Here is a 128509-nt window from a genome sequence, read left to right on the forward strand (position 1 = left end):
TTGAAATTGGCAGATCACGACTTTGTTTGTAGTCCAGATGGGTTGTTCGTATATTTGTAATTTGGTTAGATTGTGGTGAATGTTATCCTTCCTTTTTGGCAATGCGTTTGTCGAGTATATTCTTCCTTTGCCGTAATGTACAAGTTAAGTGTGATTGTGAATTAATTTTTCAAATATTAAATTGAGGTCAATTATCTCATTCCTCTTCGGTTAAGTAATGTACTTGTTTACTGTACTCTTCCTTCACGTAATATACTTGTGAGGTGTCATGTGACGTAGCATATGATCTTAAAGCCACCCACTTCTCTTTTTATTCAAAGTGAAAAGATTAAAAATAAAATAAAAATTGAATTTAAATAGAGAGTATCTACGCTAACAATAATAAATCTAATTTATCATCTTGTAAGTCTTGTCTCTTGAATGCTTGTAACTCTTGTCTCAATAGTGACTACCAATATCAAGAGTAACTAATATCGTATTCCGGCTTCAATTTCTTGACCTTCTTGTTCCGCTGAAAGCTCTCCGGGGTTTGAAGCGAGCATCACCATATATCATTGAACTCTTTTGCCTTCCCAAATCCTTGGCAATGGCAGGTGACGGGTTTGATCTCTTAGATGCGGTGGAATGAATCTCTTGTTGCATGGAAGACCCTCCCTCAGCTAGCTCTTGGTCTCAAAGCTTCAAGTTCTGTTTCCTAACAGCCAAATTTGCAGCTTCCTGCAAATACAACATTTAAATCGTGGCGTAATGGCGATACAAAATAACAATGGAACTTTAAAAGATTTCGTGATTATTCTGAATACTCAGTTACAGGTTTTCTTGTTCCTTAATCTACGTTTACCCCTAAATTAATCATACTTCTTTTGACTATCTTAACCTTTATGAAAAGCATCGCATGAGAATGAGAAGCTATTGGAGTGGATATACAATTTTAAAGAAATTGTATGGGATCGTGATCCTCTCTAAACAACCATTAATGAGACCAATAAAGAAAATCACACTTTATTGGTATTAGTATTACCATATTGGACAAAGAGCCTCTTTCGTCAAAAGGACTCACTACCACTAAAGTCAGGTACGCACATTTTATTTTTCTCTCTCGATTCAGTTTTCTCCAAAAATATTCTAATGACATAGGCATTAGAGGCTCTCTGTCGGTCCCCAGTAGTCTTCCCTTGTTTTGTAGGTGGCATGCAGTGCCGGCTCAATGCCTAGGCAAATTAGGCATTTGCCTAAGACCCCAATTAAATAAGTTTCTAAATAAAGATAGTATAATTAAGTTTCATTCTATAAAAAAATGAAATTAAATTAGAGCCCCATTTATGACCAAAAAAAGTTAGTCAATGCTCTTTAATTAAGGCCATAATTATGATAAAAAAGTAATATTATGACAAAAAAGTTAGTTATTGCTTTTTAATTAATGCCTAATTACAATAAAAAAGGAAAAGTACACATAACTCTCTCAAACTATCATCTCATTGTCAATTTACCCCACAAACTACCAATTGTGTCAATCTCCCCCCTAAACTACTAAAAAATGTCTGTCCATAATGACAAAATACCCTTTATAAAATTATTAAAATAAAATAAAAAACTAAAAAAATTATTAAAAAAAAAAAAACTAAAATTTATTCCAAAAAAATATTAAAAAAATTAAAAACTTTTTTTTTTCCCGTTTGTTTATTTTATTTTAAAAAAATAATTTCCAGTTATTTTTTCGTTTGATTTTTTTTTTCAATTTAATAAAAAATCTGGTTTTTTTTTTAACTTTTTTTTTTTTAAAAAAAACATCGTTCTTTTTTCGTTTTTTATTTAATTTAGTTAATTTTTTTTTCACTAATTTTTATATATTTTTTTTAGTTTTAGTTTTAGTTTTTTTTTTTTAATTTATTAGGATATTTTTGTCTTATTCAAAAAAAAATTAGGATCATTTTTGTCTTTTTGTTGGTCTTAGGAGGGACATTAACATTTTTGGGTAGTTTGATGGGGAATATTGACAAAATTGGTAGTTTGTGGGGTATATTGACAATTGAATGATAGTTTGAGGAGGATATGTGTACTTTCCCCCAATAAAAAATAAATACAAAGAATTGAATTCCAAGACATTAAAGAGGAAAGAAAAAAAAATGGAAAGTTACATTAATTGCACCCTTAAAACAGTTACTATCTATTTTTTTTTTTTTTTAAAACAAAAAACAATTACTAACTCATAATTTCACGTGAGCTTAAAACCAACATATTGATTAAGTTTGTTTATTAAAATAATTTTTGGAATAAAGTAAATTTCATTTTGTGCAAATTAAATAAAAATATGACTTCTTTTGAAATTACATATTTCTTGAACAGATATGAATTTTGCGAGTCTTTTGAAAAGGGGGGGTGTTAAATAACAAAAATAATGATTTAAAATTAAAATATTTAATTAAATATTTAAATATAAAAAAAATGCATATCTAAGTTTGTCGTCTTAAGCCTCAAAATTTATTAAGCTGCCTTGGTGACATGTTGCCGGTCTAGCCATCCAAAAATTTATTTTATCAACAAAGTGAAAATAATAATAATTAAATATTGGATTAAACAAAGAGAGTATGACCTGATATTGATGGATAAGGTTGAACAAACGAAGAATTGCCCCCACAGCAGAACCCAATTGCATATCACATCAGAATCAACTAATCAAAGACAATACTCTAACAATTGATTTCTTATTCAGATATGTAAAATTTTGGGATTAATATTAAAAAAAAAAATATGTAGAGGAAAATAGTAGAAGCAATAGAGAAAAGAGAAAAGATATTTTAGGTGGTTCATTGTTAAATACTTACGTCAATCATTGAAAATTACTCTAAAGATTACGTTGTACTCTTATTTACTTGATTGATTTGACCCATATTTATAGAAGAAATCGGGTTAGTGAAGAGAATATAAATAAGGTATGATTTGATTACAATCGTACATAATTTATCATTTTAATAAATGAATAATGATATATACAACACTAATATCTCATAAGTATCTTATTATGCTGAATGAGTATCGATCTACCATTGAATTGGTTGCTCCTCTCTTTTTTTTTCTTTTTTTTTTTTTTTAATTCTTAACAAGAGTTGGTTGATACTGTGAGTCTTGCTCCCCCTCCAACTGAATTTTTTTTTTTATTATTAAAGATACGTGCATACAGTTATATATAAACAGGGCTGCTCATGAATAAGCTTAGATTTGACTCAGATCACTTAATAGATAAGTTAATTGTAGACACAAAATTAGACTTAATTATTACACAAGCTATACTTGTATAAATTTGTTGTATAAACTCATTTTCGTTATTTTTTATAGTATTATAGAATGTATAATATATAGAGGAGAAATGTTTCTTGTACACACTTTGCACACAAAGTCCTATGTAATACTTTGTTTTAATTTTTTTTAAAAATAAAGTGTGTAAAAAAAAATCTTGTCGTGTAGAACTTTGTGTACAAAGTGTGTGCAAGAAATATTTCTCATAATAGATATTGCTTGAATTATTATTATTGTGAGTCTTAAATCTTTATATATATACATGTCTGTGTATAGATATATGTGTGTTTGCATAATAAATTTATATACATACTATAGAACATAAAAATAAACTCAAGAATGGAATATTTAAGATTCAAGTTAATATATCAAATTAGCTCAAATGATAAAATCTTGACAAATAATTAATCAACTAATGATTAGATTAAATTTATGAAAAAAAATAAACAATCATGATATTTACTTTGTTTAAAGAATAAATAAGTTAGTTAAATAGTTCATGAACAAGTTTGAGTTCGTTTGAAAAATAAAAGAGCCAAACTTGAACAAATATTTATCTAGTTCAATGATACGCTTAGGCTCGACTTGTGTTTTTTAAAATAAAATTAAATGAACTAAGCTTGAACATTCAATCATTACCTCGATTCGATTCAATTAAAGCTTTATATGTAACTTTTTTAACAAATGAACCCAACATAATTACATTTCTAACCAAATTATGACAATTTTTACAAAATTACATGAATCACAACATACATGTCGTATTCCGGGAATTAGCTTTTTAATTTATCATCTAAGAAAAGTTAATGTCTAATTATTCAAATTACTTTCGAAATCATTATCATACACCAATGCCTTAGAGCATTTGTAACGAAGTCGTCAAAGAGATGAAATCATCAAAATTAGACGATTTTGCTCAAAATCATGTCTCCAACGAGCTCTCTACTGCTACAGTGAAATTGCTGATTGTAAGAAACCCTCGTCTGATGAGACTAGGGCAAAGTCGTTCGTCTCTTCTTGTTTTGCAATATTTTATTCGATTTCGCGGGTGAAGGTCGTTGGTTAGAGGTGGAAAGCCAGTCAAGGGCAAAATCGATTGAGAAGATGTCGGCTATGTGGAAAAACCAGCCGTCGAAGAAGCTGGTCGTCGTGGAAAGCCAGTTTCGGTGGATCTAGAAGCAGAGAAGGTTGAGCCTCCACTAGTCGTCGAGCCACCACCGGTCGTCAAAGCAGAGAAGGTCGAGCCTCCACCGGTCGTCAAAGAAGCCAGTTGTCGAAGTAGAGAAGGTTGAGCCTTCACTGGTTATCGAAGAAGCCGGTTCGCAATGAACAACCGGCCGTTGAGCCTCCACCGGTCGTGAAGTCGTTGGTCATCGAAGGTTGGGTCCGGTGGAAGTCTGGATTGAGTCTTTTAGTTGGTTGGTTGGTTGAAAGGTTAACAAAAAATAGTATTTATTTTAAAGTTGAGAATATTTAGGGAGTTTGATATTTAAAACTTTTAAAAACTAGGTAGATAAAATAATAAAAGTGACATTTTTCGTCAAAATTTCAGCAAATCTTGACGACTTGACTACAAATGCTCTTAATCCTCTCAACATACTAGCCTAAAAAAAAAAAAAATTCCTCTCAACATACTAGTGGTGACTACCAATATCATACTTCTTTTGACTATCTTAACCTTTACGAAAAGCATTGCAACCATTGAAGATGAAAATGTTCTTTGCTCAGAGAGGGACAAAGACCTACTCCACGCGTTGTACACCCCCCAACAACTAGGCAACCCAATATCTTGCCCTCACCCAATGAAAACGAAGGCAGACTCGGTTGCAAATAAAGACCAGATTCCTAATACCCAACCAGCTGGACTAGTCGGTCATGAGAATGGGAAGCTATTGAAGAGGACTCACCACCACTAAAGCTAGGTAGGCACATTTCTTTTTCTTTCTCCCAAAAAACACACTAATGACTTGGGCATTAGAGGCTCCGTTTCGATCCCCAGTAGTCTTTTCTTGTTTTATAGGTGGCATGTCACCGGTCTAACCATTCAAAATTTTGTTGTATCATCAAAGTGAATAATAATAATAATAATAATAAAGAGAGTATGACCTGATATTGATGGATAAAGTTGAACAAACGAAAAATTGCACCCACAACAGAACCCAATTGCATATCACATCAGAAACAGCTACTCAAAGACAATACTCATCCACAGTTGATTTCTTATTCAGATATATAAAATTTTGGGATTATATGTATATTGAAGGAAAACAGTAGAAGCAATAGAGAAAAGGGAAAAGAGATTTTAGGGTAGTTCATCATTAAATGCCTACGTCTATTACTTAAAATTATTTTAAAAACTACGTTATACTCTTATTTACTTGATTGATTTTACTCATTTATATTTTATAGAAGAAATAGGGTAATTGATTGATTTGACCCATATTTATAGAAGAAATGGGGTTGGTGTATATAAGGTATGATTTGATTAAAATCGCACATAATTTATCATTATAATAAATGACTAATGATGTATACAACATTAATATCCCACAAGTGTTTCATTATGTTGAGTGAGAATGTCAATCAACCATTGAATTGGCTCTTTTCTTTTCTTTTTTTCATAAAAATTAATCGAATGTCAATCACCCACCGAATTGGTTCTTTTCTTTTTCTTTTTTTCATAAAAATTAATCGATATTGTCACGCCAACAGATTAAAATATGAATGTGTTATATAACATTACTCATAATAAATTATTACAAAATTACATGAATCACATCAAACCATGCATAAAATAGAGAAAAATGCCTCATGCCACATCCCATCCCACTCGTATCTCATCTCAATAATGCTCATTGGCCCTCGAGATATATATACTTTAACAAAAGTTTATCTAAAAGTTTAGCACAATATTTAACATTACTTCAAAATAAAGTAGTTGGGAATAGTAATAATTCTCACAACATACATGTATTCCGGGAATTAGCTTTAATTTATCAATTAAGAAAAGTTGTCTAATTATTCAAAATCATTATCAAACATACCAATATATAATTTTAAATTCAAAAGAGCAAAAGTTTAAAACGAATAGGAACAAGAAAACGCAAAGCATTAAAGGGCAAAAAGAAAAAAAGAAAAAAAAAGAATTATTCAAATATTTTGGTGATTCTAGCGACTTTTCCTTTCGAATTTAATAAAAAGAATTTCCAAATAGTTAATACACCCGAGCAGGGTGTAATGGAGTTGATACACCCATGTCTTAATCCTCCCAACATTAAGACTCAAGAGCAACTATTTTCGTATTCCTACTTAAATTTCTTGACCTTCTTGTTCCGCTGGAAGCTGTCCGGAGTTTGGCTATCTAGCTTGCGTTTTATCCCTGGTCGTCCTGAAGCACCACCATCCTTGAGCTCTTTTGCCTTCCTGGCAGCAACCGCTGGTCTTTTCCCCTGCCGTTCTTTCGGCTTCTCCCCTTTCTGAGACTTTGAATTCAAACCGCCTTGCCTGACGAACTTTCTTTTCACCTGATGAACTTTCTTTTGGACACCAGATTTGCTTGCACGCAAGCCCTGGTAGGACACGGGAGTCTTCATATTTGGAGTCCTAGGATCCACTGCCAGCCTCTTGGCAGGAGAATTGGCGGCCTGAGCAGATGATGGATGTGATCTCTTAGATGGGGTGGAATCTCTTGATGCATGGAAGACCCTCAGCTCTCGGTCTCGAAGCTTCAAGTTCCGTTTCTTAACAACCAAATTTGCAGCTTCCTGCAAGTACAACATGTAATTGTGGCGTAATTAATTAAGGGGTGGCTATACAAAATTTTAAAAATAACAATGGAACTTTAGAAGTTTTCATGATCATTCTAAATATTAAGTTTACAGGTTTATCAGGTTTTCCTGTTTCTCAATCTACAATTGCCCCTAAATTAATCATAGTTCTCTTACCTATCATTACCCTTTAGGAAAAGCATTGCAACCATCGTTCACAGTTAGATGAAGGCAAGCTTTCCTAGAACCCTTCTAGCTAAATCTGTAGGCCTATGCAGTTTGGGGGAAGACTCTACGAAACTAATTACACTAAAATCGTGCCCAGCTAAGAGAGAATCAAGCAAGATATTGTCAAAAATAAACATGCAATATATCCCAAACGATTCCCTTCACGGATAATACCCTAGCTTCATCTCCAAATACGCCTCCAATTGACAACACAAAACAAAGACCAAACGATTCCCTTCACTGATAATACCCTAGCTTCATCTCCAAATACGCCTCCAATTGACAACACAAAACAAAGACTATAAAGCATTTCAGATGGAGGCCTCAACCTCCAAAGATGTCCACAAACATTTAATGACACAACACAGTTGAAAGCCTCCAGAAATTACTTTTACAACTTAGGGCGCATTTGGTACGCGGAATAGACTCCTGGGATGGAATGACTATTCCTATGAAATAATTATTATGTCATTTGGTTGCACACCATTTCTAGGATTGACTATTACCAGGGAAATGTCTATTCCCATACGAAGATAAATATCTATTCCTTGAGGAATGGAGTGGATTTTCCAAGAAAACTTATTATTATTATCATACAAACCTAAATTATAAAAAGAAAAAAAAAAAAAAAAAACACAATCACAAATCATTCTATGCGTGGCTGACCACTCCAAGGAGAGACCGACCACCCTGACAAAACCACGGGGGTGGTTGCACCATGCCCAGAGCCCCTCCCTGTATATATTTTAAAGAGAACGCACTGCAAAGTGCAAATACCTACTTGTTCATCCAGTTTAACATGGTCGACCCAGTTCTCAAAATTTCAGAAATCATATAGTTTAGCCTGTTTGGGAATCTTTGGTTGGGTAGTAGCAGCAATAGAAGTAGATTTTCAAGCTCAGATTTCAAGAATGACAAGTCTGAGATCTTCATCGACATTAAAAATTGAAGGTCAAAGAAGGTGACAAGAATTATGAGCCGTTGATTCTGAGGTTACCGAAAGAGATCCCCGAGCTGTCTTCTATACCTTCCATATCCATACCAAGCTTTGGTACGCTTGGTGTCATTCTCATGGAAAAGAGGCCATTACAGACCCTAGCTTTCTTAGGTCCAAAAGAGCTCTGTCGCTCTCTTTGCCTTAAATTTTTGTTCTTGCATTTCACAAATAGTCAGCAACCACAGAATTTTTTCCAATATATATATATATATATATATATATATATATATATATATATATATATTTTAAAAAAATTTTCTTATTTTTTTGATAAGTTAAATATATATATTGGGCATTATAATAATTTTGGTACACTTCCAATGAGAGCATATGTATTGTCACCAAACTAAAGAATAGGATTCCTAGCTATTCTATTCCACATTCTTTCATTCCCAATAATAGCTATTCATTTTCCTAGTAGAATAGCCATTTCACATACAAAACATGCCCTTAGTTGTTAAGAAGAATTCTGCCAAAAAAAGGTCCCTACGGGCTACGATTATCCCTTGCTGTGAATTATAGATCTCAACTCTAACTCTCATGGTATCCATGTTAAAGTGACATCCCGTGGTGAGTGGTAACATTAAATTATGTGTTAGACTGGATACACAATAGTAAACTCTGTATTATAGCATACAAAAACCAAAACAGAAGCAAATGGTAAAAGCACTGAAATTAGCGAACATAGCAAGTAGTTTTGAACTTTCTTCAACTCTCATAAACATTACTTCAGGTGTAACTCAATTTCAACTAAATAAGAAGGTACAAATTCCATAATTATTCTCGCTACCATGGTTTTAAGCATTTTAGAAACTCATCAAGCATTCACAAATAGATAAAAGAACTTCAAGGAAACTAACTGATAAATACGAGATTAAAAGATCATACCCTTGTTTTAAGCAAAATATAGGCAATACCCTTTCCAAGATGCATATGAGGATGTCTAATGACCCGAATTGCTTCAATGGAGGATCCCACATTGTCGATACTAGAAAACAACCGATAAAGTTCTTCATCCTGTAAAATAATGAAAAACAAACATATGTCCAGATTTCAATAACAACACATGCATAATTAGGAGCACATACATATAAAAATCAATATAAGTAAATTACCTTAACATCATATGGGAGGTTACCCACAAAAACAGTTCTCTTGTTATCATAAAGTGAATCATTTTCCCCTTTCAACTTCTTACGAGGTGGGCATGCCCTGTCAACACGGATGTGATTTCCTCCAACCTAGAATCAGTTAAAGAAAACATCAACAAATAGTAACTTAAACTAAAAATTAAGATGGCACAAAGATTAAACTTCACATGCTGGTTGCCAACACTTGAGATAAGAACATACCACAGCCATGTTATGGGACAGAGAAGCCTTAGTGGATTCCTCAGTTTTAAAAACAATGTAAGCATGAACACTGCAATAGGAAGCTTTGTCAAAAGCAAAACAACACTGATTGAAGAAACGACAAAAAAAAAAAAAAAAAAAACCCTATAATAGCATCAACAACAAATCAAAGCAGTCATGTATCAATTATCAATTAAATGATGAAAATGAAAGACTTCCTTCTTCAGCTTAAACATAAATTCTATCTAGAAGCCATCAATAAGGAAAAAGCATATTGCCTCATTCACGTAACGATAGTAAATTTATTGGCGACTGCAAAAGATGAAATTGCCAAGACAAATAAAAAGAAAAATTATTTAGACCACAAAAAGAAAAAATGAAAAATTTAATACAGTAGAGCGAAGTCAGAAAATATATATATACGACCAACCAACCCAAAATCAATGGACAACATAAAATGAGTACCACAAAGATTAGAAGCTTATAAAGCAAAACATTCAAACAAGTTAAATCAGTCAAACTAGTACAAAAATCCAAACAACAATGTGATTCAAAATCCTCACCTGTCAGCAGTTTCATTGATTTGCTTTGTAATGATCGCTTCCTTTCTCGGCCTTTTTGTCTGCAAAACAATAATCATAGGCATAAATCACATCTCTGTTTAATGTAGCAAAACAAACATATCCATTTCTCGAATTGTTTGAACACAAAATCATCATGGAACACTCACATCCAAGATGGGAACGGAGCGGATCCTCACAGACTCCACCTCCCCAAATTGTTTGAACTCCTTAACAAGAGCCTTCTTCTTCAACTTCAGCGGCAAGTTCCCAACAAACACAGTCCTCAAAAGCTTGCTCTCGTCGTCGTAACCTTCCGGCGAAACCACCAAATCCTGCACATTATCCACTGTTTTCCTCTTCTCCCCGACAAGTTTCTTCTTCTCTCTCTCCTCTTCCTCTTCCGCCGCCACGCCGTACTTCTTCTCCTCGTATTCTCTCTCAAGCTCATCTCTCTTCCTCTTCTTCGCACCCAAAATAGGGTTCTCTCCGTTCGATTTGGGACCCAATTTACAGCCTTTCCCTTCGTCTTTCTTCAATGCCCCATTGGACCCAGAACCTAAATTAGGGTTTCTACCCTTGTCGTCCTTAAACGCACCGTTAGATTCGGCTCCAACATTAGGTTTTTTGGGTTTCTCTTTCTTTGCTTTCTTCTCCCCCAATGGTGCCTCCGAAGCTTCAGCGATCGTATCCGAATCAAGATTAGGTTTAGGATTTTTCTGCTTGCCCCTATCCCTTTTCTTCTTCGGCTCACCGTCAAGATTAGGGTTTTCAGAGACGACGTCGTTGGGGATTCTGAGAGACTCAGCCGGAGCAAACCCGAATGATTCTTGAGGCTTTCTCCTATAGGGGTTGCTTTCAGAGAAAATGGAAAAGGCAGCGTTTTGGTCATCCGTGGCTTCGCCGAATAGGTTCTTGAAAATACCCGACGAGGACGGAACGGCGTCGCTTTGGGGAGACTGCTCTGGTTCTTTGGCTTTGGTTTTGGGTTTCGGCTTTCCCATTCTTCTTTAGGTTTTGGTTCAAAAGAGCTGCGAAAAGAGACGTTTGAATTGGTAGCGAATGAGCAAGTTTGAAGATTGATGGCGTGTAGCCTCGACGCTTTTTCTTTTTCCTCTTTATAATTGACAATTTTCATCAAAATTGCAACAATAAGAAAAATATATTTATTTTTAAGTACATTATGGATTAAATATTTTAGTTATTTTATTTTATTTTAAAACTCAACTTAGACCAAAGAAGTTAATTTAATTTTGATAATCAACGATTTTTGTAATCTGTAATAGTATTTCATGTTTTTGTACAATTTTTTTCTTCGTGATTACTATCTTGGTCGAAATACTGTGGGATTTTTTTTTTTTTTTTTTAGTTTATATGAATAAAAAAACTCTATTTTTTTTTAGCATATTAGATTAATAATAAAAATTACTAGGTCTGATCTTTATTTCTGTTTAAAATGACATACGAGGTATTTCTACCGGCACACCCGACAAACCTCTATACTCACCTTTTAGAAAACAAAAACCTAACTTGGGAGGTGGTTTTTTTGGCCGTAAAATCACCGCTTATCTCAAACATTTAAATCAATACTAAGTGATTAGTTTAATCATTTAATTAATATTTTTTTTTAATAATTTGCAAAACCCAAAAAATGGTCCAAGAAGAAAAGCTCTCTTTCAAACAAGATCGATCACATAGAAAAACACATACAAGTTTACAAAATGAATCTATCTTCCAAACAAGATCATCTCCAGTAACAACATTAGCCAATAATATTGCATGATCTTTGTAGGAAATTACGGCAAAGTGGGCAACTAAGATTTGGGCGCTCCAGCCAAGCATCAATGCACGGCACATGGAACTCGTGGTTGCATGCACTGAGAAAACACACGGCAGTGCATCATTCCCCATCCTCGAATTCTTCCAAGCAAATCACACGTACAGTCGCTGCCGCCGGCGCCATATTTAGACGTACGCCATAACAGGCCGGCTGCATAAGTTGTTCTATTTCATGGCTCTCGATTCTTGGCAAAGCAGGAACGTACGTACGTAGAATGCAATCAATAATATTAGGAATATGCACCTGTCGAGTCAAGAAGCCACCAAAGTAAGTAATTGCTATATCAAGCCGAAAACCATCCTCGTAGCTAGGAGGATCCATCGATGGTGATTATATTATACTGGCTAAACTTTTTTGGAAGAGGAATATATATATATATATATATATATAGAGAGAGAGAGAGAGAGAGAGAGGATCCATCCGATAAATACAGAGAGAGAATGAAAATAGAAGTACATTGGGATCGTGCTGCTATCCCTCCTTTTGGTGTCCTAATCCTGTTGAAAAGTTTGTTTAGGACGAAGATCGATCTTTCAAATTAGTGTGTCTGAAATTTTCATAAAAAATGAAGAGGTTGGGGGATCTACTTGTCTGGAGTAGATGGACGGCATCCTAGTCTGTTTCGGGCACTAGCTAGGCCCCACAACCAGTAGGTTTAGACTGTCCAAATTTATTTTTAAATTTGGATAGTTTAACTTGAGAAAATTTCAATCATATTGTTTAGAGGGATGTTAAAAATTATATTTTTATCTTCAAATTATTCTACATTTTTATCCCAAAACTTCATACATGAGTTTAAAGATTTCCAATTTTGAAAAGCTTTGCTTGTTTGAAGTTTTTTTTTTTTTTTTTTTAATTTATTTTATAGATTCGTTCGTTTTTGTTTTTTTGTTTTCAAAAATTTAAAAATAGAAATAAAAAAATATTGAAAATTGTATTTGAATTGTTTAAAAAACAGAAAACAAAATTCAGAAAACACGTTTGGAAAGTTGTCTAAAAGTAAATTTCACTCCAAAAACTTTTAAATTTATTTTTAAATTCATGTTTGGATGAAAATTTTGATGGTGGACTAAGAGTCCGTTTGAATTTTCGATTTCAGAAAGTACGATTTTAATATGTGTGATTAGAAAAAGTAATTTTTAAAAATGCAATTAAACGTTTAGAAAATTATAGTTTAGTTTTTAAAATTAAATATTAGCCTTTAAAATTCTGCGTTTTCAAACAAACATCAATTTTTCTGCGTTTTCAAATCACAAATTTTTAAAAACGCAATTTCCGAACAAAATTAACTTTCTATGGTTTGATTTAAAATCGCATTTTTTATTTACGGAATCGCAATTTCAAACGTACCCTTCGACTAAATAGTCATTCTTGATTATTGCTCAAAAGATAATCGTTTTTTTTTTTTTTTCTCTCTCTCTTTATTATTATTATTTTATTTTTTTTGGGCCACGATGTCGACTAGCAATATCCCGACATTTTTATTTGTCTCAACTTTTTTTAAACCATAAAACAGAATTGGGTCAGAAATTATGGGCTAGCTTCCAAACACATTATACATTTAAAAATTTTTAATTAACCAAATTTTTATAAAGCAATGAAGCATGCATCTTCATCATATTCTCTAAATTAAATGCATTTTGCATTTTATCTACTATGCTTATCCAAAGGAATAGGATCCTCTCCTCCTTATCCAAATATAAGTAGGTTGATGGTAGATGCAAGATGGTAGATGAATGTATAATTTTTTTTTTTTTTTTTTTGGTGTCTTTGCTTGAGTTCTTTTGTGTGTTGTATGGATTTGGATCCTCTATAATTATTTGTTCAAATTTGAGAGAATTTAGGCAAATGATTATGAAAGACCACTTATAGGATCCATCTGACCAAATAAAAATTGGGCTGGCCAACTACTTATATGACACACCTGGTCGAATACAAATAATTAGTCTTCACAATTACCTGTCCGAATTCTTTTAAATTCGGACAAATAATTGTAAAGAATTCTAATCAATCTTGTATTAGTTGGTAATCTCTCACAATTACCTGTCTGAATTATCTTAAATTCAGACAAATTATCTCAAATGATCTAATCCATCTTATATTAGTGGGTTTAGTTAGCTTTAACAAGTTTGATGAGTTCTTTCAGCCAAGTTGCGTTTCTTTGCGTGTCTTGTTTATCAAATCACTTTCATACTATTTCACCCACTATATGTACTTTTTTTTTTGGGAACAATATTTCATCTTCTGATCATCAGCTTCCAATAATTACTCTGTTTTGATGGAAATGGGTCGACCTCTTTGTTGCTTAACAGCCTTCTATTTTCTTCTAACGTTGTTCAGCTTTGACACAGAAGCTGGAATTGTCGGAGTAAATTATGGGATGGTGGGGAACAACCTCCCGCCGCCGAGCCAGGTTGTCGCACTCCTAAAATCAAGAAGTATAACGCGGCTTCACCTTTTCTTCCCCAATCATGATGCCCTTCAAGCTTTACAGAATTCAGGAATTGAAGTCATCCTCGGAACACTAAACCAGGATCTCCAAAGTCTCGGGAGCGACCCATCATTCGCCAAAAGCTGGGTTAACACCAATCTAGTTCCATATTCCAAAACTATCCGTTTCCGGTGCATATCGGCCGGCAACGAAGTCATCCCCGGCGACTTAGCAGCCTATGTTTTTCCAGCCATGGAGAATCTAAAAGCAGCATTGAATGCTGCTGAACAACAACTAGCCTATAATATCCCAGTAAGTACTTCAATGTCAACGTCGATTCTTGGACTTTCATACCCACCTTCTCGAGGGGAATTTTCCGGAGATGTGATTTCGGTGATGAGATCAATAGCAGGTTTCTTAGCAGCAAACGGAAGCCCGCTGCTTGTGAATGTGTATCCTTACTTTGCATATGTGAGTAATCAAAAGCAGATTCCGTTGTCCTATGCACTATTTAACGGCACCAATGTGGTGGTGAAAGACGGAGAGCTCGAGTATAGAAACCTCTTCGATGCTATGACTGATGCTGTTTACTCGGCGCTGGAGAAGGTGGGTGGCGCCTCTGTTCGGATTGTTGTGTCTGAAAGCGGATGGCCATCCAAAGACGAAAATGGTGGCGCTGCATCAATCGCTAATGCCCGAATGTATAATAACAACCTGATTGCGCATGTATCGGGGGCATCCGGTACACCAAGGAGGCCGGGGAATAGCACAGAGTCTTATGTTTTCGCCATTTTTAACGAGAATCTCAAACCTCCGGGAACAGAGCAGAACTTTGGCTTGTTCTACCCAAATATGACCGAGGTGTACCCTATTGATTTTGCTTATTAATTACACGGGATGTGTTATTTCTACGTCATATTATCTTACATCAATTCTATACCTTACTTTACATCAATTCTACACCAAGATACATTAAGTGTGAATCCTATGTATATAGGATTCACATATATGAAACTCACATGCATGAATCACACACATTATATATCTTGGTGTAGGGTAATGTGATATAGAAAATTATTTCCCTAATTAGACAGATGAAAAAGAAGTTGTAAAGTGATTATCGGCCTTGATTTAGGGTGTATTTGGAATTACGATTTCGTAGACAATAAATGCGATTTTAAACCAAATTGCAGAACATAAATCGTTTAGAAACTGCGTTTTTAAAAATTGCAATTTGAAAACGCAGAAAATCAGTTTTTTCAAATCGCATGTAAGTTGATGCTTTTTTAAAAACGTGAAATTTTAAAGGCTAATTTGAGATTTTAAAGGCTAAATTGCGATTTTGTCAAACGTTTAACTGCGTTTTTAAAAATCATTTTTTTCAAATCACACACTTTAAAATCATTATTTTAAATCACACTTTTTAAAATCGCAAACCCAAACGGATCCTTAGCCAATTATTTTTCGAGAAAAATGCTTAAGTAAAAGAAGTATATTCTTTTTATCAAGTCAGGTTTTAATTTGTAAATTTACTTCCTATGGTTTTAATCTTTATAAAAAAAGAAAAAAGATCATTTCATTAGAGTTTCTTTAAATTTTTAACACCTTGACACTCTGGCTTGCCATGTAATGCCACGTTAGCATAACACGTCATTATCATGGTTTTAAAAAAAGTTAACAGCAAAGAATTAGAAACGGTGCGTTTTTTGTTTGAAAACAAAAGGTCTTTCTTCTTCTTCTTTTTCTTCTACTTACTCCCCTTCCTCTCTTAGCCCTCTTTTACATTGCCAATGCACTCAAAAAGGTGATGCGATCAGTATTGAATTTGAGATAAATCACTATTAAATTTTAATTAAATAAAATTTTTTAAAATTACATTATATTTAGGAGATATAAATCCTACTTACAGCATTATTTATATGAAAATAAATTCGATTATGTTGCACAATTGAGAGAAGTAAATAGAATTAATAGAATCCGTTGTGCTAATGGGCTTATCAGTAATTGCCATACCAACCCACTCATCCAAGCTCACCCAATTATTGGTACACATATTCTCTTTCACACCACTTTCATGCAACTTAAGCAATTTTCTTAACCACCTCATGAGCCCTGAATTTCAAGCTTAAGGCACGATAGGAAGTGGAAGAACATGGGATAAGAACTAACGATAAGCAGTTTAGAACAAACCATTATTATAAAAAGCAATCCAAAACTAAAAAAAAGATACTTTTGTACGTTTCCTCTCAAACTCTTGCCGATTTCAAGCCATTTATTCGATACATATTCATTTAAGCATCAGAGGCATCTCCTATCAACCCACACCGGCAAACTCTTTTGTATACTTCTATCCTCTTTTACTAGTGCTTTTGATTGATATTTTGACACTTGAGAAAAGCTATTCTAACAAAATCCGGTATATATTAGATTCTTCCTTGGACAATATTATAGGGGGAGGGAGCTAATTTCTACACCGAAGACAATTCAGTCTACTCTAATCGACTCTAGTTAATTGAGCACAAAATGCAAAAAATATAAAATAAAAAACAAAAAAATAAAACAAAAGTTGGTTCGAATCAAAATCTTGTCAATGATTACAATTAGTATCAATTCGTGTAGCTAAAACGGTACCTCTCCACTCTTAATTCGAGGGGTTGGAGAATAATTAAAGGGCTACTCTTACTGCATAGTTTACTTTTACTTTTGGATTAAAAACAAAAATCTCTCTCTCTCTCTCTCTCTCTCTCTCTCTCTCTCTCTCTCTCTCTCTCTCTCAATTATCTAATAGAGGGAATATTTGCAGGCAGTGACCATCACTCCCATATGAACAGCAAGTATTGGACAAGCAATTGCCGGCCTAAAACTCTAAATTGAATGTGAATTTGCCAAGCTGCCACTTGCACCCATTTTGAAACACCAAGTAATTTTCTTCGATATTCAATGACAACTACATTATTTTCAATGCTTATTGTTAGTTGACTAGGATCCCCAGAAGTAGTATTTAGTGCCGAGTTTAGTACAAAGTTTTTATTACTACAGGAGTCAAGATCGAAGGAGAGGGAAAGAGTTCCCAAAGGTTTGTTTTATTCTTCATCCCTTTCTAGTCTTATTTTTCAGTATTAGATCTTCTCTTCTTCTCTCTTTGTTTGTTTTTTTCTTTTCTTTTTAATTGAATGGGAAAGAAGGGTTACAAATTAAAAGAGTTTCTTTCCCACTTATTATCCGGATAGAAAAGAGAATGGAAGATCATATGAAAATGATTTCAAAAACAAGATGTACGTAAAGCGGTCCATTTAACTAAAATATGTGTTCGAAAATTAGCACATCGAAACTCTAACATTGTATGTAGTGACTAGGTCATCTCAATCGAGCATATCATGGGTTTCTAACATTGTATGTAGTGACTCTAACATATTTCAGTTACAATTTAACTTCTAAAATTATGTGCTTTCAAAAAACCATCATGTTGCTTGCGATTTGAAAAATGCAAAACAATTTACGTTTCAAATCGAATTTTTTTAAAAGCACAATTCCAAGCGATCTATTTTTTGCGATTTGATTTCAAAATTGCACTTTTTATCTACGAAATGGCAATGTCAAATGCACTCTAAAAAAGTATGTAAAAAGTACATGCTATTAAAAAAAACATGTACTTCTCACATACTAATGAATACACGTCATTTTTTTAGAGACCGAGTTGTAAGCTAAATAAGAAAGAGAAATTTCTATCCCTTTCTTATTTAATGCACTTGAGTTTAATTAATACATATCAAATTCAAATTCAAACTCAAATAATGCATTTTATTTCTTAACTTCCATAGACCAAATATATTTTCCTTATTTATATGGTCCATGAGCATTCCTAAACGCATCTATGGCACACATTTCCTGCATTTTTATATTTAATTACGACAAATGCTTGAAAATGCCATTGTTTATGGGTGTGTTTGATCTATCTATAAGCCTTACTTTCCTCTTACTTAGAGACTTCCCGGTATGGAGGAGAAGAAAGATAGTCCTAAACAAAGTCATCAACAAGAGCAGACTGAAGAAGAAAAGCCTGATGAACAAGTGGAGGCCGCTGCTGATCATGAAGAAAAAGTCATTTCTATGCTTGAAAAGAACCAGTTACCCGAGGATACAGATCAGAAAGAAAGACATGAAAATAAGGCAGAAATAAGTGTTGGGTCGTCCAAATTATCTGGAAAAGATGGAGAGGGGAGGCAAACAGATTCATCAAAGAAATCAAAAGAAGGTTCAAAACGAAATGCCAAGGAAAAGCACACGGTCCCTCAACCATTTTCTTTTGCAACTGATAAAAGGATGTCTAAGGAAAGACGAAGTAGTTCAATGGATTTTTCTGCAGCAAATGAGGAAAGAAGGTCAAAAGAAAAACGAGGTTCAATTGATTTCAAGGCCCCACAACCCAAACTATCGAAATCTTTCAGTATAAATCACAAGTAAGTCCACAACCCAAACTATAGATTTTTTATTTTTTTTATAAGTTCAATCACGCAATCCTTTCATTAAATTAAGAACACTGCAGAACTTGAAGTCATTTATAATGATATATACAAGTTTTTTTTTTTTTTTTTAAGAGTTAATTTTTACTGTCACATCATTAAATTATAAGACAGTTATATAATATGCTACTAAATAGTAGGAGTGCACATGCGGCCATGCGGGTACGGTTATTTGTAATATTCATAGCCATATCCGCAAAATACAGATATCACTTCTAGATATCCGCGTTTGCATCTGCATCATATATTTTTTACTAACCGCATCCGTATGATTATTACGCACGGTTATTATTCGCTATTAGCATGTTAGTTATATATTAGGCCTATTTTAGCTTTTTGGACCTTCTTTGGGTCTCTATTCGAACATATTTTAAGTGACTTTAAAAATATTTTTAGTATTTTATACGTACATGTTTTAATTTTTATTAAGTTCTATTGTTTTGAAAATATATTAATTTCACATTATTTTTACCTTTTTGTCCAAATATTACACATAAAAGCAAGACAACCAACTAAACCTCATATACAAATATATATTTTCTTTTAATAACAGCATATACAAATAGTAAATAGAATACAAACAATATTTAATAATATCCATCAGCATTAGCATTACTCTTTTATTTAACTCAACGTTCCAATGGTACGTACGTACAGGGTTGAACCCTCAGCTAGTGCCGGAGAAACCTCTAAACTGACGCGTGCGAATTCTACTCGTGCTAATATAACAAGTACCAAACCTAAAGCTCCAACTCCTAAGCCTGCTGATAAAAGAATAGAGGTGAGTGAGTTGTATTGACTTTTTTGTGAAATCGTTTTTTCGAGACTTGAAAATCACTTTTCTTATATGTATGGTTGTGCTTGAAGAGATATATGTTACACCCAAAACATGATTAACTTAGTTATGTATGATACTATGATGATTATATAATTATACTACTCAAACGTAGTTTTGTTTTTGCCCAAAGCTACAAGAGCATTGAGACAGTACCAAAGATGATTCCACTGCTTAAAAGTTATTTTTGTTAGCGATAGCAGTATATATATTAAGATCATCACCTTGGTAATTTGTATGCATGTATATGCAGAAGCAGAAAGGAGAGGACTTGGAGATCAATAAACTTGCAAAGACTTCCACATGTAAAACAGCACCATTGCAAAGCTTCTACAATCAGACAGATCCTCCATCAAAGCCTGCATTAAGGATCAAGGTAAGATTTATATATATCAACAAGTTTAGGAACGAATAGGATCGAAAGTCAAATTAAACGGATTGAAATTAGTATTTTAAAAAAAAAGAAAAAAAAGTTACTGTTCTTAGTGACAGTTTTTGGGTGTTTTAGTAAGCCATTTCGAAGGGGTATCTTTCGCCTTTGAAAATCTGAAAAAATAAATAAATAAATAAATTAGACAAAGGAACTTGTTGGAATGGGCCGGCGGAAAATAGCTCCTATGCCTAGCTAAGTCATAAATATATGAAAAAAGGCTTAAAAGAATCGTAAAAATTGTTAAGTGTTGGAAAAAGATCCATTACCATTCTTTCCTTCCTGTCTATATAGTAGTTTGAATGTAAGGAGTACCATACTGGCCATGTCATGCGCACTATCCCCATACTCGAGTTAGATGATTCAACTGTTAAATTCGGCATGCTTACTTGTTTTGATTGAGAGAGCTTATGGTAGTCTAATCATACCCAGGTACAGTAAGCTATTATACATATCGTGTCCGTATCTTGAGATCCCGAAGAAGTATGGTCCAAAGATCTTATTTATGGTACTAGTTTTGTCAAATCAGTGTCAGAGCTCCTTATCTAACAAGTAGCAGTTAAGTCCTTACTCCGACAGGCTTTGTTGACCAGGCATGTATGCCTCCGATTAGCGATCAGGATTTACCATTCGTAATCGAGAGCTGTTGATGGGCTCCAATGGTGAATGGGGATTGGCCCTTCAATGATTGACTAAGGAACTGGACTTGCTTGCTGGGGCCCAATTCCCAACAATTGCCATTTTTATTTGGAGCTTATCCTATTAATATAGTGTTTGAACGCCAAGCTAAAACATATGTATAACAAAAACGAAGAGAATTAAGATATTTTATACAACAAATGGATCTCAATATCATTGAATGATTGTGATTATTGGTAACCGGGCAGTCATAATCTGCAGATCCCCGTCACACGTCCGAAATCTCCTTTGCTTGACCAACGAAGCAAGTCTATCTCAAATTCCCAGAGCAACAAAATACAAGACAAGGGAAAGTACTCGGCTTCCAAGACGATAAGTACTAGCAGTGCAAAGGAGACCATAACCAAAATACTGATTGGTTCTCGGAAGATTTTGAATCCCGCAAAACAGAAGCTTAAAGCTGATGTTTCGGGTGCATGATATGATCAACAGGATTATATATATATATATATATATGTTGAACAAGTTTATAAATTGCATGGAAAGGAAACGTCGACGCTTCACTTGTGCTTAATTGGCTTGCAAATCAATAAAATGTGGCTACCATTCTCAAAATCTGCAAGCTTCTCCGGCATTAAGTACTGTTAGATTGATAACAGTGGATATATGTTATATATGTTTGGTTTGTAATCGCCCTTCTTGAGCTTTGTACTGCATTATATATAAGAGTTTGTACAAGTTTCTCCGGCATTAGGATGTTTGACTTGCTCCACGCCCTTATCTGGTTGTTTAGCTTGAGATTCAATATTAAGTAGGGCTACTAATTGTTTACACGATCCAATCATGAATTCCAAAAAAAGTAGTGGGTTAAGGTTTGACCCGTTTAATTAAATGAGTCGAGTTAATTAAAGTCGATCTATATAATCTTATATCAATGTTTCAACCTGGCACGCGACATAAAGACCGACAATTTTTGACACAATCTGTGAGCACAACACTAACCAAACACAAAATTAGTACATTATGGTTGAGAAGTTTAGCCCGTTTAATTAAATAAATCAAATAAGGGATAACCTATATAGTTTTATGCTCATGCATGAAAGTTTTCTTATCCAAAAAGCGCTACCGTATAAGCATTGTGTTACGATGACATCAACTCTGTTGACTTCTGAAAATTTGAAAGTATCTGCATTCCGTTTAGGTGCTGTAAAAAATACTACAATTTATATTGAATTTTGCTTTATTTCTTATTTTCATGAAATGCTTAAAATTAAATCTGAAACTTTAAAAAAACTATGGCATAGGGGCTATAGGTTTTTTTTTGAGCAATCCTAAGCCCAATAAAAAATAAGATGTTTAAAAATAAGAATGCGAGTTACCAAGCTGGCCAGACCAAGGCCCAAGCTGAGGTGAGTTTTATACTACATTAATGTTCCATGCATGATATATACATCGATCTTAGACGATGTAAAAAAAAAAAAAAAAAGACATTTAGTGTCGTTTAATACGTACGGCGTTAAATTTAGCGCCGTTTACTATTAAGTGTTGCTTGAATAGTAAACAACACTTTTGAAATCTCATCTTTATGTTTAGCACCGTTTTCAAAGCGACACTATTCAAATGGCACTAAATGAATAGTGCCACTTTTTCGCCCATAAACGGTACATTCAAACGACACTAAATACCAAATTTTTCTTGTAGTGATGGATCATGGATGGATCCCTTTCATGTTTGGAGCCCTTTTACCATGCATGCATGTTTTGAAGGGAAATGATAGTTGGGGCCAACTTGCTGGCCCCAACAGGCTTTTTTAAATAAAAAAAAATAGTTTTTAATGAAAAAGCAACTTCTGATGTCATTAGAAGTTGTTTTTTCATTAAAAAAAAGCCCCTTTTAAGGAGCAGGGGCGGGCAAGTTGGCCTTTGCCTATCATTGCTCTGTTTTGAATTCCAAGAAAAAGCAAGCGGTATGATGGAGAAGGCCGGCAAGCAATGCTACCCAAGGTTCCAAGGAATCATGCCAGAGGTTCAACATTAATGTTGTAAAGCATGTTTTAACTAATATTTAAGTTATGACAATTATATATATTAACATAAACTCACTTTGTTGCTAATTAATTGCTTACATATGGTGTTGTATTCATTATAGATCGAGTACTGGACAGCAGATGAAGTTTAAGGCGCAAGAAACTGCTAATGTTGTTAAGAGTACACTTGATATAAACAAATGAAACTAATGAAGTTCCTCGAACTGAACCAAAAATTTCCTTTCTTTATCACCAATCGAATCACTGTTCGAGACCCAATAATATTCTCCCCAAATAAATTTTGTGCTTTTGACTCTTAATTTTATGAATTTTTGTATTTCTTTTTCTTTGCACTTTCTTTAATAATTATTCTTGCTCTTAATGATTATCTGATGGTCAATTTGTCATTTGAAGGGAGCTCTTTCACAACATTTCCAGCACGGCAACGTTTTATACTACAACATCTATGCGGTACTTTTTTAGTACTGCATGGAAGCCGGATCCTGTCACGCAGCTTCTAAAGTACAATTAATTGCAATGCTTCCAAAATATTCTATTATTTTGGATCAGAATCATAATGCTTCCATTAAATAGGAAACTCAAATTTGGGTGCTAACGATATTTCTAAAAATAGATTTGAAACTTGATTGTATGAAAATGATAAAGGGATAGATGTCTAACATGTCCCTATTTACAATATTCACAGTCGCATCCACAAAATATGAATATCACTTTTAAATATTCATATCATGTTTTTACTAACCATATCTACGTATGCACGTGCAAACAACGGATAATTTTGAATACCAATTGCAGCCACAAATACCCCCCCTAGCTGGTATAGGTTATTACAAGCCTTTTCATATTAAAGTAGCTAGACTAGTTTTCAACCTAATCCATATAACCAAGGATCTGAAAATAGGCCAAGGGCCAGTTTAATAAGATCTTGGTCCATTGGCCAAAAAATGGGCCACCAAAAATGTGAAGTAATGAAGCCCGGAGTTTAATAAAAGCTATTTATACAAAAAGTTTGTAGAATTAGTTATTTTTATTCAATTTTTCGGCGTTTGTTGAAAACTTTTTTTTTTTTTTTTTTTTTTTTTTTTTTTTTTTTGGCATTTGACGTCTACAGAAAATCACTTTTTTTTTTTTTTTTTTTTAATTCAATCATATTAACTTATAAAAATGAAATCAATTTTTATTCGTAACGTAAAAATATTAATATAAAATAACCTAAAATTTGAGTTTTGGCGGTGGTACGTCGGAGGTCCAGTTGTGGTTCAATGGAGTTCCAATGATAGTCTGCCGGAGTTTCGACGATTTGAGAAGTAGAAGCTCAAACTTGAAAAAATAATTTATGGTTTTAAAAGAAGGAAAATCATTTTATGACAATTATAGAAGGTTTTCTGGTCAACCAAAAATGTTTTCGATTTGACCACGATTTTCCATCGTACCAAACACCAAAAAATAGGGAAAATAATGTCCATAAAATATTTTATGTTGAAACAAATGGAGTCTAAAAGTCAATCGCTGCAATATGGTAAGCCAATTAAAGAATAATTTTAGAAGTCACTCTTGTGTCCCTCTAAAAATGGGGTGGCTTTAAAAATCATCATTTAATCAAAATTTAATAGTGATCAATTACAAGCTCAATGGTGATTTTAAAAGTCATCTCATTTTTTAATGGACACAAAAGTGACACATAAAAAACTTCTAACATTACTCACAATTAAGAGCATTTACATCCAACTTCAACAACTTTTCTCTCCGTATATATATAATTTTATTTTAACTACACACTTTTTCAAAGCACTTACGTCTTACTATCTATTTTATCTATTCATTTTTATTATACCATTTAAATATTCTCTCTCTTTCAAATCATCTACATAAAGTTATATTTGTACTCAAATTTCTATCCCAAGTAGCCGGTGGGAATGTTGTAGTTGGTTGTGAAATTGAAGTGGGCGAGATAAGATATATAATGCATACACATTTATATACATTCCCAGAAGATAATATAAAGTATCAAGTTAGATCTCATCTAAAACGATTACACCCTACAATACCAAACAAAAACAACCCTCTCTTATCTTCTGGAAGCTAGAGCCCTTCCCCGTAGTAGCAGCCAGCTGGGAACATACCTCATATTCCACACAATTTATTCAAGCTCCTTAATTTTTTTTATTTTTTTTTTAACGTTATTCAGGTTAGTAGTTGTAGCATATTATTACACAAAATGAACATCTTCAAAAGTGCTTTCTCCAAAGAAAAATGCTAGACATTCTAATATTTTTTTTCCAAAATTTGGTTATAACCTCACGTCATATTAGAACCAAATTCTTAAAAAAAACATTTAAATCTCTAGCATTCCTCTTCGCCAAAGTACTTTCCTCCTAAAAAGCCGCAACTAAAGCCGGTGACTTTCCGGCCATACCTTTGATCTCTTCATTGTCGTCGTCGTCGTCGTCGTCTTCTTCCACTTCCCACATAAAGTTTGCATAGGCCCCCAACACCTTGCTGCATATTTAAATAAAAAATCAAATTTCAATATTATATATATATATATATATATATATATATATATATAAAACAAAAACAAAAAAAAAAAAATAGTGATAATGTAAAATGCAATTCCTATATTATAGTAATAATACGACAGTAAAAATTAATCATTTTTTACAAATAATGATTCAATAACTTATTCTCATTATCACGTCATCAAGTGTATAGCATTCATGTGTAATGATTCAATACTACCTAAAGATACAACTTTTCACCACCTTACTTATGTGGCAAGGTGGTCCCCCACTACTTTTTGAATTTTTTAATTTTTTAAAAATAAATTAAGGTGAGGAACTACCTTACCACATAGGCAAAGTGGTAAAAATTTGTATCTTTAGGTGATGTTGAATCATTACTCAGTATTCATATTGTAATCTACCAAATAGATTTTGAATTTGAGAAATTAGATTTTTATATCTCTTGTACATATTTTTTTAATCAACCATTGAATCTGTAGGACATACATGTAATGAATTCTTCTACAATTAGATGACGTGACCGAAAAAATTAGTCATTGAATCAACGATTAGTTCTTTTTTTTACTTTTTATTTTTTCTCTTTCCAGTGCTGACGTTGTTCAATTATATAACAATTGTACATTAATCTAGTAAATAGAATTCTAGTAAATAGAATTGTTCTTGCATCGGTTACTCCCTCCTTTTTCTTTTTCTTTTTTTGTAAAATTATTAACAAAAAATAATTAATTAATGATTGCTTGAACATTTTTTATTACTAGTAAATAATTAAATTTATTTTTTTTGATCGACTTTTTTTAAAAAAAAAAAACCTGAGTCTATATCTCACGATCATAACCCCTCTTATTTGAGTTAAATATTTTGCATATGGAGAGAAAATTGAAAACCGACTTGATCGAGGAGCAGGAAAATTTAATTATTTAACCATTATTTGCTAATAATCTCTTAAAACGGATCAAAATAATGGATTACAAGGATCGAAGAACAAATAACAATGGTGTTGGTGTATTTTAGGAGGGGGAGAAAAAATGGTACCTGTCATCAGGGGAGGCGTAAACGGCCTGATCGAAGTAAGACTTGGCTCTCTCTCCGTCTCTATGCGAATCCCATATTAGCTTTCCGTACAAAGACAACAATTCTCCGTCTCCCGGACTCGCTAATATCGCTCTTCCATAATACTCTTCCGCTCTCACTGTATCCTTCTCCACCTATCAATTCCACATTTGCACTCAATAAAGTCAGCATGATCAGATTTATGTTAGTTTCATTGTTTGTGTCAAATTGTAGCACAAGATTTTTCCAAGTAGTACCTCGTGCAAGAATTTGCCGTAGTTTCCAAGCAAGAGCGAATCGCCAGGGTTTGATTTGAGCATTTCTTGATAGTACGCGCCAATCTTGCTCCGATCCTCACCGTTTCCGGTTCCGTGATCGCCGTCATCACCTGGTTTTCTTCCTCCGTCGGAGAATCCCAGGTCCTCCACTGGAATCCCGCTCTCCGGCCATATTCCTGGACCTTTTGATAACGATATAAATCCGTCGTCTTCTCTTTCCGAGACGCACTCCTCTTCCGGTATTCTCGCCGGAAAGGACTGGGATCCAGCTCCGCTCAGTTTGGAGCCCCCGATCAAGTCGCTTTCCGATAACACTCTCCGGATCGGATTCCCTGAAGAAGAGGCTCTCCAGCGATTGGTGTCTAAATGCAGGGAGATCCTTGGGGAACCGAGGGAGCTCCTCTCGCCGGAGTAGACGCCGGAGACGGAGTCATGCCGGGAGAGAGAGACTCGAGGCGAACCAGGAACTGCCGGGTGGGACTGAACTGGGACCGAACCGGTTCTCAGAAGCACAGCACTCATGACTGATCTGTGTGAGCTTTTCGTTTCGCTTTTGATTTAGTGCTCGGTGAAAGCTTTTTGGGGTGGGCAAGATGGGTTTTGATATATATATATAGGTAATTGTGCACCGTCGGATATGCTGACGGGTTGACTTGTAGGCCAAACAAGATGATGACACGGGTGAGAGTGCACGTGATGGTGGCTGAGGAGTAGGCACGCCCGGTGGGGTCGGCGCTGGACCGCTGGTTACCTTTTTTGGGGGAGAGATAGGCGTAGACTGAGAGAAGCGAAAAAAATCAAAGAGTCACGAGGAGGGCGTGATGAGATGATCAGATCATGACACCTGGATTTCACTGGTTAGGTCGGTCTTCGAACTCGTTTACTTCTATTTTCGAATGCTATTTTTCATATAATTCTGTATAATCTTTTAAATGAATTAAGTTATTCAAATTTTATAACATTTCCACTTCTAAATTATGATAAAATATTTTAAATATTAAGATGATATATCTTAATTGAAAAAAAAAAAAAAAGCAGTAATTATGTGATCAATTTTTTAGCTATTTTATTTTAAAAAATATATGATGAAGCCAACTGGTTTTTAAAATTTGAGAAGACAAAAAAGTGTGCTCAAATAATTTGCCATTTAAATTAAAAAAAAAAAAAAATAGGAACAAATACATTTTAACAAGTGATTTATTTATTTATTGGTCTTATATGATTCATTTTGTATCATAGATGATGGTATTTATTTATGGCTAAAGATGGAGATAGTACTTCCATCTAATTTTTGTCTAAAAATTAATTGAAGTTCACAATATATGCCTTAAAAAAGCAATTTATGTCCTTATACATAATTTTCTTTTAAAAAAAAAAAAAAAAAGTGTGGCTTCAGCAACCGATAATCGGTGTGAGTGAAGGTGTCCGAAGCACCGTGCCCTGCACAATCATGCGTACACCCGGCCATGATAGAGGCAATGAAATATCGAGGAATAAATAAAACCCGCGTTCCCAAAACCGGGGCCGCAGTCAAAATGGAGGGCTGGTGCACGTGGGTTTCGTCGTTTCGGTGTTCCACCGATGATTTTAGCCAACTTGAAGTACTGAATAGTACTTCCTCTGTCTTGTTTTGTTGGAGTTTTGCAAATAGATGTAATTGTTTTTGTCAATATTGCTACTATTCTGGGTGAGACAGCTCGCATGAGATTTATTTATTTATTTATTTGTAAGTTCTATTTATTTGGATAGTTAATCGGACCGCTCAAAATTTTTCTGAATAGGTAATTTCATTACAATTATTTAAATTACTAATAATTTAGACAAAAAAAAAAATTATTAAAGATCCCAATATATAAAAAGTAACAAAATAGGTCTGTCTCTCCATCACTTTGCAAATCAACTGTACACAGAACAATTTTTTTTTTAAAAAAAAAAAAAAAACTGTACACAGAACAAAAAACATTTTATCTATCATTTTTATTGTTTATTTTTTTATTTTTATATATAGAGATAAGTTGAAGTGCATCCCCTCATCCAGTTATCCCCATGTACACATAAACAAAAAATGTGGACCCATGGCTCATAACAAGTTCCATCTCCCACTTGGTCCTTTGCTTATAACTTTTTAATTTAAAATAGTTTGTTAAAAAGTTACTTTTTTCTTCTTCTTTTTTTTAGTTAGTCACTTTTAAAAAATATCATAAATGGTTAATAAATTGACGGAAGTCTACACATGCCTTAAAAAATCGACATGTATTCATATACATAATTATAATAATAATAAAATAAAAAAATGGCTCGAGTCACCCCATGACAGGTCTACGAGTGGCCAAATCACCGCCAAGAGCCTTGGAGGTGGGTTCGGCCACCCCAAACCAGTCGTTCTTGGGGGTGGCCAAACCACCCAATAGCCATTAGGGGTGATTCGGTTACCAACACAAGCCCAAAAAGGATAAAAAAAAAAAAAAAAAAATCGAGTTAGGGTTTTTCCTTTTCCCAAGCCAAACGGGAGTGGCCAAAACCATCCTCAAGGGCCAGCCACCCCCATTTTTCCCAAGCGGGTGGCTGAGCCACTTCTTTTTTTTCGAAAGTTTTTTTTTATCTTTTTATTATTTTTTAAAGTTTTTTGTTTTTTTTTTTTTTAAGTTTATTTTTATTACTATTTTTAATTTTAATTATACATAGGGATACATGTCGGTTTTTTTAAAACATGTGATGTAAACTTCCGTTAATTTTTGGACGAAGATTCTATCTCCGTCTTTAGCATAAACAAGATACCATTTACGATATAAAATGAACTACAGAAAACAAAAAATAAAATCGTTAAACTACATAGGAGTCAGACGTATTTAACCCAAAGTTTTATATTTTATATATATATATATATATATATATATACTGACCCTAATACGGTAACATAAAACTTATTGTTTTCTCAATACTTTTTTTTTTATGAATTAAAAAAAAAAATACTAAGATTGGTAAGTCAAAGTGATTGAATTGATTAGTTATAAATTAGTTTGTAAGACCTACAAAGTTTTTATTCTAAAAATGTTCATGGGATGCTTTTCTCTGTTAGGGGGTTCCAAACAGGAACAAAATAATTAAAGCAACGCTAGAAACCATTTTTTTTATTTTATAATTTTAGTAGTATGACTAAACAATTTCTTCTCTTATTTATTTAATCTTTTGAAAAGTTAAACTGGCTTATAACACTCTCATTTATTTCTTTACTCGAATGATACTAAAAATAACTAAATCAAAAATCAATATTACAATAATAAACTTTAACTTAAATAGCATCTCTTTCTCTTATACACACACCCAACAAAAAAAAAAAAAAAAAATTCCATTTTAGGGTTATTTTAGTCTTTTAGGTCTTATTTAGGTATCTATTAGTGCTTATTTAGGTCTTTTTTAGTGTTTTGGGTATAAGGATGGTTAGCCACTCCCATTTTGGCCAAGAGGAAGGCTCAACCACCCCCTTGGTCGGCCTGGGTGGCTGAACCACTCTCATGGGGGTGGTTTGGTCATCCCTATGGCTATTAGAGAAAAAATTAAAAATAAAATAAAATTATAGGAGGGTTTTGACCATTGGAGGTGGTTTGGCCACCCTTAGCCGGCCAATGGGTCTTTTTTTTGAAATTTTCTTTTAAGTTTTATTAACTTTAATTTTTTAATTATTTTTTAAAGATTTTTATTATTATTATTTTTTAATTGTGGCAGACCGTTAGGATTGTAGAGTTTTGTCTCCCCGGTGTAGATCCAGTTGTGAGTGTGTTTTTCTCTAGTCCTTTTAGGCTATGAATGTTTATTTTTCTTGTTTCTTTGGTTTCTTACAGGAAAGCTTGATCGTGAGGTGCTGAAGGGAAGAGGCCGTCCCGAGCGTGTCGACGGTGGACATTTTGGCCATGTTTTCAAAAGTCAGTTTTCTTGGCGGCCAGATCTATGGTTTTTCTGGCATCTTCTGTTGGACACGCGCCCTCTAATTTTGTTCGTCGTTGTCTTCTGGTGTTGCAGCCGCTTGCTACGGCGGTGCAGAAACTCGGTGATCGGCGCATGATTATCACGCATCTAGGTGGTTTTTTCTGTTTGGGTCACGCTTGATTGCCTCAATTCGTTTTATATATATATATATATATATGAATTTAATAAAATATAATATATAAAAAATATGTGAATGCGGTTAATAACTGTCGCATACTATTTATATCATTAAATTATGATTAATTTTAATAATTACATTTATATGCGCAGATAATGAATAATTACGGATAGTAAACACAGCGGCTAATGCGTTCACGGTTCACCCATGATTAGAGGCCATGAAATATGGAGGAATAAATAAAAAACCGCATTCCCAAAACCGGGGGCTGCGATCAAAACGACGGGCTGGTGCACGTGGGTTTCGTCGTTTCAGGGCTCCACCGTCGATTTTAGCCAACTTGAAGTACTGACTAGCACTTCCTCTGTCTTGTTTTGTTGGAGTTTTGCAAATGATAAATGATTATTTTAGATATTTTGTATATATATATATATTTTAAAAAAAATTAATTATTAAATTAGTAAGAATCACAAAAAATATGGGTCTTACATAATTTAATTCAATAATTGATTTAGAAAAAAGATATATATAAAAAATGTATATATAACGTGTCTCTTTGAAAATAAATGTATTTTTTTTTTTGTTTGTCAATATTGCTAGTTATCTAGGTGAGATAGCTCGCATGAGATTTATTTATTCGAATATTTAATTGAACCGCTCAAAATTTATCTAAATAGGTAATTAATGTATTATTTAAATCGCTAATAATTTTAAAAAAAAAATTATTAAAGATTTCAATATATAAAAAGAGAGGGATAACATCACAAAAAGATATCAAACTATACGCCATTTTGAGAAAAGAGTATTGAACTATCAAACGTTTCAAACTAGTGTATCCAAGTTTTCAAACGTCTCACTTAAGGGTATTCCGTTAGAATTTGCTGTTAAATTCTGCCAAAAAAATTCTCAAAATACCATTCTTATTTTTTTTACAAAAAAAAAAAGGAAAAAAAAAATGCTTAGATATTGGTCAGAATTTAATAGAATTTGCAAAAATATCCATATCTAAATTTTAAAAAAATTTATAATTTTTTTTTAGAAAAATAAACACAGTAATATTTTAAAAAATTTAGTAGAATTTAACATTAAATCCTAACGAAGTACCCTTAAATAAGACGTTTAGAAACTTGAATACATTAATTTAAAACGTTTGATAATTCAGTACAATTTTCTCAAAACGACGTATAGTCCAATATTCTTTTATAAAGTTATATAAAAAAAAAAAAAATCAAAAAAAAAAGTCTTAGGGCCCATCGCTCATGATAAGGTCTGTCTCTCCATCCCTTTGCAAATCAACTGTACACAGAACAAAAACTTTTGTCTCCATCCCCCCTCTGTGTCTCTCTCTTTTATTTTTATATGTACAGATAAGTTGAAGTCCATCCCCTCATCCCCATGTATGTACATAAACAAAAAATGTGGACCCATGGCTCATAATAAGGTCCATCTCCCACTTGGTCCTTTGCTTATCTAACTTTTTAATTTAAATTTAGGTAAAATATTACTTTTTATTTATTTATTTATTTATTTTACTTAGTCATTTTTAAAAAATCATACATTGGTCTATTTAAATTCCTTTTTTTTTATTTAAGGAATCGAATTGAAATATTAGAAAGAAAGAAAAAAAGAAAAGAAAAAAGAATTGATTAATCATTTGATATAGAAATTGAAAAGCAATTAACAATAATAAGCGATTGCGGGTGGTTTAAGGCAAAGTGTCCTTCTCCCTCTGCCCCTTTTAGCTTCCTTGTTCCCAACTGGCCAGCTGTACAGTGAAATATTACTTTGGACGAGGGCCGCCTGCCCCACGTGAAGCAGACTTGAGGACTATTCAATGGAGTCCACGTTGAATCCTGGGCCATGTGATTTCATGTGTGAATTTCTTACTTCATGCCATGTGGCATATCTTCTTGGAATGACACGTGAGAGCTGATGACACACCATGCATATTCTTTTGCCTATTTTTATTTTAATAATCAGTGACGGAGCTAAAGGGGACGGAATTCGAAGGAGGCCGGCGGAGCCATAGCCCCCTCTTGCACCCCTTTAGCAATTTGTTTTTTTTGTCAAAAATGTATTTTTGTTTAGCTTTTTTCCCATTAAATTACAAAGAATATATATATATATATATATATATATATATATATATATATATACACCACCATGGACGATCAATCTTTACGGTCATGGAGGATAAACCTTCACCACCGTGGCATCCACGGTTATTGACTCAATTAGTCTCGGTATTCAAACCCATTGCCATGGTTATTCTTTATTGGTGGAGCTCCATTTGCTGAAAAATCCATAACCATGAGATTTCATAGACAGAGATCCACAATTTGCACGGCTATGAGTCTCTACCATGGCTGAGGACCGAGGAGATCCACGGTTGCGGGTCCTTTTATTTATTTATTTTTTTTTAATTTTTTTATTTGGGGAGCATAATTATATTTTTCGCATTATTTTTGTTATCTATTTGACAAAAAGTTTAATGGAGGTTTCAATTTAGAAATACATAAAGCACATGTCTAAAATTTATTCAAATTGAAAATTAGAGTCTCAAAGTAAAAATGACATAATTTTTAAAGTGTCATTTGAACAAAATTTAATAATGATCAATCACACGTCTAATAGGCGATTATAAAAGTCATCTCCTTATTGGATCGACACAAAAGGTATATTTAGCGTTCCTCAATTTAAAGAAGTTTTTTCACGCCGGAAAAAAAAATAAAAATAAAAATTCCACGATATATTTCTTTACGCCGGAAAAAAAAATTAAAATAAAAATTCCACGATATATTTCTTTATGTCCAAATCATGATTAAATTTTGTCTCCACGTCTCTAAGATGTAATTATTATTGATGAGATAGAAGCAAACAACGAAAACATGCCAAACAGTCAAGGCAAATTACAGGCCAAACAAAGCTAAAACTAAAACTAGAACTAGGAAATAGACAACCAGGCCAGGCAAAATGACAAAGGAGGGACCTTTTCCAGTGTCCGGAAGGAAATTCAAGTGTGGGATCGGAGAGAGCGGATGTTGTTAATGCTGCAAGTAGAACTGGTTGTAGCGACCCATTGAGCTATGTTGTGAGTTGGCGCTCGTATTTATTTTGGTGGTTGTCAAGCTAGAAAAGGAGTTAAGGAGACAAAAAAAGTAATAAAAATAATGAAAGGGATTCACTAATATGAAGTGATAGAGGCATAGAGCTATGCTGCAGGCTGAGGATTACGGTTAAGGGAGTCCCCTTTCAAGGGTTAACTTTTGGCAATTATTGCTCTACAAAGCTCTCTATATGATGAATCTGAATGGCAAAGCCCTCTTTTATTTAAATGGAAACATATTCTTAATATAAAAAATTAAAAGATCTTGTTGTGGTAATCTCTAAAAGAAAGAAGAAAATATATCTTTAATGTCACTATGATCCAAGATATTTCATTTAAAAATCTAATCTCGTAGTAATCTCTAAAAGGAAGACAAAGAAAATTTGATTGACTTTGGAGCTTCAAGGTCACTTTGATCATTGATCCAAGATATTTCACATAAAAATGTCATCTTCTTTCATCAAACCTCTATCTTATCTTCAGAAAAATGTGGAAAGAGCTATTAGTAGTGACAAAAAATCTCTGCAAAAATCAACTCTCATATGATACAATTTGTCGTTATTAAGACAAAAGCCATCTTCAAATGTCCATGTCAAAGCATGCCTATTTTAATAATTGGGAGGTGCCCAACTACAATTATTGCGTGTTTTTGATAAATTAGTATTTTTTATTTTTTATTTTTTTTAAAGTAGTAATAAGAAGAAATTGATGTGATATAAAGTAGTAAAAAGTTTTGAATTTTCTGTAAGAAGTTGTTAAAAAGTAATTGATGTAATATGAAAATTAATTCTTTTTTTTTTCTTGGTTAGTTTTAACGTAGTATAAAAAGTTAGAATATTTTAAAGTTTATTTTTTATAGAGAAAAGTAGGGAAGGGAAGAGTGATTTTCCAAACAAGCCCATATTGTACTTTGGTACATCTAAATCCTTGTCACTTCACATAGTCACCATCATCATGACTTTAATATAAGGACAGCTAGATACTAGCTACTTCTCTTTAGACATTATAACTAGAGGTGACAATTAATGTTTGTGTGTCAAGTTTGAGTCATACCGAAGCATGAGTATAAAATTATATAGGTCAACCCTAATCCGACCCATTGATTAAACGAATGAAACCTCTCAACTTTAACCCTCTAATTATAACATATATTAGGATAAATTTTGCTGCACAGAGATTAAAGGTTAAACTAAATGGAAAAAACAAATGGCTTATTGCTTTGACTCGCCTAATAAAAAATTAAGTTAGGTTTGGCCCCTTTTAAAATTAGACTTGATGCTTTGATCCTTCTCAATAAAAAGTTTTGGTTCCGTCCTCGCAAATTTTTATTTTTTTACCAATATAATAAAAAATAAAATTTTAACACATGACGTGCAACATAGCAAAACTTTTTCCGTGGTGTTAACAAGATTGACATCACCTAATCAGTATTGGACAGAACAAGTGAAGTGAAAACTGCACTTAACCCTTCAAAATTTTCATTGTTTTTGCAATTTCATTCCCCCAAGCTCAGTAACTCTCAATTTAGCATATCCAACTTCTAATTTTTTGCAATAATGTTTGGGGTTAAATTAGACAGTCAAAGAGAAAAATAACCATATACCCTGTAACTTTATGAAATTACAAAATTACTCTTAAATTACAATTAATATTTTTTAAAATAAATAAATATAGGGTTATTTTAGTAATTTACATCCTTAGTTAGGATTTCTGATTGCAAAAAATTGAAAGTTGGATGCATATTTTCATTTTTCTTTATCAAAGCCAGAGTTCATCAAATGCAAAGATTCACTGGAATAGACTGAACTTAGCACTACAGAAGGCTTGAAGTAAGCAAATTCACCTACCAAAGAGAGACAAAATACAAAGGCATAGGGGGCATATACCAGAAATCAAAATAATAGAGAAACAGCTTTTCTTATGCCTATATACATTCAATTACAAGCTCAAGGAAGGAGGAATGAAAAGAAGACAACACACCAGAAATAGACTCAGGGAGATGGCAAGATCTATGCGTCCATATATTGTTGTTGATTTCTCTGCACAGCTTAAATACCCTTGCAAATAAAGAGAGCTACATGCCATGGGAAATTGTAAGTGAACTGTTCAACAATATTATCAAAAGATCTTTATAAATGAGATGGAACACACTAACACAATAGAAGAAGTGCCCAATCTCTTAAGACCAATTCTATTGATTCTTCTTTAGTTTGGAAGCAGAAGATGATGATCTATGATCTTGATTGGAAGTTCTAATTATAAAAAGAAGTGTTTCTACAAGCATGCCACCAACCAATCCAAGAATGCCTCCAGCAGCATTCTGCCAAAAAAGATTTAGGGCAGACATGATTTCAGTACTGTGCTAGGAAAAAAAGAAGATAATGCTTGAATTTATAACTTACTATAAAAGATTGAAGGACTAATAACTAACAGAGCCTGAGATAGAGTAAAAGAGGGTCATTCAGAAGGTACCATAGCAGGACTGTGGTTAAATAACGCTCTGAATGCAGCATATCCAACCAAATAGGTGGTAAACATCATAACCACAACATGTAAACCTGTACAAATTTATAACAGACCATCCAAATGAATATGTGATTTTTAGAATAGAAAAGATCTTAAAATTCATATATATAGAAAAAACAAAAACCAAAACTAAACCAGGAATAATGATCTTAATAGGTTAGGTTTTTATTGGTTTTGTTAGATTTTTTGTGTACTACTGAAATTAGGAATTATGATCTTAATAGGTTGAGTAAGAGTCAATGAGCCTATATGAATATGTCTCATTATACTCGAAGAGCTTAGACTTCAGTCTACAAAATATTGAGTGATTTGAGTTTGGTGACAAGAGTGCCTAAATGTTTTTTTCTTTCTCTCTTTCTTCTTTTTTGCCACCGTTACTTTTCATGTCACTGTTCACACAATCATTGAACAGCAACAAGGCTCTCTCTTTTCCTTCTCTTCGACCCCAAACAAAGCCCTTTAATGTATCAAAACCCTAAAACCCCACACCAAATTACCTATTAAACCAGCTTATATTCCCAAATATAGCTGCTGTCCAGAATTTTTCAGCACTATGTTTGCTTCAAGAAACAATGCTCTTAACCTATTCCCAATTGTTTCAAAACCCTAAAAAATCTTTTGAAACCGAACACTTTTTTATTTTTCTTTTTCTTTTTTCTAAAAGGGAAAATAAAAAATTGGTCCGTGTTATGGGCACTATGGCTGGCTATGGGTGCTCATCACAGTGGAAGAATGCAAGAAGCTTCTAGAAGGATTCTAGTGCTTTGTCATTTCTGTTTTTCGTATGCACTGTTAAATTCTAATAGGTCAGCACTGGGCGTTTGTTATCTTATAAAGCATCTGCCCAAATGCTACGTGGAAGGAATCTACCACCTATGGCATTTCTGTTAGAATATTTCATAACCGTTTTGAGTATTTAAGAAAGGCAATGTAATCGTAGAAAGGAAGAAGAATTCAAGTATCAAATAGTAATTGCTGGAGAGTAGAGCCTCTCGAAGTGCTCATTGCATTGTTTCAATTCCATTTCTTCATTGTTATTTCCTTCATTTCTGTCACTTAAACACTCCATTTCCACTAAGTACCTTACAATTGGTATTCAGAGCCACTATTCTTCCCCGTTCACCTTCTCCTGCCCACAATTTTTTTTTTTTCTCTGCTCTTATTCACGTTTCCATGGCGGAAGGTACTCGTCTTTCTCAACTTACTGAATCTGTCAAGGAATGTCAGGACGCGTGGGCTCAGCAACAAATATTTAACACCAACTTTACCCAGAAAATTGACAACCTCACTACCCTCGTCCAAACAGTTCTCAACAATCAAGGCTGTCCTCCAGAACCTCCACCGGATGACCGCAATCGACTCCGCCCACCTCAAGAACACCCTCCCGGAGACCACCCAGGGGTTTTTCTCGATCAAGACGACCACTTGTTTCCAGGGCCCCTCTGCCAACAGCAGGAAGACCATCGTCAGGACTGTGGTGAGCGTTGGTTCCTTGATGACGATTTTCCAGAATTTCCTCGTGGGGAGCGTCCTATCCATGCTCGTGCCATGCGTTTGGATTTTCCACGCTTTGATGGCGATAACCCAGTAGCTTGGACTTACAAAGCCAACCAGTTTTTTGACTATTACCAGATTCCTCTGTATCATCGTACCAGGATGGCCTCTTTTCATATGGACGGCGAAGCCCTCGTTTGGTTCCAGGATGTCGATGAAGCTGGCCAATTCCCCACCTGGGATTCTTTCACTCAGGCTCTTCTAATCCATTTTGGGCCTGCTTATGACGACCCCATGGAGTCTCTGGTGCATTTACGCCATTCTACTTCATTCGCTGAGTATACGGCCCAGTTTGAGTCCCTTTCCAATCAACTTCGGGGTCTCTCTGACAAATACAAGCTCAGTTACTTTCTTAGCGGGTTGAAGGATGAAATCTACTTGCCTTTGTGGATGTTAGCTCCTCGTACCTTAGTGTCCGCCTTTGGGTTAGCCAAGTTGCAGGAGGAATACCTTCAGACCTCCTGAAAATCTTCCAGGACATTTTCTGGTTCTTCTGCATATTCTTGGGCCTCCTTTTCCAGTTCCTCTAGTGGTCCTTCTTCCGGACAGCAATCACCACTTCCTGTTCAGCGCATTTCTCCAACTCAGATGCGTGAATGCCGGGAAAAGGGTCTCTGCTACAACTGCGATGACAAATGGCATCCGGCTCACAAATGTAATCCCCCCAAGCTCTTTCTTATGTCGAGCACTGAGCCCTTGCCTGATGATACCTTAGAGGACCTTGGCTTGGACCATTTAGATAAGGCTGCCCCAGTTTTGGAACCTATTATTCAGGAATTAGTTGATCCTGAAATCACCTTACATGCAATTTCTGGTTCTCTAGCCCTAAAACCATGCATTTCTTTGGGTTTATCCGTTCTAAAAAATTGGTTATTCTGCTCGACTCGGGCAGTACACACAATTTCATCAACCTAGCTGCGGTTCCGGTGGCTTTTTTGGGTCCTCTTACTCCCCTGCAGTCACGGGTATGAGTTGCAAATGGGGAGACTCTTCTCTGCACTGGCAAGTGCAATTCGGTCTCTATCCGAGTCCAGGGCACCACAATCACTGCTGATTTTTATTTGCTGCCTTTGGGTGGTTGCAATATTGTCCTTGGAGTGGATTGGCTTCGTTCTCTTGGACCGGTATTATGGGATTTTTCCCGTTTAACAATGCAGTTTTAGGTTAATTCCAGCCCCTTTGTTCTACATGGATTATGTCCCTCGGGCTTAACTCTAGAAGAGGCTCATCATTGTCTTAAAGACCCTTCTTCGGAACACAAGGGGTTGTTGTTACATATTTTATCCTCTACTGAAGCTTCCACGCTTCCTTCTCAGCATGCAGCTATCCGTGACCTCCTGCAGCAATTTCTTCCCCTTTTTTCTGAACCACAGGGGTTACCACCCCCTCGTACTCAAGATCATCAAATTCAGCTCAAGACTTCTCAACCGGTTTTGGTCCGCCCTTACCGTTACCTGTATTTTCAAAAGGCTGAAATAGAGAAAATCATTAAGGACCTGCTGCTGTCTGGAGTGATTCGCTCTAGTTAAAGTCCTTTTTCATCCCCAGTCCTTGTTCGTAAACCGGATGGTAGCTAGCGCATGTGCGTTGACTATCGTGCTCTTAATCAAGATACCATCAAGGATAAATATCCTATTCCGGTTATAGACGAGCTGCTGGATGAGCTCCATGGTGCCACCATTTTCTCAAAGCTTGATCTCCGTTCAGGGTACCACCAGATTCGGATGAAGCCCAAAGATGTGTCCAAGACCGCCTTCCGTACTCACAAGGGCCATTACGAGTTTCTCGCCATGCCATTTGGTTTGACCAATGCCCCATCCACATTTCAGAACCTTATGAATGATGTGTTTAAACCATTTTTGCAGAAGTTTGTCTTGGTGTTCTTCAACGATATCCTTATTTACAGTCGCTCTTTGACTGACCATCTCACTCATTTACGTGCTGTTTTGAGAGTTTTACAGGATCATAAACTGTATGCCAAGTCTTCTAAATGCAGTTTTGGTGTCGAAGAAATTGAGTATTTAGGGCACCTCATCTCCAATGATGAGGTACGGGCTGATCCTTCAAAATTGGCTGCCATGATGAATTGGCCAGTCCCTCAGTCTATTAAATCTTTGCGGGGTTTTCTTGGCTTAACGGGCTATTACCACAAGTTCATCAGCGGGTACAGGGTCATTGCTGCCCCATTGATAGCATTACTCAAAAAGAATGCTTTCCTTTGGACCCCTGCAGCAACTGATGCTTTTGAGCATCTCAAAACTGCCGTGACTACCCCTCCAGTTCTCCGTCTTCCAGACTTTTCTCTTCCATTCACCATTGAGTGCGATGCCTGCGGCAAGGGTCTTGGCGCGGTTCTCATGCAGCAGGGCCGCCCTATAGCCTTTATTAGCCAAGCCTTGAAAGGGCAAGCCCTCCTTCTCTCCACCTACGAGAAGGAACTCCTTTCCTTAGTTACTGCTGTTCAAAAGTGGTGCCCATACTTGCTTGGCCACCCCTTTATTGTCAAGACGGACCAGCAGTCACTTAAATTCTTGCTGGAACAGCGCATTGGCACACCCTCACAGCAGCGTTGGATGTCTAAATTGCTCGGTTATGATTTCATCAACGAGTACAAACGTGGTAAGGAGAACCGTGTGGCGGATACATTATCCCGCCAGTTTGAAGACTCTTCTCAGGAGGGGGCAGTGGTTCTCTCCTTGATTTCCTTTCCCACACCTTCTTGGCTATCGGAGTTGAAGGCTTCTACTCCTCCGATCCAGCTACTGTAGCTCTTTTACAGTCTCTTCAACCGGGTCAGACTTCCCCAAAGGGTTACACCTTGCAGCAAGATCTAATCCTTAGGAAGAATCGCCTATGGATTGTCAAAGGCTCCCCTTTTCAACAACAATTGCTGGCCTTTATCCATTTCGATCCCTCTGCTGGCCACTCGGGCCATCACAAAACAGTGAAGCATGCACAAGCTAATTTCTATTGGGCGGGCATGCGCCACAACATCAAAAAGTTTGTTCGTGAATGTGCAGTATTTCAGGTTAATAAACATGAAACCACTTCACCAGCCGGCTTGCTTCAGCCTCTACCAGTTCCTTCACGCACTTGGTCAGACGTCTCTATGGATTTCATAGAGGGTTTGCCTCCCTCTCAAGGGACTATGGTCATTTTGGTAGTGGTCGATCGTTTTTCAAAATATGGCCATTTCCTTCCACTATCTCATCCTTAAACGGCATCCACTGTGGCTACCCTTTTCTTCACCAATATTTTCAAGCTTCATGGTATGCCTCAAACAATAGTGTCTGACCATGATCCAATCTTTACCAATACATTCTGGAGTGAGCTTTTCCAGCTCCAAGGTATATCCTTAGCCTTTAGCTCCGCCTACCACCCGCATTTTGACGGTCAAACCGAGGCCCTCAATAAATGTTTGGAGACATATCTCCGTTGCTACACTGGTTCCAAGCCACAAGCATGGAAGTCTTGGTTACCCTTGGCTAAGTGGTGGTATAATACCAACTATCACTCTTCCAAAGGTTTAACTCCATTTGAAGCCGTTTATGGCTATGCCCCACCTACCCTACTGTCTTACATACTCGGCACTTCAGCAAATGTGGCTGTAGACTCCCAGTTGCGGGACCGTAATTCCATTATCAATTTGTTGAAGGAAAGACTGCATCAAGCTCAACATTGGATGAAAAAACAGGCTGATCGGCACCGGACTGAACGTGAATTTCAAGTCGGTGATTGGGTGTATTTACGGCTTCAGCCCTATCGCCAAAATTCTGTGGCTATGCGCAAGAATTTGAAGCTATCTCCTCGCTTCTTTGGGCCCTTCCAGATTTTACAACGCATAGGCCTTGTGGCATACAAGTTGGATTTACCATCCACTACTCGTATTCACCCAGTTTTTCATGTTTCCTGTTTGAAGCTGAAACTGGGATCCCAAATCACTCCTCTCTCCACTTTGCCCCCTGTTGACAGAAAGGGAGAGCTTAAACCAAAACCGGAGTCCATCATTTCTTGCCGCATGGTTAAACGCCATAATTGTGCTGTCACTGAAGTTCTTGTCCTCTAAACTTCAACAGCAGTTTCCCCACCTTGTGGGCAAGGTGCTTTGAAGGGGGGGAACCTGTTATGGGCATTATGGCTGGCTATGGGTGCTCATCACAGTGGAAGAATGCAGGAAGCTTCTAGAAGAATTTTGGTGCTTTGTCATTTCTGTTTTTCGTATGCGCTGTTAAATTCTAATAGGTCAGCATTGGGTGTTTGGTATCTTGTAAAGCATCCGCCCAAATGCTACGTGAAAGGAATCTGCCACCTATGGCATTTCTGTTAGAATATTTCATAACCGTTTTGAGTATTTAAGAAAGGCAATGTAATCGTAGAAAGGAAGAAGAATTCAAGTATCAAATAGTAATTGCTGGAGAGTAGAGCCTCTCGAAGTGCTCATTGCCTTGTTTCAATTCCATTTCTTCATTGTTATTTGCTTCATTTCTGTCACTCAAACACTCCATTTCCACTGAGTACCTTACACCCTGGGTTTTGATGTGTTTGAAAATTGATGCTCAGTGTTATCAAAGTCAAAAGGGAACCTCAAGGTGCCAAGTCTTTATATCAACCAAGAAGTGAGGCGCTAGAAAGGCTTGCCTGAGTGAAATAAAGCGCCAATTTTTAAATATGGTACTTATACAAACCTAAACTGATAAAGTCCAATCTAATTCAATTGTTTTCTCAAAAACCGATATTTATAATCTGTAATGGTAGTTTAACTGCAAGCACATACATCATACATTAGTGTACTAGTGGTATTAGCAGTTTAAATTATGGTGGCGGTGGCAATGGCAATAGGGTGCTAGTGGCAATAACAACAATGATACAGGAAATGATGGTATTAACAATTATTAGTGGGATGGCAATGATAATGGAATAGCGGTGGCAATAATGCTGACAGCAGGTGATGTACTAGGGGTATTTCAGAAGTTTCTAGTAATATTAGGATTTTTTTGCTAGTAAATTCAATACTATCTTTTATCATTTTCTTTGAAACTCTGAGAATTGTTTCATTTCCTTTTGTTTAAGAACTTCTAGTAACCTTAGGATTAGGATTTTGTAGACTATATAAAACTTATATTAAACCTTAATTCATTAGAGATCATTGAGTTTAATATCAAGTGACTTTTAATAAAAGGAAATAATTTTTTTCTTTGTTCTTATTCCTTATGCATTCACATATTCAAGAGAAAGACGAATTATTCTCTTGTCTATCTTCCACTATGTAAGTTGGTATCAAAGTCTTAATATTTCTTGACTTCATGGCTAACCCACGCCAATGATGGCAACCTCCCTGGTGACTACACTCGAGAGAGGGGCTCCTACAAGGGCCTGCATTGATTTCCAACATGATACTCGGCAAGCGTTGCATGATATACAAGCAACTCTTGCTAGATCTACAGAGAATCCATATGAGAACCGCGAAAACAACAATATTTATAATGATGATAGGACTTGCGCTCAACTTGTTTGTAATCTTATTCATATGCCTCCAAATACGTAGGCATCCTATGAAGAGAATTCTAGTGAAGATGAAGATTTTGTCAAAGGCATCTTCCAAAGATTTGGCAGAAACAATTATCGAGGTCATGATGATTGCAAACCTAGAAATTATTGTATGAAGATTGATTTATCAAACTTTAATTGTCATCTTCATGTTGAAGATTTCTCAGATTTGCTGAACGAGGATTGAGAGATTTTTTGAATTTATGAAGATTCCTGAGGATAAAAAGGTGAACGTGTACAGTGGTTGCACACAAATTGAAAGGAAGAGCTTCTACTTGGTGGGAGCACACATAGATTTCAAGGATATGACAAAGGAATGCACCTATAAGATCATAGACAAAGTTGAAGCATCAAATGAAGACATAATTTCTACACTGATTATGAGCAATATTATATTAAGAAGAACCAATATTATATGCTGAAGATCTTAAAGCTCAGTTGCAATAGTTCTCCTTCACCACCATGAATATTGTACTCTGGAACAAAAAAAAATATTGAAGAAAGAGTTTTGCCATAATAAAAATTTGGATGCACTTGCCCTTCGAGCCAATAGATATATTATTGAAGATGAAGGTTTCGTGGAGGTAAATTTTCTGCCATGTAATCAGGAAGTGTTAGGACACGTATCAAGTATTTGATAAAAGTCCTCCTTTCAACAATAGTGTGCAACCTGGTATTGCCGATGAGGACACCCCACCAATGCTTAATAAAAGTACGCAGATGATAGATTCAGTTTGTACTAAGTTTTCGTGTCTTCATCTTAATAATTTTGTAGGTAAAGATGTTCTGTGAACTAGTTTGTGATCATTTGATATATTTTATCTTCAATACAATGAAGCAAGATAGGAATAGGTTTGACAAGAATTCATTCCAAAGGAATTGATTTAGAAAAGAAAAAAAAATGTATGATTACAAAGAGGTGTTCGGGTCAAATAATGGAAATCAGATATATTTTTTGATAAGTAATTAACTCCAAGGGGAGGGGGAAGGGGAGACTCGAACTAGTGACCTCCGCTTCTTGATGAGCCGTAGTCCTCAGCTGATTGAGCTACCCCTTTAAGTCAGATATATGACATATAAGAATGGCAATATTGAATTTGCTTTCAAAACAGATTGCTCACATAGTTAATTGAGGAATAATAATATGCAGAATTATTGGCCATATCCAAGATTTTATGATGGATTTGAGCAAATGATTAATTTGTTCTTATGTGCCGGACATCATAGAACGAAAAGCTGAAAAGGCTTAATTGAGATTGTAACAGAGCATGCAGGATTAAGCTCTCTTTTTTTTTCTTTTCTTTTCTTCTTCTTCTTCTTTTTTTTTTTTTTTTTTTTTTTTTTTTTCCGGTAAGTTAACCTATCAATAGTTCTGCTCCCATTCCCTTCAAATGCATAGCATTTGGATATATCATACTGACTAAGATAGCAGACTGCAAAATCACATTTTTACAAAAAAGATTACCATAAAATTTCTAACTTAATTTATCTATTACTATTAGGTAAAGGAGACCGAGTTAAAAGGTTTTTGACCCAAATTTGCCAATATAACATCAGGACTTCAACAGAATTTAGTATTCACAGTTTATAATTCAACCCAAGACCTTTGCTATATGCGTGCTTTATTTTTATACTTCAAAGCTGTCTCCGGATTGAAAATTAATCTTGCAAAATCAAAATTGGTTCATGTGGATAACATTGAGATTGTGGATGGGTTGCTTGGCATTTTGGGCCATGAGGTTTCTTCTTTGCCTATGAAGTATCTTGCTCTTCTGTTGAAGGCCTTCTATAAGGCCATATTTAGGACGGTGTTATTGAAAAGATAGAGAGGCGGCTGGCTAGTTGGAAAATGATGTACCTGTCTAAGGGTGACAAGATTAACCCTTATCAAGAGCACTTTTTCTAATTTGCCTACATATTTCATGTCCCTCTTCCCTCTCTTTATGGGTGTTGCAAACCATATTGAGAAGCTTCAACAAGATTTCTTATGAGGGCAACTAGGCAAAGAGTTCAAATCTCACCTGGCAAATTGGTCCAAGGCTTGCTCTCTGATCCCTGAGGGAGGTTTGGGGATTCAAAATTTGCGGATGTTCAATCGTGCGCTCCTAGGAAAATGTTTATGGTGCTATGTGTATGAGAGAGAGGTTTGGTAGAGAGTTGTGGTGGACTTTAAATTTGGTAGTTTGTTGGGTAGGTGGTGTTCTAATGAGCCTAATGGGGCATATGGGGTGGGGTTATAGAAGAATATTTTTTTTGATAAGTAAGAAGACTTTATTAATGAAAGCGTAAGGCGCCCCTACGTACACAGGAACAATTAAAGTTAACCCGCAAAAACCCAACAGAAGCAACAAAACACAAACCCCCGAAACCGAAGAAAAACCCCAAAACAAACCACAATAGAACCCAAGAAGAAACTAAACAACCTACCACCCACCAAAGCACACAAACCTATATCATGTGTGCCTTGCCTTTCCTACTCCTAGAAGGATCTTTCGCAACACCATAATTGACAGAACTATGCAAATTAAGTAGCTCCCTTTTTCCTTTAAACTTTTGGCGCGCAATCATCTTTTTCCGCTGAAAATCTTCTTCCATGGCATCCCTAATTGCCAAGGCCTCCTCCCAAAAAGCCCCTTCCAATGCCCAATCCAAGGGCAATCCCTCTCAATAATCATCCTCCTCATCCCAAACTACGATCTCCCCGTTATGATCAAAACCGACAGGCCAATTCCGAGATTGGAGATTAGAAGAATATTAAGATGGGTTGGCGGAAGTTTTCAAGTCATACCAAATTTGAGGAGGGAAATGGCTCTAAAGTTAGATTCTAACATGACTTGTGGTATGGGGACAAGGCCCTAAAGGAAGCATTTTCAGATTTATACGGTATTGCTTGCGCAAAGGAAGCCTTCGTAATGGCCTACTTGGAGCTTTCTGGTGGCTCCAATCAGTGGAATGTTAGCTTTGCTAGAGTGGCTTATGAATGGAAAGTGAATATCTTTGTCTCATTCTTTAGCTTGTTGTATTCAGTTAGCGAGAGACGGGAATGTGAAGACAAGCTTTGGTGGACCCATCCAAAAAAGGGTTGTCCAATGTTAGATCTTTCAACAATGTCTTGGTTTGTAATGATGCCTCTCCTTTCTTTTGGAAGAGTATTTGGAGGACTAGGGCTCTTTTGAAGTTGACTTTTTTTGTTTGGTCGGCGGCCCTAAGAAAGATCCATAGACAATCTTAAGAAACGGCATGTCATTGTGATTGTCAGGTGTTGTATGTGTTTGGGGAATGGGGAGTCTATGGACCATTTTCTTCTCCAATGTAAGGTTGCTTGCGCCTTATGAAATGTTTTGTGGTGCTTCCTTGCCTCTTGCGGTGCTTTTCGAGGGAAATAAATTATAGAAATTTCGAGTACTGCTAGAGGACATCGGAGGAGCTTGAGTCCTTTTTCTTCTATACTCTTTATCTTTGGCCAGCTGCATTTATTTTTCCTTTGGTGCACAGTTATCATAATTTCCTTATTCTTTTTTCTCCTTCTAAATAGCTAGGTGTTTTCTCTTACATACTTATTAATTATATTTCGATTACTTATAAAAAATAATGATTCAATCCAATTTAAAACTCAATGTTTTTCACAATTCAAATTTCCTGTTGAGTAATATAAACTCTTCACCAACGCAAAGTTAATCCACAAGAAAAGACACAGAAAACTAACCGAAGCCTAGTTGATCCTTGTAAGAAGAGAAAGGCTCAGTCGCATCCTTCTTCGGTGTAATATCCTTAACGAGCTCTTGATACGCATTCCTCTCCGCTAATTCCGCAAGCTTTCTCAGCCTTGCCTTCAATTCTTCGCTCTGAAATTTAAAACAAAACCAGAATCAGATTAAAAAAAGAATTTTGATTCACAAAATCACATTATACTTTTTTCTTTTTCAAAAATGCGCGTAAAGAAGCGAGACCAAAGGTATTTTGAATCTCAAATTTTTCGTGTAAAAGCTTTCTAGAGTGAACTAAATAATAATACCCGACCATATTGGACTAAGATTTTCAAATTCGACAGAGTAAAATATTACTCGCACTATTTAATTTGTTTTCTTTTCTCATTTTTGTAAGCAACTAAACCTAACTCATACTTCGAACAAATACGGAAACAAGCAGAACTCATTCAACAATTCTTGTTCTTTCTCAGTTTTCTCAGCAAACAAACAGAAACTCATGCTTAGAAAATGTAGAAACTGTAACAAAAATAAAAATTCGAAATCCTAAAACTTTTTTCTTATGTAATACCATTTAAAACCAGATTGCACAAGAGAATTTAGAGCAACCAAACAAGCTTAATCGAATATGAGCTAGACAGTTTTACCTTCTCTCTAGGTTTGGGGCTGGTGAAGATGAATTCGGACCCGGAAAAGAGTTGGATCAAGACGGGTCGAGTGGAGGGCCGGGACGCGAACCAGAGAGCTCGGAGCGACTTGTACGGCACATTTCCTTGCGAGGAGAGATCCGACGCGATCTGTCGGAGTTCCGGCGTGAGGTGCGGATCTTCGGAGGCCGTGAACAGGAATGATCTGATGCCTTCGGTGGCGGATATCAGAAGCCCGGGCGGGCTTGCCGGCTCGGTCTTCATTTCGGGTTAGAGAGTGGCCCCGTTATTTTTCCACACCTATATCGGGTAATTTTTTAATTTATTATTATTATTTTTTTTAATAAAAGACCACCCCCATCTTCCTTACATTTTTTCCTAAACCATTATTATGTACAGTGTTACCCAATGAATTATTATATTTTTAATAGGACCAAAATTTCCTTTAAACGAGTTGGGATGAAATTTCATCCGACCCACTCCAATAAATGTGCACATGTTTTCTTTAACCCCAATAACACCAGTAAAAGATAAAAATTAACTACAAACTCGTTTGTAGATAAAGGCTATAAATCGGTTTAATAAGTTGACAAGTGTCCTAAAATATGTGAGTTTTACTTTTCAATTTTATTTTATTTTTTTAAAAAAAAAAACACATTTCTTCTTCTCACCTAATCTCTCAAATAAAGCCATTGTCATCTCAAACTATTTAGAGAGAGAAGCTCCCATTTTTTAGAGAGAGAGAGAGCCTTATTTTAGATTGTGCTTCACCGAGGGAGGGCCTCCCGGTGGTAGTTTCCTCCTAGCCCTTTGGGCTATGGAGTAGTTTTTGTCTCTCCACGGTGTGAACCAATGGAGATTAGGTCTCTCTCAACCATTAGGGTTGTGGAGTTTTTGTTCTCTCTATAGATCTGGTGATGGCTGATCTTCCCCTAGCCCTCTTTGGGCTATGGTGGCTTGTGTTTTGTTTTTCTATGGTTTTCTTTCTTTTTGTTTCAGGTGAGAAGACTCAACTCAAGACGTCAAGTTGGGGGAGAGGACGATTCCATGTCGTCGGCGAGGGGTGTTTTGGCAGGACTTTCATCTTTCTTTCTTTCTTTTTGAAGCCAGATCTATGCATCTCCGTTGACTTCTGATAGACACGTGCCCTTCAGCCACATTCTCTATCGGTCTCCGCTCCAGTTGCCAGAAGCGTTGGTCATGTCGGTCACCAGAGCTTGGCGAGTGATCATCACATTCCAGGGAGCCTTTGCTCCTTGGGGTGCGCGTGATGGCCACACCCCACTATTTCAAGCCATGTTTGGTGGCGACCGGGGACTACGATGACCAATCGGCTTTCTGGGTGTCGTTGGTGGAGGTGCATGTCCCACACAAGCCGTCCATTCCGGCAAAGACAGCCTCTCCATCTCTCTACCACCGGCTCGGGTTGGGTGTTTTCTCTATTTGCTGTGTTTGTGTATTCTTTTTGTTTCTCCGGTATAATCTGCATTTGTTTTGTCCAAATTTTTACTGGAATATTTGTTGGCTTGTTGCTAAATCGGCCATCTTTTATTTTAGGATGAACGTTATTGTAAAACGAGGCTCAAATGTTGTTATTGTAAGATTTGTGTTCTGCTTAGGCAGCTATTTTTTAAGTTAAATCATTATAGCTTAAAATGTAAGAGGTCTTGTACCTTTATTGTCAAGTTGTATGCCTTCGAGCCTTTCAACAATATATGGTAGCTCATGCTACTTTGTTCTAAAAAAATATATATATCTCTCAAATAAACTTGACCTTTAATTCTTCTAGCCTCCTTCTTCTTCTTCTTCTTTTTTTCATAATTTTTCTTCACAATAGGTTCGTAATGGTTCTTAACAGCAAGTTTACTTGATAGTTCTTTTATGCTCATGAATATTCCTTTTTTTAAGCTAATTATTTACTCTCTCTCTTTTTTCTTTTTCTTTTTCATGTGTGTTGGCTTTCTCATGGTGAGCAGGTTTATTTGTGAGGGATTTTTTTTTTCCAAGTTTTATTTTTTCCCAGTTAGGACAGGCCAGCAAGTTCTAATTATTTTTTTGTCCTAAACGGATCAATTTTTTTCCTATTTTTTTCTTCCAGTTTTTTGTCCTATTTTTTTTTTTTTTTTTTTTTTTTTTCACTTGCTCATCATGTGAAAGCCAATTAATTGGAAATAGAACATGTAAAAGAAACGAAAAAAAAGGGTTAGAAGCTAAAAAAAAAAAAGAACAAAAAAAGAAGAAGAAGGAGGAGATAGATCAGATTTGTGCGTTGCCACCCACAAATCTAAGGTCCAACGTTTATAATTATTATTATTTTTTTTTTAAGATCTGAGTTATTTTGAAAATAAGAAATTATGTAGGTTTTTTAGTAATTTTGGGTCAATTCTAATTGTGGAATACATGTAATCACCAAACTAAGGAATTGGAATAGTTATTCCATTCCACTCTTTCTCATTCCCAGTAATAATTATTCATTTTCCTAAAAGAATATTCATTTCGCGAACCAAACGGGGCCTAAAGGTGAGGTTTATTTTAGAGATACATTAGATTAGAAGAAGAAAGGATTAAGAAAAAGAAAAAGAAAAAAAACACACAAACGGGAAGTTAACACTGTTAAAGTTTATTAAAAGTCACATATGATTCTCACATGTTTTAGGACACTTGTCAACTTACTAAACCAATTTGTAGCTAATTTTTGTCCTCACCCAAACATTATGAATTTTTTAGAAACACAAAATTGAAGCCCAAGAGTCACGTGCCGGTGCAGACTTCTCTTCTGCCTTCTCCCTTTCTCACAACAACTGGTGTTAAGGATTTTTTGCTAAGAGCTGATCTTTCTCTCAAAGCCATGACCCTCTGCTGAACTTTGATTTTGAGGTAACCAGAGTAAGAACTCCCAACTGATCTGGAGTTGTTGTAAGTGACTAAAGTCACAGATAGACCAGTAAAAAATTGTATGATCTTTAAGGTAAGAAGGTCAATGAGAGAATGACCTTCTTACCTTAAAATTGTACAATCTCATGGTTTTAATTACCCAAAACATATTATAAGGTTTCGTGGTTTTATTTACCCAAAACAAAGTATTTCATTGAATGTTTATAGAACTGTACGATTGGATGATTGTAGTTATGCATTAAAATTCAAAATGATACAAGATAAGCAATTCTAAAAGATGTGAAATTTTCTATTGGTGATGATCAATCAGTACATAAAAGATGTAGCAGCATTCTAATGGTGCGTTTGAGATTGCGATTTCATAGACAATAAGTGCGATTTTAAACCAAATCGCAGAACATAAATCGTTTGGGAACTGCGTTTTTAAAAATTGCGATTTGAAAACGCAAAAAATATGCTTTTTCAAATCGCAGGTAAGATGGTGTTTTTTTGAAAACGCAGAATTTTAAAGACTAATTTGCGATTTTAAATGCTGAACTGCGATTTTGCCAAACGCTTAACTGCGTTTTTAAAAATCACTTTTTTCAAATCGCACATTTTAAAATCATGATTTTAAATCGCACTTTTTAAAATCGCAAACCCAAACGGACCCTAAATCCTATATCCAACAAGAAAGTTTTTTTTTTTTTTTTGAAAGAACGTGTAAAACTATATATTGACAAAAAGAATCAATTGTATAACAAAAGGCTTACAACCCATACAACAAAAAATAGAACAACCAGAGAAAACACTTTGAATATCCACACTGCACTCAAGGACCTAAACCAAAACACCAAAAAAAAAAAAAAAAAAAAACAACTATGTCCACAATGGAACAACTAACTCAAAATACAAGCATTAATGTTCCATTTGTGACAAAGAATAACATTCTCTATAGTTTTTGGGAATTTGCCCTTTCTAGAAACTCTACACCGAACTGTCCAAAAAATTTGCTTCAAAACCTGCTCTTCGATGAGAGGTTGTCCACCCACTTTTAACTCATTTCGAGCTCGCCATAACTGATACACAGCAGAGCTCAAGACAAGTTTACAAATTGTCCCCATCAAACTCTTACTCTTCCAGGTTCTGCATCCTTCATCAATCAGTTCACTCCAACTTGTATAACAATTCACATTGCTGCAAGCAAGTTTTCCAAACTCTGGGAGCTAAAACCACAAGAAAAGAAAAGGTGATTTTGGCTATCAATTCCAGCCCTGCAGAAACCACAATTGACATCCCCTTTAAAACCTCAAGCAAGCAACCGGTCCCCAATAGTTAGCCTACTATATATGTATAAAAAAATTTGGACTATTTCTCGATTTATACGTGTCATCCTTGCAAGAAAGATTTACTCAGCCATGTTCTCCATTTCAGCACTTTTCCCATTATTTGGGTCTTCATCATTGCATGACATCGCATAAGTCTGAATAATTACGGTGGTTTAGAGAATGCAACTAGAGGCCACAACTCCTTATTCTCTTAGCCATGAGTTTCTTTTGTCTTTACCTCCTCTTCTTGTCCTTCATGCCAGTTACGAGTTCTCTCTCTGGTTCCTCAAAACCAGAGTTCAGCAAAGGGCCATGGCTTCAAGAGAAAGAGATTTCAGCAGAAAATCATTAACGCCCGTACGTTGTCGTGAGAAAGAGAAAAGGGAGAAGAGAAGTCTGCACCGGCACGTGACACTTGGGCTTCTTCAATTTTGTGTTCCTCAAAAATTCATAACGTTTGGTGACTAACGTTAGAGACGTTATTGGATGTTTTATTTAACGGGTATTTTTGGGGCTAAAGAGAACATGGGCCTTTCACATGCAAGAAGACACTTAGCATTTCTTGGAGTGGGTTTGATGAAATTTCTTCCATACCAGTTTGGAAGACGTTTCTCTTATTTCATATTTTGATTGATATTGAAATATCCTTTATTTACGGGTTAATTGTAATCAAATGAAGCGAAAATTTGATAATCATACTTGTATTCACTCACTACCCTATAAATAGAGACATTTGTATTGTAGAAAGAAAAAAAATAAAATAAAAAAAACAGTTAAGAACAATGTAATCCTAAGGGTTATTCAGAATTATGGGCGTAGGCAGTGACAAACCCCCAAAATTTTCTCCCAAACCTTTTTTTTTTTTTTTAAAAAAGAAAATTAAATTTTACCCCTAATTATTATTACTTTTTTTTTTTAGTTTTACTCCCCTCCAATTTTTTATTTTTTTTATTTTTTTTTCAATTTGACCCCCCATATTCACAAGGCTGAGTCCACCATTGGGCGTAAGTATTTAATATCAAACCACTCGTAATTCTTTATTTTTCTTTTCTCTACCTATGCTTCCGCTATAATTCTCATATTAAGAGAAATCTATTCATGACAATTCTATCTTGGTCCTATAGATCATTCATACAATGAATCATAAGCAGGCAGAGGGGGTCTTATGGTCATAAATTAGTTTTTTTTTTTTTATTTCCATCCTCTTAATTGTTGAGCTCGTAAAACAATTCATGTGGATGCCACCTTTCCATCTGCTTAGGCCTAAAGTACATAGCCCGAAATTGCCCTTCGTCATCCACACGGACCACTATTTTCCATTCTCTGCAGCTTCTAGAACCCACAGAGAAAAGCATCGGAACCGGTTCAAGTCTCCGGCCCATAGCTCGACCTAAACCTCGAACCACTCATGGAGGTTTTAGGCCGGAGACTTGGACCGGTTCCGATGCTTTTCTCTGTGGGTTCTAGAAGCTGCAGAGAAAGGAAAATAGTGGTCCGTGTGGATGACGAAGGGCAATTTCGGGCTATGTACTTTAGGCCTAAGCAGACGGAAAGGTGGCATCCACATGAATTGTTTTCAAAAATGAAAGACAGCTGGAGTCCATTTCATTTCAAAGTTGAAGGAGGCTTTTCTTTTTTCTCTCTCACGCAGTCATGCGTGAAGATGGCTTATCCTTTTGCTTTTAGAAAATTGTAGATTTTACAATGGGTTGGATCTTGTGCATGGGACCACTTGCATGGGAACCAGTACTGCTTATCCATGAGAAAGGGTTGCTTTTTGTGAGTTATTGAGCCTACAACAATTGGAGCAATATTTTTGTTCACAAAGAAAGGGGCAGCAATCAACTTTTGAAGCTTTTATATTTTTTATTCAAAAATAACTGTCCCTTGTGGACAAGGTGCTTAAAGGGGTTGGTATTATAATAGATATATTAGTAATGGGCTACCTTAGTAGTTAATAGGCCTTGGGCCTTATTAGTTAATGATCTATTAGTTAGTGGCCTATTAGTTTAGTGGCCCTTAGATGAGTCTATATAAACAAGTCTAGTTAAATGTTTTAGGCATGAAAATTGGTATCCAGTCTTTGGCTGAAAATGGAGGGGGAGTACCTCGAACCACTCATGGAGGTTTTAGGCATCCTCGAATTTGCCTAATTTCAATATAATATCATTTTCTTCCTTGTTCTTTCATAATTCCTCAATTTCTTCTATTTTCCATTTCTATTTCCAATTTCTTCTTACAATTCTCAATAAAAAAACCCTAGAATTCCTAAACAGTAAATAAACCTGTTACATTCTTATTATGGTTCCCTCAAAATTAGAGTTCAGCCGAGGGCCATGGCTTCAGGAGAAAGAGCTCCTATCAAAAAATTCTTAATGCCCGTTGTCGTGAGAAAGAGAGGGGGAGAAGAGCAGTCCGCACCGCCGACACGTGACTCTTGGGCTCCTTCAATTTTGTGATCCTAAAAAATTGGAAAAAAATATAATTTAACTCTTCAAATTATTACTCTTTCTCTGGATGGCCCTTCAAACTACCAAGGCTTGCACTCTGGTCCTCAAAACTATCAAAACCTTTGAAAATGGCCAATTTTGGTGAAATATCCTCATAATACCCCTGTATTTTTCAATTAAAAAAAATTAAAAATTAAAAACTAAAAAAAACTAAAATTTTATTTTATTTTATTTTAAAAAAAATATTGTGATCGACCAGAGGACGTACTGCTTCTTTCTAACATCGTCGTTGGGCACCATGCATGCTTGCAGCTCGGCAAATTTGTCCCCGCCTCCCCACGCAGACATGGCTAATTTCCTATCCTTTGATGTTTATGATATTGATCTTTTGAAGGTTATGACTAATTCAAAACTGAATTTTGTTTTGTTACAAACGACGAGCAAGTCTATCATCATTGTTAAAGACCTAGATCGGTTTCTGACAGAGAAATCAATGGCCATGAGCTTGTTCGTTGATGTTTATATCCATTTTTTTTCTCTGTGATTTTTTAGCATTCAAAATGTTGGCCAATAGTTACATGGGACTCAAGGATCAGAAGCTTTTCTCTAAGGTGGAAGATATTTTTCATAATGGGACGAGCTTGAGCTCAGCCGAGATCAGCGAGCTGATGATTGCGAATTGGAACTCATCGAACTGGGCTATAAAATCGGTCATCACGGTGTTGCAAGCAGACGGTGACCAGAGGGATGTCGGGAAGATTAGGTCGCGGTTGGGAAATAACGCCACCCCTAACACCCATCTTTTTTTAAAAAAAATAAAAAAATAAGAAATAAAATTTTAGTTTATTTATTTTTTATATTTTTTAATTGAAAAATGACACGTGACATGTATATTATGGTAATATTTCAGCAAAATGGGCATTTTTCAAAGGTTTTAGTAGTTTGGGGGGCCAGAGTGCAAGCCTTGGTAGTTTGAGGGACTATCCGGAGAAAGGGTGGTAATTTGTAGGGCTAAATTGTATTTTTCCCTAAAAAACTTATAACGTTGGGTGACTAACGTCTCTAACATTAGTGGATGTTTTATTTAATAGGTGTTATTAGGGTTAAATAAAACATATACTTCTCACATGTAAGGGGACACTAAATATTTATTAGAGTAGGTTGGATGAAATTTCTTCCAGACCAGTTTAAAGGAAATTTCTGCCAAATATAAAATATATAAAAAATATTATATATTTCCATATATTCTAACAAATATATAAAAGCAGATTGGGCGGAACTAATGATATATTTTTTTTTTGAGCAAAGGCTTCAACGAATTTGCCAACATCTTAGAAATAATTTTATAACTGAAATTGCATAGGCTAATTAATTTATATTGAGAAATAAGAGTTTTTTTTTTTTTTTTTTTTTTTTTTTTTTTTTTTTTTTTTTTTTTTTTAACTGTATTCCAGTAAGTCTGATAAAACAAACCTGTCATACATCTGAACCAGGGACTTTAGTGGGATTAAGCTCTTTAATGGTGAATCATGGACAATTTGATTCCAAATAAACAGACTAGATTCGTAGCATTTGCAGGAAATAAATGGAACAAATGAATTGAATCCGATTCAAGCCAGAGAGTGGCTTTTGTAGAGAGATACTTCTAATCCATTCAACAGGTGGAATCAATGGCAAATACTATGCACGAAAAGTCGATTATTAAAATTTGACAACCGTGTCCGCCCTGTCTTAGGCGGTTGGCAGTTATAACTGCCGGTTAATGATTAATTATTAATCTATAAACTACATTTCAAAGTGTAAACTCAAATAAGCACACAAAAATAATATTAGTTAAGATTCCCGAAAGATGAATTCAAAATATTATTCAACTCCAATTTTACCAAAAATTTAACACTGAGAAATAATTAAAAGAAAAAAAAGGCCCCTAAACAAATCATCTCCCAAAAGATATTTCATTCAATCCCACGATGACATTTGGGTTGCGCAAGGTTAAATCATTGTAATTAAGCTTATTTATTAAATGAATTATACGGGTTGGAATCATTTGCCTATTTAAATATGGCGTACCAAAATTAGGAGAAATTATCCATTTAATTAAATAAATAGAGTTGAAGTAAATTTATACAATCTCATACTCGTATTTTAAGAGAATATAAAACCAGAACGGAAACATAGAGATACTTAGGGTGCGTTTGAGATTGCGATTTCGTAGACAATAAGTGCGATTTTAAACCAAATTGCAGAACATAGATCGTTTGGGAACTGCGTTTTTAAAAATTTTGATTTGAAAACGCAGAAAATATGCTTTTTCAAATCGCAGATAAGATGATGTTTTTTTTAAAACGCAAAATTTTAAAGGTAAATTTGTGATTTTAAAGGCTAAACTGCGATTTTGTCAAACGCTTAACTACATTTTTAAAAATCACTTTTTTCAAATCTCACTTTTTAAAATCGTAAATCCAAACGGACTCTTAACCGAGAATTAAAATTAGCCTCATAGTAATTAAGTCTAGTAAAAAAAATTAATTAAAATAGATAAATTTCGACCATTAAAATTGGTGAATGTAATGGTGTGTTTGGGTATTGAATATTTCGAATATGAATAATATTCTGAATCTGTTTGTGAATTTCGAGGTAATGAAAATGTGTTTGGATGTTGAATAAAATTTAGATTCTTTTTGAATATGTGTTTGGATGTTGAATTTTGAGATTGAAAAAAAATGTTTTTTAATGATAGAAAGTGATTGGATTGTATGAAAAGTTGTGTATAATGATTGGTGTTATGAAAATAAGTGTTAAATTTTTGAAAAATAATTAAAACTAATAATAAAAAAACTAAAAAAAAATAATTAAAACTAATAATAAATAAATAAAAAATAACAAAACTAATAATAAAAAAAACTGTAAAAAAAATTAAAATTTAAAACTAAAAAAAACTGAACTAAACTTTTATTTTTATTTTTGAGAAAAAAAAAATACAATAATTTTTTAGGGTGGCTGCCACCCTTGGGGGTGGCCGCGCGCCACCCCTGCCCTCGGGGGTGGCCGCGCGCCACCCCCGACCCCCAGGGATGGCTTTCGGGCCACCCCGAAATCCACTTGGGGTGGCCCGAAAGCCACCTTGAAAACCATTTGGGGTGGCCCGAAAGCCACCCCTAGGGCTCAGGGGGTGGCGCGCGGCCACCCCCGGGTCCAGAGGTGTCCTTCGGGCCACCCCTAAGGCTTAGGAGTGGCTTTCGGGCCACCCCGAAATCTATTTGGGGTGGCCCGAAAGCCACCCTTAGGGCTGAGGGGGTGGCGCGCGGCCACCCCCGGCCAGTGGGGGTAGCCGCGGGGCCACCCCCAGGGTCCAGGGTGGCCGCAAGCCACCCCCGACCCCCAGGGATGGCTTCGGGCCACCCCGAAATCCAGTTGGGGTGGCCCAAAAGCCACCCCGAAAACCATTTGGGGTGGCCCGAAAGCCACCCCTAGGGCTCAGGGGGTGGCGCGCGGCCACCCCCGGCCCCAGAGGTGGCCTTCGGGCCACCCCTAAGGCTTAGGGGTGGCTTTCGGGCCACCCCGAAATCTATTTGGGGTGGCCCGAAAGCCACCCTTAGGGCTGAGGGGGTGGCGCGCGGCCACCCCTAGGGTCCGGGGTGGCCGCGAGCCACCCCCAGAGGTGGCGTCGGCCACTTTGGGGGTGGCCAAACCATTTTTCTATTTTTCTTTTAAAAAAAAAACAAATTAATTTTGTTTTGTATATTTTTTATTTTTATTTTTTAAAAAAATATGTTACAAAACTCAAAATAAACAACAAGCAGCATTTAATGCTGTAAACATCAAAAGCCACGCTTTTCCTCTATCATTTCACCTTGAAATACAAACCAGATTTAAACAATATTCAAAGACTTTCGGGTTTTATTCGAATGGATCCGGGTTCCGGGTTTTTGAATAAAAACCCGGTTCGAATATTGAAAAACAATACCAACCAAACACACCTTATTATCCTCTCGGAAGAGGACCATATGGCTTGCACCTCGTACAGTATGATTTGATGGGCTACAGGCCAATAAACGCGCATGCCTTACTAAAGAAGTGCGTGTCAGATTCGATGTATCTTTTAGTGGCCACATAACAAGCATGTGGGGATCCTATTATTGTCACTTATATTTATTTTGGGAAAAAGTTGTCGACTTGTCGTACTGTCTTTAAACTGTCATTCATTCAATTTTAAATTAAATTATAAAATATTAAATTATTTGAAAATTATATTTTTAAAAATATAAAAAATTTACCTTTTCAAAATCGTATATAAGATAATAATTTTTTAAAAATAAAAAATTTTAAAGATTAATTTTATAATTTTGTCAAAATGCTTAGCTGTATTTTTAAAAATTATTTTTTCAAATTTCACATTTTCAAATAATTATTTAAAATCATACTTTTTGAAATTGCAAACTCAAAATTGTCAATATTCTTTTCAAAACTACTAATTGTGTCGATGTTCATTTTCAAACTACCTTTTTAAGACCAATAAAAAGATAAAAATGACCTTAAATTTTTTTGAATAAAACAAAATGTCTATAAATTCGAAAGAAAAAAAAAACTAATTTTTTTTTTAAAAAAATAATTAAATAAAAAATGAAAAAAAATAATAAAAAAAAGAATGATATTTTTTTAGTTTTTATTTTATAATTTAATGAAGGGTATTTTTGTTATTAGGGAGACATTAACATTTTTTGGTAGTTTAGAATAGGACATTGATACAATTGGTAGTTTAAGAGACATTAACAATGAGGTGGTAGTTTGAAAGGGTTATGTGTATTTTTTTAATTATTTATTATTTTAAAATTATCATTAAATTTAAAATAAACTATTATTATTTTTAAAGGTCAAACCAATATAAATTAATAAATAAATAATCCCTAACATTATTCATTATTGCCGGTACCTCTTAGCTTTGGCCACCACCTATTTGAGTAGGAGTTGGCATGACAATCATAGAGTACGGATTCTACCGCGGAGAAGATGCTCGCACTGTTAATGCTCGCTTAGTAGATCATATTCTGCCCTAAGTCTTTTTCAGGATTATCCATTTGTGAAATGGACCCCAATCTTAATATATATATATATATATATATATATATGTGGTGTTGAAATATTATGTCGATCTGTTGAATTTTGATTCAATTATATTATATCAACCACTCTCTTGTATTATTATTTAATATGTAATTTATTATTTATATTCACATGCATGTATCTTCTAACATCAAGTCATAATCCTAATACAACCATATATATGATATAAACTAATGTCATCTTTTATTCATCAAATTGTTACCCAAAATTTATGCAACTAATTAATTTTTGCCCCCTCCATGTGCATGGTCCCATCCGAAGAAAAGTGAGATATTACTTAGAATTCTAGTATGTTTATGTTTGAATATTAATTAAATAATTAAATCAGTTATTTATTATTACCTTAAATTTTTAAAATAAATTGTAAATATTTCACGAGTTAGGCCTTTGACTTGTTGATGAGAGGTTTGAACTCACACTTGAAGAGGACTGTTAGATTATTAAATAAATAATTAAATTCACCCATTCTTATAAAAAGATGTACATTTAATCATTTATTTAATATCCTAACGATTTGTTTATGTGTTTTGAGGAATTTCTTTCTTTCTTTTTTTGTTTGGGAAAGTGTGGCACTAAGGTAAAAATGATTTTGTATTTTTTGAAATGTTTAATATTTTGAGTTATTTGTTAATATATTGAGATATGATACATTACAACTCTAAGACACAACTCTTGATTATTTTTGTCCACGTGACAACTTTTACTTCTATTTTTTTTTAATTTTTATTATTTTTTAGAAAAAATACCCTAAAATTAGCTAAGATATGATTCTCTCACAACTTTTTATACAACTAAAAACACAATTATCTTATGTGGCAAGGAATCATAGGATCTTTGAAAAAGAAAAAGAAAAAGGAAATCACAACTATCCTATGATTCTTTGTCACGTAAAATAATTATGTGAAAAATTAGCAGAAAAACATATTTCTATTTTAAAATAGCTAGAGAACTACCTTACTTACCACATAAGTAAGGTAGTCAAAAATTATATTTTAAAGTGACAAAAAATCATATCAATAATTATATTACGAGTAGAGAAAAAACGCACAAACAAACAAAATACAAAAATACAAACAAATATTGGCTTAATTCTTGTGAGTAGCCGAGTAGGTGCGTGTTAATGTGTGGCTGTGTTAGCCTCTGTTGCCAGGGAGACACGTTCCCACCAAACTCCTTTATGTTTATTGTTGGCTTTTTGCGTCTAGTCTCTCTCTCTCTCTCTCTCTTTCTCTCTCTCACTTTTTCTATAATGAAACTTGCGAGCCATCTACTCACCACGCTCTTTGAATGCTAGCCACCCTTCTTTACTTATGAACACATTCTCTCTCTCTCTCTCTCTCTCTCCCTCTCTCTCTATACCGTGTATTAATAATTGAGTGGAACAACTAGAAGCTCGATCGATCAGTATTTTCAGCAACACTTCAAAGCCTGAAGGTTTCTCTCTTTTTCTTGTCAGACAAACACACACACACACACAAAAATGGCACCAGCTTCGACTTTCCATCAGAACTCAAAGACAGTATGCGTTATGGACGCCTCAGGCCGCCTAGGCTCGAGCATGGTCGACCGCCTTCTCCAAAGAGGCTATACCGTCCACGCTGCGGTTCAACACCATGGTCGGTCGATCATCGATCTTTTGCTTCTTCTTCTTCTGCCTTGTAATTTTATTTTATTTTTTCTTATACTGGTTATCTTGGATTCTTCAGATGAATTGCAATTTAGTGGGCTTTCTTGTGATGATAGAAAGAACCTAAAGATTTTCCGTTCAGATCCCTTCGACTATCAGAGCATAATCCATGCTTTGAAAGGCTGCTCTGGCTTGTTTTACACATTTGAGCCCCCACAAGACCAACCCGCCTATGATGTAAGTTCCTAGCTAGCTTATTCTCTTCTTCAATTTACATGATGAATTATGAACACAAATATTCACATCCGATTGACAAATGACAGTTCCCAAGATGTGATCTATCATTGAAGCTTCAAAGTGTGAACTTAATTTAGATGGGGACTTTTTGTGCCACGTACCCTTCGTTTACGTCAAGTTATTTATGTTGCATGATTCTGTCGACATTTCCAGCTTCTCTTTTTGTTGCTTTGCCAGTGCAAATAACTGTGCCATTCCAATTTGCTCTTCACCTTCTGGGTTACTCTCTCTCTCTCTCTCTCCCTATTGGCATGACCGTTTGTTGGTGATGAAGAACGTACGACATGTAACATTCAAGAAAGACCTACCACGTGATAACCTGACCGTATGGCATATGAGCCAGGCGTAGGGTCTTAATAACCCTTGATAAGTTGGTGTACTAGTTTGAAAATTTATAGTCAACAAGTATTGTTTTAGCGTGAAGGCCGGTTAAGAGGAAATTAATGGATATGATCGATAGATGCCCACCGCACCCTTTAAGACTGTCATTTTCAGGTGAATTTAGGTTAACTGCTTGAGGTTGGAAAAGTACAAATTTGTTACAAATTAGATTAGAATGATTTTAATATAATTAATTAAAAAAATATATTTTTTAATTTTCATTTTATTGGGTGGAAAATATATTAATTAGTCTTCTTCATTTTATTGATTTTTTTGGGTGTAGGAATTTATGTTGGACGTGGAGGTAAGGGCAGCACACAACGTGTTAGAAGCTTGTGCACAAACAGAGACAATTGACAAGGTGGTTTTCACATCCTCGGCAACAGCCGTTGTTTGGAGAGACGATCGGAAGACGATAGAGTCAGACTTGGATGAGAGACATTGGAGTGACGTTAATTTTTGTCGTAAATTTAAGGTATAAATTCAATTTTCCTATGCACAATAAAAATAAGCCTAGTTGGTCCCCAGTTTTATTCCAAATGTTACGCATAATGATTATTTAATTAAGAAAGTGACTAATTTTTATTGAAAATGAAATAACCATTCTTATGGCCAATGAGAAAGGAGTAATATTCCTTAAATTGAAGAATATAAATTATTTATTTATTTCTAATAGAATATAAATTTACTTTTCTTCTTTTTTTTTTTTCTTGACTTTCCATGAATTAAACACGTCTTAGATTAATTTCTCCTCTTTATATACTTATTCCCACATTTTTGTTGGACTCCTAAAATGGCGAGGACAGTTATGGCATGCTCTATCAAAGACAGTGGCCGAAAAGACAGCATGGGCCTTAACAATGGACAGGGGAGTCAACATGGTCTCCATCAATGCAGGCCTGCTGATGGGTCCCGATGTGTCGATCAGTAACCCGTATATGAAAGGAGCGGCTGAGATGTACGAAGATGGGGTGTTCGTGACCGTCGATCTTAAATTTTTGGTGGATGCCCACATCTGTGTCTTCGAAGACATCTCATCCTACGGACGTTATTTGTGCTTCAACCATGTCGTTAATCGGCATGAAGATGCTCTTAAGCTAGCCCAATTGTTGACTCCTTCTGCCCCCATGTTACCTCAAAGGTACGTAAATTATGCCATATATTATCAGTGATTATTCTGTATATATATATATTTATTGTAATTTCTATACATGACCACATGGGCAATAAATGAAGGGTATTTCATTAAGAAAATGAGTAATTATTATTGAGAATAAAGAAGAGTGGAATGGAATAATTATTCTAATTCATTAGTTAGGTGACAACAAATATACTGCAATTAGATTTGATTCAAAATTACTAAAAAAACTTACATAATTTCTTATTTTTCAAAATAACTCAAATCTTAAAAAATAAAAAATAAAAAAAAAAATAAAGGATTTAGATCAGAGCTGTGAGTAGCCGCCCACAGATCTGATTTAAGCTATTCGTTTTTTTTTTTAATTTTTAATTATTTAATTATGGAATTTTGGATTTTTTTTTTATTTTTTAAAGTTTAGTTTGGAAAAATTAAAGAAAATTATGGTTTTTTTTTTTTTTTTTGGAAAATGTTGTCTATTCTCTTAGGAATAGCTTTTCATCTTCGTAAGGGAATAGTTATTTATATATATATATATATATATATATATATATATATATATATATATATATATATATATTTATTGTAATTTCTATACATGACCACATGGGCAATAAATGAAGGGTATTTCATTAAGAAAATGAGTAATTATTATTGAGAATAAAGAAGAGTGGAATGGAATAATTATTCTAATTCATTAGTTAGGTGACAACAAATATAATGCAATTAGAATTGACTCAAAATTACTAAAAAAACTTACATAATTTCTTATTTTTCAAAATAACTCAAATCTTAAAAAATAAAAAATAAAAAAAAAAATAAAGAATTTAGATCAGAGCTGTGGGTGGCCGCCCACAGATCTGATTTAAGCTATTCGTTTTTTTTTTAATTTTTAATTATTTAATTATGGAATTTTGGATTTTTTTTTTTTTTTTTTTTAAGTTTAGTTTGGAAAAATTAAAGAAAATTATGGTTTTTTTTTTTTTTTGGAAAATGTTGTCTATTCTCTTAGGAATAGCTTTTCATCTTCGTAAGGGAATAGTTATTTTCATGAAATAGCTATTTCAAGAAATAGGTTCCTACCAAATAAATGAATAGTTATTCCAATAGAATAGTTATTCCATTCCAATGACTTATTTCGCGAACCAAACGATACTTAAGTGTCGGTTTGATAATATTGCGATAATTTGGCTATTTAAAATTGTGCTTTTTTTTTTAATATATATTTTTTACGATTTTATTTAAAAATGTGCGAGAAAAATTGTGAAAATAAATGCACTCTTAGTGGAAAAAATAATCTAATATTTAATCGTGCTTTATATTCTCTACAGCTATGACCAGGATATGAGGATCATCCAACAGAGGATAAGCAACAAGAAATTGAACCAATTGATGGTGGATTTCGAGTGTGGATCCCAGGTGGCTGATGCACCACCAGCGTAAGATGATGGTGATTGATTAAGGCATACGCTTCATACGTTGTTTTTCTCATCCAAATTGAAACGAAACATTTGATACAATTGGGTTGAATCTGGTAGATTATTCCCCATTTTTTTTTTCTTTGAAAAAAAAAAATGTATTATGATTCATCTACTTAGTTGTTTTAGATCACTAGCATTCATAGTAGTTTATGTATTTTTATTTATTTTATATATAAATTATATGTAAAATGGCTAACCAAAAGCCTAAATAACATATTTATTTCGATTTTCTAAAACAAATGCATTGTGCATTGTGCATCAATGCACAGGAATTTTATGCTTTTTTCTCTCTCACTTTCTCTTTTTTTTTTTTCTTTTTTTTTTTTATTCAATTTTCTCTCCCTCTTTATCTTTCCCTCTTTCATCAAAGATCAAATATATGTTTAGAAAATGGAATAAAAAGAAAAAATAGATAGTTGGATATAGAGTGCATTTAAAAAGTAATTAGATAAAATTAAAAAAAGAAGAAGTAGTTTTTGATTAATTATTTTAAATAGGAAATGTAGAGAATTTATTGTCAATTATCTTACAATGGCTTATGTATTTTAGAGTTGTATGTAAAATGACTATACGAAAGCTTAACAATTGTGTACATTTGATACTCCAAACCAAATGCATTTTGCATTTGAGTTACAGGTGCTTCTCCAAATGTGGGGAAGCATTATGCATCAAAGATAAGGATCCATCATAATTAATTATTCGAATTATTAACAATTTGGACAATTAATTGTGATAGAGCCCATACGGAATAAACTTACCCAAATAAATTTTGCACGGCCTGATTACTTACCAGGATAAGTCGGTCTCATATAAGCTCTCTCACGTTATCTTCCCGAATTGCTATCAATTTTGGTGGCTAGTTGTTGTGGATCACAATCCTCATGCACAAGTATTTTATTTTTTTCTCTCTCTCCCTATTTCTCTTTCTCTCCCTTTCATATATATTTAGAAATGAAATGAAAGAAAGAATAAAGAAAAAAATATTTAAATAATATAAAGAAAGAATAAATTGTAACAACTTAGACAAAAGCACTAGACATATATGCTTTATCATTTCAAAAGGGTTAGACAATTTAAAACTTCTTTAAAATTACTTATAAAGAATGGTCTCACGTAGTAATTTAGTAATATGGGACTTATCACCATGAATATCTCTTATAAATCACATACTTTGTATGTGGGCTACTATTCTTCCAAATATACGATCGGGGCGTCATACTCTCCCCCTTATGCCTATGACGTATTCGTCAGAGCCATATCATACGGTTTTGATAGTACCGCATGACATTATTAAGTGGCTCTGATACAATTTGTAATGACCTAGAAATGATACAATTTGTAATGACCTAGAAAAAAACGTTAACCACATTTATTATATCACCTCAAAATGATTAGTGAATTTTAAGCTTCAATAAAATAACTTATAGGGCTTAGTTTCACATACGTATTAAGTAAGCAGTAGTGTAGGACTTATAAGCACCCATAAGTATATCTTATAAACTACATCCTGTATGTGAGCTACTCATTTTCGTAATATAAGATTGGAATGTTACATAAATAATAAGAAAAAAATATATATACCCTCATCAAATTACCACTTTATTGTCAATGTCCCATAAACTATTAATTGTGTCAATATTTCTCTTAAACTACAATAAAAAATCAATGGGTAAAAGTATAATGCATTTAAAAAGTGATTATTTAAAATTGAAAAATAAATTTTTTTGATTATCTATTTTTAATAGAAATACAAAGAATTCATTTTGTATGCTCAATCATTACAACAAGACGAGTGTTGCACATATGTGAATGGAACTATGAACATATTTAGCTTGATATATACACTCACAAAAAAATCAGAAATTTTGGACGGTTTGAAACTATTCAGAAATTAGAAAAAATCATCTGGAAAACGGTTCAGATGGTTTTTTCTGGACGGTTTCAAACTGTCCAAGACAATAGGTCACTAATTTGGGTTATGGACGGTTTGGGCCAAACCATCCGCAATTCCAGACGGTTTGGCCTAGTTCCGGACAGTTTTGGGCAAAACCGTCCAGATTTTTTTTTTAATAATTATAATTATAATTTTTTTAATATAATTATTATTCTTATTTTATTTTGTCCAGCAGTAAAAGCTTTTGCTTTCTACCGGTCTCCATTTTTTTTTTTTTTTTGTCCAGCGACAATTCATATTGCGCATGCCGGTATTCTTCGGGTTCCACCGAAAATCAACGATAGATTCGGTCATCGGGATTTAAAAAATCCTTCACAAATCAAACCCAATAATATTCAAAACCTCGTCTTTCAAACCTAATAATTTTCATAAATCAAACCCAATAATCATCACAATCCATACAAAAAACAAACACAAAATGTAAATCACACATAAGAATTTCACTTACCAAAAAAAAAAAAATCAAAGATCCGTCCGGTGGTTTGTTTGGAAGAGAGTGGTGTCGAGGAGGCCGGAGGGGGGAGAGAAAGAGAGAGGAAGAGAGAACCGGTAGGAAATCCACGTATTTCGCCCGGATCTATCTTTATATCTGGTCAGAGATCCGGCCGGGCGTGGGTTTCGACTGGAGATCTGACCTCAACGACGTCATCGACTCCGTGTCCAGATCCTGTCGTCCGTCTCAGTCGCCGACCAGAGAGAGAAGAAGAAGAACGAGAGGGAGAGGGAGAGCGAGACCCAAGAGAGTGATTTTTTTTTTTTTTTTTTTTTTTTTTTTTTTTATTAATTTTTTTTTTTGTTGTTGTCTCTGTACGTATCAGGCTAAGAGATGGTCTTTCAGCTAAAAACAAGAAAACAAGGAAAAAAAAAAAAGAAGAAGGAAAAAAGAAAACAGAGGAAAAAAAGAGGTTAATTAAGGCGATTTCATTAAATTTCCAAACGGTTTTAGGCAAACTGTCTGGAAAAAAAATAAGGAAAAAAAATTCAGACGGTTTTATTAAAACCGTAGGTAAATTTATAGATAATTTAATTAAAATCGTCGTAATTTATTATTTTATGGACGGTTTTCAAAAAGCCGTCAGTAAAATTTTTTTTCTAGACAGTTAGCGGTTATTGAGTAGATAACCGTCGGTTGTATAATCGCTTTTCAATTTGGGTTTTGGGCCAATTTTGGATCGGTTTTTTGCTGGTTTTGGCCACTTTTGGGCTAGTTTTAGTGTAGGTAAAAATCTAAAATAGTAATAAAACCAAATCCAAATACAAATACAAATCTAAAACATAACAGATCCAAAACCCAAACATTACAAATCTAAAATTATATATATATAAATGGTTAGTGGTTATTAACCGTTTTTTTCAAACCCTATAACCGCAAATTGCCTTCGCTTAGGTGGTTAGCGGTTATAAATAGTTCGTAGTTTTAAAGCGGTTATAACCACTCCGTTTGTACACTTCTAAAACAAAGCCTATAATCCACATTAAAAAGAAAAATGAAAAAAGAGGCTATAATCTATTTGATCCGGGCCCGGCCAGCACAGGCTAGACAGCCCATTTACTTAGCAGTACAGTACAGTCGGCCCATCTTCTTTGAAACGATTTGTTTTGTACAAACAGAGTAACAGACCAATGGCAATATGCAAATTCTGACAACCTCATTTAAAACGCCCGGGTCAACAATACACTAAAAATATTGGGCAGAGAAGACAAAGACAAGAAAATGAGAACACAGTAAAAATAAATGGCCCCCAAGTCCACGGATAAACCTCTATCAACTTCATCCATGAATATGATCATCATTGATGATGTGTGAAGCTTGGGAAAATTTTTCTTTCCTTCTTTTTGGGGCACTCTCTTTAATTTCTCGGTTCTCACTTCCTCAACCAAATCTATTATCTAAATCTCAAGTCTTTCTCTCCTATTTATTAAGCTCACCATCCATGTTTCCACTAGTACATTCCTAAATATTTTCCCTCATAGGCGCCTGATTTTTTTTTCTCTTCCTATCAGGAAGCTGTAGATCTAATCCCACTTCCAATTTGGTAACTCTCTCTTTATTGTTGCTGTTTGAAAGAGTTTCGTTACCTTTTTTCCTTTTCTCTCTGACAAATCTTATACCTAAAAAAGATCTTTGTAATTTAGTGGTAGATGTGTTGTTAAATAGCGAAGACCCATTTCTCAAATCATTGAAATTCAGCCACTTTACCGTCAATTTCACTCAAATTTTGGCAATTCGCTTTGTGGGTTGTCATCTATCCATCTCGATGCGCCATTTCTAACTCCTATCAGCACCTTAGGGTTTCAAAAATAGGAAAAATCCGTAGCATTCTCTTTTGCCAATGGATTTCTCCGGCGGCAACGTGGTGCAAGTAATCACTGGAAGTGGCCCGGAAAGCTGGTCCGGTGGCGACCACGCGATGTGGGCCACGGAGGACGATTACCGAGCGTGGAGCAACAACAGCAATGGAGACGACACGCCGTCGACGAACTCCAACTACGACCAGAGGCAGTCCCAGAGTCGCTCCGGAAGCGAGCCACCCAGCAAGAAGTCTAGGAATTCCCAAGATGTGACGTCGTCGAATCGGTCCAAAGCCATCGGAAAAATGTTCTTCAAGACCAAGCTTTGTTGCAAGTTCCGTGCAGGGACTTGCCCGTACATAACAAACTGTAACTTCGCTCACAGCATTGAAGAGCTCCGCCGGCCGCCTCCGAACTGGCAGGAGATCGTGGCGGCGCACGAGGAGGAGAGGACGGTGCTGGAGCCGAGGGAGGAGTATCAGATTCCGTCGTTGGGGTCTTCGGGTTATGTGGGGGAGACCCAGAGGTCGTACAAGGGAAGGCATTGCAAGAAGTTCTACACGGAGGAGGGGTGTCCCTATGGCGACAATTGCACATTTCTTCACGACGAGCAGTCCAAGAATAGGGAGAGTGTGGCGATCAGCTTGGGCCCTGGTGGGTACGGTGGTGGCGGTGGTGGTGGTGGTGGCGGTGGTGGTAGTGGCGGCGGTGGTGGCAGTGGCGGTGGGGGTGGGGGTGGGGGCGGGGGTGCCGGGGGGAGTGCGGGTGGGGGGCAGAATATGAAGCCGTCCAATTGGAAAACCAGGATTTGCAACAAGTGGGAGTTGACAGGGTATTGCCCTTTTGGGAGCAAATGCCATTTTGCTCATGGTGCAGCAGGTATGAGTGGTTTTGCTCTTTTCCTTTCTTGTTAAGATTTTGTTCGTAGTTTGTTGTTTGATAGCTAGAGCATTTTTTTCTTGCCATTGAGTGATTTAGAAAGAGTGTAGTTAGAAACGCTTTCTTCAGTTTAAGAAAGAAAAAGAAAATTTAATTGTTCCATCTTCTAGAAGAATTGAACATAACCCTGCGATAGATTACAGGGTCTGCTTTAATCATTTGGACTTCCGGATATTTCAGTTCCCAAATAATAATACTTGTCTTGACTGGAAATGCTTCCAAGTGTAGGGAACTTTTACCTAAACTTTTGTTCCTCAAAACTTTTAACTTAAGTTTTGTTCTTCCTAATCTGATACACGTTTGTACACAACCCTTTCAATTGCTTTTGATTTTCACTTGGTAACGTATGTGTATGTGTATAGCAACTATGGATACTTTTATAATTTGGATTGTGAGTGTCTAACTTTTGCTACTTTTTTCATATGTTTGCAATTTTTTTTTTCATGCATAAGTATCAAAGACTTGCTGATTTTTTCCCACTACCTAAAACATGGGGCACATCAAACATTTTTTTTTTTTTTTAATATATATATGGCACAATTGTTTGCAGATGTATCACTTTGTCTTTGTCTTTCATAGTGGGTCTTGGCAGGCCCAAAATCCTGTATCAAGGCTGAAATTCAAAAATCATGTTTGTGTCCACAAATCTTTGGTGCTATACAACATCTAAGATCTCCTTTCAAGATGCATTGAACTTTAATTACTTTATTTTGAGCAATCTTTCCTTCAATTCTCTCTCTCTCTCTCTTTCTCACTTTGTGGGAGGTCTAAAAGCTAGACAGATCCAAATGACGCATCCCTGAATCCACCTTATCCCACCTGGCATAGCCACCTAAGTTAAGGTCTAGGGAGACTCTTAAGGATGTTTTCTTCAATAGATCATGCAATATAACATCCTAGGTAGTAAATTTACGCGTAGTATTCAACTCTTGTATTAAGTTATTATGCAAGCTAACTCATCATGTAAGAAGGGCCTCCCTCTCTCCCTCTCTTTCTCTCTCTCTCTCTCTCTCAAAACTAAATGACAAAGAGTGCACATAAGCCATAGTCCAAAGGTACAAAGTATGGTAAAACGGGGATAAAATCTTCTCCAAAGTACTTTCCAAATCCTCAAAACTCCTATTGTTCATTTCCCTCCATAAACACCAAAAGAGGCAAATAGGTGCTATTTTCCACACTGTAGCACTCCTTTGTATTCCAGAGGATCACTAACAAGCAAGCAAGTCGATAACCCACCTGAGCATAACCTAAGACATCCTGAAACGATTGAAGACTCTACAAAGCAAAAGCCACGTCGCAATGAAGAAGAAGATGATTCACGGACTCCCTAGTCTTCTTGTACATATAGCATCTGTTTATCACGAGAACATGTCGCTTTCTAAGATTGTCCGGGCTCCAGGGTAAGGATCTTACCAAGAGCTACTGACCACGTAAAGAAAGCCGCCCTTGAAGGAGCCTGAGGGCGCCAAACACTTTTCCAGGGAAAGCACTACCTCCTGAGCCAGCCAAGGAGTAAAAGAATGACTTGACCTTGAACACACATTTTTTGGAGGGGACCTACCACAACTTGTCTTCACTACCTCTACGCACTTTAACTAAATGAAGCGCTTGGAGAAAAGAAGCAAAAACGTCCACCTCCCAATCGTGAGCCTCCCTAGTAAAGCTCATGTTCCATTGGTTGGAACTCCCCAAAAACTCCAAATTATGCTCAATAGAGGCATCCTTCACACAAGCACCAAATGAGGCTTGAAAAGCTACCTTAAGAGTCATATCCCCGCACTACAAATCATGCAAAAAGCTGATCTTTGTACCATCCTCCACAACAAATCTAGAGTAGCTTGAGAAGGAATCCCAACCTTTTCTGATGTTCTTCCGCACCCCCATCCCAAAGGCTCCTGCCGGCTCAAGAGAGCACCGGCCGCCCCATAAGCTACCGTATTTGGAATCCACTACTACTCTCTCCCAATCCCATAGCGCCACAATCATTTACCTAGCAGAGCGCTATTGAACATCCTTAAATTTCTGAATCCCAACCCTCCCTTAAAGATCGGAGAGCAAACCTTAGCCCAGCTAACAAGGTGATATTTAAATTCTTCGCCTAACCCTCCCCATAAAAAGTCTCGTTGGAGCTTTTCAATTCGATTGGCCACACTAGCAAGAATGGGGAGGAGAGGCAAGAAGTATGTGGGTAGATTGGAAATGGTGCTCTTGATAAGGGTAACCCTGCCACCCTTAGACAAATACAACATTTTTCAACTGGCCAACTGGCGCTCCATCTTTTCCACAATGCCATCCTAAATAGACTTTGACTTGTAGCACGCCCCTTGCGGCATACTAAGATACTTTAGAGGTAGAGAGGAAGTCTCGCAGCCCAAGATGGTAGCCAACTCAGTCACTTTGACCATGTTGCTTACAGGAACCAAGACTGATTTGACCAGGTTAACCTTTAAGCCAGAAACAGCTTCAAAGCATAATAAGAGGACACAGAGATAGCGAAGATGGTCAGGGTTGGCTTTACAAAAAACCAAATTATCATTTGCGAACAAGAAGTGTGAGATATTAACCATGAGGAGCCTAGATCTCACAGAAAAGCCTGAGAGACGACCCTTGTCAACAGTAGCATAAAACATTTTGCTTAAAGCCTCTATGACCACTACAAACGGAAGGGGAGATAGAGGATCGCCCTGTCTCAGCCCACGAGAATTACTGAAGAAATCGGATGGAGATCCATTAACCAAGACGGAGAAGCGCACCGAGGAAATGCAGTGTGCTATCCATGAGACCCATTTCTCCCCAAAATCATACATTCTCAACATGTACAATAAGGATTTCTAGTTGATGTGATCAAAGGCCTTCGTAATATCCAACTTGCAAAGCACCCCAGGAACACCAAACTTGATACGGCTATCCAAACACTCACGGGCAACGAGGACCGAGTCCAGGATTTGTCGACCTTTAACAAAAGCGTTCTTCCTAGGTGTCATTTTTCCAAGCCATTCACATGAGTTGAGTTGTGACTTTCACATAATTTAACAATTACTTTGAGGCACTTACTGATGATCTTGTTTTTTTTTTTGTTTTTTTATTATTTTTGTCTCTCCCTTCTCTCCAAAAAGTGGTGAAAAAGGAAGACCAAATAAAAAAGAGAGAAATTTCTTTGATACATTTTGAAATGAGAATTCAGAGTCAACGGCCACCAGAGTATTCAAAGTTGCAAAATCAGGCATGAAGATTGCATGATTTGTGTCTCCTATTTTGGACTAAGGAGTTAAGACACAAATTAATTAGCTAGTAAGAAATCTTAGATTACAAGTTCTGAGTCGAGTCAACATAAAACAGATACAGTAAGTTAGAGAGAAAATTGTGCTTTCACTGGCATCGGATGCTTTGGCCTATCAATTATAAATCCTTTGGCGGTGAAAAAGATTAGGTTTCTGCAAGATATCCAAGTAATTTCCCTCCTTTTTAGAGATGTGAGAGAAAGAGACAACAGATGGTTAGATGAAATGGATGAACTAAGTTACATGACACAAAAACATGTGTCTTGTTTTAGATAATGCAACCTAGCACTTTGGAGGAAATCCCTTTAGAAGTTTGTCATTTTAAAGCCATTTGTGGCCTCCAAGCAATATGTTATGTAAATTCTCAAGCTCTGAGGCAAATTCCTCTTTCTCTTATTTCATTTTGTTGTTTTATCAAAGGCTTGTGATTGTCTAACCAAATCACATAATCCATCACCCACCACCAAGCCTCATCGTGGACACCCATAGAAACGTGGCAGACATTAGTAGGTTTATTTGTTAGGTTTATGCGTTATATTGGGCAAGTGAAGTACTTGACCTTTTTCCTTTACATATAAGAAATTCCTCTCATGTTGGCGCCTATCAACTGTTTGGCTTGGATTGTTATGCCATTGAAGAGTAATATATCTAATTTATCGTTTGAGATAATTGTTTATTCAACTACCAGTTGGTGCTGCCTGTATTTAGCTTGATTTCATATTTGAAAGAACTAAAGGAGAAACATAAGAGTCAACACATTTGGTGCTTTGTATATTATGATGGGACAGGGAAAGATTTGTTCCATCCTTGACCTTGGAAATCTATGTTTCTTACCACAGAATTACACCGATATGGTGGTGGGCTTATGGAGGGCGATACTAGAGATTCTTCTTCTGCTCCTCCTGACTCGAAGCTGGGAGGAGTACCTTCAAGAAGTCCGGCAGATACTCTGGTAGCACCAGTCACTTCAGTTCCTCATTCTGATCTTTATCATATTGGAGTTCCATCGCAACGGTCATCTATTGTAATTCAAAAGCCAGGGCAGAGAACTCATCAGAAATGGAAGGGTCCGGACAAAATCAGTAGGATATATGGTGACTGGATTGATGACATTGAATAGAAATTTGAATTCCTTGACTGCAAATCTTGAAGATGGTCAGTAAGAAATCAATCTTGATCATGGAGTACTTTAATCTCCCTAGGGAGGACACGATGACATGATGGCAACGTGTAGCTTCAGCTTTTGGGTTAAAGAACTTATGTACCTTTGCTTCAAGTTTCAGTAGAAGCCTCGTTTTTGGGAGTCTCAGCCCCATCATTTCATTTTTCAGGTTTGGAAATTTGAAGCTTGTGTTACTTCTGTAGTAGTTTTTTTTTTTTTTTTCGTTACCTTATATAAATACTAGATGACCCTTTTCATCCTAAGAAATGACAGTAATCTTTGTACCGCTTTGTTACATTTACAAGTTGAGTTCTTAGCCTCGGTTATATAACTTATATCCCCTCTTTGTCTTGCTGTTTCCCTCTCTCTCTCTCTCTCTCTCTCTTATACACAGACTACTTTTGGTGGGAGAATTTATGTTGCTTTAATTGCTTTGATTAGGAAGTGTGGAATCTGCACCTGAATAGAGCAAGCATTTTTCCATCCTATTAATATCGTTTACAATTATTTGCCCGAATTTAAGAGAATTCGGATAGGTGATTGTGAGTGACTACTTATGAGACTCACTTGACTAAATAAAAATTGGATTGTCTAACCATTTATCCATAGACGATCCTGATCTATCGTTCACACATCCTTTGTGTGCGTGTGCATATGAATATATATATATATTGTCCCCAAGAAGAAGAGTATCTTTTTTACATGCTATTTGTTATATGTTGTCTTTTCTTCCCCATAATGCATTTGCTCCAGTCTCCTGCACCTTTTTAATTTCTTTCGCAGCTGCTCAAGAGTCACCCAGTTGATTGAATGTGATGCTGAGTATTAAAGGAGATTGTATGAGCAGCATCGGAGAGGTTTGGATAATAGAAACAGTACTTATTCTGCTCTTTGTAAATAACGGGAAGGAAAGCCATAATATTTGATAAATTTAATAACTTATGACTTTTGGTACGTTTCCTACACCTGCATTAATCGTCTGCCCCAAGCAACAGAAGAACGGTGGAGATGGCCAACCACAAGACGGTTGCTTTCCTAAATGCATTCCATGCATGGTTTTAGAACCTGAAGAGAGAAGTTTTCCAACGAAAGATAAGATAAGACGGTTGCTGGAAGACTATTATTTAAGAAAATATGTTAGTTTAATAGAGTGAATTGGAAAAAATAATTCATGAATTTGGAGGAAATTTTGTTTTTTAATTTTTCTTTGTCTTGGTTCAATAAAGCAATATATGAACCATATGTTGTATGTGATAGTTTCTGGTGTTAAGTCCTTAATAAAGACAACGATTCCTTTCTATCCTCCTCTTTTGGAGACTTTTTATTTTTTTATTTTTTTTTTCTCCCTTTTATGCACTAAATTATGTGGTCGCGTATCCTAGATGATGGTTCCCTTTCTCTCTAAAATAATGTAAAACATGCTCGCCCATCAAACATAATGCTTTCTGGCTTTGTAATTTAACTCCCCGCCCTTTCTCTCGTGAATAATGTAATCTTGCTTTAAACGTTAAACTCGAGCTCTATTTTATAGAGTTTTGAGTTGGTGATACGGTGCTCGGTCGATTGGATTTGGTCTCAGCTGGCCGGGCCTTTAGGATTTGGCCTGACATTATTCAGCCACGTTTCTCGGTCGACCAAGGACATTATGGCTTAGTCGTTCGAGCCATCGTGACTTGCATTAAATGCAAGTTAAATCAATCAAACCTGAGTTGGATAAGTTTGACTCAGCTGATTTTGGCATAACTCGATCGGTGAACATTTGTCTCGATCGATCGAGGTCCAAAATATCTCTTTATGCTATGTGCCAAGTGGCTCTTGCCAAGAACCCTAATCCCTTTGTTTTGACCTTGTTTTTCGTTACATTTTGTCCTCCTCTTTTTTTTCTTTTTTTTTTCTTTTTTTTTTTTTTTTTTTTTTTTTTTTTCAGGCATCCACAGACTTCCTATTAAAGTATTTTAAGGGGGTACTTTAGGCATTTTACCATTATTTTTTATATGCATTTATTTCCTTGGACGCTATGTTATGGAACATCTCCGATATGTTATAGCACTAGTAGCAATCTCTCTACCATTTTTTCTATATTTATGGAACAAAATCACTTTTTGCTTTCCTATAAAAATACATCTCACAATAAATTCTCCTAATTTTCCTTATATCAATTATATATATATATATATATATATATATATATATATATATATTTTATTTTATTATTTTTTTTCTTTCTTACTTTTATTTTTAATACATTTCTTTTCTTCTCTCACTTCTTCTCTCTCTTGCTCTCTCGTCTTCTCCGACTGATGGCAAGAAGAAAACTGAGTCAATGGCAAAACCCACTGTAAAAATCATCTCCTAGAATCATTCACAGCCTAGTTTCACAATTATTAAATCTAGTACCACCCACCGCCCAATCAACCGAAAGACCCACCAGAAATCACCCTCTGCTTTGCCAGAAATTGCCTCACCTAGGTTTACCAGTGGCAACCCACCGACGATAGGCTCCTCTGGGTTCGCGGGTTCCGGCGATCTCCCTCTCCGTCTGTATCTCTCTCTCCCGGGTTCATTCTCTCAAACTCCCGATCTCTCTCTCTGTGATCTCTTGGATTTTCTCTCAGTATCTCATGGTCTCTCTCTTTCGTCTCACCTTCTGTTCTTTTTGAAAGAAAGAACGAGTAAAAGAAAGGAAACAGAAAAGAGGAGAAGGAGATGAAGGAGACGAAGAAAGAAAGAGAGAGAGAGAGAGAGAGAGAGAGAGAGAGAGAGAGAGAGAGAGAGAGAGAGAGAGAGAGAGAGAGAGAGAGAGAGAGAGAGAGAGAGACAGATTTTTTTTTCATTAAAAAAAGTGATTGGGAAGTTACAGTGCTACCCAACCAAAAAATGTAAATTTGGAGTATCTATTGTGGGGTGATTTTTGTTAAATTTTGTGAAAATTTTCCTATATTTTGAGAAGGGAACTAATATAAGGAGACTGTTGCTAGTGCTCTTAAGGCATGATTTGTCTACTTAGTCCCTCGTAAGTGCAAATGCATTATAAGATCAACCAGAGCAAACTAAATGAATGCAAAAATTAATGCACTATAAAAGATGCCTTCAATTAAAATTTCAATTGATGATGAAATGTACTATCAACGTTCTAAATAAGCAACATAATTATCTGGTGCACAACAATTATTTAAAATAGAACATGAGTTTCATGGGCATGATCTCTAGTGATTTCCTAATTCCATATCTTGACCTCCTATTCCTTATTTCTCATCACTCGAAAGTAAAAAATGAAAGGGTGAGCGGAAATTTTTTTTTTTAATTTTTTTTCTTCTTCTTTTTTAATTGGTAAGTTACACACGTACCCAATGAGACTTAAGCTGACGACCTCACCCTGGCCTCCATCTTACTATAAAGAGAGGAGGTACGATTTGAGTTAAAGCTCATTGGCATTAAATTTATTTTCTTTAAAGCCTTTCTTTCTTGAAATCACATGTAAAGTTACAAGCTCGCATTACTTCTAAATATATATACAAACAACTTGTCCATTGTCTTATTAAGGCCTATGCACACAATTACACCCCATATGTTGAGGTTGCGCAATCTTTGTGATCATGACAACATATGTGGCTTCAAACGTGCCTTTTGGGCTCGTTGATTAAGTTCTTGGTGCACTCAGCTTTACAATGACAATGGATCCAACCTTCCTAATCTCCTTTAGTGGGTTGTGCTTCCATCTTAACATCGACACTGTGTTGTCTCTTCTCTAAATATCTTGGTCAAAATAGCTCCTTACACATGCCATTATCTTATAAAATGTTTCTCTTTTCTCAATTCTTCACTTGAAAAACTCTTATGGCAATGTGTAAGAGGGTTTTCTCTTGTAACTTGTCTTATCTTAAAACCTTCCCAAATAAAAAACTTATCTTAGAATGTTTCTCATTTTGAAAACTTGCTAAGAATAGAACGTTATACTCGAAGTGGTTTGAGAGACATAAAATAAGTTTTAGAACATAATAACATTAAGCATGAAAAATTCTTAATTAGGAAGGTCTCTTGTTGCTGCTAATTAACAAAGACTCCCTTCGGCTAGCTACCTAAACCACACGTTCAGATAATTAATTAATGTACTCTAACCTAGCTAGAATTGATCAATCGGTCTTTTCTAGACCTTTTCCCTTAGAAATTTTGTTTTACCATTCTAAAAAAAAAAAGAAAGATATGAATTAGTTGTTAAATAATCACTTATCTTAAAAGTTTAAGCTGATAGGAAGATGCAAATTTAATTATTTAATCAATAGTTTAAGCTGTGGGCTCAGACTTCATTTTAATAGGTGAGGCCCAACACGTGAAATATTTTATTGAAATGTGAAGTAAATGAAGAAGTCAAGGTTCGAACTGATTAGATCTTTAAATGCTATTATAATGCCTGCATAACATATGTGACATTATAATTAATTAATTTTATATGCCGTTATAATGTTCAAATGACATTATATTAATTAAAGAAAAAAAATAGAAAAAAAATATATTATGCTTAAGGATCTTAATAAATGCAGTAATAAATTCTACATAAAAAAAAATAGTAATAAAATGTAACCGGACTAATTTTATATGCTTTGAATGGTTAAGCAAATATAGGAAATTAGATTAATGTCTAAAAAGTCTGAAATAGAAATAGTATTAAGATGCATTTTTAGTGAATTATACTAATTCACTATCACTTGTATTTAATTATATTGCAGTTATCATTTCTGTGAATAATTTTTGAAATAGAAAAGAACTATGAATATGTTTTACTCACTGAAGATGATATGTGTGGTTTACTCTTTAGCAATGTAGTGATTGTTGTTTTATTTAATTATATGCGTGATGTTTGGTGTTTAACATGTGTCGGTCGGAATTATGTATATGATGTTGTTTGCATGAATATACTGTGGTATGATATGAGTATGTTAATAAAAAGACTGAAGGTTTAGGTACCAAGGCGTCAGTGAATTGAGGATACCAACGGGTAAATTGAGGTTTAGATATTAAGGCGTCAAGCAATTGACTAGATCAACGGATAAACCAAAAGTTTAGGTAATAAGGCATCAATACACTGATAAGATTGACGGATAAACCAAAGGTTGAAGGAGTAATAGTGAGATAAGGTAAGTAAATAGTAATAACAAAGCTGGCGGGCACAAGGCCTACAATGGGAGCACAAGGCCCCATAGTAGACTGGCGAACACAAGGCTCACAGTCGATATGGGAAGTATGGTTCCAATAAAGGAGGTATAGCTTAGTAATTAGTAGTAACGTGTGGTATTAACAATGTGATAAGTAGAGATATTGCTTCAAGTAGTAAAAAGTTAAAGTAAAAGAATGAGCAGGATTGTATGTGGATATGGATGTATGTATGTGGATATAATTGTCATCATTTGGATGTATTGTATATTGTTAGATAAATCAGTGTGTTACTATGTGGTTGAAAACTATTGACTCACTCGACCACAACATGAGATTGTAATGTTAACCACAATCACATGCGAATTTTTGGAGAAATGAAGGGAGTAGCTGATAGGTTGATTAAAGAATAGACTTTTAGTTTGCATTAGAATAATATATGGTTGTGTAAAATAGTGCTGTTTATGGCACGTATGTTATCATTTTTGGAATGTAATTATTGTATCAGAATGAAAAGTTATTATTTTATATATTGAGGTTATTCAGTCAGCTTTGATGTGTCATTGTAAAGAAAAAAAAATATATTCCGCTGTCAAATCTCAACTCCGCTGATTTCGTGATATTACATGAAAATTCGAAATCTTCACTTATGTTTTTTGTGAAAAGCAAGGCATTAGAAAAAGAAAGAAGAAAGGGGATAAGATGGGGGCATATTGTAATACCCCATATTTTAAGATGTATAATAAAATAGAATTTTAAGACTCAATAATAAGGCAAATGAATAAATATGAATATTTATGAAAATAAATATTCTTTTGTTTTATAAACTTCGACTTAATAAAATGGAGATTATTATTATACCCTAAATATATTGCTGAGTTAATAAATTGACAAGTTCAATTAATAGTAAATTAATTGGTGTAATATTATTGATGCAATAATATTATTGTATATAATATTAGTTGTCATAATATTATTTAGTATAATAATATTAGTTGAGAAATGATATTTATACTTTTTGTATACAACAACTACACTCACACATGATACATTGAGGTGGGGCCCACACACTGAACCTCACTCCAATGTGTCTTGTTTGAGTGTAGTTGTTGTGAGGGTGATGTGTAAGTATCATTTCCCATATTAGCTGGGTAATAATCATAGAGAAATGATATTTATACTTCTTGTGTACAACAACTACACTTACACAACTGGGCCCCCACTTCAATGTGTCTTGTGTGAGTGTAGTTGTTGTAAGTGTGATGTATAAAAATCATTTTTCATAATCATAATAAAATAATATTAATTACGAAAGAAACTAGGTTTAAACCAGATTTAAAATTATACCTAATAAGTTAAATTAAATGGTAAAGATCCCATAAAAAAAATACTCAAAAGATATTTTTTATGCAGACTAATTGAATTTGCGAATTAATTGATTCTGGGGACTAATTGAATCTGTGTGCGGATTAATTGAATCGGATTGAGATCCCCGGCAATAGCCAAAAAATTGCCCAGCCACAATTTCTCTAATTTGTACCGTCCATTTAAAAGAACGGCTATTATCGTGACACCTCATCACAATCCGCGTCAATCTCTTTTTTCTCAGACGCACACTTCTTCTCCTCTCTCTCTCACTCTCTCATTCTTCTTCTCGCAAAATATTCAGATCATCCCACAAACCCCAGCGTCATTTCATTTTCTGCCAAAAAAAAAATTTGCTCCATCTCCTCCCTCCCTCCACCCCACCGACAGCCACCCACCAGCTACCACCGCCACTGGTTCTTCAATCTCCGGCCTCCATCCCCCGTTCAGCTCCGACGACTCCAACGACCATCGACCGTTCCGCCACGATGAGCCCAGCGGGGCCACCGCCGCAGACGACTCCGACGACCCATCCACCGTAAGGTCTTCTCATTTTTGTTTCGATTTTCCTTTCGATTTTCTTTTCTTCATATAGATCTGGTTTTTTGAGTTGCTTGATCCATCCCCACCTCCATCTCTTTCCACTGTACAGATCCGAAATTTGTTGCATATTCTGCTTCCGAAATGCATGTTGTTGTCAAAGATAATGAATTATTCAAGAGTTGTAGATTGGGTTTTTTTTTTCCTGCTTTGCTTTCGTCTCTGTTTGTTTCAATCTTTTTTTGGTGAGACTTTCCAAGCCACGAAAGGTGGAGTTCGAAAATACAACGGTCAGATATGTACAAGGGCGAGTTTGGAAAGAAGACAATTTTTTTTTGTTGACCAAGGGCATTGCCACCTTGGTATTTAATGGAATTTGTTCAATTTGTGTGTCCTGGCTCTCCACCAGAACCACTATTAGCTTTACTTGTCAATGTTATTTTTTCCTCGTTTTTCCCCAAACAATTGTAATAACCCCGACCCTTTTTCAAGGGTAGAATAGTCTTTACCACCTATGAGAATGGATAACTAGACGGGAATAATAAACACATGATTTTACATATGAATTTTTATTTCTTGATATTAATTCATATTTCTTGATATTGAATAACCACTCATATATTTTATTAAAACACCTACTTTTAAATTTAATAAATTTATATCAATTTAAGTTCCACTTTTATATTTTATATTTATAAAAAAAAAAAAAAATATGAGGACCAGAGTTTATATTTTTATGCAATTTTATTCTTATTAAAACACATGTTTTATTATATAAAACCCTAGTAGTCAAAGAATAAAACTCTACTCCTATAAGTAAATATCCTGCCGTCACTTTCACTTTCCCCAACCTCAAAACACTCTCAAGCCGTCTCCCTCTCTCGCACAACCGTGCGTAAGGTATGTAACAATGGCCTTTTCCCATCTTTGCTTCTTATCTTTAATCTCTGTAGCAGGCATACATACCTTTCTTTCTTTACTAGCTATTTTATTACAAAAGTGGACTATTACATTGAATTGCATGATGCCTTTTTCTCTCTCCTTTGTTTTTCCCCAAACACCAACGTCACATGGTCTATTGTCTTACTTTTCTCTTGTTTTTTTTTTTTTCTTTTCTATCAACCTTTGTCTTCTTCTTTTTCTCTTTATTCTTTCTTTTTCCAAACACCACCGGGAATATATATATATATATATATATATATATATATATATATATATATATATATATATATATATATATATATATATATATATATATATATTTTTTTTTTTTTTTCTCTTTTCTCTTCTTGTCCTGGCCTAACTCAAATTCAGATTTGTTGTATTATAAAATTCTCTCCCTTTTCAATTCAACCGGATGCTACTTTGGGAAAAAAATTATAAATTGTTGTTTATTTGATTGTGTTTCTTTTTCTTCTACTCACATGTTGCCATAAATTCTTTTCAGATGGATGTTTAATCCTGAAAATTCTATTTTGATACAAAGTAGTTTAATGTAAACATCCAAATCTTCTTGTAAATTCCTTAAAAATCATGGATTATTTTTATAAATTATTTTACTTAAGGGTATAGTTTGTGATATCAGAATTTATTAAACTCTATAATTATAAAAACAATTTCTGATGACAATTACCTTTATGGAGTCGTATTTCTAATGTCAATAAAAGAAAATGTGTTATTACTTATTTAATGATTTAATTATTATTAGAATAATTATTGTTGTTAAACATACCTAAGGAATCCATTCTCAGTAGGTTAGCAAGACCAATCCTAGTGGTGTTAGTTTGTAGTTTAGTGACTAGCACGAGGTATTGATTTATTTAAACTTGTACCAGGTGACTAGTTAGCAGTTGAGATAGTCCAGCGACTTATTGCAATCAGAGATGTAAGGGATCCTCTACCCCTTCTCAAATTGTTTTAAGTCCTATTTCTTTATCATTTTATTAGCATATTTGAAATTAATTGTTCTTGTTCCGTATTTCAAATTATATTGATGCATGAAGAACTGTTTTAAAAATAGTTTTGAGATGAAAATTGTTGGTATAAATGTTAATCTTGAAATCACTGTTTTGAAAGAAGCTTTGGTTATACAGGATTTTTCTAATGATTCGTATATTGTGTATAGTTGGTTCCCGAGACGGGAAGTTACAGTTTTTTTTTTTTAAATTAATGAGAAAAGGAGAGCAAAAACCCTCCCCACACGTGGCCTCCCGAGTTATCAAAGGAATAAGAATAATTTTCGAAAATGAGGCACGTGTGTGTGGAGGAGACTATTATTTTGGCCCAAGATATATTCACAGAGATTTGCAGAGATTAAGCTCGATACCGTTGCTTGGATGGAAGCGCAACCGCTCAAGGACTTAGAGAAAGCGGATCCATCCCTATGTCATGCTAAGTGTACTTCAATTAATTAGCTGACGGGGCAGGGACTGTGGCCACAGTTTACCTGCCTGAGGTCGCAGTAGACCGCGCAACCCTAGTACACAGGGCGTAATAGTGTACATGGGCCCTACATATGAGGAATTTATTTATCAACCAGTAATTTTATGTGTTAAGTAAAATGCCGAATTTTTTTATTATTTGTATTCTAGAAATTTAGATTTCAAGTGTATTTTAATAATTGTTTTAAAGAAAATGAAGTTAACTCAACCGTTTTATGGTTGAGGGTTACCTTGCTGAGCATTTTTCGCTCACCCCTTATTTTGTTTTGTTTTCAGGTTATGAGCAGAGAGACCTAGGCGGCCGGGATGGGATCTAGGCTAGCATTAGGACATTGCATCTCAGTTACCTTAATAAGTGCACTTGCACAATAAATTTAGTTTTTCTTTAGATTTTCAATTATTGAATCAAACATAATTGTTCATTTTGAAATAACTGTTTCCGCATTTATTAAAGCTCTGAGTTTTAAAATCTTTATTATTTTTGTTATTAAATTCAGCATATTAGCTAGGTTGTTGGCAGACCTTACGAATCTTTGCAGTTTGGTGTATGAAAATGGACGAATCTAACCCTTAGCGGTTTGGGGGCGTTACATTGGTTTTTCTGATTTTTTTTTTTTAAAGACACTCATGTTTTTCTATTATGCTTGTATTTTAACATCCATTGTTTCTTTTTCTCTGCACTAGGATTGTTTCTAATGTATTTTAACAACCAAACTACACAAATAACAAACAAAACAGAAAAAAGAAGACGCTTCTATTCCTTGTATTTAATTATATTTGTTTGAATATTTTTTTGCCTCCTGTAATTGATATTCAACGTGACAATGTAATTGGAATTAAAAATAGTATAATTACTCAGGTATCCCAAAACAAAACAAGCTTCGTATGATAACCGATGAATTGTATAAATAAATGTCGGTACTATCTATAATCTCAAATCCTTGAGAATTAGGTTGTGACATTGTTAATCAAGGTTGATTTTCTAGTTGTCTCTGTTGGTAAGTATGTTGTTTAAATTGGAAGTTTATCATACTTATATAGCATTATGTATATTGTCTTTTTTTTCTTTTTCTTTTTCTTTCTTTTTTTTTTTTTTTTTTTTTTTTTTTTTTTTTTTTTTTTTTTTTTTTTTTTTTTTTTTTTTTAAATTTTAAATTTTTTTTTTTTTTTTTTTTTTTTTTTAATTTTTCTGCTGATATAGTCATTTTTAAAACATGCAGGGAGACATTGCCTGTCATGGAGATTGTGTTAGAAACATACATCAGAAATGCTACCGTGGAGCATACTTCAGTGTTTTGGTGGAGCATTTGATGTGAGGCAAATTAATGCATAGGGTGATTCAATATTTCTATTTGAGGAAATATTTGATGTCATTTTGTTTCTAAATTGGTCTGTATTGAGGTTTTGGAGAATGATTTGTAAATTGATATCGAGCTCTTATTTGGTTATGGAATTTCCTGAAGATCCTCAATTTGGGCACTTTGACATAGTTTACTTGATATTAAGGAAGAAGCTTTCTTTTGCTTGTTTATTTTTTGCCTTTTTGGTTGGTTGAGTCATATTGATTAGTTTCCTGAAGATCCTCAATTTGGGTACTTTGACTAATTTTACATGACATTGAGGAAGAAGCTTTCTTTTGCTTGGTTGAGTCATATTGATCAATGATTTGAATACAAAGCTTTTAAATGTAAGAGCATTTGTAACGAGCTCCTCAAATAAGCTTTTTCCTCAAATTCTGCTGAGTTTCCTTAAAATCACCTCCGCAGCAAGCTCCTCAGTGCTACAGTAAATTTGGTGATTGTCAGATCTGCTCGTCTGCTCTGCGGAGCCAAGCTTCGCTCGTCTCTTCATATTTTCTATTTCTTTATTCAACCTTCCCGCGTTCTCGATCTCGATCTCCTGAAGCCAAGAAAAGGTTGAGCTCCTTCCCTCTTGCAAGTTCAAGATTTGGTTACTGCAAAGGTTTTTATTCCTCTCCTGCTCTACCAATTAAGCTGGGTTCCTAGTCTGGAGTTCCCCTTTGTGTATTGACGAAAAGAGCCATTTTTTGATGAAAAATTCTGGAAAAACACAACTTTTCACTTTGAGATCTCCTGTTATGAGTGAAAAAGCCCTTTATGCCAAAATATCTCATATTTGATTTGGTTTGTTTATGTGTTTTGATTTTGATCTCAAATTCTGATTTTGGTTTGTGGGTTTATGGGTCTCATAGGATCTGTTCAGAGCAAATCGAAAAGGCTTGCGTAGCCTGGTTTCTTGGCAAGCTCTCGTTCCAGCTTCTTGTGGAGAATCATCTCTTTTGGCCCCTGTTCTTCTGCGTGAGTTTTCTACCGTAACCAATTCTCAAGTTTAGTTCTTTTGCTTTTGTTTTGATGTGCAAGATTGGTTCTTTTGATTTTCTTTTGAATGGGGTTGTATTTGATATGTTGGTTGGCATGTTTTATATTAGTTTTAGGATTCTGGGTTTGTGAAATTTTGCAATTTATGTTATTGGTTACATTTGGCTTGTGAGTTTCTGAGATTTGCAGTGTTTTATTTGCTAGTTTTGTGTTTGGAAGGTTGGGTTTCGTCAAGTAGCAGAATGGGTAGACTGATTCATGTAATTGCTTTGAATATAATTTGGAGTTGGATCATTTTGTTTGTGTTGCACTTGTGGACATCACGTACAATTGCCACATATATTGACGATTCTTTTAGCTATTTAGAAAATATAAAAACATGGAAGAACATGTGATAACTCCTGCAGCATTAAGACCAATAAACCTAAGAGTTGTAATCCACACCATTGAAAAGGACCACAAATCTTTCTTTAACAAAATAATAAAAATAATAACCAATCCTCTGCCATTGTCCTCATCAATCATACTTTTTGAAAACATGGCAACCAAGTCCACAAATATTTCTTTGACAAAAAAATAATAATAATAATCAATCCTCTGCCATTGTCCTCATCAGTCATACTTCTTGAAAACATTTTGTAATTCAGTTTCTATCTGTTTCTAAACCCATGGAAAATGCTAGTTCCTCGTGGTTTCCTTGGGTAGCTAAAATCAGTTTTATTTGTTGAATCATTCTATGTGAAAGCATAGAGATCTTCTGTTAATTCAGATGTACATTTTGTTCTAGCAAGAGGTTAGTAATTTGTACTTGATGTAGGACAGACCTTTGATTTGGAGATTTGGGTTTCCCGTGATCGATATGGGTGGGCCAAAAGGCTTTAGATTTGAAGGGTTTTTGCTTTTGAAGAATAGTGTTAAGGATTATGGAGGTTTTGCGATCAAAATCACATGAGAAGACAGAAAATCAAACATGCGGCCCAGGGGCTGTGAATAGGATTTAGTCTCACCTAGAAGAGTTTTAATGGAGTATCGCAATTAGAAGAGAGCAAATTACTAATCAAAAAAAAAAAAAAAAGACAAAGAACTGAGCAAATTTTGCTCAAATTTTATTGATCAAGTTCTCTGTAATTGTTTACAAGTTCACAAGGTTTTCTTGGTTACATACATTGCAGTGAAGTCCTAAGATAATATGGAAAAGCTAAAACTTGCACCCTCCGTTCCCACCCCCCTCCCTGATCTTTCTTATTAAAGTGTCCCCAAGTCTATAGATCTTTCTTTAACAAAATAATAAAAATAATAATCAATTCTCTGGGTTCTACAATACTGGGGATTAACAACTTAACAAGACCTGCATTCTACAATATGCATGACACTTGTTTTAATTGATTTTTCTGTGTTGATATGTGCAAATTATCTGGGTTCTCAGCATATGAGCTTGATAAAAGAGGAGTGGTAATAGAGATTTCTACTGTGATTCATACGGTTTTGTTGTTTTAGAAGTTTATCTTAAGTCTGAAGGTGGCTTTGATGGGATTGACATGGTACAGAGATATTCAAAATGGTTTAAAATTGTAGTAGAACATGTTGCTACTTCAATATGGTTTAAATGGTTTAAAATGGCTTTGATGGGATTGTAGGATTTTTCCCTATGTTTTCAATAGAAAATAGGTTGTCAGTGCAGTCATAGGCATCTTGTTAATAAATATAACATAGCTTATTGACACCACAATAATAATGATAATCCACATAAAATTAATTACCCCCTTTTTTATTAGGATTGTAAGCCTTATTTACTGATTTATGGGATCTTGTTTCTGCAGTTTGTCCGTTATCTTTGGGTAGCAATGGCGTGAATCTGATGGGTAGAAAACAAGCCACATTCTAGACCATGGGTCCCCAAGCTTTTGACCTGTATACACCTCCCCAAACCGAATTCCTTCTCTTGTTGTTGTCCATTCTTTTATGTAGCTTTTGAAAGTTATGATGCTCTGCATAGGTGGATCTTGATGATTACTTGCACCAATAATTCATTCTCTTGCTGCTGTCCATTCTTTTATGTTTGTTTGTTCATGATTAGGATTTTGTTATCTACATTGTTCTTTTGATAATTAAGATAGCTTTGAGATAATACATTTATGTTTTAGTTGTCATAAGTTGAATGGATACTCTAAGAGACCAGAAAATCTGTTTGTGATCCATGGATGTTTGATTTTAGGGATGGATTCAAACCAAGTTCCATACTTCACCAATCTTCTTAGTGTGGATAGTGTTGATGACCTATTCATAGAAACTACAAGTACAATGTTTGAACATGAAGAGTCTTCACCACAAATGGAGGAGGAGGTTGAAGTCATTGTTAAAAAAACATTACGGGGTGGCAACTTCAGCATGGACGAAGACAATATGCTAATATCTTCGTGGATTGAAATTACCATGGATGCGGTTCAAGGAAATGAACAAAAACATAAGAAATATTGGGGTAGAATTTGGGAGTACTTTCATGGGCACAAAACCTTTAATTCGAACCGTAATCCGAAATCTTTAATGAATAGGTGGTCTGTGATTCAACAAGCGGTAAATAAGTTTTGTGGTTACTTAGCCCAAGTTGAATTAAGGCCTCAAAGTGATATGAATGAGCAAGATAAGGTATGTTCTAATTATGACTGCTTATCAATATGAATTTGAATATGTTCTATTTATTCCAAAAGCTTCTAATTAGGTTAATTTTTTTTAATTTTTTCAGATTGGGAAGGCAAAACTCATGTATCACGAGCTTCAAGGGATGACATTTCACTTTGAACATTGTTGGTTATTGTTGAGGTTTCATCCAAAATGGCTGGCTCATAAAGAAACTAATACAAAACCAAAGAAAAAATCTGTTGTGAAATCTCGTACTAATACTCAAGATTCAATAAATCTAGAGGAAGACGAGGCCTCACCCGAAGCTTTATAAACTTGGAGCGACCAATAGGCCGGAAAGCCGAAAAGAACAAACGAAAGAATACCAAAAAAACGAATCCAGGTGTTGTTGTGATATTGAATGACATAAATGAAGATAAGAAGAAGAAAACAAGACTATTTGAGGAAGCACGTGAGCAAGACAAAGAGATGTTTCTTCTTAAGAAAGAGGAAGTGCGCCTTAAGCAAGAGGAATTGCTCTTTAAGCAAGATGAAGTCCGCCTTAGAGATGGGGAATTGCGCTTGAGAGAAAAAGCGCTTCGGTTGAAAGAAGAGAGAGAGGAAAAAGAGTTTATGTTTATGGATACAAGTCATTTAAATGAAGATGGGCAAGAATATGTTTGTCGACGCAGAAAGGCAATCCTTGAAGGTCAAAAAGACAATCCTTGAAAGTCAAATTGGCAATCCTTGAAGGCCAAAATATCACTCTCTTTTTTGTTAGTTCTTTACTTTTGAAGCCGCTAGTTTTAGTTTAAGTTCTATTCTATTTTGCTAGTGCGCCCTAGAGGCTGAATTTTGTAGCTACTGAAAGTCATGATGCTTTGCATAGGTGGATCTTGATGTTTTATTTTGTGTCCTGCTCTAGTGTACATCAGCCCATTTTGAGAAACTATTTAATTCTTGTACATCAGCCCATTTTTGTGTTAATATTGCTTGGATGCTGTGAATGCCTTTGTTCATAGAGCATTTGGTATTTTATTGATTAACTACTGGTGCTTAAAAAGTGCCAGCCTGGTATGCCTCTTTCTGAAGAAGACCTGAAAAATATTCCAGCATGGGTGATGTTTTATAATATTCCTCTAGAATATTGTTGTAGTAAGAAATTCAGTTATGCAGCAAATGTATTTGGGAAGCCTTTGCTTGCAGGCACACGGACAGAATAAAAAAAGGTGATAAGTTTTGTTAGAATATGTGTTGAAATGGACGCAGCAGATAGTTGTTCTAGGGAACTTTTAATATCCATTATTTTCTAATGAGGTGTTTGGTTGTATATGTGTCTTTTTAGGTTGAAAGATGCCTTCAATAACCACTTGCCCTTTTCCCCTTGAATTGTGTGCATTAGTAGTTATTTTAAATATTTGGTTATGTGAATTTGAATAAGAAATATTTGGTTATGTGAATTTTAATTCAAGAAATGTTTGTTTGTCTTTATTGTTATGTAGATAATTCTTACAGTAAAAGAACCACTTTCTGAAAGCACATTACTGATCAGGAAAGATCGATAAAACTTTCTGAAAGCACATTACTGATCTGAAAGCATCATATAGTCTGTTAAAGATTGATGATGACAAAACCAAAAGATCGATAATCATAATTCCATAGTCAAAACAAACCACTTTTTCTCCAAATGTTTTCTGTTCAAACAGATTTATAGCTCCTCAGTGCAATTTTCAGGTCATTAGTAACTGCAAACTAAATAACAAAAGTTTATTAATACATACCAAAAGTGATCATTAATACAATCCAAAAGTGATCATGAGAAGTTCCTAAATAACAAAAGTTTGTCTAAATAACATATAATAATGATCACAACAAGTTCTTATGCCTCACTATGTAGTCACCATAAGTGCTCAACAAGGTCCAACTGGAGTTGAGAATGAGTTTCCGTATCTCTAATACAATGATGGCTTTGAATGAACTCCCTAAAGTCATTTGTAGGCCCAGAGGTCACTGGTTCAAGTGGTTGGTTGAATTGTTCGTACTCAAAGTCTTCTGCTCCATTGTTATCCCGCTCATCTTCAACGATCATATTATGTAAAATTACACATGCTATCATAATGTCTTTGAGTGTTTCAGGGTAAAAAAACCGTGCAGGCCCACGCACTATTGCAAATCGTGCTTGAAGTATTCCGAAGGCACGCTCCACATCCTTCCTTGCCGACTCTTAGGCTGCAGCAAAGTGTTTTCTCCTATTCCCTTGGGGAGATGAAATTGTTTTTACAAATGTTGCCCATTGCGGATATATGCCATCAGCGAGGTAGTATCCCATTGTATAATTATGATCATTAATTGTGTAGTTGACAAGAGGAGCACGTCCTTGAGCAAGGTCAGAAAATAAAAAAGATCTATCTAGCACGTTTATATCATTATGAGAACCGGGTAACCCAAAAAAAGCATGCCATATCCAAAGATCATATGAAGCCACTGCTTCTAAAATAATAGTTGGTTCATGGATATGACCAGAATACATACCTTGCCACGAAGTTGGACAATTCTTCCATTTCCAGTGCATGCAATCAATGCTCCCCAACATGCCTGGAAATCCACGCTTTTCACCTTTCGCTAACAATCTAGCGATGTCTTGATTGTTAGGTGACCTTAAGTATTCTTCTGAAAAAATTGAAATCACCGCTTTAACAAATTTTTTTAGACTCTCTAATGCAGTGGGTTCTCCAATCTTCAAGTATTCGTCCATAAAATCAGCGGTAACACCATATGCAAGCATCCTAAGTGCCGCAGTAATTTTCTGAAGGGAAGAAAAACCGAGTCTTTTGGAACCATCTCTTCGTTGGACAAAATAAACATCGTGAGCTTCAACCGCATTTTGAATACGGCAAAATAGAAGACGACTCATCCGAAACCTCCTTCGAAAATATTTGTGAGGATATAATGGCCGTTCAGCAAAATAGTCGCGAAAAAGATCTTTCCCGGCTTGCAAGCGATCACGCATGATGAATGTGCGACGTCGTTTAGGACTATGTAATGTTGATCTTTCTTCTTCCATAACAAGTTTTGCAATTATCTCTAACTCTTCATCAGAGTCAAATTCAATAAGAAGCATTTTTTGAAAAAGAGAGCGAGCCATAGTAGATTGCTCTTGCCAAATCTGATCGGCAGTGGTGGGGGTGACCCTTCACAGACGTTGATTTATTCCGAAATTCATGGTCTGCTTTATGATGTATTTCCAACCACTTCCATTAAGGAATTGGTTTTGTACCCATCAATGCTCATTAAAAGCATAATGGTTGGTGAGTGCCTCCATTCAATTCCAGTGAAGTTGGTCCATCCCTGGTCCATCTCATATTTAACGTTGGAAGGTTGGTGAGTGCCTCCATTCAATTCCATTGAAGGCGTTGGTCAATCTGGTATTGAATAACGTTGAAAGGTTTTGGTTTTTACATCAATACTCATTAAGAGCAAAATGTTGTTGAGCATCCAACCACTTCCATTAAGGGGTTGGTTTAAAAAATTAAAAGTCCTCATTTTATTTTTGCCTCAGGCCTCATTTTATTTCAAGGGAAAGATTATATTTTACTTGCTGATTTTTTAAATTTTAATTTAAAATTTTAAGTTATTGGCGATTTTTAATTGGGTTCTTGTGCATATTTAGGAAAAAGCCAGCGAAACTCAAAGGGTCAAAGACTTGAAGCATCATCTTGAGTCAATTGTTGTTTCTCATTTTGAACATCTGAAACTCATTCTTGATTCTTGAAGCTTGAAGGATCATCCCATTATCACATTCCTCAATCATACGAGCATGGGATGGGATTTCTAATAAATTTTCGTTTCATATGGCAGTTAAAAGTAATTGAAAGTGGTTGTTTTAAAAGTAATAAAAAAATAGTATTTATTTGAAGTAGAGAATATTTAGGGAGTTTGATATTTGATGCCTTTAAAAAGTGGATCTCCAAACTAACAAAAGAGTATTTTTTTCCCCAAAATTTGAGGAAACTTTGAGGAGCTCATTACAAATGCTCTAATGTGATCAAAATGAAGGAAATGGAATCAAAGTTAGTAACAAATGGTATGTATTTAGAGCCGATAACAAAGTTCCATTTTGCTAGAGCACCCCCTCGATTTGTTATTTTCATTTGCTTGAGTTGTCCTTTTTCTGTTAATTTTAATTGGAAGTCGGCAGCCAATGATACAAAGAGAATCTCCATGTGTAACAATGCTGACAACTCCATTAGATCCCAAGGGTCAAGTTATGCTACACGTAGAATCAATCATCACAATGCAGCCATGTCACAAGGCTGAGCTTAAGGCCATGTGCAAAGTTTGATGGATTCAATTGGTCCACCAATGAAGAAAGTCCCTCCTGTTGATCTTCGACTTGGAATTCCATACAGTAATGCCTCAGCCGTTGGAGGACATTCTTTTGACTGCAATATTACTTGGGCTTCTATAGTTAAGATTTGAACAAGCAGCTAGCTACTTCATGTACTGCTAACAGTTTCGAGCACCTCATGGAGGTTCCTCTCTGCAATTTGTCCGGTATGTCTTACCCATAAAACAATCAAAAAATGATTTACAGATAGTCATGAAAGAGAAAGATTACAGCATATGAAAAAAGACCGCATGGGATTGAACCAAACCATAAAACATGTTTTTTGTTAAAGTAATGGAGATAACGAAAAAAGAAGACAAAGCTGTGATTTTAGATTATCATGGAACTGAAGTTGGAACAACGTAATTTAATCAATTCGTGTTAAAAAAATGTCAGACCTTGATGTTCCAAATTGGCTACTGAGGAAAAGTAAGTAAAAAAAAAAAAAAAACACTGAGAGAAATTGGGCTATTTTCCTATTACTCCTTAGAAGCCAACCACAAGGGCGATTCTAATAAATCAGACAAATCAGTTCCTTTTCTGAGTATCATTTGATAATGTAATTTTTCGAAATTTTAAGCATGGCCTAGATGGGTTATGCCGTACTTGAGATTGTGATTTCCCTTTTCTATGGTGTAATTGACCCAACAACATCTACAGCCCTAGAGCAGGGGAAAATCCCCATTGAAATGGTGTTTCAAATTCTCATTATGCATCTACCCTTCTCGTTCTTTTCCCTCAATTTTCCAGGGAACCAAACAGAACCTCACTACCATTTTCAAATAGAAAAAGGTAAGAGCTTGAATCTCAGGCTCAGGACCGAAATACAAGAACTTATTTAAGACCCAGTGGAAGAAAACGGAAAAGAAGCTTCAGATCCAACGGTCTTGGCAACGTTTAGGAGAATCAGAAGCTTAGATCCAAACAAACCCTAAGCAAGAGAGAAATTTTTTTTTAAAAAAAAAACCATGAGAGAGAGAGAGAGAGAGAATACGGCGGTCGGCGCTCCTGGTCGGTGGTGGGAGGCGAACTGCGGTGGGCGGTGCTCAGATGGGTGACGGGGGGATGGCCGTCGGTGGGGTGAGGAAGGACGGAAAAAATTGGGGGAAAGTTTTGGGGAAGAAAAGGTTTTTCTGAAGATGAAGATGTTTTGGGGGAAAGAAGAATGGAGAATGGGTAAGAAAAAAAAAAAAAAAAAAGAATCAGGAGAAGAAGAATGAGAGAGAGATGCAGAGTCGCAGACTGTATTTGGCGGAGGGAGAAAGAAGTTTTTTTCTGAGGTTGACGCGGATCGATGAGGTGGAGTCTTAATAGCCGTTATTTTAAATGAGTTTAAATGGATGGCTTAGATTGGAGAAATTGTGGCCGGGCAATTTCTTTGAAATTGCTGGGAATCTCAATCCAATTGAATCTGCGTGAAGGAACCTTCTACGTAATCCTTGCGTGCCATCGCCTGTGACTCACCCTTTGACCTGTACCTTGCCATGCTTATTTGACTCGTCTTCACCCTTGCCAACTTGAGCTGAAGTTCTGCTCCTATATAACTGAGACTTTGCCCCCCTCAAGTTCCGTGCACTCCTTTTTCTTATTCTTTGTTACTCTTTCTTTCTTCTTGTTTGTCCGGATAACAGAAAGAGAGAGGAGGAGAGTCTGAGAGAGACACTGAGTGAGACCCAAGCCTTTCTCTTTCCTTTTTCTTTTTCTTCTCTTCTCTTTCCTTCTTCTTGTTTTCTTCTTTCTCTGTTTCGTTAAAGAGACATTGAGACCGATTGAGAGAGTGAATCAGAGAGAGAGGCAGAATCGGGAGAGAGAGAGAGAGAGAGAGCGATTGGTGAGGGAGGTCGCCGGAGGGAGCGAATCCGGCGGACCCGTCACAGAGCCGACGAACGGAGACCCGACCGGAAGCCCGATTTCCGGTGGGTCGACGGCGGTCTGAAGGCATCGTCCAGCAGAGCAGAGGCCGATTTCCGGCGAGACAAGTCGATTTCCGGTGAAACCCGTGATCCGTGAGTGCAAAACCCGAACGACCCATCAAACCCGAAGAAGACCCGATCGATGGTGGTCAACACCAGCGATTTTCCGGTGAGCCAGGCGTGCGATTTTCTGGTGGTTTTTCCTTAGCTTCAAAGGGAAATTCTCTAGGTAAATTCTTATGAGTTTCTGGTAATTTTATGTGGGTTATTCTTTGAGTATTTAGTTTACTGATTTATGATGAATTTCTGGTATGTGTTTGGTTCTTAATTGATCGGCTGGGTTGGGTGTGTTGCCCGATCCTTTGGCTGATGTTTTCCTCCTCTGTTCTTGTTCGGCTGTGGGTGGTCTTTAGCCGTGTTCTCTGTTGAGGATTTGGCTGTATGTGGATGGTGTGGTTTGAGTTGGATTTGATGATGTAGAAGCCGTATGGATCACAGATTATGTGTATTTTTGGTGTCCTTTTCCTCTGTCCAGATCATGTTTCGAGTGTGTAATGATGTTTGGCCAAATGGTTTTAGTTAATAAATGGTGACGATTGGGTTTGGTTTGTGTGCAGCTATTGATGGTGGTCGGATCGTGTTAAATTGATGATAGTTTTGTGGGTTGGAGTAGGTTGGATCTTGTGTTTTGGGTATTGGGTGATATATGAGTTTGGATTGTATGGTGATGTTGGGTACCTTGTTCGTTTCGGCTGTGTGTATTGGTAGGAAGGGTTTCGGGTTCTGAATATCTTGGATTGGTTATGATTATAAAATTTTGGATATTTAGGCTTTGTAGTTTCTTTGGTCAAGTAGTTGTGAGAAGTTGATTGGTCTTTTAGTCTTGGGGTTTGATCAATTATGGGTATATTGGTTTGATAAATTTTTTTTTATAGAAGTCAGGTTTAGGTGTTATTATTGAATAATAATAATAATAATAATATTATGTAAAGAAATTATAGAATTAGGATTTGTGAACGATGATGTTAACACTTCATGTGTAAACGTATGTATTTATTGCAGATAACGAGTTGATAGACCGCGGATATAGCTGTAAGTATCTTTATACTTAGTGAGGACGAAGTTGGTGGATTTTTCCATAATATTGTGTTTATTGCTTTATTTAATTGTTTGTGTATGTGAATTTACATGTTTTATATTCAATTAATCCCCAGATTCAATTAATCCGCACGCAGATTCAATTAGTCTGCATAAAAAATATTTTCTGAATATTTTTATATGAGATATTTACCATTTAATTTACTTATCAAAAAAATTTACATGTTTTATATTTTAATTAAACCGATTGATAACAAAACTGGTGAATACAGCGGGGGGGCGAAGGTATTGCCAGTGGGACAGTAGGTTCCTGCAAAAATAATAATCAAATGCTATAACCATAGGTTTACAGGCCAGTTGGGACCTTAGGTTCCTAGCCCAAATAATTAAGTTTTAAGTGAGGAGACCATAGGTTATCGGGACCGTAGGTTCCCACAACACGTTAATACGGACCGTAGGTTTTATTATGAGAGGAGTGCAAAAGAAAATAATTAAGACATTGTATGTAAAACTGTCATATTATTATTATATATTGCATATACTCATGACTATAAAGCCATATCTGCATTATGTTGCATTTATTAAATAAATCAACATTCATATTATTGTTGGAAACAGCGGACTCACTTAGGGTATTTTGTGTCTTTGTTTCTATATATATGTATACATATATTGGTGCAGGTTTTATAAATGAAGGTTAGAGCTCAAGAGGTTTTAAAGCTAAGGACCTATAGATTGTATTTTGTTTGTAGTCTTTTGCATTTATAACATTTTCTGTGGAGAAAATTGCTAAAATTTTCATGTATTCTTTTGTGTCACTATTGATACCTATTTCCATGTATTTGTTCTTAGTATTTTTAATGGATTTCTAGAAGTATTTCAGTTAGAAGCTCTGTCGTGTTATTTAAATTCAAGTTTGCTGGATAATTATATTTTCCGCTACCAATTTATAACTCTGATGTTGTAGTAATGTCACGTGAAAATCAAAAATTTTTCACTTACGCTTTTTTATAAAAAGGCGGGGCGTTACAAGTGGTATTAGAGCAGTTTGCTCTGAGGACCTTAAGACTTGACCTTAGAAGTTTAAGTTTATAAATAACCTAAGAGCTATAGGTATAAACCATTTTTCTGAAAAATACTTTGTGTGAATTTTTGTATGATGTATGCTTACTTATGCTTCCATCATTGGATGAGTTATGAACATGTGCATCTCAATGTTTTGCTATAAATTGGAAAACATATTGATCTGATTTGCATACTAAATGAAAATTGTACTAAATATGAAACTGCTTTTATTAAGAAATGATTTTGAAATGAGGAAAATGTTTTAAGAATAAACTTTCAACATTTGTTACCTTGGTTGCAAAAAATAATGTTTAGATGTGATGAGAACATCTAAAAAGTTTTGTAAGAATAATAAATACGTGCATATTTGTATTCTTGTCTAAATAGCGATTAAAACAATCAATTAAACATTGGTATCTGGATGAGAATCACTCTTTCATGTACTACTAATATGCTTCAAAAGGATTTTGAAATATGTTTAAAAAAAAAAAAAAGATTTTGGAACACAATGGAGTTTTTATGAAAACAAAAGTTTATTAAGTAAAAGCTTTTAAAATATGTATGGCACATAGTATCACTTTTGATTTTATAAATGTCATCAGTTTTTCGTATAAAACCCCGAGTTTAAAATCTATAATTTTATAGATATTGAATGGATATTGCGAGTTTATATGATCTATCTACAAAGCTACTAGATAAATAATTGTATTAATATTTGATAAGCATTAGTGTATAGTAAGCATTCTGTTAACAAGGTCTAATAGATTTAGATATCTTAGTGTAGAGACCTTTCACCCTAATGATGATCCCCGTATAAAATGGATAAGAAACCTGAGGTATGTAAATAGAAGAAATTTCATGATTAGAATAATCTTATATCTAGTATCATCTTGAGGTATAGTCATGAAATGCTTTTTGGAGATATAGATTACAGAATCCAGATGCTTAATATCTCGGCAAATTTATGGATATTAAGTTGGTAAATTTATCAAGCACTCTATAAATATTTCATATGCTTAGTGATAATATTTTCTATGACCATAATAAGGATAACTTGATGATCAAAAGATAAATATTGAGGCTTTAGATTTATCTGATTAACCCTAAAATGTAAGAAAAGATAATTTATGACTAAGGAGTATCCATTATTTCAAATTTGGTATCTTTTGAAGATATGTGCATAAATTGTCGAGTACTGATTTATATATATATTTGAAGAAATTAGTTGATTTAATAATTTGATCATATTTGGACGGATGACCTTCCTATGCATCTGATAAACTTTGGAGAAGTTTGAATCTATTAATTGATGAATTGTTGAGGTTTTCTAAAGCTTTGGTTAAATAAAATTTTGAATATGTGATTCATTTATTCTCTTAAAAATCCTTGCTTGATGGATAGATATTTTAATTATCAAATTTGAGTATTGATTGACTGCATAACTAAATTGGAGTAATATTAAGGATTTAATCTAATGATGTTCGAGGATGATAGTATTTATGCAGGGATAAGGAAAAGGTCATGGTATTATACAAAGATATAAAGAAATAGAAGTTTGAGGGATTGTGATGATTTTATGAGGCCATATTATTTTTTCGCACATCTTTGATAAGTTTGATTAAATGTGATTTGGGTAATGTAATGAACTCACAAAGAGGGCCGCAATACTTTGAGGTATAGATTATTGATCATTTAGGTATTTTAGATTTACATTGCTAAAGTTTTGATAAGAATAATGGTATATGATACCCAAGAGGATATTTGGATCTGCGAATTTTGAAGTTATAAAGGAAATGGGTTGCTAATTTAATTTTTGAAATAGGAATTTTGTGATAATTGAGGAATTAATCATTTGAAGAGATATTGATATCCAAACCTTTCCTTTTGAGGTATAGATTGATATATGTGGCATATGATGACTAAGATTGATTTACTTTTAGTCCTAAGTCATACAAAATAGTAAGATGATAGGTCTCATTTTATAACTGACATTAGATTCATTGTTTTCTTTCCTATCACTTGAATGGTTGATTGATTATCCTTGCCACTCGTGTTTGTTTGATTGACTGATTGATTGTTCTTCACCACAATTGAACAACGATTACAAGGGGAACAACGTCGACAAAGGCATGCAATGTTTGGAACCATGAAAAATTTCCCACTCCATTGAAGGATAACAGAAACCATTACGTCTTGACAAGCCGCGCCTTGAAAGGTAATCTTATCTTAATCTTCGCAAACACACAAACCACTGGGCTAGAGTCTAGACTAAGGAAACATCGAAAAGAAGAAATGGTCAGCAAAATCAGAATCATGCATCCTTAATGCGAATGACTACGCTCGCACTAAGAAGACCAAGAATTAATACGAGACAAGATTGCTATTGGTTAAGCATACAGGGTAAGTACATAAACCCTCTTGGTTATATTTAAAATTGAGTAGAACTAGTACTCAACTTTTTGGATTAAGAACTTATATCCTTAAAAAGTACAGTATCAGCGTGATAGCCTTATTTATATAAAGATAGTACACGCCAAGACTTTTTAGTATACTATGAATTGGTTTAATTTTGGAACTCTCGATTCCCCAATCTTTTAAAAATGATAAATTTGAGGATGAGTTAGCATTTATTCCAATTCATAGTAATTTTGAATTGATGCTTAGCCTTAGTGATGAGTTTAAGTTGCTTTGTTTGTGATTATGGTAATTATGAATCTTAGCCAAATGAATTGAGGAATTCCATGGTGATATTTTAGATAATCTGAGATAGATAAATTTTTAATTGAGGATTTACAAATTAACTTTTCATTGGCTAAACTTGAGGATTTAAAGAGATTAATTATTGATCTTATGATATTCGTCAAATATTGAAGATTTGATGATAAGATGAAATTTTTGAGGTACTCTTTAATTTCTAAGTAAAAAGATATGATTCGAGTTGCTGAAAGAATTTTGATGACCTTGTAGAAAAGAACTTAAGTGTTTGATATTGGAAAACAATATATGAAAATAAATTCATTGTTGATGTTCATTTGGATAAAAATTATGTTTATAGATTTATAATATTAAGTGTCTATTATTTGGAACCACGATATAATGATTATGACAATATGGAGACTAGGTTTTGATATACTACTTATATCAATGCCTAGTTGATCCTTAGGAAAGTGAGAAATGCTAGATGATGAATAAAATGAAGATTGTTTCTAAATCTAAACGGAAACAAGATAACTGATTTTGATATTTGATGTTTAAGTCTTATTGATTTTGGAATGGTTGATTTCTTAAATTGACTATTAAGTAAATGTTTGATTAATAGTTGAACTATATCAAGGTTAAACCTTGCAATGGAGTGCAAGGATAGTGTTTAAATTGAGGTTTATGGATTAATTTGAAGATGGGATTAAGAGACATTATTTTCTTACACCCTTTTGGTGGATAAAGAGAAATAAGATTTAATGGAATAAGGGTTATTTGTGGAACTTGATTTTAAACCTTACACCCCAACTAATGATATCATGAATCTTAAGGATAGTCATGACTATTAAGACCAAAGTACCTATGATACAATGCAGATAAGAATTCGGGGTGAACTTCTAAGATATAGAATGTCAACCTAATTGATTGGATGAGACGACTAACTATTTGAATATTGTCATTTGAAGAATCTCAAAGATTAAGATATGACTCAAGGTCAAACAATAAGGAAATCTATTTCAGTCTTTTACTAAACCGCATTTGTGGATGATTGAGGTAAACAATATCTTGACTTTTATTTATCGCTTAGTGTGAATCTTTAAGAATGATATGATTTTCCTTTTTGAGGTCCTATGAGTTAAGGACAATTTCTTACTTGAGGAATATGAATGGATAGACCCAGATTTTTGTTAAAGGATTTTCTAATGAAGAAACTCTGACCTTTAAGGATGACTAAGGGCGTACTTTAATCGAGACGTTGGACCTTGAATAAGTTTCTCCCCTAGGATTGGGAGGTGGAATTTCAATAACACAAAATGAAATTTTAAAAAATAGAAGATAAGATGAAATTCCAATATATTACTTGAGGTATTTGAAAATATAATGATCTGATCAGGTACTGTTAACACGGACGAATAAGTAGATGAAGGTCTACGGCTAGAGCTGACCTTTACGTTGAAGCAGAGAAATGGAAACGGAAATGATGTGGATGGTAAAAGTCAGATAGAAGATTATATGAGTTAAGGTGTTATGACAAGATGATAGAAAATATGCAATATTATTCCTTCCTTAGAACACTTTTAAGTGGTGACAATTAGAGTAATTTATGATCACTAATTCAGTTCTACGTCTTAAAATATGACCCTTGACTTTAGATTTAGAAATCTAAATTTTTGTTAAGGAAAACTTTATAGTTTTCAAATTTCGGGAACGAAATTCCGTTAAGGAGGGAAGAATGTAATACCCCAGATTTTAAGACGTATAATAAAATAGAATTTTAAGACTTAATAATAAGGCAAATGAATAAATATGAATATTTATCTTCATAAATATTCATTTGTTTTATAAACTTCGACTTAATAAAATGGGGATTATTATTTTATCCTAAATATATTGCTGAGTTAATAAATTGACAAGTTTAATTAATAGTAAATTAATTGGTGTAATATTATTGATGCAATAATATTATTGTACATAATATTTATTGTCATAATATTATTTTAGTATAATAATATTAGGAGGGTAATAATGTTCATAATAAAATAATATTAATTATGAAATAAACTAGGTTCAAACCAGATTTAAAATTATACCTAATGAGTTAAATTAAATGGTAAAGACCCGATATAAAAATACCCGGCAGATATTTTTTTATGCAGATTAATTGAATTTGCGGATTAAATGAATCTGCGTGAAGGAATCTTCTGCGTGATCCTTGTGCGTCATCCCCTGCGACTCACCCGTTGAATTGTCCCCTGTCATGATTATTTTCGACTCACCTTCACCCTTGCCAACTTGAGCTGCAAGTTCTCCTCCTCCTATATAACTGAGACTTTGCCCCCTCAAGTTTCGTGCACTCCTCTTTCTTATTCTTTGTTACTCTTTCTTTCTTCTTCTTGTTTGTTCGGATAACAGAGAGAGAGAGTAGGAGAGTCTGAGAGAGACACTGGGTGAGACCCAAGCCTTCCTCTTTCCTTATTCCTTATTCTTTTTCTTCTCTTCTCTTTCCTTTTTCTTGTTTTCTTCTTTCTCTGTTTTGTTCAAGAGACATTGAGACTGATTGAGAGAGTGAATCAGAGAGAGAGAGAGAGCGATTGGTGAGGGAGGTCGCCGGACGAAGTGAATCCGGCGGACCTATGCATAGAATCGACGAATGGAGACTTGACCGGAAGCCCGATTTCTGGTGGGTCGACTGCAGGCTGATGACATCGTCCAGCAGAGCAGAGGCTGATTTTCGGCGAGACAAGTTGATTTCCGGTGAAACTCGTGATCCGTGAGTGCAAAAACCGAATGACCCATCAAACCTGAAGAAGACCCGATCGATGGTGGTCAACACTGGCGATTTTTTGGTGAGCCAGGGGTGCGATTTTCTGGTGTTTTTTTCTTAGCCTCAAAGGGAAATTCTCTAGGTAGATTCTTATGAGTTTCTGGTGATTTTATGTGGATTATTCTTTGGGTATTTAGTTTACTGATTTATGATGAATTTTTGGTATGTGTTTTAGGTCTTATTCGGCCGATTAGGCCAAATGGTTCTTAATTGATCGTTTGGGTTGGGTGTGTTGCCCAATCCTTTGGCTGATGTTTTCCTCCTTTGTTCTTGTTCGGCTGTGGGTGGTCTTTGGCCGTGTTCTCTGTTGAGGATTTGGCTGTATGTGGATGGTGTGGTTTGAGTTGGATTTGATGATTTAGAAGCCGAATGGATCACAGATTATATGTATTTTTTGTGTCCTTTTCCTCTGTCCAGATCATGTTTCTAGTGTGTAGTGATGTTTGGCCAAATGGTTTTAGTTAATAAATGGTGACGATTGGGTTTGGTTTGTGTGCAGCTATTGATGGTGATCGGATTGTGTTAAATTGATGATAGTTTTGTGGGTTGGAGTAGGTTGGATCTTGTGTTTTGGGTATTGGGTGATATATGAGTTTGGATTCTTACTAATCAAAAAAAAAAAAAAAAAGAGTTTGGATTGTATGGTGATGTTGGGTACCTTGTTCGTTTCGGCTGTGTGCATTGGTAGGAAGGGTTTCAGGTTCTGAATATCTTGGATTGGTTATAATTATGGAATTTTGGATATTTAGGCTTGACAGTAGGAAAACCATTTTTTCTGGGTACCTCTACTCCTATGCTCACTGTATTGTTGTCCCCTTGTTCCTGCAACATGGCTTCTAGTGGGTTCATATATGAGGAAGATTTCCATATATACTTGCACATAGAATTCACACTAGATACTGCAAGATCAATGTTCTGGAATTTTAAATAGTTACTATTTTCTATCAATCTTTGGAACTATTTAAATAGTTCCAAAGAGTTGGAAGGTTTTGTTATTTTGGGAAGTTAGTGGAGAGGGGTGCTCTAGGAAGTTGGAAGTTTGGAGAGCTAGTTATTAGTTTTAGGTGTGTTTTATCATGGCGTGCACCAGAAGTTGGATGGTGGAATCCAAGTTTTTTGAATTGGTGGTAGTAGGAGGCGAGACTGGGGCCAGATTACGCGAGAATTGCAGAGGAAAGCTGAGGTCTATTCTGCTGGATAGAGACGAGATTGCGTGGTTGGTTCGCATATTTGAGGAACTGGTGGAGGTGGAAGACTCTCGGGTCTTCTGGGATCAAGGTCGCCCTGGTTTTCCAAGGATCATTGCTCAACGATGTTTCAATCGACACGGAAGTTTCCTGTTGGTTGAGGAATACGATGGTCGAAGGAAAAGCGGGGTGGTTCTAGTTCCAGAAGGAAGAAGAGGTGAAGGATGGGATCTCTTTGGCGCGGCCCTTCGTTGGGAGCACGAGTTTTTCAGAAAAGGAGCTACTATGGGGAAGGCACGACCTGTGGTTCAGGCGGAGAGGGGAAGGAGGACCTTTGCAGAGGTCTTGAAGAGGAGCCCAGTATCGGTTCATACGCTAGCTCCAGCTCCAATTCCGGCGGTCAGAAGGGAGAAGATGATGAAGAATTCCTACCCTACGGTGAAGAGTTTTACAGCCAGGCATGGACCAACGGTCTCTGCGCAGGAAGGGTGTCCAATGGTAGGACGGGTGTCCAACGGAAAAGATGCACACTGGCACAAGCAAACTGTCAAGGGTAGGGTGGATATTGACACTATCCCACATTTCGGTGAAAGTATCGTGATTTCAAACCTGAAAGAGACGTTGTTGAAGCTCAAAGAGGATGTGGACCAGTGCTTGAAGAGGCTGGGCTCAGCTGAAATTGGGATTACGGGATGGGATCAGGCTAAGCCTCACAAGCCCATTACTGGAGGAAAATTACAAGCCGGTCAAGACGTCTCCAAGCCCAAGCCTAAGTGGATGAAGAAGGCCGATACCAAAGGAAAGGCCGTTGTTACAGAGAGCCAAGTCGGTGGTGGGTCGGCCCTTTGGTTGGATGGCTCGGAAACAGGCAAGACGGATGACCTAGGAGCGTCGACGTCATTCGGGCCGTTAGGGAGCTCTTTCTCGGCGAGCGGGCCTGAGGGGAACCGCTCTGAAGCTTTTCTCCTTTCTGGTGGTCAGAAGCTAACGACACCGGTTTGTGCTAAGCGGTTCCAATCGATGGTCGAGGCGGAGGACGTCGCAGCTCAGACCGACTTCGGGGCTGAGAGGAGTCAGAGGGCGACGGGGATGCATTTTTCGGTGGCCACTTTGACCGATTTCGGGGATGAGAGGATTCAGAGGGCGCCGATGATGCGTTTTCCGGCAATAGGAGTGAAAATTTCGGGGCCATGGTCGTTGGGCTTGGACGTTGCGGATGCTGGAGTTGGTTCTTCAGTGTCTTGGCAGCATGGGTTGAAGAGGCCGCTGATCTCTCCTCAGTTGAACCGGCCAAGGCAGCTTGCAGTCTGTACCGGATGCTCTGAATTGGCTGAGGTTCAGGAGGATACTTGGGGTCTTGAAGGAGCTGGAAGTAGGAAGGAATTGAGTATTGTTGAAGAGGGGGCAGGAGCGTTGACTGTAGCGGAGGAGGTGGGAGGTGCTGCTGATTTGGGTACACTGCCTCCCCTTTATTCATATTCTCCAACATCAGGGGGCTTTTCAGGGTATTCTGATTGGGTTATTCAGTGTGCAAATGAAATTTATCCCATTGTGGGAATTTCATTTGAAGGTCACAAGCTACAACTGTTGGCACTCTTAACATTTCTTGAGGGGGAACGACGTTCAGAAGCGATGGGTGAGCGGTCTAGTATTGCGGAGAAAGGTAAGAGGGAGGTCAAGAATCTGAAGAGTGCAGTCAATTACGATGCTAGAGGCGCTTCTTCCAGACGCAGGAATAGGAAGGCAAGGGGGGACCAAGTTGTGTTATGAAGCCAAGAATCCTTTCTTGGAATGTGAGGGGGCTGAACAAGAGGAGAAAACGACTTAGGATTAGTAACTTGCTCAGAGATTGGAAGGCAGATGTTATTTGTTTTCAAGAAACTAAGCTTAAAAGTCTCTCTCGCAGTGTTTTGCGTAGCTTATGGAGATGCAACCATTTTGACTGGTGTTCTTTAGACTCTAGTGGGGCCTCTGGGGGCATTCTTATTATGTGGGACACAAGGGTGGTGGAGATGGTCGAGAAGTGTGTGGGGGAATTCACTCTCGCAGTCTCCTTCAAGAACGTTGCGGATAATTTTGTATGGGCCTTTGCAGGGGTTTATGGCCCGAATTCTGGGTTCGATCGAAGACGTCTTTGGGATGAGTTGGCTGGTTTGTGTAGTTGGTGGAGTCTGCCGTGGTGTATAGGGGGAGACTTCAATGTTACACGCTTTCCGAGTGAAAGATCTGGTGACGTTCGTCTTTGCTTGGCTATGATTGAGTTTTCGGATTTTATTGCAGACCAAAGACTTGTAGATCTCCCCCTAGCTGGAGGCACCTCTACTTGGTCGATTGCTCATGATCCTCCCATATGGTCAAGGATTGACCGCTTCCTAGTGTCACATGATTGGGAAGCCCGGTTTCCTTTGGTTTCGTAAAAGAGGCTTTCTCGTCTTATTTCGGATCATTTTTCGATACTTCTGGATTGCGGCGATGTTTCTAGAGGGAGAAGGCCTTTTAAGTTTGAAAACATGTGGCATAAGGAAGAAGGGTTCGTAGGTTTGGTGAAACAATGGTGGGATTCTTACTCATTCCAAGGTTCATCTAGCTTTATTCTAGCGTGTAAGCTGAAGGCTTTGAAGCAGGATTTGAAGAAATGGAACGATGAGGTGTTTGGCAACATAGAGCAAAACAAGAGGAAGCTGACTGAAGGTATTCAGGCTTTCGATGCTATTGAAGAAAGAAGGGCATTAGGGGAAGAGGAGATCTTGAGAAAGGCTGAGACTATCAGGGAGTTAGAGAAGTGTTCTCTTTTGGAGGAGGTGAGTTGGAGGCAGAAATCTAGGATGCTGTGGTTAAAGGAAGGGGATAAGTGCACTAAATTCTTTCATTCTATAGCCAATTCCAATAGAAGGTACAATTCTTTGAACTCCTTAGTGATAGGGGACTCTCTATCCTCTGATCAGTTAGAAATCGGTGTGCACATCGTCAAGTTCTATAAGAAACTGTTTACGGAGCAGTGCAGGTGGAGGCCTTCAGTTGAGGGTATCTCCTTTGATTCTATTCTAGAGTCTGAGGCCAGTTGGATGGAGAGAGCTTTTGAGGAGGAGGAGGTCAGGAATGTAGTTTCAGCAATGGAAGGAGATAAGGCGCCAGGTCCTGATGGCTTTTCTATGGCCTTCTTCAAAGAGTGTTGGGATGTTTTGAGGGGGGACATTATGGAGGTGTTTCGGGAGTTTTTTATCGGGGGTTATTTCGAAAAGAGCCTCAATACTTCGTTCATTTCTCTTATACCGAAGATTCCAGGTGCTAACGATTTAAAAGACTTTCGACCTATTAGTCTTGTGGGTGGTGTTTACAAAATCATTGCCAAAGTTCTAGCAAATAGACTTAAGACGGTTTTGGAAAAGGTTATTTCTAAATCTCAAAGCGCATTTGTCATGGGGAGACAAATTTTGGACCCAATACTTATTGCTAATGAATGTCTGGATAGTAGATTAAGATCTGGGGAGCCTGGAGTCATGTGCAAAATAGATCTGGAAAAAGCTTATGATCATGTTAATTGGAATTTTCTCTTGTTTGTACTGAGGAGATGTGGATTTGGGGAAAAATGGTGCTCTTGGATAAAACATTGTATATCCTCTGTGAGATTCTCAGTGATGGTTAATGGCTCTCCTAATGGATTTTTCAGCAGTTCTCGTGGGTTGAGACAAGGGGATCCTTTCTCACCCTTGTTGTTTGTTTTTGTGATGGAGGCATGGAGTCGAATGATTTCAGCTGCGGTAGGAGGGGGCTTACTCGAAGGATTTAGTGTGGGTAATGTTTCATTCTCACACTTGTTATATGCAGATGATACTTTGATTTTCTGCAATGCTCGCCATGCTCAGTTGCATTATCTTAGAAGCCTCTTTCTTTTGTTTGAAGCTGCTTCGGGCTTGAAGGTTAATTTGGCCAAGTCAGCTTTAATCCCTGTGGGAGACGTAGTTCAAGTGGAAGGTCTTGCCGATATTCTAGGGTGTGGGGTTGCTAATCTACCGGTGAAGTATCTAGGCCTTCCGTTGGGGGCTTCTTACAAATCTATTCATATCTGGGATGGTGTTATTGAGAAGGTTGAACGTCGGTTGGCCAGCTGGAAAAGGTTATACCTTTCCAAGGGAGGTAGAGTTACCCTCATCAAGAGTACTCTTTCCAACTTGCCCACGTATTTTTTGTCTCTTTTTCCTATCCCGGCAAGTGTAGGTGCTCGTATTGAGAAGCTACAATGAGACTTCCTTTGGGGAGGAATTGGTGATGAGTTCAAGTATCATTTGGTGAAATGGTCTAAAGTGTGCACTCCAGTTTCAGAAGGCGGGTTGGGTATTAGAAATCTGGTGGTGTTTAACAAGGCTCTATTAGGCAAATGGCTGTGGCGTTATGGGGTTGAGAGGGAAGCTTGGTGGAGAATAGCGGTGGATTCCAAGTTTGGAAGTTTATGGGGAGGTTGGTGCTCCCTAGAGCCTACAGGTACTTTTGGGGTGGGGTTATGGAAGAACATCAGGAAAGGGTGGAAGAATTTTGTAGGATTCTCTAGATTTGAGGTGGGAGGTGGGGCTAGAACAAAATTTTGGCATGATTTGTGGTGTGGAAACTCAACTCTTAAGGAAGCTTTTCTTGTTTTATTTGGAATTGCTCGTGCGAAAGATGCTTCAGCTGCGGATAATGTGGAGCTTGTGGTTCGCTCCAATCAGTGGAGTGTGCGCTTTTTCAGAGAAGCGCATGATTGGGAAGTGGATACCTTTGCTGCGTTTTTCTAGGTATTGCACTCGGTCAGTTTTAATAGAGGTAGTGAAGACAAATTGTGGTGGATCCCTTCCAAAAAAGGTTTGTTCAAGGTTGGGTCTTTCTTTAGCTCTCTGGCTTGCGATGTGAGAAGTCACTTTCCTTGGAAGAGTGTATGGCGGACTCAGGCTCTTCCGCGGGCGGCTTTTTTCGCGTGGTCTGCGGCTCTAGGCAAGATCCTAACGGGGGATAACCTCAGGAAGAGGCATGTCATTGTGGTGGATAGATGTTGCATGTGCAAGAGAAGCGGGGAATCAGTGGATCACCTTCTCCTTCACTGCGATGTTGCATACGCTATGTGGAGTGCTATTTTTTCTCGTTTTGGTCTGTCTTGGGTTATGCCTCTGAGAGTCCTTGACTTGTTTGCGTGTTGGTGGACGGCTGGTAGGCCGAGGAGTGCTATTATTTGGAAGATGGTGTCGACATGCATTCTCTGGTGTGTTTGGAAGGAAAGAAATGATAGGTGTTTTGAGGATTTGGAGAGATCCTTGGAGGATATTTTAGCTTCTTTTTTTCATACGTTGTATCTTTGGACGGTGGCTTTTGTGTCACCGTTGTCGTTTACCTTTGATGAATTTCTTGTTCATTTTTCACTTTCTAGCTAGGTGCGTTCTCTTGTATACTGTCGGTGTATTGAGGGGCGCCTTACGCTTTTAATAAGATCAACTTATTACTTATCAAAAAAAAAAGTTTCTTTGGTCAAGTAGTTGTGAGAAGTTGATTGGTCTTTTAGTCTTGGGGTTTGATCAATTATGGGTCTACTGGTTTGATATAATTTTTTTTATAGAAGTCAGGTTTAGGTGTTATTATTGAATAATAATAACAATAATAATAATAATAGTATTATGTAAAGAAATTATAGAATTAGGATTTGTGAATGATGATGTTAACACTTCATGTGTATATGTATGTATGTATTGCAGATAATGAGTTGATAGACTGTGGATGTAGCTATAAGTATCTTTATACTTACTGAAAACGAAGCCGGTGAATTTTTCCATAATATTGTGTTTACTGCTTTATTTAATTGTTTGTGTATGTGTATTTACATGTTTTATATTTTAATTAAACCGATTAATAACAAAGCTGGTGAATACAGCGGGGGGGCGAAGGTATTGCCAGTGGGACGGTAGGTTCCCGCAGAAATAATAATCAAATGCTATAACCATAGGTTTATAGGCCAACTGGGACCTTAGGTTCCTAGCTCAAATAATTAAGTTTTAAGTAAGGAGACCGTAGGTTCTCGAGACCATAGATTCCCACAACACGCTAATACGGACCGTGGGTTCCATTATGAGAGGAGTGCAAAAGAAAATTATTAAGACATTGCATATAAAACTATCATATTATTATTATATATTGCATATACTCATGACTATAAAGCCATATCTGCATTATGTTGCATTTATTAGATAAATCAGCATTCATATTATCATTGGAAACAACAGACTCACTTAGGGTATTTTGTGTCTTTGTTTCTATATATATGTATACGTATATTGGTGCAGGTTTTATAAATGAAAGGTTAGAGCTTAAGAGATTTTAAAGCTAAGTACCCATAGATTGTATTTTGTTTGTAGTCTCTTGTGTTTATAACATTTTATGTTGAGAAGATTGCTAAAATTTTCATGTATTCTTTTGTGTCACTATTGACACCTATTTCCATGTATTTGTTCTAAGTATTTTTAATGGATGTCTAGAAATATTTCAATTAGAAGCTCTGTCGTGTTATTTAAATTCAAGTCTGCTGGATAATTATATTTTTCGCTACCAATTTATAACTCTGATGTTGTAGTAATGTTACGTCGAAATCGAAAAAATTTTACTTACGCTTTTTTGTAAAAAGGTGGGGCGTTACACACGTGGCGCGACGTGAGTAGCTAGGAGAAGATAAAATCTTTCTCAGCCAACCAGGTAACGATCTCATCTTCTTAAATTTCAAGGTTCCCTTTGCTTCTCTTTTTTTCGTTCTTCATTCTCTCTACACAATCTCCTTACTACTTTTTTTCGTTTTTCATTTTCTCCAAAATGACTCATGCACAAGTAGCACACACGCGGCTAAGAATGGATTGGGATTTGAAGGATGCTTCTGAGCAAGGAAGCGTTAACGACTTGTACTGGTTGATTAAAAAGGACCCGAAAGTTTTGGACAAGATCGATGATATACCATTTGTTGAGACTCCTTTACACATAGCTGCAGCTGAAGGAAAGACCGAGTTTGCCTTGGAGATGATGAGGCTAAAGCCATCGTTCGCTATGAAGCTTGACCCAAATGGCTTGACCCCCTTGCTCGTTGCTATGGATAAGGAGCAAACCCGATTAGTGTGCGAGCTACTTAGAGTTCATAAGGACCTTGTCTGCGCGCAAGGAAAGGGTGGTATGAATCCTTTACATTATGCAGCTCATATAGGAAACCTCCCTATGATGGCTGAAGTTCTAAAATTCTGCCCCAAGATTATTGGAGATGTGACAAGTAAAAGGGAGACTGTTTTGCATATTGCACTGAAAAGCGGCAAGTTAGAAGCATTTCAACTCCTGGTTGGATGGCTTCGGCGGGCCTGGTTTAGAGATGCGTATATCTGGGAGAATAGCATGCTGAATACGTTAGATTTGGACGGTAACGCTGTGTTGCACATTGCAGCAACCAAAAATGTACCGCAGGCAAGTTCTTTCCACTATGTTTTCTACTGAAGAAGTAAAATAGAGTTCGTATAAATGAGGTCTATCTTGAATTATGAAAAGAAGTTGCAGTAAGGATTCAATCTTAAGAACATTCTAAAAATTATCTTCTGCTCATTTTATTAACCATTTCGCAGTGACATTCTACGTTCTTTCTTTCTTTAATTTGTAACATTTGCTTTTATTTTTGTCCCTTAATTTTTTTTTTTTTATAGCATTTTCTTCTTTTTTAGAGGGGTTTAAAGGGGTTGAATAGTGTGGACTATTTTACAGTGATGGGATGAATAATTGTGCTCCTCTAAGTTGTACAGGTCGTGAGGTGGTTATTGGATTGTAGCGGATTCAGAGTAAACGTCAGGAATTCAGAGGGTTTAACTGCTCTAGACATCTTGCAAAAGCAAACACAATGGAACAACCAAGAGATGAGGAATATGCTATGCCGTGCCGGAGCAAAAAATTCTGCGTCTCTTCGTGTGTCTGAATCTTTTGAAGCTTACTTAATATCGCCTATTCCAACTAATGAGAGGGTATTCGTACGGTTCTTTCGTCAGAGAACGATGCTATCAAATGACTTTCGCAATATAGTGTTGGTGGTTGCTATTCTGCTTGTAACAGTTGCCTACCAAGCAATAAGCAGCCCCCCTGGAGGATTTTGGCAAGATAACTGCATTCCTGAAACCAATAATCAGTTCAATATTACAGCCGCAACCAGCCCAAGTAGTCATGAAGTCAGTCAACCCCCACACCGCGCAGGGACAGTAATCATGGGCAGATACTTTTTCCATCTACTCTTCGTTCTAAATACTGCAACCTTTTATACACCACTACTCTTGATTATCATACTCCTCCCTCCTGGTTTTACTAGTTTCCTGCTAATCATATCCCTTGCACTCCTCTTTCTGTCCTATGGCGCGTCTATTGCAATCACAGCTCCGCTTCCAAGTCATTATTGGTTTGTTTATATTTTGGTTTTCTCTTTAACGCTTGCGTTTCACATTGGCTTCTCTGCAGTCTTCACTTGGAAACATGGAAGAGTTTTTTCGACTTTTTTAGATGTGGGAGACTCTCACTGGTCTTGGCTCGGGAGTCAAAAGGTGAATCGGTTCTTAAGCCAAGAGGAAGTCAGCAACGTTGAATGAAGAAGTCTCTAGATCGAGTTAGCGTGATCCTGCTGGACGCAACTTGTGTTTGAAGGGCAAAGATGGTCTTTTACGCATTTGTATTAATTAGCTAATTTTGGTCTAATGACCAATGGGCTATCCACGTGGCTTAGTTGGTCCAGTGGTTATAGAATAAATAGCCCAAGTCTCTCTCGGTGGGGACTCATTCAGTGATTTGATGAATTGTTAGCTATCTAGCTTAGCCCATAGCTTAGCTATTGTAATGGTGTAATCGTTCCAGTATCAATACAAGCAGTTCTTCGTATTTCTTTCACAATTCTCTCTCTCAATTCCACAATTTCCTCACAAAATACCTAATTCCGTAACACCTCTTAAGTACATCGTTTATGGCTAGAGACAAAGATAGTACTTCCATCCATTTCTGCCCAAAAACTTGACGGGAGTCCACATCACTACCTTTAAAAAGCCGACACCTATTCCAAATGCCATGTTAATTATCTCTCTCAACTGCATGTATGATGTGTGGATGACACGTCATTGCCATGTCATATTTTGAACTGCCAAATCACTTTAAAAATTTACTATGGCATTTTGCAACTTAATTCAATTAGTTTTTTTTCCTACCGATTTCCCTCCTTAATCTAAAAGACATTGGAGAGCCCTAGGTTTCACAGATAGCTTTTGATCTCCCCCAATCCTTCCCACAACAGTCGTTCGATTCCTCTACTTTTTTCCCCCAAATTAGTAACATTTCGGCCGAATCTGCGCTCTTCAAAGACCAATTTGTGTTTGTCTGAGTCGTTTTGACACAGATTCGCCAGAGCCCATTCCCCCAAATGACCCAGATTAGTCAGATTCCATTCCACCATCCCTTCAAATCAAAGGTATTTCTGGACCTAGTTTTCATTCTACACCATTTTTAGATAAGCAAAAGTTGTTTAGTTGCCTGCTTGCTTTTGTTAGGTTTTATAAACTGATGGCATCTATGTATAAACAATGGATTTCACATGTGGGGTGCAACATTAATGTCCTTAGTGGGGAGATGATTTTATAGTAGGGATTTCAATGCATGTGTTATTGTCGGTTGATTATAATGGACTTGGTGTCAGGCAAAGTATAAAATGTCCAACTATTCACATACAATAGTTTATTGGAGTGTTGTTTGGTTGGTTGTCTACATGCCTTTGGCAGTTTGTTGGTTGGTTGTCCACATGCCTTTTGGCAATTTGTTGGTAGGAGCATTGAGAACTTTTGTTGTTTTCATTCAGTGAAATTTTGGTAGGTCCTATATTGAAATTTTGGTTTAGGGTTAAACTTGGAACATTTCATAGGATCATGTGTGCGCTTATTTTGTGTTGTGTGGTCTGTGAGTTTAAGTGCTTATGTTGTGTTGCACATGTGTGTTATATGAGTTTGGGTGCATTTGGCAATGCCTCTTTCGTGTTGTACATGAATGTGTGGTCTGTGAGTTTGAGTGCACATTGTTAAACTTATTTTGTGCACGTTTGTCATATCTACATGTTTACTATAATGGAGCAGAAATAGCTGAGGCAGTTTTTGATCTCATCACTTATAATCATAGGTCCTTGTCCGAACCAATAATGGAATATGTAGGAGGCGATGCGAAGATCGCAGGGGTGGGCCGCTTCTAGTTTCAGTAGAAGCCTTGTCTTTAGGAGACTCAGCCCCATCATTTCATTTTTCAAGTTTGAAAATTTGAAGCTTGTGTTACTTCTGTAGTTTATTTTATTTTTCATTACATACCTTATATAAATACTAGATGACCCTTTTCATCCTAATTAATGACAACGATCTTTGTACCGCTTTGTTACATTTACAAGTTGAGTTCTTAGCCTCAGTTATATCCTCTCTCTCTCTCTCTCTCTCTCTCTCTCACACACACACACACACACACACACACACACACACACACACACACACACCCCTTTTGGTGGGAGAATTTATGTTGCTTTAATTGCTTTAATTAGGAAATGTGGAATCTGCACTTGAATAGAGCAAGCATTTTTCCATCCTTCACAGGTTAGGACCGTTTACAATTATTTGTCCGAATGTAAAAGAATTCGGGTAAGTGATTATAAGTGACTACTTATGAGACTCATCTGACCAAATAAAAATTGGGTTGTCCAACCACTTATCCATAGACGATCCTGATCCATCGTTCACAAGCTTGTGTGTGTGTGTGTCTATATATATATATATATATATATATATATATATATAGTATCTTTTTTATATGCTATTTGTTATATATTGTCTTTTCTTCCCCATAATCAGTGGCGGACCTATATGGGGGCAAATCTCCAAAAAATTTTCAAAAAAAGAATCTAAATAAAATTAAATTAAATAAAAATTTGCACTTAATTTTTTTTTTTTTTTTTTTTTAGTTTTGCCCTTCCAAAAAAATTTTCTTTCAATTTGGCCCTCCCATATTTACAAGGCTGGGTCGGCCATTGGTTTCGACAATAAGAAGTTCAACTAAATAATTTCTAGTTGTGCTGCGCGAAGAATTGATGTCCAAAAATATAAATGAATATAATGCTTATGAAAGGATCTTGTAAGAATTAATAAATGATGAAAGATTTGGTCTTAAATCCTACCATGTAATTTCCATAATCGGTTGCATGCATTAATGCTATCCAAATTTATTTTTTACGAATGGGGATGCAATTAATAGAGGCTAAGTTCATGACTGTGACAACCTGTTTTTTTTTTTTTTTTTAAACATTTCAAAAACATTAATTCCTTAAAATATAAAAGGATCTTCAGAGTGACACGACGATATGTCGCAAAGCCAACATATGGTACATTTCCCATAATATATACTCGGTACATCAGAGTATAACATCTATTTATCTATGCAGTGAAAAGTATAAACCTAAATAGCGAAAATCTTAACATAAACTTCTATTACAAATAATCATATACAAAGAGTCATATTACATCTATCTGTTTAAGTCTTTCCTCAATATAAATACATAACAAAAATGACTTTACAAAAATAAATGACCCAAGCGTCACAAGCCTTACCCAACCTATAAACAAGTTGACAATCCGTGGTCCACCAATTACGACCGTTGCGGCGTGCTTTAGTCATAACATCTTAAGTACCATTCTACAATGCTATCAACTACACAACTGGAAAACCTGCAACCAAAGGAACATCTATACGGTTGTGGGGGTTTGTCACATCCGTATAGGTAGAATTATGAGCCCACTGTCTTAGCATAAATAATTACACTAAGACCTCAGACGTATACTATTCACTGAGCTTTCGCAAAGAACCAACTTTTCTTTTTAGTCATGTGTACACTATAACAGTTAGGGTTGGCAATTTTTGACACGACCCGTGAACCCGACACGAACACGACACGGGAAAATAGGGTTAGGGTTTACTGTAATCGGGTTCGGGTCATAATCGGGTCAACCCGATTATGACCCGATTATAATGGGTTGACCCGCCAGACACGAATGTGACCCGGTTAAAAAAAAAAAAAAAAACTAGTCTAACGGCAAGTTGTCTAACACGCCTAACCCGACTAACCCGAAAGCCAAAAGTTCGAAAAGTGAGAAAACTGAATATGAGAATATCTCATATCTGATATTCTGAATCTCTGATTTCTGAAGTGAGAAAGCCAGAAAGGGTCGAAACTCGAAAGTTCGATACGGTGGAACTGGAACTCTAGCCTAGTAGCCCGTCTCCCGCTGGCCCGCACTCCACCGGCCCGCCCACCGGCCACCGCACTCCGCACCCCCGACCGGCGCGACTGCCAACCATCCGGCCTTTTCCCCCTGGTAGGTATGGCCGTATGGGTGTTGGTTTGGTTTCGCTTAATTTATCCTGTGGATCTGATTTGTTCTTGTTCTCTTTAATAATGGGTTAAAAGTGGATTGAGATAGGCTTGAGAAAGCTCTGAAATGAAAAAAAAAGAATGATGCGTTGTAATCCTATAATGTGTATGGGTTGAATATAGATTCCCATCTATGATCTATTTGTTTAGAGCTTTGAACTATTCCAGAAAGATACAGATTATTTAGCGAAAAGATTTAAGCTTTTCTCGTTGAATCTTCAGCTAGCTGCTATGTCGAATCCTCATGGAATTTTTTGTTAATCGGTCTTTGATGCTTTTTGTTGATCTGTTGTAGACCTGTTGGTTTTGCTTGGTGTTGGTCTCTAGGCCTCTCTCTGTTTCAGATTTTAGTTGTTTTTCCTGGGCCTCCTGGCTATTAGCTGTGTCTATATTCTTTCCTGCAAAATTTCGGGTCATGTCGGGTCGTGTCGGGTAAACGGGTGACACGTTTATTAGTCGTGTTTGTCGGGTCGTGTTCAGATCACCCGATTATTAATCAGGTCGTGTTCGGGTCGCATGTCACAACCCGATTAATAATCGGGTCGGGTTTGTGTCGGACCCGTTTATGTAATCGGGTCAGTCGGGTCGACACGAACCCGACCCGTGAACCCGAATTGCCAACCCTAATAACAGCTACTAATTTTATGAACTTTTGTTTGAAAAACCCCCATAGCTGATATAGCAAACGCCGACTATTAGAAATCATTTAAACATACTAGACATCTAAGATTATACGTAGAAGATTCGTTATTGAAAACAATGACATTTAAATCATGCAACCATCCGATAGAAAAATACATAAGGTCTTTCCCATAAAAGACTCTTATGCATACTAATACTGTGAAGACCGAAAAATTTAATAGAGAGTTTAGCGACTAATAAGATTATAGGTATTAAATGTTAAATGATAGGATTAATAGATTTGGGGGTCCTAGTTTAATTAATAATAGTTGGGGGTTTAAAGAATTAGGAAATCTCTCCACCCCCTCACGTCTCGCCACGTGTCCCCTATCTTCTTCCTCTTTCTTTTCTTTTCTTCTTTTCTTTCTCTCCTCTCTTCTCTCATGCACGTCACTGCCTCTCTCCTTCTCCCTTTTCTTTTCCTTTTCTTCCTCTTTCTCTCCTTCTCCTCTCTGTTTACCCGCACATCACAACAGCCCCTCCCCATTTCTCTCTTTCCCTTGTTCACACATGTTGAGAGAGAGTAGACCGAGACTGAGAGATCGAGAGATCGAGAGAGAGCCGGGAGCCGAAACCCGCGACCCATGAGCCTAGAAAACCCGAGACTTGTGACCCGATGACCCGTGAGGCCGGTAGAACCCGATCGGTGTGCTGAGTCATCGCCGGTGTCCTGAGGAGCGACGATGGCCGAACCAGGGGCGGATTCCGGTCAACCCAGGTCCGATTTCCAATGGGTTGGCGTCTGGTCGCCTAGTGGTGTGTTTTCCGGCGATTGGGAGGTGCGAATTCCAGTGATTTTCCGATAGTTTTTCTAAGGAAATCCTCAAGGTAATTTACCAATTTTTGAGCTAATTATTAGTTCATCGTTAGCTTCATATTTTGGATGGTTATTTTCGGTTACTAAATCTAGAATTTTGCGTTATGGGTGGACTTATTATGTGTTAACCAACTATGGGTATGTTTGTGGAATTGTTGTTCTTCTTTGGGGTATTGGCAGTATTAATGTTGGGATTTCTTTGGAGGCTTTTGATGCAATTTTATTGGGGGTGTTTAGGTTAAATCAAAAATTGGGAGTTGGATTTGTGGGTATATGATTAGACGATTCTTGGTGTTATTAAGGTTTGAATCTTGAAGGGGTTTTGTTAATCTCTTGCTGTGGGCCGTGTGTGGAGTTGTGGAAACCCCGGGTCCTTGATTGGCCGAATGGGTCATTTTAGAATTGATTTTCATAGGGTATTGATTTATCTCTAGTTGTTGATTTTGGGTTACTAATAGGTTTATTTGGTATGTTGATGAGTGTTTGATATTAGGTAGTTGATTTGCTGAGAATATGCAATTTGGGTGTGTTGTCATTCTAGCCTAGTGGGTTGATTTTCTATGATGGTCAAAGGGGTTTTGGATGATCATTTGGTTGGTGAAATTCTATAGTATTGATATTGTGGTTAATGGTTAAGTTCATTACCATGGTATTTCTAAATCAGAATTTATGGCTTGATGTGGGGCTTTACTATGTTGATATATTGGTATTGGACATTGGTGAATTGATAGATTTAGTGTTGATGTTTGTATTTTAGGGCTTTGCTTGGAGTGGCTTTGTACTAGTTAAATCTTTCTTTTGAGTATTGATGCTTAGAGGAATGGTGGATTCTTGATGAAATGAGGTTTGGTTCTCTTTGTTATGGCTATTTGTGTTGAAATGAAGGTGTGAGATTGTTGAATGTAGGTTAAGTATTGGTTGGTTGAGAAGAGCTGAAGTTATTGTGTTTAGACTTCTTTGTGTCAATGGTAAATACGGTTGAAATAGAGAATAAGTTGTAATAGAAAGTAAAGGCGTGAGCTAAATAGTAAAGTGATCAAATGGATGGGGTTATGGAATTTTAGTTAACCCGGTTTAGTTATTAACCCCAATTGAATTACTAGGGTTCTATAACACCTAATTAATGAATAAAGTAGTAAATGAGATGATTTATAAGGTGAAATTGTTATAGGGAGCATGATATGTCCCAAAATAATCTTTAGGTGTTTGAAAGAAATTATAGGTTTTGAATTTCCTTGGAGATGTACTAAACTAATAGGTTAATAAGGATTACATATTGAATACAAGGTTGAAATGAGAATGCCGTAAAGTGGTAAATAATCTAAATAACCTTAAGACGAGAAAAATAAAATAGTGGTATTATGGGAATACCTAAATAGACTTTAAAGTCAATTGGTAGTTGAATGACTTAGTACTTAGTTCACCTATCTATGTACACATAGTATTTATGTGTGCTAATGGATTAGGTTTAAGCTTGTTAATCATTGCATGTATATATATATATATATATATATATATATATATATATATATATATATATATATATATATATATATATATACATACAAAGACATATACGTGAATATGAGTCCGATAAATAATGATAAGTTAGTACATAAGCAACAAGTTATAAAAAGATTAACAATAATGACAATATGCTGTAAATATAATAAGAAGACAAATAAAATAGTAAACGCGTTTTAAGGATTAAGGTGAGATATAATATAAACCTAAACTTAAGTGTTAACCTAATAGTAGCTAAAGGTGGCGAATTAGCTTTACACGCGGGTTATGTGACGTGTGAGCATGCGTGTAGTTAGGATGTCATAGAGTATGAGATTCAATAGTGTAGTCTAACGATACCAATGTTTGCAGGATCATGTTCGGATTGGAGACTTTAATTGGTTCTCCAATGTAGAGTCCAAGTGACTAGAGTCCAAGGAGTGTTTGGGTTGGAGTCCAATGCAGCCAAGGTGGGTATTCCACTCACTGAGAAAATATATATTTTTATATGCATTGGATTGATAAAAATATATATATTGTTTATGAATCCGAACCAACCATATGATGAAATGTATATGCTTTGAGATGATTTGTTTAGTTTCGATTATGTTTAAACTATATCAATGATGTTAAAGAGATAGTGTATGAGTGAAAAGTATTGAATAGATTTAAAGTGTTAAGTTCTGCGGTTGAGATTTAAATTATGCAAATTGTTTGAGAACATGTCATGTTGAAACTATTTAGATTTTATAAAGAAACTAAGTTTTGAATGATTTCAAAGTGTTGGGTAAAATGCTGGATATGTTTAGTTTTGAGAGGATGTGATTTAACAACTGCATGTTTTCAGCATGATACAGTAGTGAAATATATACTGGTCAAACACGGAACATAGAGCATGTAGTATAGAGCATACATCAACAGTAGTACAGCAGTAAAGGAGCAATAAACACAGTAAAACAGCAGTTATCAGCATCGTGGGGGACCAACGCCCCAGTAGACCCAGTCATGCATATCATGCATAACATTGTTTTATGAGTGATGTTTTTATGTTATGAGTAGCTTTTACTAAACATGTTGATATGTATAAGTGTCTTAAGTGAAAAGCGCTTATGTATATTTCTATCGGATATTCATGTGTTAAGATGTCATACATTGAACTTGAAAGTACATGGATACATGACTACCCAGGTGCAAGTAATGGCATGTCTATGAGTAAGAAGGAAGGTTGACTGTTCTTGTTATTCAGGAAAGACGTGTTAGCATGATTGAGTTTAAATCTAGTGCTTTCATGATCTACTGACGTCAAGGCACGAAGATGGAATACGATTAGAGATGGTGTTGCGAATGTTTTGTTGAAGGATGTTATCCTAGTATGGAAAAGCAAGATACCATGTTCTTTGCTTAAGACCTATGTGTATACGTGATATCTGTGATGGAGTGATCGTGTGCACGTATGTCTGAGCGACCGATGAAAAGTATTATTATAAATGGGACTATATGTAGAAACTTCCAAGGAGGGATGACTGGAACTTCTACATATGTTCACAGCTATATAGTATGTTTTAAATGTTTTCTAAATAGTCGGTGTTTGCTGCATTAGCTGTTGGTAAATTGTGGCTAATATAGTGCTCGCACGACTAAAAATAAATAGAGGTTGGTTCTTTGTGAAAACTCAGTTAGTCTTATACCACTGAGGTCTTAGTATGAGGTATACTAAGGCGGTGAACTCATTATTTCACCTATGCGGATGTGGATACCACCACAACCGTGTAGATGATATTTCTTTGGCTGCAGGTACTACGGTATAGTCGATGGGTCGGTAGCAGTGTGCTTGGGATATTATGACTGAAGCTCATAGCGACGGTTGTAAGTGTCGGACCACGGGTTGTCCATTGTTTTATAGGTTTAGTATAGCTTGTGACGTTTGTGTCACATATTCTTTGTAAAGCCATAGTTGTTTTGTAAATATTGTGTTAATAAGACTCATACAGATAGATGTTAAATGGTTTTTTGTTGTAATTAATTTGTGATAGATGTATAAGTTGTAATTTCCGCTATTCAGAATTATGTTTTCCGCTGCATAGATAGATATATGTCATACTCTGATTATCAGGTACATGTTATGGGGCATGTGCCATATGTTGGTTGAGCGACACGTAGTCGTGCCACTGCGATGACTCGTTGTACGTTTTGTAAAAAAAAAAAAAAAAAAAAAAAGGGTCGTCACAAATATGTCTAGCAAAACTACAATATACTTATCATGTACACATCACATAGTTTAAACAATGCTATGCATGCTCATGATGGTCTTTTTATTCATTGTGAGGCTTACCCTCTTTTTCATTATTATGAGGCCTACCCTCTCTTTCATTATGAGGCTTACCCTCTCTTTCATTATTATGAGGCTTACCCTATCTTTTATTATTATGTGTTCATGCTTTATGCTTTGCAATTCAAACTCTATACTCCTATCATTTGCAAATCATGCTTTCTTCAAATACAATAAACCAATCAACATGAATTTTCATCATCATTCTTTGCAGAATTTAAATCCCAACCGCAGTACATATTCAGACATTTTAAACAATTCAACACCTTTCCTTCACACATCATTTCATAACATCATTGATATTTCAACATAATTGAAACTATTTAAAACATCCAAACATACATGTTAACATATTGTCGGTCCTGTAGAAAAATCATATATCATTTGCATTTCTATAAAATACGAAAATATCATTTCTCAGTGAGTAAAATACTCACCTTTGCTGCATTGGACTCTTGACTCGAACATCCCACCGTTCTCGTCACTTTGACACAACATTGGAGAACCAATTAAAGTCTCCAATGATGGCACGAGCCTGCAAGCATTTATGACGTCAGACTATGCTATTGAACTCTATACTTTTTTTGATAAGTAATAAGTTGGTCTTATTAAAAGCGTAAGGCGCCCCTCAATACACCAGCAGTATACAAGAGAACGCACCTAGCTAGAAAGTGAAAAACGAACAAGAAATTCATCAAAGGTAAACGACAACGGTGACACAAAAGCCACCGTCCAAAGATACAACGTATGAAAAAAAAAGCTAAAATATCCTCCAAGGATCTCTCCGAGTCCTCAAAACACCTATCATTTCTTTCCTTCCAAACACACCAGAGAATGCATGTCGGTACCATCTTCCAAATAATAGCACTCCTCGGCCTACCAGCCGTCCACAACACGCAAACAAGTCAAGGACTCTCAGAGGCATAACCCAAGACAGACCAAAACGAGAAAAAATAGCACTCCACATAGCGTATGCAACATCGCAGTGAAGGAGAAGGTGATCCACTGATTCCCCGCTTCTCTTGCACATGCAACATCTATCCACCACAATGACATGCCTCTTCCTGAGGTTATCCCCCGTTAGGATCTTGCCTAGAGCCGCAGACCACGCGAAAAAAGCCGCCCGCGGAGGAGCCTGAGTCCGCCATACACTCTTCCAATGAAAGTGACTTCTCACATCGCAAGCCAGAGAGCTAAAGAAAGACCCAACCTTGAACAAACCTTTTTTGGAAGGGATCCACCACAATTTGTCTTCACTACCTCTATTAAAACTGACCGAGTGCAATACCTGGAAAAACGCAGCAAAGGTATCCACTTCCCAATCATGCGCTTCCCTGAAAAAGCGCACGCTCCACTGATTGGAGCCACCCACAAGCTCCACATTATCCGCAACTGAAGCATCCTTCGCACGCGCAATTCCAAATAAAACAGGAAAAGCTTCCTTAAGAGTTGAGTTCCCACACCACAAATCATGCCAAAATTTTGTTCTAGCCCCACCTCCCACCTCAAATCTAGAGAATCCTACAAAATTCTTCCACCCTTTCCTGATGTTCTTCCATAACCCCACCCCAAAAGTACCTGTAGGCTCTAGGGAGCACCAACCTCCCCATAAACTTCCAAACTTGGAATCCACCGCTATTCTCCACCAAGCTTCCCTCTCAATCCCATAACGCCACAGCCATTTGCCTAATAGAGCCTTGTTAAACACCACCAGATTTCTAATACCCAACCCGCCTTCTGAAATTGGAGTGCACACTTTAGACCATTTCACCAAATGATACTTGAACTCATCACCAATTCCTCCCCAAAGGAAGTCTCGTTGTAGCTTCTCAATACGAGCACCTACACTTGCCGGGATAGGAAAAAGAGACAAAAAAATACGTGGGCAAGTTGGCAAGAGTACTCTTGATGAGGGTAACTCTACCTCCCTTGGAAAGGTATAACCTTTTCCAGCTGGCCAATCGACGTTCAACCTTCTCAATAACACCATCCCAGATATGAATAGATTTGTAGGAAGCCCCCAACGGAAGGTCTAGATACTTCACCGGTAGATTAGCAACCCCACACCCTAGAATATCGGCAAGACCTTCCACTTGAACTACGTCTCCCACAGGGATTAAAGCTGACTTGGCCAAATTAACTTTCAAGCCCGAAGCAGCTTCAAACAGAAGAAAGAGGCTTCTAAGATAACGCAACTGAGCATGGCGAGCATTGCAGAAAATCAAAGTATCATCTGCAAATAACAAGTGTGAGAATGAAACATTACCCACACTAAATCCTTCGAGTAAGCCCCCTCCTACCGCAGCTGAAATCATTCGGCTCAATGCCTCCATCACAAAAACAAACGACAAGGGTGAGAGAGGATCCCCTTGTCTCAACCCACGAGAACTGCTGAAAAATCCATTAGGAGAGCCATTAACCATCACTGAGAATCTCACAGAGGATATACAATGTTTTATCCAAGAGCACCATTTTTCCCCAAATCCACATCTCCTCAGTACAAACAAGAGAAAATCCCAATTAACATGATCATAAGCTTTTTCCAGATCCATTTTGCACATGACTCCAGGCTCCCCAGATCTTAATCTACTATCCAGACATTCATTAGCAATAAGTATTGGGTCCAAAATTTGTCTCCCCTTGACAAAGGCGCTTTGAGATTTAGAAATAACCTTTTCCAAAACCGTCTTAAGTCTATTTGCTAGAACTTTGCCAATGATTTTGTAAACACCACCCACAAGACTAATAGGTCGAAAGTCTTTTAAATTGTTAGCACCTGGAATCTTCGGTATAAGAGAAATGAACGAAGTATTGAGGCTCTTTTCGAAATATCCCCCGATAAAAAACTCCTGAAACACCTCCATAATGTCCCCCCTGAAAACATCCCAACACTCTTTGAAGAAGGCCATAGAAAAGCCATCAGGACATGGCGCCTTATCTCCTTCCATTGCTGAAACTACATTCCTGACCTCCTCCTCCTCAAAAGCTCTCTCCATCCAATTGGCCTCAGACTCTAGAATAGAATCAAAGGAGATACCCTCAACCGAAGGCCTCCACCTGCACTGCTCCGTAAACAGCTTCTTATAGAACTTGACGATGTGCACACCGATTTCTGACTGATCCGAGGATAGAGAGTCCCCTATCACTAAGGAATTCAAAGAATTGTACCTTCTATTGGAGTTGGCTATAGAATGAAAGAATTTAGTGCACTTATCCCCTTCCTTTAACCACAGCATCCTAGATTTCTGCCTCCAACTCACCTCCTCCAAAAGAGAACACTTCTCTAGTTCCCTGACAGTCTCAGCCTTTCTCAAGATCTCCTCTTCCCCTAATGCCCTTCTTTCTTCAATAGCATCGAAAGCCTGAATACCTTCAGTCAGCTTCCTCTTGTTTTGCTCTATGTTGCCAAACACCTCATCGTTCCATTTCTTCAAATCCTGCTTCAAAGCCTTCAGCTTACACGCTAGAACAAAGCTAGACGAACCTTGGAACGAGTAAGAATCCCACCATTGTTTCACCAAACCTACGAACCCTTCTTCCTTGAGCCACATGTTTTCAAACTTAAAAGGCCTTCTCCCTCTAGAAACATCGCCGCAATCCAGAAGTATCGGAAAATGATCCGAAGTAAGGCGAGAAAGCCTCTTTTGTGAAACCAAAGGAAACCGGGCTTCCCAATCATGTGACACTAGGAAGCGGTCAATCCTTGACCACATGGGAGGAACATGAGAAATCGACCAAGTAGAGGTGCCTCCAGCTAGGGGGAGATCTACAAGTCTTTGGTCTGCAATAAAATCCGAAAACTCAATCATAGCCGAGCAAAGACGAACGTCACCAGATCTTTCACTCGGAAAGCGTGTAACATTGAAGTCTCCCCCTATACACCACGGCAGACTCCACCAACTACACAAACCAGCCAACTCATCCCAAAGACGTCTTCGATCGAACCCAGAATTCGGGCCATAAACCCCTGCAAAGGCCCATACAAAATTATCCGTAACGTTCTTGAAGGAGACTATGAGAGTGAATTCCCCCACACACTTCTCGACCATCTCCACCACCCTTGTGTCCCACATAATAAGAATGCCCCCAGAGGCCCCACTGGAGTCTAAAGAACACCAGTCAAAATGGTTACATCTCCATAAGCTGCGCAAAACATTGCGAGAGAGACTTTTAAGCTTAGTTTCTTGAAAACAAATAACATCCGCCTTCCAATCTTTAAGCAAGTTACTAATCCTAAGTCGTTTTCTCCTCTTGTTCAGCCCCCTCACATTCCAAGAAAGGATTCTTGGCTTCATAACACAACTTGGTCCCCTCTTGCCTCCCTATTCCTGCGTCTAGAAGAAGCGCCTCTAGCATCGTAATTGACTGCACTCTTCAGATTCTTGACCTCCCTCTTACCTTTCTCCGCAATACTAGACCGCTCACCCATCGCTTCTGAACGTCGTTCCCCCTCAAGAAATGTTAAGAGTGCCAACAGTTGTAGCTTGTGACCTTCAAATGAAATTCCCACAATGGGATAAATTTCATTTGCACACTGAATAACCCAATCAGAATACCCTGAAAAGCCCCCTGATGCTGGAGAATATGAATAAAGGGGAGGCAGTGTACCCAAATCAGCAGCACCTCCCACCTCCTCTGCTACAATCAACGCTCCTGCCCCCTCTTCAGCAATACTCAATTCCTTCCTACTTCCATCTCCTTCAAGACCCCGAGTATCCTCCTGAACCTCAGCCAATTCAGAGCATCCGGTACAGACTGCAAGCTGCCTTGGCCGGTTCACCTGAGGAGAGATCAGCGGCCTCTTCAACCCATGCTGCGAAGACACTAAAGAACCAACTCCAGCATCCGCAACGTCCAAGCCCAACGACCATGGCCCCGAAATTTTCACTCCTATTGCCAGAAAACGCATCATCGGCGCCCTCTGAATCCTCTCAGTCCCGAAATCGGTCAAAGTGGCCACCGGAAAATGCATCCCCGTCGCCCTCTGACTCCTCTCAGCCCTGAAGTCGGTCTGAGCTGTGACGTCCTCCGCCTCGACCACCGATTGGAACCGCTTAGCACAAACCGGTGTCGTTAGCTTCTGACCACCGGAAAGGAGAAAAGCTTCAGAGCGGTTCCCCTCAGGCCCGCTCGCCGAGAAAGAGCTCCCTAACGGCCCGGATGATGTCGACGCTCCTAGGTCATCCGTCTTGCCTGTTTCCGAGCCACCCAACCAAAGGGCCGACCCACCACCGACTTGGCTCTCCGTAACAACGGCCTTTCCTTTGGTATCGGCCTTCTTCATCCACTTAGGCTTGGGCTTGGAAACGTCTTGACGGGCTTGTAATTTTCCTCCAGTAATGGGCTTATGAGGCTTAGCCTGATCCCATCCCGTAAGCCCAATTTCAGCTGAGCCCAGCCTCTTCAAGCACTGGTCCACATCCTCTTTGAGCTTCAATAACGTCTCTTTCAGGTTTGAAATCACGATACTTTCACCGAAATGTGGGATAGTGTCAGTATCCACCCTACCCTTGACAGTTTGCTTGTGCCAGTGTGCATCTTTTCCGTTGGACACCCGTCCTACCATTGGACACCCTTCCTGCGCAGAGACCGTTGGTCCATGCCTGGCTGTAAAACTCTTCACCGTAGGGTAGGAATTCTTCATCATCTTCTCCCTTCTGACCGCCGGAACTGGAGCTGGAGCTAGCGTATGAACCGATACTGGGTTCCTCTTCAAGACCTCTGCGAAGGTCCTCCTTCCCCTCTCCGCCTGAACCACAGGCCGTGCCTTCCCCATCGTAGCTCCTTTTCTGAAAAACTCGTGCACCCAACGAAGGGCCGCGCCAAAGAGATCCCATCCTTCACCTCTTCTTCCTTCTGGAACTAGAACCACCCCGCTTTTCCTTCGACCATCGTATTCCTCAACCAGCAGCAAACTTCCGTGTCCATTGAAACATCGTTGAGCAATGATCCTTGGAAAACCAGGGCGACCTTGATCCCAGAAGACCCGAGAGTCTTCCACCTCCACCAGTTCCTCAAAGATGCGAACCAACCACGCAATCTCGTCTCTATCCAACAGAATAGACCTCAGCTTTCCTCTGCAATTCTCGCGTAATCTGGCCCCAGTCTCGCCTCCTACTACCACCAATTCAAAAAACTTGGATTCCACCGCCCAACTTCTGGTGCACGCCATGATAAAACAAACCTAAAACTGACTACTAGCAATAATTCAAGCAAGATCAAGCAGGTTTGATCTAGTATAGAAAATCAAGTATTCTATAGCTGATCATGAACATGTTGACATCAATTGTAGAACAGCCAAAACATGAATGGCTGAATGATGATAGAAAGCAAAGGAATAGATAGCAAAGCACACAAAAACTGATCATATGCAACCTCGAGCAGTTCAAACTTACAGTCAAAATAACTGCTTTGTTGCATCCAATATACTGATATCTATAAAATTTCGTATCAGTACAAGAAAAGGTTGAATTCCTACAATTTTCAAGAACTAGATAATTCAAAAAAGAAAAGAAAGGAAAAAAAAAAAAAGGATTAAATGAGAACTCTATACTTAATGACACATAAACTACCCGAGTGCTCACACGTCACATTACCCACTTCTAAGTCTAGTTAAGTCTCTTAACTACTATGAAATTAACACTTAGGTTTAGTTTCCTATTATGTCATGTTTATTAACACTAATGTGTGTTTATTATTTTATTAGGTTATCAATTGTTGTTGCATTACATTTGCCATTTGCCATTTACACCAAAGGATCTAAAACAT

General features: G+C 36.3%; 11 protein-coding genes and 1 long non-coding RNA gene across 17 annotated transcripts in view; 8 read left to right on the forward strand and 4 right to left on the reverse strand.

Annotated features, from left to right (window-relative positions):
• The window catches only part of LOC133854307 (uncharacterized membrane protein At4g09580), a 3877-nt gene extending 3775 nt beyond the window's left edge, over positions 1-102 (forward strand). Inside the window, exon 4 of the mRNA XM_062290440.1 lies at positions 1-102. This exon is cut by the window's left edge and continues 590 nt beyond it. The gene's annotated coding sequence lies outside the window, so the exon portion shown is untranslated.
• Positions 103-6443: 6341 nt separating this feature from the next.
• LOC133854455 (uncharacterized) lies at positions 6444-11298 on the reverse strand. The gene is made up of 6 exons (XM_062290672.1): positions 10372-11298; positions 10205-10263; positions 9642-9711; positions 9405-9530; positions 9178-9306; positions 6444-7061 (listed from the first exon to the last, which is right to left on the reverse strand). The coding sequence occupies exons 1-6, from the start codon at positions 11203-11205 to the stop codon at positions 6603-6605; spliced, it is 1677 nt and encodes a 558-aa protein (XP_062146656.1). The 5' UTR covers positions 11206-11298; the 3' UTR covers positions 6444-6602.
• A 2966-nt stretch (positions 11299-14264) lies between these two features.
• Positions 14265-15383, forward strand: LOC133854979 (putative glucan endo-1,3-beta-glucosidase GVI). Its single transcript, XM_062291268.1, has one exon. The coding sequence runs from the start codon at positions 14320-14322 to the stop codon at positions 15358-15360; it is 1041 nt and encodes a 346-aa protein (XP_062147252.1). The 5' UTR covers positions 14265-14319; the 3' UTR covers positions 15361-15383.
• A 2136-nt stretch (positions 15384-17519) lies between these two features.
• LOC133854871 (protein WVD2-like 3) lies at positions 17520-21618 on the forward strand. The gene is made up of 5 exons (XM_062291135.1): positions 17520-17548; positions 18457-18932; positions 19653-19776; positions 20084-20206; positions 21161-21618. The coding sequence occupies exons 2-5, from the start codon at positions 18469-18471 to the stop codon at positions 21377-21379; spliced, it is 930 nt and encodes a 309-aa protein (XP_062147119.1). The 5' UTR covers positions 17520-17548; positions 18457-18468; the 3' UTR covers positions 21380-21618.
• Positions 21619-24900: 3282 nt separating this feature from the next.
• LOC133854843 (uncharacterized) lies at positions 24901-27390 on the reverse strand. The gene is made up of 3 exons (XM_062291112.1): positions 26776-27390; positions 26501-26673; positions 24901-25445 (listed from the first exon to the last, which is right to left on the reverse strand). The coding sequence occupies exons 1-3, from the start codon at positions 27316-27318 to the stop codon at positions 25322-25324; spliced, it is 840 nt and encodes a 279-aa protein (XP_062147096.1). The 5' UTR covers positions 27319-27390; the 3' UTR covers positions 24901-25321.
• An 8391-nt stretch (positions 27391-35781) lies between these two features.
• LOC133854438 (uncharacterized) lies at positions 35782-48280 on the reverse strand. The gene is made up of 4 exons (XM_062290644.1): positions 47989-48280; positions 47341-47479; positions 36480-36565; positions 35782-36327 (listed from the first exon to the last, which is right to left on the reverse strand). Exons 1-4 carry the CDS (start codon positions 48250-48252, stop codon positions 36199-36201), a joined length of 618 nt encoding a protein of 205 aa, XP_062146628.1. The 5' UTR covers positions 48253-48280; the 3' UTR covers positions 35782-36198.
• A 12764-nt stretch (positions 48281-61044) lies between these two features.
• LOC133854316 (cinnamoyl-CoA reductase-like SNL6) lies at positions 61045-64928 on the forward strand. Its single transcript, XM_062290451.1, has 5 exons — positions 61045-61380; positions 61471-61628; positions 62353-62544; positions 62876-63210; positions 64539-64928. Exons 1-5 carry the CDS (start codon positions 61245-61247, stop codon positions 64648-64650), a joined length of 933 nt encoding a protein of 310 aa, XP_062146435.1. The 5' UTR covers positions 61045-61244; the 3' UTR covers positions 64651-64928.
• A 3416-nt stretch (positions 64929-68344) lies between these two features.
• LOC133854464 (zinc finger CCCH domain-containing protein 12) lies at positions 68345-74668 on the forward strand. The gene is made up of 2 exons (XM_062290691.1): positions 68345-69813; positions 73994-74668. Exons 1-2 carry the CDS (start codon positions 68976-68978, stop codon positions 74272-74274), a joined length of 1119 nt encoding a protein of 372 aa, XP_062146675.1. The 5' UTR covers positions 68345-68975; the 3' UTR covers positions 74275-74668.
• Positions 74669-88369: 13701 nt separating this feature from the next.
• LOC133853982 (uncharacterized) lies at positions 88370-89500 on the forward strand. The gene is made up of 3 exons (XM_062290004.1): positions 88370-88798; positions 88896-88972; positions 89074-89500. The coding sequence occupies exons 1-3, from the start codon at positions 88370-88372 to the stop codon at positions 89498-89500; spliced, it is 933 nt and encodes a 310-aa protein (XP_062145988.1).
• A 1495-nt stretch (positions 89501-90995) lies between these two features.
• LOC133853983 (uncharacterized) lies at positions 90996-91916 on the reverse strand. The gene has a single exon (XM_062290005.1). It carries the CDS (start codon positions 91914-91916, stop codon positions 90996-90998), a length of 921 nt encoding a protein of 306 aa, XP_062145989.1.
• A 2644-nt stretch (positions 91917-94560) lies between these two features.
• On the forward strand, positions 94561-112858 carry LOC133854317 (ankyrin repeat-containing protein BDA1-like). 6 transcript variants are annotated; one of them, XM_062290456.1, is made up of 5 exons: positions 94561-95300; positions 96134-96163; positions 110589-110656; positions 110787-111403; positions 111733-112858. In XM_062290456.1, the coding sequence occupies exons 4-5, from the start codon at positions 110807-110809 to the stop codon at positions 112558-112560; spliced, it is 1425 nt and encodes a 474-aa protein (XP_062146440.1). In that variant the 5' UTR covers positions 94561-95300; positions 96134-96163; positions 110589-110656; positions 110787-110806; the 3' UTR covers positions 112561-112858. The 6 variants fall into 6 exon arrangements, with proteins under 6 accessions (XP_062146440.1, XP_062146439.1, XP_062146442.1 ...); XM_062290455.1 differs by lacking the exon at positions 96134-96163 and adding an exon at positions 99343-99449 and having other exon boundaries at positions 110790-111403; XM_062290453.1 differs by having other exon boundaries at positions 94562-95300; positions 110790-111403.
• Positions 112859-117380: 4522 nt separating this feature from the next.
• Positions 117381-121612, forward strand: LOC133854318 (uncharacterized). Its single transcript, XR_009896806.1, has 3 exons — positions 117381-117920; positions 119785-119882; positions 121186-121612. It is a non-coding gene; the product is annotated as an uncharacterized LOC133854318 (long non-coding RNA).
• The last annotated feature ends 6897 nt before the right edge of the window (positions 121613-128509 follow it).

This window comes from Alnus glutinosa, chromosome 13 (genome assembly GCF_958979055.1).
Source record: "Alnus glutinosa chromosome 13, dhAlnGlut1.1, whole genome shotgun sequence".
NCBI lineage: Eukaryota > Viridiplantae > Streptophyta > Magnoliopsida > Fagales > Betulaceae > Alnus > Alnus glutinosa.

Bases quoted from the DNA above. Each gene is read 5' to 3' on its own strand.
- LOC133853982 (XM_062290004.1), top strand. From the start codon at position 88,370: ATGGATTCAAACCAAGTTCCATACTTCACCAATCTTCTTAGTGTGGAT. The intron at 88,799-88,895 runs GTATGTTCTAAT...TAATTTTTTCAG, and splicing joins ATATGAATGAGCAAGATAAG to ATTGGGAAGGCAAAACTCAT. The intron at 88,973-89,073 runs GTTTCATCCAAA...CAATAAATCTAG, and splicing joins CATTGTTGGTTATTGTTGAG to AGGAAGACGAGGCCTCACCC.
- LOC133854455 (XM_062290672.1), bottom strand. From the start codon at position 11,205: ATGGGAAAGCCGAAACCCAAAACCAAAGCCAAAGAACCAGAGCAGTCT. The intron at 10,264-10,371 runs GTGAGTGTTCCA...ATTGTTTTGCAG, and splicing joins GCTCCGTTCCCATCTTGGAT to ACAAAAAGGCCGAGAAAGGA. The intron at 7,062-9,177 runs GTATGATCTTTT...TTGTACTTGCAG, and splicing joins ATATTTTGCTTAAAACAAGG to GAAGCTGCAAATTTGGTTGT.
- LOC133854316 (XM_062290451.1), top strand. From the start codon at position 61,245: ATGGCACCAGCTTCGACTTTCCATCAGAACTCAAAGACAGTATGCGTT. The intron at 61,629-62,352 runs GTAAGTTCCTAG...TTTTGGGTGTAG, and splicing joins AAGACCAACCCGCCTATGAT to GAATTTATGTTGGACGTGGA. The intron at 63,211-64,538 runs GTACGTAAATTA...TATTCTCTACAG, and splicing joins GCCCCCATGTTACCTCAAAG to CTATGACCAGGATATGAGGA.
- LOC133854317 (XM_062290456.1), top strand. From the start codon at position 110,807: ATGGATTGGGATTTGAAGGATGCTTCTGAGCAAGGAAGCGTTAACGAC. The intron at 111,404-111,732 runs GCAAGTTCTTTC...TAAGTTGTACAG, and splicing joins CAACCAAAAATGTACCGCAG to GTCGTGAGGTGGTTATTGGA.
- LOC133854464 (XM_062290691.1), top strand. From the start codon at position 68,976: ATGGATTTCTCCGGCGGCAACGTGGTGCAAGTAATCACTGGAAGTGGC. The intron at 69,814-73,993 runs GTATGAGTGGTT...TTCTTACCACAG, and splicing joins TTTTGCTCATGGTGCAGCAG to AATTACACCGATATGGTGGT.
- LOC133854871 (XM_062291135.1), top strand. From the start codon at position 18,469: ATGGAGGAGAAGAAAGATAGTCCTAAACAAAGTCATCAACAAGAGCAG. The intron at 18,933-19,652 runs GTAAGTCCACAA...ACGTACGTACAG, and splicing joins TCTTTCAGTATAAATCACAA to GGTTGAACCCTCAGCTAGTG. The intron at 20,207-21,160 runs GTAAGATTTATA...CATAATCTGCAG, and splicing joins AGCCTGCATTAAGGATCAAG to ATCCCCGTCACACGTCCGAA.
- LOC133854979 (XM_062291268.1), top strand. From the start codon at position 14,320: ATGGAAATGGGTCGACCTCTTTGTTGCTTAACAGCCTTCTATTTTCTT.
- LOC133854438 (XM_062290644.1), bottom strand. From the start codon at position 48,252: ATGAAGACCGAGCCGGCAAGCCCGCCCGGGCTTCTGATATCCGCCACC. The intron at 47,480-47,988 runs GTAAAACTGTCT...TTTAAATTTCAG, and splicing joins GCCCCAAACCTAGAGAGAAG to AGCGAAGAATTGAAGGCAAG. The intron at 36,566-47,340 runs GTTAGTTTTCTG...AAATTTGTACAG, and splicing joins CAAGGATCAACTAGGCTTCG to GTTTACATGTTGTGGTTATG.
- LOC133853983 (XM_062290005.1), bottom strand. From the start codon at position 91,916: ATGGCTCGCTCTCTTTTTCAAAAAATGCTTCTTATTGAATTTGACTCT.
- LOC133854843 (XM_062291112.1), bottom strand. From the start codon at position 27,318: ATGAGTGCTGTGCTTCTGAGAACCGGTTCGGTCCCAGTTCAGTCCCAC. The intron at 26,674-26,775 runs GTACTACTTGGA...TGGAATTGATAG, and splicing joins ACGGCAAATTCTTGCACGAG to GTGGAGAAGGATACAGTGAG. The intron at 25,446-26,500 runs GTACCATTTTTT...TTAAATATGCAG, and splicing joins TACGCCTCCCCTGATGACAG to CAAGGTGTTGGGGGCCTATG.